The sequence below is a fragment of the Oncorhynchus nerka genome, linkage group LG8 (assembly GCF_034236695.1).
Source record: "Oncorhynchus nerka isolate Pitt River linkage group LG8, Oner_Uvic_2.0, whole genome shotgun sequence".
Taxonomy (NCBI): domain Eukaryota; kingdom Metazoa; phylum Chordata; class Actinopteri; order Salmoniformes; family Salmonidae; genus Oncorhynchus; species Oncorhynchus nerka.
Window position 1 is genome coordinate 54,820,691 of NC_088403.1, and position 117,519 is coordinate 54,938,209.

The 117,519-nt window shown below is 43.7% G+C and overlaps 3 protein-coding genes and 1 non-coding gene across 6 annotated transcripts; all 4 read left to right on the forward strand.

The window, feature by feature from the left end:
* The first annotated feature begins 4,483 nt into the window (after positions 1–4,483).
* On the forward strand, positions 4,484–4,555 carry trnaa-cgc (transfer RNA alanine (anticodon CGC)). Its single transcript has one exon. It is a non-coding gene; the product is annotated as a tRNA-Ala (tRNA).
* Positions 4,556–4,833: 278 nt separating this feature from the next.
* Positions 4,834–25,653, forward strand: LOC115133594 (E3 ubiquitin-protein ligase DTX4-like). The gene is given in 11 exon segments (XM_065021921.1): positions 4,834–5,217; positions 5,901–6,115; positions 8,920–9,709; positions 9,711–9,769; positions 9,772–9,828; positions 9,831–10,020; positions 21,300–21,361; positions 21,665–21,826; positions 22,041–22,423; positions 22,569–22,658; positions 22,811–25,653. Coding segments are annotated over 10 exon segments (2,232 nt in total). The 5' UTR covers positions 4,834–5,217; positions 5,901–5,907; the 3' UTR covers positions 23,042–25,653.
* Positions 25,654–31,707: 6,054 nt separating this feature from the next.
* LOC115133779 (myb/SANT-like DNA-binding domain-containing protein 1) lies at positions 31,708–34,349 on the forward strand. 3 transcript variants are annotated; one of them, XM_029667265.2, is made up of 4 exons: positions 31,708–31,898; positions 31,997–32,298; positions 32,566–32,853; positions 33,154–34,349. In XM_029667265.2, the coding sequence occupies exons 2-4, from the start codon at positions 32,039–32,041 to the stop codon at positions 33,452–33,454; spliced, it is 849 nt and encodes a 282-aa protein (XP_029523125.1). In that variant the 5' UTR covers positions 31,708–31,898; positions 31,997–32,038; the 3' UTR covers positions 33,455–34,349. The 3 variants fall into 3 exon arrangements, with proteins under 3 accessions (XP_029523125.1, XP_029523124.1, XP_029523126.1); XM_029667264.2 differs by having other exon boundaries at positions 31,708–32,298; XM_029667266.2 differs by having other exon boundaries at positions 31,709–32,292.
* Positions 34,350–40,114: 5,765 nt separating this feature from the next.
* Positions 40,115–112,686, forward strand: LOC115133596 (regulator of G-protein signaling 12-like). Its single transcript, XM_065021922.1, is given in 20 exon segments — positions 40,115–40,289; positions 41,020–42,461; positions 42,464–42,984; positions 50,090–50,191; positions 82,106–82,127; positions 83,872–84,044; positions 84,958–85,050; positions 85,342–85,485; positions 85,873–86,052; positions 86,408–86,561; positions 87,359–87,456; positions 88,236–88,433; positions 94,511–94,584; positions 96,000–96,126; positions 96,660–96,759; positions 100,808–100,878; positions 101,411–101,507; positions 101,748–102,227; positions 102,230–102,340; positions 111,560–112,686. Coding segments are annotated over 19 exon segments (4,431 nt in total). The 5' UTR covers positions 40,115–40,289; positions 41,020–41,113; the 3' UTR covers positions 111,898–112,686.
* Positions 112,687–117,519: the final 4,833 nt, after the last annotated feature.

Genomic DNA, 117,519 nt, shown 5'->3' on the forward strand with positions numbered 1-117,519 from the left:
TAGTACCCGCAAAACACCAGTCTCAACGTCAACAGTGAAGAGGCAAGTCCGGGATGCTGGCCTTCTAGGCAGAGTTCCTCTGTCCAGTGTATGTGTTCTTTTGCCCATCATAATCTTTTCTTTTTATTGGCCAGTGAGATATGGCTTTTTCTTTGCAACTCTGCCTTGAACAAGAACAAGAACAAGAATAGACTGACTAGTTTCAGAAGAAAGTTATTTGTGTCTGGCTATTTTTAGCTGTAATCGAACCCACAAATGCTGATGCTCCAGATACACAACTAGTCTAAAGAAGTCAGTTTTATTGCTTCTTTAATCAGCACAACAGTTTTCAGCTGTGCTAACATAAATACAAAAGGGTTTTGTAACGAATCTCTTCGTTGTCTGAGGAGGAGTAGGAAGGATCAGACCCATATGCAGCGTGGTAAGTGTCCATGTTAATTTATTAGACTGAACACAAACCACGAAACAGTTTTGTAAGGTGACATACACTAAACAGAAAACAACTACCCACAAATCATAGTGGGAACACAGGCTACCTAAGTATGGTTCTCAATCAGAGACAACGATTGACAGCTGCCTCTGATTGGGAACCATATCAGGCCAAAAGCAGAAATACAAAACCTAGAACAAAAAAATTGAATGCCCATCCCAACTCACGCCCTGACCAAACTAAAACAGAGACATAAAAAAGGAACTAAGGTCAGGACGTGACAGGTTTTCTAATACTCAATTAGACTTTTAAAATGATAAACTTGGATTAGCTAACACAACGTGCCATTGGAGCACAGGAGTGCTGGTAATGGGCCTCTGTACGCCTATGGAGAAATTCCATTAAAAATCAGCAGTTTCCAGTCATTTACAACATTAACAATGTCTACACTGTATTTCTGAAAAATTTGATGTTATTTTAATGGACAAAAAAAAAGCTTTTCTTTCAAAAACAAGGACATTTCTAAGTGACCCCAAACGTTTGAAAGGTTGTGTACATGAATCCCAATGCATTCCTGTCTGAACCAGAACTATAAATGAATCTTTACTCAATATGTCAGCTATCGACACAGATTTGGGGAAACCACAGGTGCACTTATTTTAAAATGAATTTGTCGACTCTGACAGGCATCCATATTTATCTATACAAGCATCCATATTCATCTATATAACCGTTTCCAATTGACTGTTATAATTATTCAAGACCGAGGGAGAGAAAGCATCTGCTGGCTTCCTGTTAGTGAGTCACACAGGCAGAATCAGGGGGAGAATCTCAATTGCATACTCCCCACGTCCTCTCTCCGCTCTCCTCGCCTCCTTCTCAAAACCCATTGGATGAGAAAAACAGAGGTCCCACCCCTCTGACCTTCTCCTCCAATGGGTTTTGAGAAGAAGGTGAGGAGACAGGAGTGAGGACGCAAAGAGTATGCAATTGAGATTCTCCCATTGCCGCCGCCTCATACTCACTTCCTGTGTTTGGCAGGTGTGACGTGCTGTATCTGCAGGGACAGTACAGCACAATGAAACAATAGCATGGCACATCAATCACCATGACACCACAACTGTCAGAACCATTCACAACCAGTCAATGTGACAGTTTCTGATTACAATAATCATATTATTATTCATGGGCAGGTTTTAGTCTACATTTAAAACCAGCCATACTTTATCCTGTAAAATATTTTTTCCGAGAGTCCACCTTTCCGCCACAAACATTTCTATTTCAGGTGTAAATAACTGTATATATATTTTTAAAATTCCGCATGGATATTGTAATTGGGAGGTGAAATGTTTTGCTTGTCAGGAGGTATAATGAACACTACTCAATTATACTGCAAACATTTTCGTCAGTAGGTAGCTAATGTTACTATATTTTCTTTACAGATCCAGTCATTAATAAATCAATGTATGGATCACCTCCAATTGAAAGGAAATAAACTGGATCTCCACCGCAGCAGTTTTACCTTGGATTGAGCAAAGATTTCTTCAACTTTTCTGAGAACTATTTGAAGAGGTACGTTGCGACATGTTCTAATAAGAGGCCAAACATTACTGGATTTGAACAGCTTTAGAATAAGATACTTGTATTTTGTGACTGTCACAGTTGGGGTCAATTCCATTTCAATTCAGTCTGACAATTGAAATGTAATTTTTATAGTGCAGATGAGGCCAACCAATCACTTCAGGATCTGAATCAGAGATACTGTACATGCCTTTAGATCCAACCCAATGTCCCTGTCAAATGTCAGTTTAAACAGTTTTTCCAATGTTACTCTCCCTTGTAGGCATGATTAATTACGATCCAGAAATGAAAGACCAAACCACATCCTCCTTTGTCGTCTTGACTGTCTTCTTCATCCTGGTCACCCTCGTTGCCCTCCTGGTCGTCCTGTACATGTGGCTAAACCGCCAGACTAATGGCCAGTACACAGTCCACCAACTGGTCCTTGGGGAGGGTGGGGCCAGGGACCGGGTGAGGGGCGGGGTCCAAGTCCTGGAGGTGTGGTTCAGGAGTCGCCTTTGGCCTCTCAGTGAGGATGAGGAGACTGCAGGAGAGGAGGAACAGAGAGACAAAGAGGAGGATGTAGAGAGAGTGAGTGAGGGAGGGGAAAGCAAGGGGGAGGGGAAGAAGGAGGAGGGGGATGAGAGGGAGGGCCGAGTGGACGACTCTTCGGATGACTGCTCCAGTGCGGAGGGCTGTGGCCTAACGGAGAGTGTGAAGGTCATGGACGAGAAGAAGGAGAGGAGAGAGTGTGAGGGAAGCGAGAGGAGAATATGGAAGAAAAGGGGGATAGCAAAGGTGATGAGGGAGCAGTGGGAGGAGAAGAAAGTGGACGGGGAGGTTTGCTGATACACCTGCATCAGTCCTCTGGTAGTGCTATCTGGTCTGAAGATTATGAGGGAGGCAAAGACAACAATCATGTGACTGCATTGTGAGGAAAGGATCAGAAAGGGGATAGAGTTCCATTAATACATTTTTGTACAGTAATAGCGCTTGACAGAACATTGGCTACTTGTCATCATCACCATCATCATCATTGTCATAATTGTAAACCTTACAAACCAGTGTTATAACAATCAAGGCAGAAAACAACAGAGTACTAAATCAATCCAATCATCAAAGTGGCTGACAAGAGCAACAATTGCAGCTTGAATTACATGAAGCTGTATTAATGTATTTTAGATATAAAATATAATTTTTAAACGGTTTCAAAGTTTCATGGGTTTCAAAGTTTTGGGGTTTGCACTGTTGCTATGAGATGATTTGTATTGTAAATATTTGTGTTCTGTATATTTTATGAATTTAATAGCTATTTAGATCCTTCTTCCTGGAGATCTACTGTCCTGTAGGTTTTCAGTCTAATCCTAATTTAGCATATCTGATTCAGCTAGTTAAGTTATTGTTGAGCAGCTAATTAGTAGAATCAGGTCTGTTAAATTAGGGTTGGACTGAAAACCCACAGGATGGTAGATCTCCAGGAAGAGGGTTGTGCAGCCCTGGCCTATGGCTTGACTTTGTGCTATACTGTTTCATGTCTTATGTGCATGATGTTTATTTCCAGAGTGACAATTTTATACTTTTTATTATCTGTTACAACTTAAAGGCCCAGTGCAGTCAAAATTATGTTTTGTATCATGTTGTACAGCAAATCATGGAACAAACACTGTAAAAGTGTGAAAAGATTTGATCAGTGTTATTCCTGATAGTTGCTGGTGGAAAATACAATCTACACAGGGCCTTTACATTTTTATTTTTGATGAGAGACTGTTACAGAGGAGTGTAAATGTTTTTTTAAGGCTGGAACATGTTGAATGATATTGTTGGATGTTATAATTCTGTAATGTATTGATTGTTGTTGCCTTTTTGACCAGGTCTCCATTGAAAAAGAGGGTCTTAATGTGCTTTTCCTGGTTAAATGAAGGTTAAGAACATTTTTTAAATCAGCAGGTTTGCATGGCATTCCCCTCCCACTCAGACCACTTCCTGACAGTCCTAGCAAAATTCTTGCCTGAGAATTTTTTGTTGTTGCAAAAAGGCTATTTTTGTCCATTTTAATGAAAAACTATTATAATAAGGTTCTTAATTGTTACCCAGAAGTAATTTGATATTGATATAAAAACGGTTGCATGAGGCTTTTAAGTGTTTGCGCTGATGTGGTTATATTGTCTGTTTCCTTTTCTTAAAACTGCATTGTTGGTTAAGGGCTTGTAAGCAAGCAATTCACTATTGTATTCGGCGCATGTGATAAATAATATTTGATTCGATTTAATTTGATTGATAGTTTTTGTTGAAATAAAAAAACATTTTCCAAATTACTATTATTTAAGTGTGTTTTTCCCCAATGTTTTAAAAAAGTATTCTAAAAAGTGTAGGCTATAATACTTACACTTTTTAAAGTCATAAATATAATTTTAGCGAAAAATATATACAAGCTATTATTTTATGAGATTTACTAACTTTATAACCCTTTTTGCGAGTCTGTTAATAGCCAATGGGGATGTAGCTCAGTGGTAGAGCGCATGCTTCGCATGTATGAGGCCCCGGGTTCAATCCCCGGCATCTCCATGTTTTTTTTACCTATTGTCTACCCAAGAAATTCATTACAACACAAGCTGATAATTTGGAATTAAACTCATACTAACTCATAATAACACATTTAATCATGTCCTTTATTTATTATGTTTTATTATATAGGGCTGTGACTATGGATGCTGCTTGCACATTACGCTTCATTGTCCGCTCAGCAATGGGCGGAGTATTGGGCATTGCTTCTGGAATTTGATTGGTTACTTTACCTATAAACTGTGCGGGGTGAAACACTGGTCCAAGCATTTACGCCAACATTTAGTCAAATATTATTTTTGCCGGGAGCACCCACGGAATAATTTTCAGTGGTCCTCTCATATAAATGCAACCCACTCATAAAACCAAGACACATCATGGACCAATTGCACGACCTGGCTATGCAGACCCAAATGCGATTTCATAGAGATTCAAACAAATAGTCTAAACAAAGCTATTGCATTGAACGTCAGGGTAATTATATAACGTGAATCCGTGATTTTTATCGCCACAAGCGTCTTGGATTTGCAATACTAGGCTATATTTTCTAACAGAACGAGATGGATAATCGCTAAACCGTAAAACCGAAAATACCATAGCCCACACTGGATTGGCTTTGATTGGAGGTAGCAGAAGGCGAACTAAAAGTAGGCTACCCGGCATTGGTAAATATGTCTATATTGATTTACTTTAGGCTATAGCCTACCTACAAATAAACCAATACGCCTAACATGTTAAGGGAATACAGTGGGATAAAGCTGTGGAACTCCTAACAGTTGTTGGTCTTTTCAGTGACCAGTGGGCGCTCGCTGCATATATGTTACATTGTATCTATTAAAATAATGCACAATGAAACTATAACTGGCACTTGTTACAGTAACCCACTTTATTCATGTTTGATGTATCCAAACTCAGTGCACCACCACCATAGCACATAGCATCTTCACACACCCAAATTGGATTGTGCCATATAAATGATTTCAGTAGCCTAACCTATACGTCATTTTTCTGCATACGGACCAAAATGCAAGGAACCTGCTTGTTTTTTTGCCCTGCTATATGAAAAACGATTCTAATGATTTATTGATTCGCTTGAACAAAGGAACGAAATATTGTTGTATGCTACCTGTACGGGATATCAACATGGAAGGTAGGCTGCACAGACGATAGGTAGCCTACCTATGACAGAGCTGCAATAGTATAGTTAATATAAACATATTTCGATAGCCTATCCTAGCTGGTAAATGTCTCAAGATGGATGCAGCTGCGCACAGAGATGTGTGTAAAATAGGACATTTCTAAAAAGAAAACCACCTAGACGCGTAATTTGTGCTATTTTCTTTTGCAGGAGTAGGATGTTACTAGCGTCGGCCGTGGTGGTATGGGAATGGCTGAACGAGCACGGGCGCTGGCGGCCTTACAGCCCAGCGGTCTCTCACCACATCGAGGCAGTCATCCGCAACGACCCACGGGGTGGTAGTGTTGTCTTAGGCCAGGTGGACACTCGCCTCTCGCCCTACATCGTCGACTTGCATTCCATGCACCAGTTCCGACAAGATACTGGTAAGACGAATGTGATTGACAACCGTGACATAGCCCTATTTGTATTGAGGGATTTTTGAATTGGCCCTAAGCTATTACAGTGTTATTACTGCAGTGAAACCGATGATGTAGCATACGACACAGCAATACAATAGCCTGCACTTCTTGTTTAACTCATATAACCTACATTTGGTTTCATGTTTTAAATGACAGCCTTATGTTATTGTTTGATGCGACATCTTATGCAGACTAGGCTATAGCCTATGTGTGCATGCACGGTTGCAGACTGTTGTTGTTCACTGAGATTTTTCAAGGCCTTGTTTGTTAACTGCAGTTGCCTCCATTATCCCAAACCGTTTTCTTTTTCTTTTTATCTAGATCATGTGTTTTGAATTTTTACAAAACATTATTTCACAAGATTCTCTCAGCATCATCACTGTTATCATATTTACATTTTTAGATCTGGATAACATGGTTAGGGGCTAAAGAGAAACCTAGCATAGAGATAGTTAAATATAACATCTAACATAAAATAGAGAGGTAGCCAAATTGTGCTAGTAATATCTTAAACCTCAACACCGAGTAGCCTGCATCACTTCCATGTTGCTACAAGCTGATCTTATGCTCCTTCTCTCCACATCTTGCAAGTGCAGTCCACTCTTGATAAATGCAACGGCTTGGAATACGCCTTTACATCATGCAGTAAACTGGAGCATGCTGGTATCTGGAAATAAATATATGGAAATATATGGAAAGCTACTGAATTGGGCCTGGAAAACTGCATGCTTAAAAAGTTTGTTCTCATTAGGGAGTCCACTTATCATTAGGTCCATGCAATCTCATTCATTGTAATCTAAAAGGAAAAACTGATCCTAAATCAGCGCTCATATTCTGAGACACTTGATGCATACAGGCCCCTGGAATCTGCTATGTACATTGAATACATACAGTACTACTGGAGGGGTTTTCAGCTTCTGTGTTCACTACTTCAAAGGCTGTGAGCGTACAGTGTGCCAATACTCAGCGGTTAGTCACTGGTTGTAGTGTGTTTGTGGACATCTACAGTGTATGTAGGCCAAAGTTATGGATGAGCTGTTCAGGCCTCTCATTATGAGTATGCAAAACATGATCATGATTAAAGATGAGAAGGCCGAGGGGAAATTGGGGTCGATTTTAGCTTGCCCGCTTGTTTGTGTGGAGTTATACCACATTGATCAGTAGTATGTTTTTGTTGGAAGCAGAGGGTACATACTATTTTATCACACAGTCATCATGACACATACCCATACCATCCAATCCTGGATTGGGTTCACAGTGCAACTGCAAGGCTCACATGCTTTCTCATGAGCAGCACATTTCCAAATTAAATCTCTATAAAACTCCTGTATATACTATACTTTCACCTATGACTGGCTATCTGAATGGAGAGGGTGAAGGTGAAATGCTATCTGAACCTTCCTTCATCCCCACACTTTCAATTATAGGCCTCTTATTAAGGATGTTAATGCTCTTCTGTAGAATGGTACTGATTGTCTCAAGCCCTCCAGACTTTAGGTGCTGGCAAAGAGAGAAGTCTTCACACATTGAAGTGAAGAAAGTATAGGATAACACAAAGGGAAGAATTGTCACTCTGGCCAAGACCACCGCCCTCCTCTCAACTTTGGCTGACAAAAGCTTTTGTGCAGTCTGCCTGCTTCCCAGGCCGGGATAGCTGCGGGGAGAGAGGGGGTAGGCTTCCCTTGTCCCAAAACTAGAGAGAGAGATGAATTGCAGAAGTCTGAGGTCATTGAGAGAAGGGAGTAGTTGGGTTGAGTTCAGATTCAATTAAATAATTACTCTGTTGCATTCCAGGCATTGTTGTGTGTCTAGTATAGTCTCTAAATTGTAATAGACTATACTAAGTATGTATGTTTTTCAAGTATACTTTACATTCAAACCCTAATGTTTTGAACAACATACTGTATTGATAAATTCATTATATTGGTTTGTGTCTTCTTAGTTGAAGCTTTAGTTTTCTATTGTCGCAGTTGTCTTGTTCTCAACTGGCCTATCTGGTTAAATAAAGGTGAAATAAAAATAAATAAAAGAGCCCTTTTGCACAATTTATTCTCCCAAAATGTAGTTTTCGTTAAAACAATCAACCGTCATTCATTGTCTGCTAGTCATTCTCAATTTAATATTTTTGCAGGATTAGAAGTGATTTAAATCCCAGGTAATAGGTGAACAGTATGGACAGGGCTTTATTGAACATTCTCTGAGTTCAGTCTCTGGATTCCCTGGGAAAGCAAACATGACCAGCTCAGAGAACCGACCAAGGCCAACGACCAATCACAATCCAGAACATGGCGTGCGGTTACCAAGGGAAAGCTGTTAGCCTGTTTGCCCATATTCTTAGCGAGCACACACCTATATGTCAAATTTGCTGGTTGTGTAATCTGCTTGACTACAACAAATATTACAGCAGGGCCTACAGAACATTTAGCTCATGTAGCTCTGTTGGTCTCAGTCAACAACAAAGCCTTAATTTTAAAAATGTATTCATGTTTTTCCTTTCCTTTTCTTTTTACTTGAACTGGTCATATCAAATCACATAAAAGTAGAAACACAATCATGTTCTAGAGATATGGCTAGAAACATACTAGTGATTTGTGTCAATGTTTGTCTATTAATGCAGTGTCTTAGTGTAATAATATATGTTGTCAGTGTTGTGAACAATGGGTGTGTGACAGTGTGTGGTTAGTTGACAGGTCTTCTGGAACAGGTCCTTCTTGTTCCCCTCTCTGTAGTTCTGTGGCGTGACCCTCGTCTTTCTACCGTTACCCCAGGTACCCTCAGACCGGTTCGCCGCAGCTTCTACGACCCCACGTCGGCGCCGGGTCAGGGCTGGCTGTGGGAGTGGGAGAACGACACAGGCTCGTGGACAGCCTACGACACAGAGGTGGGCATCGCCATCCAGGCGGCACGCGACCGCCAGCAGCCCTGGCTGGACCTGGCGCCACTGGGATTCTGCTACCTCATTCACTTCCAGAGTATGACCCAGATCAACGGGCAGACACAACGCTGCCGCCGCATCCAGCGCCGCTCTGACCTGGCTTACCCACTTGTTTCGGGTCCCCTTCCCAAGTCACATCACGCCTGGGGGCCCAGCCCCGGGGGACTGTTGGGGGTGTCCGGAGTAGGCATGGGGGTGGGGTTGAGCGGGATGGGGAACGGGAACGGTAGCGCCTACCCCAGCGGCGCCCTGCCAGCCTCCGCAATCACCTCCCTGGGCCAGCCCTGCGCCTGTCAGCAATGCATGCTGCTCCTAAGCGTCAAGGCGGGCGCCATGGCAACAGCCCACACCCTGGGCAGGAGGCCACCCCAGAACAAGCCTCCCAGCCCCAAACTGGGTGGGGGTTACTCGGCCATGGGGGGGTCCTACTCGCTCACCCTCCCACGTCCCCCCTCCTCCATGGGCAGGTCCCTTCCTCCCCACAGAACGTCTGTGGTCGGAGCTAGCGGTGGCTTGGGGGTCGGAGGGGGCGGTGGCTTTGCCCACTCACTCTCCCTCCTGGGTTCGGCCACCGCTGCCCTGTCCCTCTCCTCCACCCGGCCCCCTCCCCGCCTCTACCCCCCTTCCGCCTCCTCCGCCTCCTCCGCCCTCCTCCATCACTTCCAACAGTGCTACTCTTCCCCCTCCTCTTCCTTCTCCATGGCATCCATGGCTTCCTCTGCCCCTCTGTCGATGCCCGCGCCCCCCCTCCTCTCATCTCCACATCAGCTTCCTCCTGCACCCCCTCGCCCTCTGCCCGCGTCCTGGGGCCGGTGTCTTCAGCGGCGGCGGCCTGTGCCGCCCCCCTACCTCCCCGTGCCAGCCTGGCTGGGCTGAGCCGACCCGCCCTGCAGCGCATCGCCATGGCCCAGTCCAGAGCCCTTATCGCCTCCGGGTGAGTCACTGCTCCAGCTGTTGCTATGTCACTACAGTTCACTTAATATTACACCTTATCCTTTTATAGGATCAATTATCCAGGTACTATCCCAATACTACACCTGTTCGGGCAGGGACCTCACTATATAATATTATCACGATACTTACAGTAGGTAAACGATACAATTTGTGTCACGATTTATCACCATTCTATATGCACTTCGGTTTGATACTGCGATTTCATTGCAAATTCAATGTTCCAAACATATTGCTCACTGTATGCAGAGGGACAAGAGAGAGCCATAATAACATGAGTTTTGATCAGTCATGTAAATAAAAGTGCTGAAAACAAGTTGGCTCACCATTTAAAAAGAAGATATTGGTCAAGCTATAGGAGGAGAAATACTCATGTTTTGGTGCAAGCACAGCTGACTACCACGAGCAATTTTTTTGTTGTTGCTGTTGTTGAGAGTCTATACTCGGAAGTCATAGAATCAGTATATTATCATTAAAATCAATAGACATGGGAACACTGCTTGTGTTGTTGTTACATATTGAATGGCTCTTCAGAGAATCTCTATTGAACATGCATTTTACTACAGAACTAGGCTTAACCCATCTCTGGGAAGTCGTCCCAAAGAGTTTTGCCAAGTTTTCTTTCTGAAGACAAGGGCCTTTCAGTGTTGAGAATGAGATTCAGTAGTGTTATGTACCCTATGCAATGGGTAATCCCATCATGATACACGGTCGACTAACCCAACGTATGGACTTGTCTATCGCAGATAAACACCACACGAGGCAGGAAAAATGAAGATAGGCAAGGAATTTATACATTGTGATCCGAAGCGTTTCCACTAGCGTAGACATGCCTCCATAATCACTGCCCATATCTGACATAAACAGCTCATTAGAATTCATAAGCCTTTAATCCTTACGATAAATTCATTTCCATGTGAAAGCAACGCCCAAACAACGTATTCATATAAAGAATGCAGCATTTTCTCAAGTGTCACTCAGATTTGATTCACCCAGTTAGAATGTGAGGGACAGGAGGGGACAGGAGGGTGGAGGAGGGAGTGGGGAGATACTGACATCTAACACACACAGTTCCCAGGCCTATTCTCATTCTTACAGGCCCCTCTACCCCTGTTAGTGTGAGTTAGTGTGTGTGTATGTCAGGGTGCGGTCACCGCGGCAACCATTGTGGGCACAGCCGAGGCCTGGTTCCCATTTACAAAACAATGTTGGGACATGGGCAGAGGCAGGGGGTTCTCAGGGCAGGGGGTATGGGGAGATCCCAACGTTGTAGCGACTGGCCCAAGTGTTACCCTGAGAAACCGAAGCTGCGTGACTGTCCTGTGGTATTGGTTGGGGATGGTTGGGGAGTTGGCCCTGAGAGTGAATGTGACATTGATGGGGGGGTGGCAATGGGGGTAATATGGAGACATGAGACTTGTTGATAGGGGACATTTGGTTGAGGAGGGACTGGGAAGGGGGGGGGGTTGTCAGAGGCATACGTCTCCAGTCTTAGAGACACAAAGCAGCGTCTCAGTTTGAGATGTGTTCCCGGTTCCTGAGGGGCTTGGTTTAGACAACTACCATATTGCTTTCACCAATGGCATCTTTTCAGATTGACAAGGGGCCATTCGGAAGTGTCTAGGGTAGGGACTTGGGGCCATGTCACACTGGTAAATGCTATAATGAGCCACTACCCAGTACCCACGCATGTGTAAATGGGAAAGGATAGGAGAGACAGGTTTAAGCTCCACCTTCTTCCATATCACTTTTGCATGTGCCAGTGATTTGGGATTGAGTGCAAGATACTGTGTGGTATGGGATCCTGGCAAAGGACAACCCAGGTCGTTTTTTAAACTGAGCTAGCAGATACTTAGGGAATACATACATGCAAATAGATGAGTTGTCACCTGAGGATAGGCCCACAGGGCGAGTATCAATATTGACATAGTTACTGGCGCTGTTTGGAGGAATGTGTTATTGTGAGAAGAGTGAGAGTGTAGCAATGATCTCTTCTTAGCACTAGAGGGCACTTTTGCTGAGTGACCAACTCACTGGGAAGAGCTAAGACTTCTTTTTAAGAACAAATTCTTATTTACAATGACGGCCTACCCTAACCCGGACGACGCTGGGCCAATTGTGCGCCACCCTATGGGACTCCCAATCACGACCGGTTGTGATACAGCCTGGAATCGAAACCAGGGTCTATAGTGACGCCTCTAGCACTGAGATGCAGTGTCTTAGACCGCTACGCCCCTCGGGAGCCCCAAACTATACTTGAACTATACCAGACAGACAGTAGCTGAAGTCTGGTGTCAGTGGCTGAGAGATGGATTCGTGGGTTTGTGGAGGGTTGGCTATTTGTGGAAGTCTAGTTTGTTTGACAAGAATCACTGATAACTTGCTTATGAATTCATTTTCAATTATATTTTTTTGTGAAGTGACATATAGTTTTATGAGAGGGCAGTTTCAGACAGTTTCAGGCCTATTTTGTGGGGGGAAAATGTGATTTCCAAAATAATAAACCAACAATGACGAGACAGCCTACAGGGAGGAGGTGAGGGCCCTGGGAGTGTGGTGCCAGGAAAATAACCACTCAACGTCAATAAAACAAAGGAGCTGATTGTGGACTTCAGGAAACAGCAGAGGGAGCACTCCCCTATCCACATTGACGGGACCGCAGTGGAGAAGATGGAATGCTTCAAGTTCCTCGGCATATTCACATCACTGACAAACTGAAATGGTCCACCCACGCAGACACTGTGGTGAAGAAGGAGCAACAGAGGCTCTTCAACTTCAGGATGCTGAAGGAATTTGGCTTGGCACCTAAAACCCTCACAAACTTTTACAGATGCACAATTGAGAGCATCCTGTCGGGCTGTATCACCGCCTGGTACGGCAATTGCACCTGCCCTCCAGGACACCTACAGCACCCGATGTCACAGGAAGGCCAAACAGATAATCAAGGACAACAACCAACCGAACCACTGCCTGTTCACCCTGCTATCACCTAGAAGGCGAGGTCAGTACAGGTACATCAAAGCTGGGACCGAGAGACTGAAAAACAGCTTCTATCTCAAGGCATCAGACTGTTAAATAGCCATCACTAGCACATTAGAGGCTGCTGCCCTATATACATAGACTTGAAATCACTGACCACTTAATAATGGAACACTAGTCACTTTAATAATGTTTACATATTTATATTCTGTCTTCTATTCTATTCTACTGCATTTTAGTCTATGCCGCTCCGATATTGCTCTTCCAAATATTTATATATTCTTAATTCTGTTCCTTTACTTTAGATTTGTGTATATTGTGTATATTGTTGTGAAATTGTTAGATATTACTTGTTAGATATTACTGCACTGTTGGAGCTAGAAACACTCGCTACACCCGCAATAGCATCTGCTAAACACGTGTGTGTGACTAATAACGTTTGATTTGAGGGACAAATTCAAGGTGCTTCCAGGACTAGGCTTAATCCAGGACTAGGCTTAAGCCAGGACTAGGCCTAATACGTTTAATTGATTAATGCATTCAACACTTCATAGCATAGTTGTAAACTCACAGTTGTTTGGCAAGTGAAGTATGTGAGGACAGACGCTGGGAGACGACAAGCAAGTACAGGGGGTGAATATTTAATAAATAACCGACATGAAACAAAACAAGGACAGCGTTTGGACAGGGGGAACAACACAACATTAATGCTGACATGGGTATGAAACAGATATAGGGGAGGCAATCAATAAGTGATTGAGTCCAATGAAGCGCTGATGCGCTAATGATGGGCTGCCTGGCGCAGGTGGAGCGGGAGTAGGCGTGACAGTACCCCCCCCGGCGAGCCTGGCGGGCCGTCTGAGGCATGGGAGCTGGCTGAGGCGTGGAAGCCAGACGAGCCGCCTGAGGCGTGGGAGCGTGGGAGCCCGACAAGCCAGCTGAGACTTGGGAGCCCAAGGAGCCGGCTGAGGTATGACTTGGGATGGGAGCCTGCCGAGCCAATTGAGGCAAGAACACCTCTCAAGTCAGCTAAGGCACCCCCGGTTCTTTCGGCAGCGGAACCTGGACCCGAAGTCACCAACAAAAAAACAAGAAACAAAAAACTCCCTTATGCGTCCAGTATTGTGGTGTCAGCATTCTGTGATGACAAATGCTGGGATACGAGAAGCATGTATAGGGAGTGAATATTTAATAAATAAACGACATGAAACAAAACAAGGATAGCGTCTGGACAGACAAAACTACATTAATGCTGACACCGGGATGAAACTGAGGAATAGACAGATATAGGGGAAGCAATCAATAAGTGACGGATTTCAGGTGATTCCAATGAACCTTGATGCGCATAACGATGGTGATAGGTGTGCATAAGAATGGGTCGCTTGGCGCCTTCGAGCGCCAGAGAGGGGGAGCAGGGGGCAGGCGTGACAAAATGAGTGGTTGGGGCATGGTCAACCATGTCAAGAGATTAACCCATGATGTTACAGGGTCAACTCCTTTCTCCCCTGTCACGTGTGTGCATGTCAGTGGTCCAGGCACAGTGTTCCTGGCAATTGTGTGTGTATTTCCAGGTATCTGTGAACCAGACAGTTGTTTTAGGATCTGACCCACAACACATGATTTTAGATCTAGTGGGTGTATATGTTTCCTATGGCCAGGCTGTGTGTGACTATTCTTGTCATGTAAATTCTATCAAACAAACGTCTGGGGCCCCTCAGGGGTGTGTACTTAGTTCCCTCCTGTATTCCCTGTTCACCCATGACTGCATGGCCAAACACGACTCCAACACCATCATTAAGTTTGCTGACGACACAACAGTGGTATGCCTGATCACCGACAACGATGAGACAGCCTATAGGGAGGAGGTCAGAGAACTGTCAGTGTGGTGCCAGGACAACAACCTCTCCCTCAATGTGAGCAAGACAAAGGAGCTGATCTTGGACTACAGGAAAGGCGTGCCGAACAGGTCCACATTAACATTGACGGGGCTGTAGTGGAGCAGGTCGAGAGTTTCAAGTTCCTTGGTGTCCACATCACCAACAAACTAACATGGTCCAAACACACCAAGCCAGTCGTGAAGAGGGCACGACAAAGTCTATTCCCCCTCAGGAGACTGAAAAGATTTGGCATGGGTCCTCAGATCCTCAAAAGGTTCTACAGCTGCACCATTGAGAGCATCCTGAACAGTTGCATCACCGCCTGGTATGTCAACTACTCGGCATCTGACCGTAAGGCACTACAGAGGGTAGTGCGAACAGCCCAGTACGTCACCGGGGCCAAGCTTCCTGCCATCCAGGACCTATATAATAGGCGGTGTCAGAGGAAAGCCCATAAAATTATCAGAGACTCCCTTCACCCAAGTTATAGACTGCTTTCTCTGCTACCGCACTGCAAGCGGTACCGGCGAGCCAAGTCTAGGACCAAAATGCTCCTCAACAGCTTCTAACCCCAAGCTATTAGACTGCTGAACAATTCATAAAAATCGCCACCGGACTATTTACATTGACTGCTACTCGCTGTTTGTTACCTATGCATAGTCACTTCGCCCCCGCCTACATGTACAGATTACCTCAACTAGCCTGTACCACTGCACACTGGCTCGGTACCGGTGCCCCCTGTATATAGCCTCATTGTTGTTATTCTTATAGTGTTACTTTTTATTATTACTTTTTATTTTAGCCTACTTGGTAAATATTTTCTTCTTGACCTGCACTGTTGGTTATAAGGGCTTGTAAGTAAGCATTTCACTGTAAAGTCTACACTTGTTGTATTCGGCGCATGTGGCAAATAAAGTTTGATTTGACACTTCCGGGTTGGAGCGAGCGGTCGCATCTGCACTCGGTCCGCAGGTAGTATTACATTTCATTATAGTACAACGGTTTGATTTGTCTAATCTTAGCAATTTCTTCTTAGCTAGCTACATAGCCGTCTTTGTATCATAGATAATTGCGTAATTATCGTATTTCGTCGTCCTAACGCAGTCTACACTGCCCTGCAGCTAGCCAGCTAGCTAACGTCCACCGTTAGCTAGTCCACCGTCTACCGATTAGCAGCACAACTATTACACTCAACTGAACGACTTGATTAGTGTAGTGTTAGCTAGCTACATAGTTGTCTTTGCTGTCTTCGTATCCAAGATAATTGTGTAGTTTAGAGTGTGTAGTTTTATGTCGTCCTTAACGTAGGAGACTCTGCTAGCTAGCCAACAGCTAGCCAACGTCTACCGAACAGAACTTCTGCACTCAACAATCCGGTCGCATTTCGCTTCGCTCCACAGGTAGTATCACATTTTTAATTTAATTTCATTACAGTACAACGGCTTGATTTGTTTGATCGTAGCTAGCTACATAGCTAGCTACATAGCCGTCTTTGTATCAAAGATAATTGTGTAGTCTAGAGCGATTTCCTAGGTTAGCTAGCCAGCTATTGTCGTTCTTTTAACGCAACGTAACGTAATCAACACTGCTAGCTAGCCCCGAATAGCAGCACAGTAGAAACTATTACACTCAACGGAACGACTTGATTAGTGTAGTGTCAACAACGCAGCCAATGCCAGCTAGCCTACATAGTCAACAACGCAGCCTCTGCCAGCTAGCCTACTTCAGCAGTACTGTATCATTTTAATCATTTTAGTCAATAAGATTTTTGCTACGTAAGCTTAACTTTCTGAACACTCGAGACGTGTAGTCCACTTGTCATTCCAATCTCCTTTGCATTAGCGTAGCCTCTTGTGTAGCCTGTCAACTATGTGTCTGTCTATCCCTGTTCTCTCCTCTCTGCACAGACCATACAAACGCTCCACACCGCGTGGCCGCGGCCACCCTAATCTGGTGGTCCCAGCGCGCACGACCCACGTGGAGTTCCAGGTCTCCGGTAGCCTCTGGAACTGCCGATCTGCGGCCAACAAGGCAGAGTTCATCTCAGCCTATGCCTCCCTCCAGTCCCTCGACTTCTTGGCACTGACGGAAACATGGATCACCACAGACAACACTGCTACTCCTACTGCTCTCTCTTCGTCTGCCCACGTGTTCTCGCACACCCCGAGAGCTTCTGGTCAGCGGGGTGGTGGCACCGGGATCCTCATCTCTCCCAAGTGGTCATTCTCTCTTTCTCCCCTTACCCATCTGTCTATCGCCTCCTTTGAATTCCATGCTGTCACAGTTACCAGCCCTTTCAAGCTTAACATCCTTATCATTTATCGCCCTCCAGGTTCCCTCGGAGAGTTCATCAATGAGCTTGATGCCTTGATAAGCTCCTTTCCTGAGGACGGCTCACCTCTCACAGTTCTGGGCGACTTTAACCTCCCCACGTCTACCTTTGACTCATTCCTCTCTGCCTCCTTCTTTCCACTCCTCTCCTCTTTTGACCTCACCCTCTCACCTTCCCCCCTACTCACAAGGCAGGAAATACGCTCGACCTCATCTTTACTAGATGCTGTTCTTCCACTAACCTCATTGCAACTCCCCTCCAAGTCTCCGACCACTACCTTGTATCCTTTTCCCTCTCGCTCTCATCCAACACTTCCCACACTGCCCCTACTCGGATGGTATCGCGCCGTCCCAACCTTCGCTCTCTCTCCCCCACTTCTCTCCTCTTCCATCCTATCATCTCTTCCCTCTGCTCAAACCTTCTCCAACCTATCTCCCGATTCTGCCTCCTCAACCCTCCTCTCCTCCCTTTCTGCATCCTTTGACTCTCTATGTCCCCTATCCTCCAGGCCGGCTCGGTCCTCCCCTCCCGCTCCGTGGCTCGCCGAGCGGAAATGGAGGAAAACTCGCCTCCCTGCGGACCTGACATCCTTTCACTCCCTCCTCTCTACATTTTCCTCTTCTCTCTCTGCTGCTAAAGCCACTTTCTACCACTCTAAATTCCAAGCATCTGCCTCTAACCCTAGGAAGCTCTTTGCAACCTTCTCCTCCCTCCTGAATCCTCCTCCCCCCCCCCTCCTCCCTCTCTGCAGATGACTTCGTCAACCATTTTGAAAAGAAGGTCGACGACATCCGATCCTCGTTTGCTAAGTCAAACGACACCGCTGGTTCTGCTCACACTGCCCTACCCTGTGCTCTGACCTCTTTCTCCCCTCTCTCTCAGATGAAATCTCGCGTCTTGTGACGGCCGGCCGCCCAACAACCTGCCCGCTTGACCCTATCCCCTCCTCTCTTCTCCAGACCATTTCCGGAGACCTTCTCCCTTACCTCACCTCGCTCATCAACTCATCCCTGACCGCTGGCTACGTCCCTTCCGTCTTCAAGAGAGCGAGAGTTGCACCCCTTCTGAAAAAACCTACACTCGATCCCTCCGATGTCAACAACTACAGACCAGTATCCCTTCTTTCTTTTCTCTCCAAAACTCTTGAACGTGCCGTCCTTGGCCAGCTCTCCCGCTATCTCTCTCAGAATGACCTTCTTGATCCAAATCAGTCAGGTTTCAAGACTAGTCATTCAACTGAGACTGCTCTTCTCTGTATCACGGAGGCGCTCCGCACTGCTAAAGCTAACTCTCTCTCCTCTGCTCTCATCCTTCTAGACCTATCGGCTGCCTTCGATACTGTGAACCATCAGATCCTCCTCTCCACCCTCTCCGAGTTGGGCATCTCCGGCGCGGCCCACGCTTGGATTGCGTCCTACCTGACAGGTCGCTCCTACCAGGTGGCGTGGCGAGAATCCGTCTCCACACCACGTGCTCTCACCACTGGTGTCCCCCAGGGCTCTGTTCTAGGCCCTCTCCTATTCTCGCTATACACCTAGTCACTTGGCTCTGTCATAACCTCACATGGTCTCTCCTATCATTGCTATGCAGACGACACACAATTAATCTTCTCCTTTCCCCCTTCTGATGACCAGGTGGCGAATCGCATCTCTGCATGTCTGGCAGACATATCAGTGTGGATGACGGATCACCACCTCAAGCTGAACCTCGGCAAGACGGAGCTGCTCTTCCTCCCGGGGAAGGACTGCCCGTTCCATGATCTCGCCATCACGGTTGACAACTCCATTGTGTCCTCCTCCCAGAGCGCTAAGAACCTTGGCGTGATCCTGGACAACACCCTGTCGTTCTCAACTAACATCAAGGCGGTGGCCCGTTCCTGTAGGTTCATGCTCTACAACATCCGCAGAGTACGACCCTGCCTCACACAGGAAGCGGCGCAGGTCCTAATCCAGGCACTTGTCATCTCCCGTCTGGATTACTGCAACTCGCTGTTGGCTGGGCTCCCTGCCTGTGCCATTAAACCCCTACAACTCATCCAGAACGCCGCAGCCCGTCTGGTGTTCAACCTTCCCAAGTTCTCTCACGTCACCCCGCTCCTCCGCTCCCTCCACTGGCTTCCAGTTGAAGCTCGCATCCGCAACAAGACCATGGTGCTTGCCTACGGAGCTGTGAGGGGAACGGCACCTCAGTACCTCCAGGCTCTGATCAGGCCCTACACCCAAACAAGGGCACTGCGTTTATCCACCTCTGGCCTGCTCGCCTCCCTACCACTGAGGAAGTACAGTTCCCGCTCAGCCCAGTCAAAACTGTTCGCTGCTCTGGCCCCCCAATGGTGGACAAACTCCCTCACGACGCCAGGACAGCGGAGTCAATCACCACCTTCCGGAGACACCTGAAACCCCACCTCTTTAAGGAATACCTAGGATAGGATAAAGTAATCCCTCTCACCCCCCCCCCCCCCCTTAAAAGATTTAGATGCACTACTGTTCCACTGGATGTCATAAGGTGAATTCACCAATTTGTAAGTCGCTCTGGATAAGAGTGTCTGCTAAATTACTTAAATGTAAAATGTAAATGTATATGCAATAGTTAATTGGATCAGTCTAAAAGTTTGCACATACACTGCTGACATCTAGTGGCCAAGGTCTAAATTGCGCCTGGGCTAGAATAATTTGTTATGGCCTTTCTCTTGCATTTCAAAGATGATGGTACAAAAAAACACATGGTTTTTTTCTTTGGATTATCTTTTACCAGATCTAATGTGTTATATTCTCCTACATTTATTTCACATTACCACAAACTTCAAACTGTTTCCTTTCAAATGGTATCAAGAAAAGGCATATCCTTGCTTCAGGTCCTGAGCTACAGGCAGTTAGATTTGGGTATGTCATTTTTGGCAACAACAACAAAAAGGGGTGGATCCTTATTAATCACCGAGACCAATCCCAGCCCCTGCTTCACGTCATGTACTATCCCTCAGTGAAATCCCACAGCATTGCCTAGAGGGTTAGTGGGTGTGACCCAGATAATGTCACTACTACAGTATGTCTGCCGTATGGCGGCCTTGCACGAGTTATCTCGGTGTGGTGACATCAACAGATGGAAACAGGTGGATTATCCCTATAAGAGCCAAGGGAATAAGATGGGGCAATCATACACCTACTGACTGATCTAGAGAGGAGAGGGAGACTGGAGCAGGGAGATATGGCGTGTCTGAGGTTAACAAGGATTTCTTCTTTAGATTTGGAAAGGAGAAGGAAGATTGAGAAAGATTAAAGCTTGGAGAAGCGTTAAGCAGATAGCGTCTTTGGGATAAAACATTTATTCGTAGCTGAGGGGTTTTGCAGATTCAGCTGAGAAACAAACTCCACAATCAATGTCAAGATGACCATAATCAAATTCAACGCAAAGTGAGTACGGTTTCTGATTGGATTATACTGCGAATAATGTGGAGTCTCATCATGCGAATGATACAGCACAGCAGTCTTTCAGTTGTCCCACAGAGAAGACCGTAGGCAATGATGGGCAATTTAAATCCTGGCTATTGAATTCTGTTTCAATTCCTGTCAGTTATATTGGGCATGAAAGTTTTCTACAGGAGTGATATTCCATTTCTGAGGTGATTGGAATTAAGATGAAATTGACCAACAGGGCAACTCTGCTGACTCCAAAGGGTTCTATTTCACAACCTTCTATGTACTGAACAATAAAGCAGTGCTGGCTCAGGTGAGGGTTGTTGTTTTCAGCCAGGGTTTAGACAACTAGGGGAGTCCTGGTTGGCGCAGCGACATGTCAACATGGTGCTATTCTAGTCCATGAGCCACTTAGCCATTGTGTCTAAAACGTGACTTGGTAAAAGCTCTTTGACTTGCCAACAAGATGTGACACAGCAAACAGCAGACGCTATGGTCACCTGTGCGTTTCTCACCTGCAGTTTACCTATGACACAGCAATTAGTGTGCCTAATCCTAATCTGACTGTGTGTGATTGTGTGTGGTGTGTGTTTGTGTCTGCTATGGGTGTGTGTGTGTTACGAAGTGGTGTTTTAACCCTAGTGTGTGTTTTGTATTTCAGAGTCCCAACGGTTCCTGTGAAGAACCTCAATGGATCCAGCCCTGTTCACCCTGCATTGGCAGGTAGGAACAGCCATTAAGACACTATCAAAACAATATAAACAACAAGCCTAGTTTCTTAGTTGAGCTATTAAGGAAATGCCAGTGTCCAAATTAATTTTCGCTCTTAGTTTCTAGGCCTATCAACGGCCACTTTATCTAACAATGATAGACAGTGTTACAGAGAATCAGGCTTAATTTCTTAATTAATGTGACCCACATATGGTCAATGAGAGTAGCTTCTGATGGATGAGATTGTGTCTAAACAGTGTCAATAGATGGTGATGGAGAAGTGGTCTCACTGCTCCTTCTGCTGGTTGTCTTTAGGTATTACAGGGATCCTGATGAGCGCCGCAGGACTTCCTGTCTGTCTGACCCGACCCCCCAAGCTGGTGCTCCACCCCCCTCCTGTCAGCAAGAGTGACATCAAGCCCGTTCCCGGCCTCGGCCACTGCTGCCGCAAGACCACCAAGAAGCAGGCTCGCAAAGGTAGGTGTAGCATGCACAGACACACACACACACACACACACACACACACACACACACACACACACACACACACACACACAGACAGACAGACAGACAGACAGACAGACAGACAGACAGACAGACAGACAGACAGACAGACAGACCAGGCAGACAGACACCAGCATAGGAAATGTTTTAATAAATGTGAAAATATCTCTTCCTCCCTTTCACTCAGGCAAGACCCCCGAGGAAGTAGTGAAGAGGTACCTTCAGAAGGTACGCAGTCCCCCAGAGGAGGACTGCACTATCTGCATGGAGGCCCTGCCTGGGCCCTCGGGCTACAAAGGCCCCGGTGTTGGGGGCATCCAGCGGGCAGAGTCGGTGGGTCGCCTGGCCCAGTGTGGGCACCAGTACCACCTACAATGTCTGGTGGCCATGTACAACAATGGCAACAAGGATGGCAGCCTTCAGTGCCCCACCTGCAAGACCATCTACGGCGTGAAGACGGGCAACCAGCCACCTGGCAAGATGGAGTATCACGTTATCCCCCATTCGCTGCCTGGCCACCCCGACTGCAAGACCATCCGCATCATCTATAACATCCCGCCAGGCATCCAGGTAACAGCCTTATTGCTTATCCAAATCTGATCTTCTGTAAATCATGATGTTGGCCATCATTTTCAATTCCCTCTTTAGTACTTAGGAAGAACTACTGTACATGTCACTTGTTTACATTCTAATCGTGACCTTTCACCTTTCCCAGGGCCCTGAGCACCCGAACCCAGGCAAGCCCTTCACCGCCCGGGGATTCCCCCGACACTGCTACCTCCCTGACAGCGAGAAGGGACGCAAGGTAAACACCAGCCTACTTCCTGTTTAATGTTTAACTTCTTGATTACTAGTTTACCCAGTTGTACCGGTTTGCTGTGGATGAAATGACAGGACTATGTGGCTAACTAATTTCCTCTTTCTCTCTCTCTCACTCCGTCTCTTTCTCCCCCCCAGGTACTGAGGCTGCTGCTGGTGGCGTGGGACCGGCGGCTCATCTTCTCAGTGGGCACATCCAGCACCACGGGCGAGTCGGACACAGTCATCTGGAATGAGGTGCACCACAAGACGGAGTTCGGCTCCAACCTGACGGGACACGGCTACCCCGACCCAGGCCACCTGGACAACGTTTTGGAGGAGCTTAAGGCCCAGGGGATCACCGAGGAGGAGTGCCTACCCAGAGACTGAGCTAAAGATGGGCCAATGGGGAAACAGCTACAGAGAGACTTGTCAGACACTGGAGGGCAGAGCTAAAACAATGAACATACAGAGTCAGAGAGACAAAGGAATGGAGAGGGGGAGTCATAGACATATGAATATGTTTAAAAAAAGAGAAGTACAGAAATGAACACAGACGGTACAATTGTGACACCCACAGAAACAGACAGCCTGAAAGACAGCATACGAGAAGAAATGAATGAACCGATGAACAGATGAGCCAAAAAAAGAACCAATGGGGGGACATAAAACAAATAGAGAAACAGACAAATAGACTTTCTGGCTCTAGTTTCTAGGGACGTTAACTGAGGTACGACATTAGAAACCCTCTGAACAGGTGGGCTGTGGGTCGGCTCCGCTGCATGGGTCACTTGTATGATGGAATGTATATTTTCTTCTGCTACATTAATGGGGTTGTCACAAAATGTAATTCAGTGAGAGGTTTGAGGCCACAGTGCACATGCAATTCAGTGTTGGACAGAAGCTGTCGTTTAGACCCTGAGAGTTTGACAAGAATGTACTGAATCTTAATTGGTCCATTTGAATTCAATGGTGTACCAAGTTTACCAGAGCGGCTGTAAGTGGTAGGATGAGCGCTACAAATGGGTATTAAAGGGAATATGCTTAATAGGGTATTGAATGGAAGAGAATACTAGGCTTAAAGTATTAGACCTTTGGCAGCATAGTAACAAATCTCTCGTTACAGAAAACATAACCTAACATAGCAGGCTTAAAAGAATCGTCTGAGCGGCGTTTCTTTCTTTCTAGTCCTGACAAGAAAATAAAAAAACTGTTAGGGGATTATCTCCTCTGAATCTGCACTGTTTAACCAATCCGGTAAATGTGGAGGAGTTGAGATGGAGTGTCCCCAAAGACGGTTAGCTCTGTGATGTCGCCTCGTTAACGTCCAAAAGAAGAAGTCTGTCTCTATTTCCATTTGCTATGAAAACCGGGTGCGTCCGTTTAAACCTACCCCACTGAGGGCGCAGAAAACTTTACAGAGAACGTTCAAAATATCTCAAGTTTATGACTGGATATGTGTGAGCATGAGTGTTTACTGCCCTCTAGTGGTACTTATCGAAAATACATTCCCTTTTCCTCTCTAGGTTCTTATCGGTATTTTATTAATTGCTGTACCATTTGGAAAATGCATTGTTGTACATTTTAAATAGTTGATATATATTGGCTCAGTTGAGTTGAGTATCATTTTTACATTCCATTTTGTTCTTAATTTTTAACATTGTATGTTGTCTATTTGATTGCCAGAGCATTATTTTCTATATGTGGCATTGTAAGGAGACGTGTCAAGCTTGAGTCTTCTCGGGAGGGCTCCTGAGTATTACGAGCCACTATGAGTTGTTCAAAAAGTTTCACTGAACATCGATTTTAGAGTCATCCATTGCCAATCAATATGAATGATTTGGGAACCCTCTTGATGGGGTGGGTGAGTCTAAATGTACAAAATAAGAGTCCTCCTCAGACCATGGGTGCATCTCAATAGTCTGGTGTAGCTTCCTCTCCTATTCTTTCATGTCAATTCAGATGAAAGAACAGGAATGGAAAAAAGGCCCCTATAGACAGTTGAGAAGTCAGAAATAAAGTTATGATTGGACCTGCCACCAGAGGTCAGATTTGCACTGCACAGGGCATACTCTCTTTTTTCCTTTAGTCAAAAGGAAACATGGAAAGTTAGATATACCAGTTAAAACTACTTTGAGTTTCATTGTATTTTCTTTGTTTTGGACACCGTTGGCACCATTGGCAGCTCTAAAGAAAGCAAACCTATTGTTTTTGCCATAACGAGGTACAATTTGAAAGATTTGCTCTGTCGCCAAAACAACCTGTGGTCAAGCAGTCCAGTCGGTTTGTGTTAGGTTCATGACGGACCTGCTCATAAAGCGGTACCGTTGACAATATTTATCAGTATGTGTTAACATACAATGTTAGGCCAACCTTTATACTTTCTGTATGCAATGGATGTATGTGTTAATGTACACGACTTAAAACCATTAAACCATTTTTAAAGGTATAATGTAACTGTTCACTTAATACCTCCTTTATTTAATGTGCTCTCTATTTTTTTAATCGTTTGTATCAAATTGTTTTGTTCAAATAATTCAAAGCCACTATTTTTCCACTTTGAGGTATTGTTTGGCCGCATTTAAAGCTGTGTGACTACATGAAGACTTACATACCCATTCTACTTTGTGAGTAGGGGTACATGCATTTGGGAGAGAGGGAGGGAGAGAGAGGTGGTGGGAGAGAGGGAGAGGTGACCTTGTAATTCTTTCGACGATTCCTGCGGGTGGATTGGGAAATGTAGGACTTTATGTAGTCAGTCGTGTTTTATGTCAGTTCTTGCAATGCTCAGTTTGGTACATATCATTTTGTTTCCCAGGCACATGTCTGTGAATGGGAATGAAACAATGGTTGAAGGCTCATTCACACTTTGTATAAAACCTCTGTAAACGTTGTAATGGCGAGAACGAGTGACGTGGAGACATCTATGTTGGCAGAGAAAGTAGTAACATGTAAAAAAGATTTGAAGTAACCGTGGGACTATTAAATTAACATGACTATTATGATAACGGTGTTGGTGTTTTTTTAATGTGATGATGTGTGGCATTAAGGGTTTCCCTATTGGCAGGGGCAAGTAAACTAAGTAGTTGTTAAAGGTGTGCAATTCTTTTACTGAAACAACCAAACTGCAATAATTCCAGTAGCCTTAATTAACCTGATCTCTCTGGTTCCTCACCATTGTTAAAGTGAAAGATGGCCAATTATTGGCATTTCTGTGGGTAAACGTGTTTGGGCAAGTGACCATTTTCAAGCAACCAAAAAATATTCCTGATTTGTCTGATGGAAAGTGCCTTTCAGAATACAGTAATTCTCCCCTCCATTGTTTTCTCATTTATGCATGATTTATTTTGACAAAGAGTACAGTAATTCTATTAGGTTCTTCTCCAGATTAGTTACAGTCTATTGGTTCAGTCTAACCTTGCGAAACCACGAGGGACAGTTCATCTCTAGATTAGTCTATGCTCTGGATTAGTTGTCTGGATTGTGTCCACTTTAAAGAATGAGAAAAGCCATATACAGTAGTGTGAGTAGCCTATTAGATTAAACAATGACTGCTGAATTTCTGCTCTTCTTTTAGTTGCTAGGCAAATGTGTAGCACAGTAGCCAACACTCCGACTAGAATTTGGCAGTCTTTGTAGACTAGCAGTCAGTTGCTATATATCACTGTGCGGTTATGAGAGGACTTTTGTGCCACATAGTGCAATTTCTGGCCAATTAAGTCCAATTTCTCATTAGGTTTTGATTTATTTGACAGGCTCGAGCTGCTTGAATACATTTGCGGATATGCAGACGGTCAAGGGGTATAAGTAGATTAACATAGTCTGTAATTCATGAAATGGATATGGTTGGAATAGGCTCCAAATTCATAAGGATTCTATGAGGCTTGCCATTGTTGAAAGTCTTGGAGTTCCCTTTTTCAGATAACAACACATTATTTGATTTTTGTACAGGGTTAATTTGACGAATGAAGTGAGAACATGGCCCTGGCACCACCAAGCTACTACAGGCATAATCCTTACAATGTCAAAAAGGGTCTCTTGAAACATTATCCATGTTTGATATTATACAAATGATTTAATTATGTATAATGAACAAAAATAAAAATGCAACATGCAACAATTTAAACTATTTTACTGAGTCACAGCTCATTTAAGGAAGTCAGCCAATTGAAATAAATGCATTAGGCTCTAATCTATGGATTTCACATGACTGGGCAGGGGCGCAGCCATGGATGGGCACGGAAGGTCATAAGCCCACCCACTGGGGAGCCAGGCCCAGCTAATCAAAATGATTTTTTTCTCACAAAAGGGCTTTATTACAGACAGAAATACTCCTCAGTTTCATCAGCTGTCCGGGTGGCTGGTCTCAGACGATCCCGCAGTGTAGTTTCATGTGGTCTGTGGTTGTGAGGCTGATTGGATATACTGCCAAATTCTCTAAAACGACATTGGAGGAGGCTTAAGGTTGAGAAATTAACATGACATTTTCTGACAACAGTTCTGGTGGACATTCCTGCAGTCAGCATGCCAATTGCACCTCCTCAAAACTTGAGACATCTGTGGCATTGTGTTGTGTGACAAACTGCACATTTAGAGTGGCCTTTTATTGTCCACAGCACAAGGTGCACCTGTTCCTGTCAGCTTCTTGATATGCCACACCTGTCAGGTGGATGGATTATCTTGGCAAAGGAGAAATGCTCACTAACAAGGATGTAAACAAATTTGTGCACAACATTTTAGAGAAATAAGCTTTTTGTGCCTATAGAACATTTCTGGGATATTTTATTTGGGACCAACACTTTACATGTTGCGTTTAAATTCTTGTTAAGTATAGAACTAGAAATACATATGAAGCAAGGTTTGCTCTTCTGCCATCTTTTGCTACTTCGGGACAGATATGAAAACACATCCATATGTAGTGTTTTGTGGTCATGTGTGACTTAGCAGCGATCATGGGTTCAAACTCCCACAGGGAACACTTACAAAAAATGTATGTAATCAATTTATTGTAAGTTGCTTTGGATAACAGTGTCTGGTAAGTGCTCTAACATAAACCTCTAGTTCTCTGTCCATTTCAATAATGGATGTTTTCTATAGATAAGTGACAGCAGTGATGGATTGTGAGAAGCTGCCAGTGTTATGGCATGACTAAACGACTGTCAGTTTCTATGGAGCAGATGGACCAGGAGGTCAAATAAGGGTCAAATAGTGTAAAGACATAGTGACAAAAAGTGTCACTAATAAAGACAAAGTGATGGTAAGTCACAGATGGATCCGTCTATTAGTGGCAATATAATCTCTTTCGACTTCAATGAGGCCCCTTCTTGGAAATTTGAGGATTGGTTGGGGGTGTTTTCACATGTAGCCCTCTTTAAAAGCAAGCTCCAAGGTGAGAAAAGGATGTACTATGTACTCCTGTTGGAGATCTCAGCAGGCTACCCGAACAGACACTATTACGTCCATGTTGTCTCCAGAGTGTTTTGTGTAAACTAGTATTGAAACCTGTCATTGACTACAGTATAATGGAAACTAGTATTGAAACCTGCCATTGACTACAGTATAATGGAAACTAGTATTGAAACCTGTCATTGACTACAGTATAATGGAAACTAATATTGAAACCTGTCATTGACTACAGTATAATGGAAACTAGTATTGAAACCTGTCATTCACTACAGTATAATGGAAACTAGTATTGAAACCTGCCATTGACTACAGTATAATGGAAACTAGTATTGAAACCTGTCATTCACTACAGTATAATGGAAACTAGTATTGAAACCTGCCATTGACTACAGTATAATGGAAACTAGTATTGAAACCTGTCATTCACTACAGTATAATGGAAATTAGTATTGAAACCTGTCATTCACTACAGTATAATGGAAACTAGTATTGAAACCTGTCATTGACTACAGTATAATGGAAACTAGTATTGAAACCTGTCATTGACTACAGTATAATGGAAACTAGTATTGAAACCTGCCATTGACTACAGTATAATGGAAACTAGTATTGAAACCTGTCATTGACTACAGTATAATGGAAACTAGTATTGAAACCTGCCATTGACTACAGTATAATGGAAACTAGTATTGAAACCTGCCATTGACTACAGTATAATGGAAACTAGTATTGAAACCTGCCATTGACTACAGTATAATGGAAACTAGTATTGAAACCTGTCATTCACTACAGTATAATGGAAACTAGTATTGAAACCTGTCATTGACTACAGTATAATGGAAACTAGTATTGAAACTTGCCATTGACTACAGTATAATGGAAACTAGTATTGAAACCTGCCATTGGCTACAGTATACTGGCTCGTATCCATCAGTGCACACTGTTTTGTAGGCCCGGGGTGATACCGGTATCGCAATATTTTTTCCATGCCAAAAATTAAAACGCAAAGCAGACCAAACTCAGACCAAAAACCTCTTGTATGTAAAATATTGTGTGCTATAGCTTGGGAAATAAATACATGTGACTCTGGATGACAACATAATGAGACATTGTAAAAACCACCAATATTGATCTGTTTATTTACTGGATCTTCCCCCACTATTAGTACTACAACTATTTTCACATTGCTAAAACTAACATCAACAAACAAAAAACTATTAGAAATGAACAGTAAACATTGCACTAAAAAAGGTTAAAAAAAGATAAGCATTTCAAGTGTTATATTATCAGTGTTTTAGCAATGTGAAAATAGTTGTAGTACAAATAGAGGGGGAAGATACAGTAAATAAACAGATCAATATTGGTGGTATTTACAATGCCTCTCCCTCCCTCCCTTTCTCTCTCTCTTTCTTGTTTTTTTGATGATGTTAAATGTATTTCTTCTCACTTTAATGTATTGTTTATTTCACTTGGTTTGGCAAGGTAAACATATGTTTCCCATAAAGCCCCTTAGAAATGAATTGAGGGAGAGAAAAAGAGAGAAAGAAAGAGAGAGAGAGAGAGAGAGAGGGGGAGATAGAGAGGGGGAGAAAGAGAGAGAGAGAGAGAGAGAGAGAGAGAGAGGGAGAGAGAGAGAGAGAGAGAGAGAGAGAGAGAGAGAGAGAGAGAGAGAGAGAGAGAGAGAGAGAGAGAGAGAGAGAGAGAGAGAGAGAGAGAGAAAGAGAGAGAATTCAACATCCCAATTAGGATCTGGCTAAAAATACTTGAAACAGTTATAGAACCCTTTGATGTCTGGGTTCTGCTTACCAACCAATAATTCACAAAATGGGACAAACACCAAACTGCATGCAGAATTCTGCAAAAACATCCTCTGTATCTAACGTAAAACACCAAATAATGCATGCAGAGCAGAATTAGGATGATACCCAATGATCAAAATCCAGAAAAGAGACGTTAAATTCTACAACCACCTAAAATGAAGCAATTTCCAAACCTTCTATAACAAAGTCATCACTTACAGAGAGATTAACCTAGAGAAGAGTCCCCTCAGCAAGCTGGTCCTGGGGCTCTGTTCACAAACATACACCCCACAAAGCCCCAGGACAGAAACAAAATTAGACCCAAACAAATCATGAGAAAACAAAAAGATAATTACTTGACACATTGGAAAGAATTAACCAAAAAACCAAGTAAACTGGAATGCAGTTTGGCCCTAAACAGAGAGTACACAGTGGCAGAATACCTGACCACTGTGACTGACCCCAAATGAAGGAGAACTCTGACTATGCACAGACTCAGTGAGCATACTGAAAGGTTGCTGGATCGAATCCCCGTGCTGACAAGGTAAAAATCTGTCGTTCTGCCCCTGAGCAAGGCAGTTAACCCATTGTTCCCTGGGAGTCGAAGACGTGGATGTCGATTATGTCAGCCTCTTTGATTCAGAGGGGTTAGGTTAAATGCGGAAGACACATTTCAGTTGAATGCACTCAGTTGTACAACTGACTAGGTATCCCCCTTTCCCTTTCCCTTAGCCTTGTTATTGAGAGAGGCCTCAGTAGGCAGACCTGGCTCTCAAGAGAAGACAGGCTATGTGCACACTATGTGGAAACCGAGCTGCACTTCCTAACCTCCTGCCAAATATATGACCATATTAGAGACACATATTTTCCTCAGATTACACAGACCCACAAAGAATTTGAATACAAATCAGATTTGGATAAACTCCCAAATCTATTAGGTGAAATACCACAGTGTGCCATCACAGTAGCAAGATGTGTGACCTGTCATCACAAAAAAGGGTGAACCAGTGAAGCACAAACACCACTGTAAATACAAACTATATTTGTGTTGATTTATTTGCCCTTTTGCACATTGTTACAACACTGTACATAGCCATACTATAACATTTGAAATGTCTCTATTATTTTGAAACTTTTTTTAGTGTAATGCTTACTGTTAATTTCTAATTATTTATTTAACTTACGTTTATTATCTATTTCAATTGCTTTGGCAATGTAAACATGTTTCCCATGCCAATAAAGTCCATTGAATTGAATTGAGAGAGAAATAACATGCTGAGCTCACCCTTGCAGGCCAAGGCCCATATTGTGGTGTGGGTGGGGGAGGGTGTTCAATTGTCCACACATAAGCTGACCTACCGACAGGACTCCCATTGTCTTGGATAATTAGAATACACTGACTCCCCCCTGAATGTACTCTACAACTACCAATACATACCCATTTCAATACAATTGTTCCCCCTGCATTTTCATATAATTTGCATATCATTTAATTGTGCATTGAGAATAGTATCCACACACTGCCAAAGTATGCTGCTTTTGATAAAAAATGTAGGTGTCTTTTCCTCAGGTGAAGAGTAATATACTCCTGTTTGCACCACTTTGACTGCAAAAAGCCAGTCCCTGTCTGTTATTAAAAGCATTTAAATGCTTTAACATCTTGGCAGCCTGCCCAGTCCAAAGGCCTGTTGCCAAGGAAACAAATGACACCTGCTCTCTTGCTCTACTCCCTCCCCCAAGGCTCATATTTCAAATCTGTTTTTCCTGTAATCTCTGGTATACCTCATTGCCTTTCAGCTAAAAGCTTTTTGTTGTTGCATTGGAGCAAGAGAGCGAGAGAGAGGAAGTGAAAGAGAGGGAGTGGTTAAGAGAGGGGGGGAGGGAGAAAGAGGGGCCTCCTCCTAGTTGCTAGGGCAACTTGACATCACAGTGACGATTTCCTCCATTTAAAAGCTTTTAACCGGATCCCTCTCCTGCCCTAGGGCCCATTTTGAGTCCTCTTTCAGCTAAGCTCGGGGGAAGGGCACAGCACAGGCAGAGCGGTGTGTGACTGTTTGCAACCACATTCCACTGACATAATGCTAGACAGCAGAGAAGGGCTTCAAACTAAACCGTTTTTGGGGCCTATTTTTCTTTACAGAACCAAAACAGGAAGAGAGTGCTTTTTGAGAGGGCTTTCAAAATGGCTGCAGAGGAGAGTTTTAGTTACCTCATTCCGGGCCACAGCGAGAAGCACAGAAGGGCCCGAAACTGGACCGATGCAGAGATGAAGGGGCTTCTGTATGTATGGGAACAGAATGTCGCCGAGCTGAAGAAATGTAAGAGGAACGCCAAGATCTACGAGAAGATGGCCCAGAGGTTCTTTGAGCTCACCGGAGAACAACGCCACCGGGAGGAGATAAAGATGAAAATCACCAACATGTCTTTCCAGTACAGGCAAGTGTAAGAAATACCTTCTATTTATTTTGGGGGGTGGGGGTTGAAAAAGGTGGCAACATAAATCCATAAAAATCTTGTATTGTATGAATGCACTTTAATATCCAGAAAGAACTGAAGTAGGCTACGTTGGAATGTAACTCCACAGGTGTCAGAGCATCCTGCATAACTAGAACTCAATACAGGCTGCTATGATACTTAGAAACCCAGACTTCTTATGTCACCTACTTAACCCAAACCAATATATACCATCCTTAACTCCTTATTTGACAGGAAAATGAAGTGCACAACCAATGGGAGCGGTGGGACACCCGACTGGCCGTACTACAAAGCAATAGAGAAGCTCCTCACCAAGACTGACGACAATGGGACTATGAACTCGTTTGAGCTCCAGTCTCCTGGCCCCTCCACCTCCACAGAGGCCTCGATGTCCCATGCAGAGGGCCTCCCCACGGGCTTCCTTCCGGAGTACACAGGCTCCTCGGACGAGATGGAGATGAGGAAGGACCTGATTGGATGGGAGAGCTCTGGCAGCCTGCACTCTGGACTTCCCTGTCCCGAGTAAGGCCATGTTTACATATTGGGCTTCAAATGAGGAAACAGAGAGAGAGAAAGAAAAAGAGGACACCTCCTGAGAGAGAGAGAGAGAGAGAGAGAGAGAGAGAGAGAGAGAGAGAGAGGGGGTATCAAGCTGAGGTATTGAGCTAAACTGCCTAATTTCACATTATTTTGTAGTGAAACCGCTTTACCAAGTTTGATCGAAAATGGCCCTACATACAGAACTCTTGAATGCTTGTATTACTCTCTCTATAAATGATGTCATTACCATTGCTTTAACTAACAAAACCCCTTTCTGTCCAGTTCCCACCCGGCGCCGGCCAAGAGGAAGAAAGTGCACCAGCACCTGTCTCTGAAGCGGCGGAAGCTGAAGGTGATGGAGGCCATGCTGCAGGAGCAGCGGAAGGTGAGCCGGGCGGTGGAGGAGACATGCCGCGAGGTGCGCCGCGTCATGCACCAGCAGAACTTCCTCCAGGTGCAGAGCCTGCAGCTCCAGGAGCGCATGATGAACCTGCTGGAGAAGATGATCCAGCCACTGACGACCCCCACGCCAGCCTGGGGTGCTGCTGCCCAGCCTGGGGTCAAAGAGCCAGGCCAGGGATGAAGGGTCCAGAGTGAGGGGTCAAGGAGGGTAGTGGTGGTGGTAAGGACTCCCTAAAAACACACCACTTCGATGCAAGTGACTTTTCGTAGCAGGTTAGGTGAGCATTTCTGCTGACCCTAAAACCTAACCCTTTCCCTAACCTTAACCTAATTATCCTAACCTGCTACATTAATTATCCTAACCTGCTGCGTAAGTTCTCCTAACCTGCTACGAAAAGACATAGCTGTATCGAAATTGCGTCCCGGTGGTGCTCACTATATGGCTATGCTAGAAAATAAATGCCATATGCTACATGACTATGTGTTATATGCTACATGGCTATGTTTTATATGCTACATGGCTATGTGTTATATGCTACATGGCTATGTGTTATATGCTACATGGCTATGTGTTATATGCTATAATATGGCTATGCTTCACCTGGTGTATGGCACTTTTTAACAACTGATTGAGAGTAAATAATGTCAATCTCACCCTAACCTTACCCCTGACCTGAATGCTCAATGGCAGAGAGAGGAAAAAGCAACTTGCTCATCAGTGCTGAGGCCGGTTTTGTCCTTTCTAGCATGGCTATCTAGTGGTTGCTGTGAGAGAGTGAGAGGTCAGGCGTGAGGGTTCAGAGGTGTATGGCTGAGGCTGCTTTAAGACAAGTTCCACCATTCATTGATCGTTTTGAGCGATATCTACAAGCTAGGAAAATACTGTGCTTATTCACATTAACAAAAGACAACGTTTGTCCACAAATTCTATATTTTAATGACAAAAGGCATGGGCATTTGGTGTTGTATCACTTATTTTTTAATGTGTGTCCTGCTATGGTGTATGCATCTTCCAACTAGCATAGCCTACTTGTTTGAAATGTATGACTGAAATAAAAACATATGTTCTGTTGTCATTTTTTGTCTCTTTCAACTATTCCTGATACAATCTTGTCTCCCTTTCATCCTAAATATTGTCATAATGTAGCCGACATAAAGTCAGCATTCACACTGTGTGTACTGTAATGTAATATGATCTCCAAACAATAACACATCATATTAAATGATAACATACAGTACCAGTCAAAAGTCTGCACACACCTGCTCATTCAAGGGTTTTTCTTTATTTTTCCTATTTCCTACCAAAAAAATATATTTTAGATTTTAGATTCTTCCAAGTAGCCACCCTTTGCCTTGATAAAGTCAGAGCATCTGCTGTCTTAGCCACTGCCTGTCACCAAGGGTGTACCCCAAGGCTCGATCCTAGGCCCCACACTTTTCTCAATTTACATAAACAGCATAGCTCAGCTGGCCCCTCCCCGGATTTTATGTTAAACGCTCTACGAAAAAGCTTTCTTAGTGTCCAACAAGCTTTCTCTGCCCTTAACCTTGTTCTGAACACCTCCAAAACAATGCCCCTTTCCCCACAGGTGTGATTACTACCTCTGAGGGTTTAGAGCTTGAGGTAGTCACCTCATACAATTGCTTGGGAGTATGGCTAGTCGATACACTGTCCTTCTCTCAGCACAAAGCTGTAGGCTAAAGTTAAAATCTAGACTTGGTTTCCTCTATTGTAATCGCTGCTCTTTAACCCCAGCCGCCAAACTAACCCTGATTCAGATGATCATCCTACCCATGCTAGATTACGGAGACGTAATTTATAGATTGGCAGGTAAGGGTGCTCTTGAGTGGCTAGATATTCTTTACCATTCTGCCATTAGATTTGCAATCAATGCTCTTACAGGGCACATTACTGCACTCTATATATACTCTTCTGTAAACTGGTCAGCTCTGTATACCCGTCGCAAGACCCGCTGGTTGATGCTTATTTATAACACACTCTTAGGCCTCACTCCCCCCTATCTGAGATATCTACGGTAGCCCTCATCCTCCACATACAACACCCGGTCTGACAGTAACATTCTGGAGGTGTGTTGAGTCATTGTCCTGATGAAAAATAAATGACAGTCCCACTAAATGTAAACCAGATGGGATGGCGTATCGCTGCAGAATGCTGTGGTAGCCATGCTGGTTAAGTATGCCTTGAAATCTAAATAAATCACAAACAGTGTCACCAGTAAAGCACCCCCACACCATCACATCTCCTTCTCCATGCTTCCCGGTGGGAACCACACATGCAGAGATTTTAATTTTAATTTGATTTAATCTTTATTTAACTAGGCAAGTCAGCTAAGAACAAATTCTTATTTACAATGACGGCAAAGGCCTCCTGCGGGGACAAAACACATCACGACAAGAGAGACACCACAACACTACATAAAGAGAGACCTAAGGTCAACAACATAGCATGGCAGCAACACATGAAAACACAGCATGGTAGCAACCATGATCATCCGTTCACCTACTCTGCGTCTCACAAAGACATGGCTGTTGGAACCAAAAGTCGTAAATTTGGAGTAGATGTTGACATGTGTCTGTTACTTGAACTCTGTGAAGCATTTATTTGGGCTGCAATTTCTGAGGCTGGTAACTTTAATGAACTTATCCTCTGCAGTAGAGATAACTCAGGGTCTTCCTTTGCTGTGGCGGTGTCACAGCCTACTAGGAGTGGTGGGTTGGAATCAGGCGCAGAGAGCAGGGTTCAGTAAATCTTGATTTATTCTCCAGCCAAAAAAAAAAACGGTCACGCCAACATACAGGGCGCATAAAACAGACCAGCCCAAACACAGGACCAAACAGTCCGGAGAATACAAACATGAAAACCACAACCAACAGAGTAACAAAAAACAATCCCGCACAAAACAAAGGCGGGTCAAACTACTACATATAGGGAAGCTAATTAAACCAAAATACACACAGGTGAAACTAATAAGACAAAACCAACAGACAAACGAAAAAGGGATCGGTAGCGGTTAGTAGGACGGTGACGACGACCACCGAACAGGCAGGGGAGCCAACTTCGGCGGAAGTCGTGACAGGCGGTCCTCATGAGAGCCAGTTTCATCATAGCGCTTGATGGTTTTTGCGACTGAAAAATTGACTGACCGGGTTGACTGACATTCATGTTTTAAAGTAATGATGGACTGTCGTTTCTCTTTGCTTATTTGAGCGGTTCTTGCCATAATATGGACTTGGTCTTTTACCAAATAGGACTATCTTCTGTATACCACCACTACCTTGTCACAACTGATTGGCTCAAATGCATTAAGAAGTAAATACATTTCACAAATTAACTTTTAACAAGGCACACCTGTTAATTGAAATGCATTCCAAGTGACTACCCCGTGAAGTAGGCTTGAGAGAATGCAAAGAGTGTGCAAAGCTGTCATCAAGTCAAAGGGTAGCTACTTTGAAGAATCTCCGATATAAAATATATTTAGATTTTTTGACACTTTTTTGGTTACTACATGATTCAATGTGTTATTTCATAGTTTTGATGTCTTCACTATTAGTGTCTATCACTATTCTACAACGTAGAAAATAGTAAAAATAAAGAAAAACCTTGTAATAAGAAGGTGTGTCTAAACTTTTGACGGGTACTGTATAATGTGTAACAAAACATATTACAGATGTAGGATCTTAATTTGATCATCCTGAGAACTTATTTGCGATGCAGGACATTGTAACGATTTTCCTCGTCATCTGAGGAAGAGTAGTCAAGATCGGACCAATGCGCAGCGTGGTATGTGTCCATGTTAATATTTAATAAATCAACTGAACACTGAATAACAAAACAACAAAGAGAGTGAATGAAGCAGTCCTGTAAGGTGCAAATACACAAAACAGAAAACAACTACCCACAAAACAAGTGGGAAAAACAGGCTACCTAAGTATGGTTCTCAATCAGAGACAACGATTGACAGCTGCCTCTGATTGAGAACCATACCAGGCCAAACACATAGACAACCAAAACTAGAACAACACATAGAATGCCCACCCCAACTCACGCCCTGACCAATTTAAACAAGAAACATAACAAAGGAACTAAAGTCAGGACATGACAGACATGTTTAACTTGTAGTGTATTTGAGGTTTTAAAAGGCTTCTGAATTTCCACTTTCAAATGGCAGACTTGATTTTCCCTTATGAAAAATGTATCAACCCTTAAAATAAAAGTGCATGAAATATAATCCACACCATTCACATTTTCTGTTGCTGCTGGATTATTTTCCTGCTGTAGCAAACTGGCTCAAATTAAGATCCTACATCTACACTACTGTTCAAAAGTTCGGGGTCACGTAGAAATGTCTTTGTTTTCCATGAAAACATGCATGAAATTAGTTGCAAAATGAATAGGAAATATAGTCAAGACGTTGACAAGGTAATACATAATTATTTTTAATTGAAATAATAATTGTGTCCTTTAAACTTTGCTTTCGTCAAAGAATCCTCCATTTGCAGCAATTACAGCCTTGCAGACCTTTGGCATTCTATTTGTCAATTTGTTAAAGTAATCAGAAGAGATTTCACCCCATGCTTCCTGAAGCACCTCCTACAAGTTGGATTGGCTTGATTGGCACTTCTTACATAGCATACCGTCAAGTTGCTCCCACAACAGCTCAATAGGGTTGAGATCCAGTGACTGTGCTGGCCACTCCATTATAGACAGAATACCAGCTGACTGCTTCTTCCCTAAATAGTTCTTGCATAGTTTGGAGCTGTGTTTTGGGTCATTGTCCTGTTGTAGGAGGAAATTGGCTCCAATTAAGCGCTGTCCTCAGGGAATGGCACGGCGTTGCAAAATGGAATGATAGCCTTCCTTCTTCCAGATCCCTTTTACCCTGTTCAAATCTCCCACTTTACCACCACCAAAGCACCCCCAAACCATCACATTACCTTCACCATGCTTGACAGATGGCGTCAAGCACTCCTTCAGCATCTTTTCATTTTGTATGTGTCTCACGATTGTTCTTCTTTGTGATCCGAACACCTCAAACTTAGATTAGTCTGTCCATAACACTTTTGTCCCAATCTTCCTCTGTCCAGTGTCTGTGTTATTTTGCCAATCTTAATCTTTTCTTTTTATTGGCCAGTCTGAGATATGAATTTTTCTTTGCAACTCTGCCTAGAAGGCCAGAATCCCGGAGTCACCTCTTCACTGTTTTTTGCGGGTACTATTTAACCAAGCTGCCAGTTGAGGACTTGTCTGTTTCTCAAACTAGACAATCTAGTGTACATGTCCTCTCTATTCTGGTTATATCCAGTTTGCTCTGTTCTGTGAAGGGAGTAGTACACAGCATTGTACGAGATCTGCAGGTTTTTGGTAATTTCTCGCATGGAATAGCCTTCATTTCTCAGAACAAGAATAGACTGACGAGTTTCAAAAGAAAGACCTTTGTTTCTGGCCATTTTGAGCCTGTAATCGAACCCACAAATGCTGATGCTCCAGATACTAGTCTAAGAAGGCCAGTTTTATTGATTCTTTAATCAGCACCACAGTTTTCAACTGTGCTAACATAATTACAAAATGGTTTACTAATGATCAATTAGCCTTCTAAAATGATAAACTTGGATTAGCTAACACAACGTGCCATTGGAACACACGAGTGATGGTTGCTGATATTGGGCCTCTGTACGCCTATGTAGATATTCCATTAATTATCAGCCGTTTCCAGCTACAATAGTCATTTACAACACTAACAATGTCTACACTGTATTTCTGATCAATTTATGTTATTTTAATGGACAAAAAATTTGCTTTTCTCTCAAAAACAAGGACATTTCTAAGTGACCCCAAACTTTTCAACGGTAGTGTATCTGTATGTGATATATCTGAAATGGCAGCTAGTGCCTTGACTGAAAAAGTCCTCATTCAGAGGGAAGGGAAATACAATATATGTTGTTAAAACTATTTTTTGGATCACATTGAGCGATTGAAAGTGCAAGACATCCTAATTAGACAAATCTAGGAAATGGTTAGTGTTGTGGATAATTTGAGATGACAGTTCCATTAACTCACTTAAAACTGCATTGTTTTGAAGTGCTCTCTTATGTGAAACCATGGGATTAAATAGAAGGGAGTTGAATGTAGTTTCGCCACATATAGGCTTTGCATTTTACATTTGTGAAAACAGCTAAATAATATACAGAAAAATATGCAAAAAATATCAATAGCCTGCTTATTTGATTCTATCACTTCACTATCTTACAAGGCCCAAGGTTTTTGTCCAGGGTTTTAGTAGGCCTAAACATGCATAAAACTTCTCGGCTTTCACTGTTTCCATTGACTGACTCACTGTGTCTATATGACTGTGGTGTGCAAAAGGACCATGTGACTCACTCCTATTGCGACCTTGCAGCATTTTGACCATAATTCACAGTTTTTTTCTTGTTGTTTTTCTTTCCTGGCAGGATGCAACAAATGATCACCTCTTGAGAGGTGTAATTCATCCTGTCATGTTAATTAGCTTGTTATATATACATTATTAATTTTGTGGTGGTTGCATTTAATAGCCATTTAGGCTACATCTGCATAGTTATTTGTCATGCTTAGTAAAGTGTATATTAGCGCATGTTGGTAATAAATATGTGTTTGAAATGTGACCTAAACAACATCAACAATGTTTTTATTTAGGCTATCCATTTCAGATGATCAGAACCAATAGGATCACCGCAAATATTTGAATATTGAGCTCTCAGACAGGGGGATTGGCGTAAGAAATCACGTGCTCTGAAAACGATGTCATGGTTACTATGAAAGACGCTTTGTAATTCCCCAACAATGAATGGAGGCGGGTGGAGTTTGTCATCCGTGGTATATGGAATACCATAATACCGGAGGGAAACTTTGGAAAATATAAATTATGTTACGGAAACTACGCACGTGTGGATTTCTAACTAGTTTGGACTGTTGGGAGTATGCAACCTTTAAACTGACTTCATGAAGCTTTTAAACGGTAATTTCAGTCTCAGCACTGGCAACATTATATCTAGACGTCGAGAGTTTTCGAGACTACTTTACATTTAATACTAGGAAATATTTTAGCAAGGCTATATTTTGTTTTGTTGTATTTCGATGGACAATGCCGAACTAGTCTGCTGTTTTGTAAACATTTAACTAAGAGCGGTAGAGAAACGATGTCAAACGAAACCAAATCAAGGCGCTCGAGCATGTTTCTTTAACTAACGTCTCGCTTGAATGCTCGTGCATTGATTGAACGGTTCTCGAGAAGGGGGCCAGCTGGCGCTGTCTACTCTTTGGCAAGGAGATGGTTCATTTGCACGCTGACATGGAACGAGGCTAAATGGTCTCTTCAACCCACACTTGTCTGCTTAAACTATAACAACTCATGTATATATTTTCGTATTTTTTTTTGGAGATTGTTATAGTGTGCAGCATTATTGCTGCAGAATGAAATCTTACAGTATTTTCTTTACAGTGAATGTTTCTAAAATAAAGGGGAAATATATTTTATGGCTTTTGTGCATAATACATTGTATCACACCATTATTATTTAGTTTATACATTGTATAACAAACAATATGTTGTGTACCATAATGATATCACATGATAAGTGTTACAGTTTCAGTTTGTTAAAAATAATGTTACAGTAGGCCTATGCCTAATCATTATTTGATACACTGTATCTCACTCAGCTTAAATCTCTCTCTCTTGTCTACTTTTAGTGTTTACACTTCAGTGTTGGCACTAAAAAGATACCACTCCAGAGTGTCATTCGGTTCCAACGCTCTGCATCTGAAAAAAACGGCCACATTCAGGATGAGGATGCCGGGACAGGCTGAAGGGGTGCGGAGGCGTCTGGATTTGATCTCTCCTCGTGAAGTCAGACGGGTTGAGGTTGTTCGAGGACGTGTAGGATACGGGTTTACCTTATCGGGACAAGGCCCGTGCCTCTTGAGTGGAATATTGGAGGGCAGCCCTGCAGACCATGTGGGACTGAAGCAGGGGGATCGTATAGTGAGCGTCAACGGAACTGATGTGGCAAAGGCATCCCATGAGGCTGTGGTGCAGTTGATTGGCACCTGTAAAGGCCCTTTACGGTTGGTGGTGCTTGTCGGGAGTGGGCCCTTGGTGGACCTATCCTCCAGCGACGAGGAGTTAAGGATTTCTAGAACAGAGGGAAAGGAGCTTTTTCAGAAGGGGGGAGTTTTTCGCACTGTTCCAGCCCACTCTGGCAACTTGTCCTCTAACTCCGTAAATGCCACCCCAGCTAATCCACGACCTGTGTCAGAACCTGACATGTCCCCCTGGATCCAGCCTTCGAACTCCAAAACTCAGCCTGTCTTCCTGTCTGCGGAGGAAACCGCCCGAGTGGCAGACAGCGACTCTGTTTTCAACGAGCAGGAGGATGATGTGAATCGAGACTGGAGTATTCTGAACACAGCCATGGTGGTGGGCTACCTGGGCTCTACTGAACTGATCTTGGCCTTGTCCAGACACGGCTCAGAGGACGACTGCCTACAGGTGATCCGCGGGTGTATCAGACATATGGGCACAGAGCAGGAGACCCACACGCTGGTGATGATGAAGATCATGTTCGACTGCGTCCGCCTCTGTGATGACACAGGAGCCGTCCTGGCCGCCTTCCCTGCCGAGAACCTTGTCCTGGGCGTGGTGTGTTCCGAGGACAGGCGCTTCTTTTGTCTGGTCACCACTGCACACATCTCTGGCGGCCACGTTGGCCAGAACGGTCCCCTGAGTACCTCATGCCACGTCTTCTTCATCGACCCTGAGCTGTGCCACCACAGTGACCACCTGGGCATCACAGGGCGCTTCGGCTTCGACTGCACCCCCGACCCAGACACCCAGGGCTGCCTGGAGTTCCCCCTCACTCCCCCCTCCGTTCTCCAGTTTGTATCTGTCTTATACTGTGAAATGGGGGAGGCAGTGGAGAGGCTTAGAACCAGGCTGGACAGAGACTTAGCCCACCACCTCCACACGCAACAGAATCGCAGCAGCACCAGTAAGAATGGCAGCGCCAGCAGCAACGGAGACAGTGGGATCGGAAACACCTCCCCCCCTGAGGAAAGAGCGGACAGGGATTTCCCCATCGCCCGCGGAAACGACCCTGGGGGCCAGCTCCCCAGCTGTCCATGGGAGGATTACCCCAGGCTGAAGGAGACCTCACCCAAATAGTAGCTCATCAAAATGGCTGGCTAAAACTAAACGGCCATCCTAATCCAGGCAGCACAAATTCCCTTTCCGAATCTCTACCTGGCCCGGCGTCATTAACCGGCCTATGCGGTGGTCCTCCTCCCAGGTTGGAGTTTCAGTTCAAGCCCCCGCCACCACCGTACCCTCTGGCTAAGAACCAGAACCTAACAGGAGGAGGCTCCTTCAGAAGCAGTCAGCGCTGGTTCTCTATGAGTGTTAAGCAGAGGTGGCCTAAGGGCCGAGGTGGAGAGCCCGAGTCCCAGGCAACACCGGCCACTAACAGCTGGTCAGGACCAGCCACGGTGGGTAGCACCAACGCTCTGCCACCCCCCATGAGCCAGATCCCACCAGACAGGTACCTGGCAGCAGAGACCATGATGCTGCTGCCCCAGAGGGAGGAGTGGGCCAAACGACTCTGGAGAGTAGAATCTGGAGAGCTGCTGAATGGAAATCCCAGGAAAGATGCCAATACCAAGGTGAGATAAGAAGAGGGAATGCTGTTGTGTTGCATGATGTGTCAATGCTTGTATGTGTTTACTGAATGTATTTATCCTTTATCTAACTAGGCAAGTCAGTTAAGAACAAATTATTATGTACAACAACAGCCCACCCCAGCCAAACCCTAACAACACTGGGCCAATTATGCACCACACTACGGGACTCTCAATAACAGCCAGTTGTCATACAGCCTGGAATTAAACCAGGGTCTGTAGTGACTCTTCTAACACTGAGGTGGGGTGTCTTAGACCACTGCACCACCCAGGAGCCCAGAGTAAAATTTTCCAGGGTGTAACCCTAACCCAAAGTTAAGATAGCTCCTATATTTGCTTTGTGCAACGCAACAAAAATACATGTGCATGCTCCCTTCTGTTTAGCATCTGGTTTTGTGTTTCTGTTTGCTTTATGTTCAACTACATTCTACAGGAAGTGATAAAACAGTTGCAGGAGTTGAGTTGCCAGGCACTGAGAGGTTGGACAGACCATTCACTCTGACACAACAGCAATTTCACTGCTGTGAATTGAGCTTGAAAAAGCCACCTGTTAGTGTATACCTCAATGATGTCATTGTCATAAATCCACATCCAAAGAAAGTTCAGTTCCAAACAGCCTTTTCTGTTCTTCTCCTCATTGTCCACAAGATGTCCCTGTTTCACTATTTAACTGTGATGGGAGTGAGTTTCCCCATGGAAGAAGTACTTAAATGGCTACTTACAGGTAACTGCAAAAATAATGGAAACACTTGAGTAAATGTGGGATACAAAGTTTATTGAAAGCAGGTGCTACCACACAGGTGTGGTTCCTGAGTTAATTAAGAAATGAACATTACATCATGCTTAGAGTCATGTATAAATATGTTGGGCAGGCCATTATCACAGTAAATAAAATTATATTCGTCACATTCTTCGTTAACAACAGGTGTAGACTAACATTGAAATGCTTACTTACGGGCCCTTTCCAGCAATGCAGGTGAAAGAAAATAGCAAAGTAATAATAAATACACAATGAGTAACGATAACTTGGCTACACAGGAGGTTGGTGGCACCTTAATTGGGGAAGACGGGCTCGTGGTAATGGCTGGAGCGGAATTAGTGTAATGGTATCAAATACATCAAACACATGCTTTCCATGTGTTTAATGCCATTCCATGTGCTCCGTTCCAGCCATTATTATGAGCAGTCCTCCCCTCAGCAGCCTCCACTGCTTGGCTATATATATGGGGTACCAGTACCAAGTTGATGTGCAGGGGTATGAGGTAATTGAGGTAGATAGAGTGCCTTCATAAAGTATTCATACCTCTTGACTTATTCCACATTTAGTTGTGTTACAGACTTTGTTTCTCACCCATTTACACACAATACCCCATAATGACAAAGTGAAAACATGTTTTTAGATTATTTTTTTTAGCAAATTTATTGAAAATGAAATACAGAAATATCTTGTTTTCATAAGTATTCACACCTGAGTCAATACTTTGTAGAAGCATCTTTGGCAGTGATTACCGCTGTCTTTCTGGGTAAGTCTATAAGAGCTTTCCACACCTGGATTGTGCAACATTTGCCCATCATTCTTTTTGAAAGTCTCCAAGCTCTGTCAAGGTCTGTCTATGGCAAGATCATTTTCAGGTCTTGCCATAGATTTTCAAGCAGATTTAAGTCCAAACTTTAATTCGGCCATTCAGGAACAAGCATTTCGCTATACCCGCAATAACATCTGCTAAATATGTGTTTGTGACCAATACAATTTGATTTGATTGATGTTGTCTTCTTGGTAAGCAACTCTAGTGTAGATTTTGCCTTGTGTTTTAGGTTATTGTCCTGCTGAAAGGTGAATTCATCTCCCAGTGTGATGGAAAGCAGATTGAACCAGGTTTTCCTCTAGGATTTTGCCTGTGCTTAGCTCCATTCTGTTTCATTTTTTATCCTGGAAGAACTTCCCAGTCCTTAACGATTACAAACATACCCATAACATGATGCAGCCATCACTATGCTTGAGTGGAGAGAGTGGTAATCAGTAATGTGTTTTATTGGATTTGCCCCACTTTGTATTCAGGACAATAAGTGGCTTAATTGCTTTGCCACATTTTTTGCAGTATTACTTTAGTGCCTTGTTGCAAACAGGATGCATGTTTTGGAATATTTTTATTCTGTGCAGGCTTCCTTCTTCTCATTCTGTCAGTTAGGTTAGTATTGTGTAGTAACTACGATGTTGTTGATCCATACACAGTTTTCTTGTCCCTCTCCTTGTTCGAGCGGCGCTCGGCGGTTGACGTCACCGGCCTAGCCATCGCCGATCCACTTTTCATTATCCATTTGTTTTGTCTTTATTTTCTACACACCTGGTTTCAATTCCCCCATTACACGTTCATTATTTAACCCTCTGGTTTCCCCCGTGTTTGTGTGTGTGCTTGTTTTATTGTTCAGGCTGTTACTGACGACTGGTATTTTGTTGCTTTGTTATTACGCCCGTTTATTTCGTGGTGCCGGTATTTTCCCGCACCATAGTATTGTGTTTATACTGGTGTTATCTTGTATTAAACACCTTGTCCACACATCTCAGCTCTCTTGTGCCTGACACCTTTCACCAGTTACCCACAGCCTTGACATTTCTTCTATCACAGCTATTCAACTCTGTAACTGTTTTAAAGTCACCATTGGCCTCACAATGTAATTCCTAAACAGTTTCCTTCCTCTCTGGCAACTGAGTTAGGAAGCACACCTGTGGCTTTGTAGTGACTGGGTGTATGGATACACTGCCCAATATATAATTAATAACTTCACAATGCTCAAAGGGTTATTCAATGTCTGCTTTTTTCTTCTTCTTACCCATCTACCATTAGGTGCTTTTCTTTGTGAGGCATTGGCAAACCTCCCAGGTCTTTGTGGTTGAATCTGTGTTTGAAATTCACTGCTTGACTGATAATTGTATGTGTGGGGTACAGAGATGGACACTATTATTGCAAAATTTTGCACAATGTTGTTTAGGCTTGCCATAACAAAGGGATTGAATTCTTATTGACTCAAGACATTTCAGCTTTTCATTTTTAAAATTAATTTGTAAAACAAAAATTGAGAAACATAATTACACTTTGATATTATATGGGGTATTGTGTGACCCCAAAAAATCTCTGTTGAATTAATTTTAAATTCAGGCTATAACACAACAAAATGTGGAAAAAGTCAAATGGTATAAATACTTCCTTAAGGCACTGTATGTACATACAGTATAACTAGGAATGAAGTGACTAGGCAACAGGATGGATAATAAACAGTAGCAGCAGCGTATGTCAAAAAAAGTTTGCGCAAAAAGTGTCAATGCAGACAGTCCGGGTACCTATTTGGCTAACTATTTAACTAACTATTTTGCAGTCTTATTGCTGGGGGGTAGAAGCTGTTCAATGTCCTGTTGGTTCCAGATTTGGTGCATCGGTACTGCTTGCCATTCGTTAGCAGAGAGGACCGTCTATGACTAGGGTGGCTGGAGTCTTTGACAATTTTTAGGGCCTTCCTCTGACACCGCCTGGTATAGAGGTCCTGGATGGCAGAGAGCTCGGCCCCAGTGATGTACTGGGCCGTACGCACTACCCTCTGTAGCGCCTTGCGGTCGGATGCCAAGCAGTTGCCATAACAAGCGGTGATGCAGCCAATCAAGATCCTCCCAATGGTGCAACTGTAAAACTTTTTGGGGATCTGAGTGCCCATGCCAAATCTTTTCAAAGCCTCCTGGGGGGGAAAGGTGTTGCCATGCCCTCTTTATGACTGTGTTGGTGTGTGTGGACCATGATAGATCCTTAGTGATGTGGACACAGAGCAATTTGAAGCTCTCGACCTGCTCCACTACAGCCCCGTCAATGTGAATGACGGCATTCAGCCCTCCGTTTCCTGTAATCCACGATCAGCTCCTTTGTCTTGCTGATTTTTGCCTACCATGAGGTGACAATCCCCCATCAACATGGCATGAGTGGTCACTGAATGGTTTGATAAGTATGAAAACGATGTAAACCATATACAATGGTTTGATAAGCATGAAAATGATGTAAACCATATACAATGGCTATCTTAGTCACCATATCTCAACCCAATTGAACACTTATGGGAGATTCTGGGCCGGTGCCTGAGAGTGTTTTCCACCACCATCAACAGAACACCAAAAGTATGGAATTTCTTTTGGAAGCAACTAGTGATGCGGGGTTTGACTCATAACCCGCAGTCCCCGCGGTTATATGTGCAGGTTGGGCGGGTTAAGGGTCATGGAATATTGTGAATAAAGAGATGCATTAAAATCCATAAATGGGTAGAATAAAGAGAAAACAATACATTAAATTAATAAATTATTGTGCAATTTATGTTATTATTCTTTTTATCTGACGTTAGTGTGTAGCCTAAGCTTTAGGGCCTGACTAGCGTGCAAAATACATAATATTTGTCAAATATTTTTTTTACTTGTTAAGTTAATGTCGATCTACTGAGACAAAAAGAACAATGTCGCTGTTTAATTCAATAAGAGAAAAGCTTTGAAATAGAGAGTTGAAAATAAATAGAAGGGAGGGCCAGAACAGTAGTCTAATGCTTGGGAAAGATTTGGTGAAAGAGGATGATAGCAGTGTTATGTGTGATGATTGTGAGGCACTATAGAAATTCGACAGTCGCAAGATGGGGACTTCAAAATGTCACATCAAGGGAACTGTACTGTTCAGGTGGGTTAAATGGAATTCTAGCCTATCTGAACTCTGGACACTGACTGTCTATAACCTCTCACATAGCTTAAGATAGTGTTAACCCCTGCCGAATTAAGCATTGCTTGCAGTGACTCGGGAACAGAAGTGTAGAAATATTATTTATTTTCACATCATGACAGAATTACAGACGGTCCCTAACGGCACGTTCAAAGTGTTGTCTTTATCAGCATCATAAAAGCTGATTGTATTTCAACCACATAAAATATGCATTCAAGCCAAACTGAAATCTTATCAAAAACATGTTGGGTCATTTTAACAGCTTCTAATTTTCCTCAAAACCGGTCAAACTGATGTCATTTGGAAATTTTGCACAAAATGTTTCGTTAGTGCATGTTCTCTGCGGTCCCTAAAAGTCTTTGCTGCTTGAGAGATGCTGAGATGAAAGCGAAAACAAACTTTACCGATGTCGACTAGATTTAAGCATTCATTCTATTGTTTTATGACATTCTGGTGAGCAAGGGTTTGTTTAGTCTTCTAGGGCAACAAGTATTGACAGAAGAGAAGCTGCATGTATCTAATTACTAACAAACAGCCTACCAAAATGTCAGAAATTATAAACAGAAACCTGGGCCTGTCAAAAAAATCGTTCTGCTATCCATTTTCTATTTGCGGGCTAGGGTTAGGTGTCGTCCTCACAGTTTCACAAGGCCGGTTGCGGATGGGTTATTAGCAGTTGCGGGCTGGTGAACAAACAGCTGACCCACGCATCACAAGGCCCAACGCCCTATTAAGACACTTTATGATGGTGTTTCCTTTATTTTGGCAGTTACCTGTATACTGTATACTCTATGTTTCCTGTTGACACAGAAGTAAAGGTGCATTCTAAACTTTTGGAAAAATCCTCAAAACATATTAAAGTACTTTGAAAAGCCAATACAGAAAGTTAACCTTTTATAATATGTTTCTCCTGTGGCTACACTATTGCATGCATGAGTACAGTAGATAAAGATGGATTTGTTCCATGGAATATCAGGCATTTGGCAAAACAGAATCTTTGCACAAATTGAGAGAATCCTCCTCTACCATCTGATGCATTTTTATTTCCGCTCTTCTTTCTGGTACAGAGAGCAGATTACCCGAGTCAGATGATAGGGGAAAATATTACGCTGTTTATCGTTGTGTTTGTCTCTCGCTGTTTATCCAAGCAAAAGTTATTATCCTGTGTGCATACACCGGATGAATAATGTGTCTGTCTGAAATGTCCTCTGTTCTGAAAATAAGTTTTGCACAGGAAGCTAAGGCAAATTACAGGATAGAGCCCATGTGATACCATGGTAATTACCGGCAGTTTTTTATTCCAGCTCAGACATTAGGCTGGGCTTTCACCCATCATTATAATAGCAGGGCTGCTGGCGAAATGTGTGTCTCATGCTTCTTCCGTGTAGCAGTGAAACGGTGAGATTAAGGTGCAGATGAAAGGGGAGGAGTTGAGTTTGATGGAGCCTTTTGAGGTAAAGTAGGTGAAAATCTATTTTTTCACTACCTCAGCTCAACTGGTGTCTGTGAAATCGTCAACATTGTGCAGAACTGAGACTAATGGGCCGTGTGTGTGTGTGTAGCCAGTCCGTTATTTTTGTACAATCTGTTGGCCAATCACAGTTATGTTGTCGGGCAGGAAGGGAGTTGCGTGTCAGGACCCCTGTTTATTTAAGGACACACCATATGGCCTGAAGGTCATGGCAGGAAGAACATCTGTCATCATCTTGGTTGGTTTACATCATCTTGGTTTAATTGCCCAGTGAGATAGTCCCTTATCACTCGCAAATCTCTCCAAAACTACAAGCTTGTACAGTGTATAGGGATATGCCTATTTTGTATGGAAATGTATTCCAGACAAAGGGATGATCACCATTGACAAGTTTACTTTACTAATCCCTAATGCTTACATCATGTTAAAGGTGTTATGTCATGTTTATGATGGTGTTATGTAGGCTCATGACCCATAGCTAAGTATGACAGAAACCATGATAGGATCAGTGGTCCATGTAGTAGTGTGATGTGTTGGCACAGTCATTATCCATTTCCTGCAGTCAAATGACCTTGTGGCCTCATGGGTAGAATGTTATTAATAGTTTTCATAATTAATCAACATTTTTTTTTTTCGAACAGTTTTGTTATATTTCAGTCTTCTGTAATGTATGTGAAGTATCAAAATGGAATTCATTTCAACTCTATATCTGACATGGTACAAGTTCTTATTTTTTTTAAAGCCCATAACCATGTGTGTGAGGTGTGTACTTTTGTTTCAAATTAGATTTGTTTAAGACTACTAAGAAATACTCAGTGTGACCTTGATTTAGCCCACTGCAGTAAAAGGTTAATGTTCTCTCTTCTCCCCATGACAGGGTTCCAAGTTCTGGGGCATTGGCGCCGGACGCTCCTCTGGCCGTCACTCCATTGGACACTCCAAGAGGCTCAGCCTGGCACGATCACTGGACGACCTGGAGGTAGGCCCTATGTCCAGTGCAGTATTTATAACTGTTGTCATATCGTTTAAAACCTAGCACCATCCTACTCGGTTTGCCTGGTATTAACCCCATTTGTGTTTCTGGAATTTGAGTTTTTTGAATTAGAGTAAAATATCTGGTGTTCAATCAACTTAATTCAATAAAACTCTGTTCTGGCTTATTGTAACATTGTAAAATGGCCCTGTAACGTTGTGTACCCATCTTTATTGGGAACTGCATTTTGAGGGCATGCGGCTCGCTTATATGCGGAGGAGTTGGTCAGCTTGACTAATTTGGACATTCAGCCGAACCTCCCTCCCCCGTTCTGCTCCAGTTTCCATTCTTTTTGAACCTTTCATTTCTGTTTGCCTTCATCTCTCATATTTGGTGCCACACTTGCGGCGAGGGTGGCTCACAAAGTGGTCTTTGTGTGGGCTCGAGGCATGGGCCCTGTTGGTTTGGCCTTGTTAACGAGCAGCCTGAGGCATGGGCCCTGTTGGTATGGCCTTGCTAACGAGCAGTGCTGCTAAATGACGTTCCCACATTTCTCCCCTATTAGCATTGCTCAGGGATTCTACAGCCCCTCGCTATCACTCACACACACACACACACACACACACACACACACACACACACACACACACACACACACACACACACCCTAAACAGTAGTGTCAAAAACTTGAGGCATCTGGTTCTGTTTAAGTTCAATAGGGTTTTCAACAAGTCTCTTTGGAACATAAACCTGTATCTTATATAAAATGGCGCCGACAGAGATGGTCGCCTCGCTTCGCATTCTTAGCAAACTATGCAGTATTTTTTTTAATGTATTATTTCTTACATTGTTATCCCAGGAATCTTAAGTCATGCTTCCAGATAAACTAAACACCGTCTTTGTCCGCTTTGAGGATAATACAGTGCCACCGTCACGGCTCGCTAACAAAGACTGCTTCTCCCCTCTCTCATTCTCTGTGGCTGACGTAGTAAAACATTTAAACTTGTTAACCCTCGCAAGGCTGCTGGCCCAGATGGCATCCCTAGCTGTGTCCTCAGAGCATGCGCAGACCAGCTGGCTGGTGTGTTTACAGACATATTCAATCGCTCCCTATTCCAGTCTGTTGTCCCCACATGCTTCAAGATGGCCACCATTGTTCTTGTACCCAAGAAGGAAAAGATAAATGAACTAAATGACTACCGCCCCGTAGTACTCACTAATGTCATCATGAAGTGCTTTAAGAAGCTAGTCAAGGATCATATCACCGCCACCTTACCGGCCACCCTAGACCCACTTCAGTTTGCATACCGCCCCAACAGGTCCACAGATGACGCAATCGCCATCACACTGCACACTGCCTTATCCCATCTGGACAAAAAATAATACCTATGGAAGAATGCTGTTCATTTACTACAGCTCAGCATTCAACACCATAGTACCCTCCATGCTCACCATCAAGCTGGAGGCCCTGGCTCTCAACCCCGTCCTGTGCAACTGGGTCCTGGACTTTCTGACACGCCTCCCCCAGGTGTTGAAGGTAGGAAACAACATCTCTACTTCGCTGACCCTCAACACTGGGGCCCCACAAGGGTGTGTGCTCAGCCCTCTCCTGTACTCCCTGTTTTCCCATGACTGCGTGGCCATGCATGCCTCCAACTCAATCATCAAGTTTGCAGACGACACAACAGTAGTGGGCCTGATCACCAACAATGACAAGATAGCCTACAGGCAGGAGGTGAGGGCACTCGGAGTGTGGTGTCAGGAAAACAACCTTACAGCAACGTCAACAAAACAAAGGAGATTATCGTGGACTTCAGGAAACAGCAGGAGGGAGCACCCCCCTATCCACATCGAAGGGACAGCAGTGGAGAAGGTGGAAAGTTTGAAGTTCCTGGGCGTACACATCACAGACAAACTGAAAGGGTCCACCCACACAGACAGTGTGATGAAGAAGGCGCAACAGCCTTCTTCCGGCTGCTGACAAACTTTTACAGATGCACAATCGAGGGCATCCTGTCGTGCTGTATCACTGCCTGGCGCGGCAACTGCACCTCCCTCAACCACAAGGCTCTCCAGAGGGTGGTGCGGTCTGCACAAATCAAATCAAATGTATTTATATAGCCCTTCATACATCAGCTGATATCTCAAAGTGCTGTACAGAAACCCAGCCTAAAACCCCAAACAGCAAGCAATGCAGGTGTAGAAGCACGGTGGCTAGGAAAAACTCCCTAGAAAGGCCAAAACCTATGAATAAACCTGGAGGAACCAGGCTATGAGGGGTGGCCAGTCGTCTTCTGGCTGTGCCGGGTGGAGATTATAACAGAACATGGCCAAGATGTTCAAATGTTCATAAATGACCAGCATGGTCAAATAATAATAATCACAGGCAGAACAGTTGAAACTGGAGCAGCAGCACGGCCAGGTGGACTGGGGACGGCAAGGAGTCATCATGCCAGGTAGTCCTGAGGCATGGTCCTAGGGCTCAGGTCCTCCGAGAGAAAGAAAGAGAGAGAGAGAATTAGAGAGAGCATACTTAAATTCACACAGGACACCGGATAAGACAGGAGAAGTACTCCAGATATAACAAACTGACCCTAGCCCCCCGACACATAAACTACTGCAGCATAAATACTGGAGGTTGAGACAGGAGGGGTCTGGAGACACTGTGGCCCCATCCGATGATATCCCCGGACAGGGCCAAACACAAAGCATCACCGTGGGCAAACTACCTGCCCTCCATGACACCTCCATGACACCTACAGCACCCGATGTCACAGGGAGGCCAAAAAGATCATCATGGACAACAACCTCCCGAGACACTGCCTGTTCACACCACTATAATCCAGAAGGCGAGGTCAGTACAGGTGCATCAAAGCTGGGACTGAGAGATTGAAAAACAGCTTCTAGCTCAAGGCCGTTAGACTGCTAAACAGCAGTCACTAACTCAGAGATGCTGCTGCCTAGATTGAGACCCAATCACTGGACACTTTAATAAATGGATCACTAGTCACTTTAAACAATGCCACTTTAAAAATGATTACATATCTTACATTACTCATATCACATGTATATAATGTATTTTATACCATCTACTGCACCTTGTCTATGCTGCTCGGCCATCGCTCATCCATATACTTATATGTACATATTCTCATTCACCCATTTAGATTTGTGTGTATTAGGTAGTTGTTGGGGAATTGTTCGATTACTTGTTAGATATTACTGCACTGTCGGAACTAGAAGCACAAGCATTTCGCTACTCTCGCATTAACATCTGCTAACCATGTGTATGTGACCAATAACATTTGATTTGATTTGTACAGAACAGCTTCACACAATGTAAAGTACATTTCTTATGTCTGACCTAATTGGTTTTGACATTTGGTTTTGCTCACTTTTGCGTTTGTCATCGAAGGAGTGGGCGGAAGACTCAACTTCAGAGCCTTCTGTCAGCACAGCGGCTGAATCACTCTTACCTCAACATGGCTGTTCATTAGTACTACACAGCAATAGGATGTTATGACTTAACGGTTTCTGCTCTTTTTGTCTGAGGGATTTCTTAGTCACTGGTACTGCAGAGGAGTGAATATAAGATAATGGTATTGTCAGTCAGTGTGTGAACCCTGAACCGGGAACTCTACATATATAGATTTGCTCCACTTCACCATTTTCGAACGCTAGAGCGATGTCATTGGTTGAGGCCATCTCCAATTCTTTCAAGTACACTAGGGCCTTGCAGCCTCTTCAGGGTCAAGTACACTAGGGCCTTGCTGCCTCTTCAGGGTCAACAGTTACTGTGACGGTTATGGAGAGAGACGGGGCATTTGACGTGTTGCAAGTGTCTGTGAGGTCAATAAAACGAGCTACAGCTTTCATACTTTGTTAGCATTAGCTATGATCTCTGTCTACAGAGCCTGCTAACTGCACATGCTGGATGTAAACAACTGAATTATGCACCTATAATAGGATCCCCCAAAAAAGGTCTGCTATAGGCCTAAACAAACAAAGAAAACCTGCTACCTAGTAATGAACTACTTATAGCTCTAATCCAACAGAATAAATTGGATACAACATGTTATTGTCCACACGACGAGGAAAGCCTGGGCTTCACATAAATTAAATTTCTAGATACAAAACATATTGCAATATTAGGAAAACTTTGTCATCAAAAGCATTTCAGTTGACATGTAGGACTATTATAGAGAGAAAAATGAACATTGGACTAAGGTCAGCTCGTATTGAATTAAATAATAACTCATTTTGATGTCTCTTTTATAATTGGGCTCTCAGGGTAGTAGCTCATCCTACTGTTTGATCCTCTCTATGACGCAAACTGTAATTCTCTCAGAAATAGTTTTGGCTAGCAAAACAAACGGCTATATTTGGGTTGCCACAGACTGAATGGGAATCCCCGTTCAAATTGGGGACAGCAAGTAAGAGTATTAGGATTTCCTCAAGTGTTTCCTGGAACATTAAGACTTGGGTGTATTCCACCAGCTAAATAGTATTTTGGTCAGTGGGTGGCTGCAGAGGGAATTTGAACATAGTCCGGTAAGGGAATCCCGCCTTTAAAGTATAGCATTTTCCTCAAGCTGTACTTTTCCAAGTTATGAAATGGTGGAGTTCCTAATTAAAGGCCCAGTGACGTCAAAAACATGATTTGTCATGTGTTTTATATATATTTCCACACTATGAGGTTAAAATAATACTGTGAAATTGTGAAAATTATGATAATACCGTTTTAGTGTAAGAGCTGTTTGAAATAACTGGCTGAAATGTTTTGGTGGGATGAAGTTTTGGCCTGCCTTGTGACATTAGTTAACCAATAAGCAAGAGTTCCAAACCATTTTGCTAGTTTTCAGTTTTCCCCTCCCCACACAGACCATTCCCAGACAGTCCTAGCAAAATTCTTGCTTGAGAAATTGCTATTTTCTAAGAAGCTATTTTTGTTTATTTTTGACCATTTAAATTAAAAATAATCAAATAATCACACAAGGTAATAATTGTTTCCCAGAAATGATTTGATATTAAGATTAAAACAGCTGCATTGGACCTTTTAAGGGTTTCTTAGGAATTGCTGGTCCTCTGGGAGTTTTTTGTTGCTGCAAAACAGTTGTTGTGTAAGCACGTCTGTGGTCTGATAAGAACTTAACAGTGGCGTATTTGCACATTTTTCATTGTGCAGTCATCATTTCAGCCACACTGAAACCATGACAAAGTGAGTGCAATTTACCCATGCTGCTTTAAGTCATGGTATACATTCCAGGTAATTACTATGTTTGAGGTTTTCTTCTAATGGTGGCCAAAGGCAATTAGATCCTCATCTATGGCTGTCGCCCACCCCTGGTTTCCATTTCAAGGGCTCATCACCCCAAGGGCTCAGCGTTTACCATCCTTGCTAAACCAGACACCATTGTTTCACCGGAGAACGGTATTCAGTCAAGTTTAACTACGCTATAACAGCTTCACATGATCATCAGTCAAAGATCAATGAGCCACGCTGCAAGGCTCAGTACGGGAAGGAAACATGAATATGTATGCACTCACTACTGTAAGTCTACTAAATTTGTCAATGTAGAGCAACAGAAACACATCATCTGCTCTTTCTTGATAAGGAAAGTGAGAGCCTCCATTTGGCAGGCATCCTGTAAAGACAATATATGGAATGACAAACTGGTGCATGTTGTGCAAGCTACATCAAAGGAGTTTTACACCCACAATGTAAGATTCCCTATGTTCCTCACCATATAAATAACAAGTGTCATCGTATCTCAGCCTCTCCAGATTACTAGCGTGCATGACGTTGGAATATCCCATTATACAGGGATTGGAAGGTGTTTTGTTTTGAGAGCTTTTGGATAACCTCTCACCGTTTGACGCTACGGAAGCTGCGAGCACATGTGGCGGCTCTGTTGCTTTTTCCGTGGTTAGCCATGTGCGTCAGAGCCGCGGCAACAGGGGTCAGGAATCAGTAAACACTGTTATATTTGACCTCACAGAGCCTCTGACATGTAGCTACGCCAGACTGTCCTGTCGGCTAGCCGAATCTGCTGTTTTCTGTCTGTTTCGCTTGTCCTGGTTGCCATTTGGTCTCAGCAGAGGAGCTGTGATGATCAGCGGTTGATGTATTTTGTGTGTGTGTGGAGATTACGCGATAGGAGCATCTCGTTGCACGCTGGGGCTTTGTTGTCTGTGAACTTTGTATCGCTTCTATTCATTTTTCAGCACACTTGTCAAAGCCCCGCCGGCCCCCTTCCTCCTCGCACGCCAATTCCTTCCTCATCTCAGGCTTTAATTTCTGACTTAAATCAGATGCTTTGCACACTGAATGATAAGTGTGCGTCTGTGTGTTTCTGTGGTCTATGTGTACAAATGCATTACAAATAGTGTGAAGGAATGCTTGTGAGTGTATGCTATTTTGTGTACCTATGTGTGTGCCAAGAGTTGATGGCCCTCCCTTATCTGTGAGTCTAAGCTTCCCTCACACATCATAGGCTGGATAACAAAGCTTGGTTTGCCTGCCTGAGGCTAAGAGATCCACTTTGTGGGCGTAGCAGGAACTGTGAGGAGGGATGAAGACAGAGGGAGAGAAAAATAAATGGAAAGGGAAGGATGATAGAGTGGGTAGAGGAAAGTGAGAGAGGGAGGGAGGTAGGTAGGGAGTGAGAGAGGGAGGGAGGGAGAGAGGAAGCAAGGCACAGTAGCAGCAGGGGGAGTGTGTTTGAACTCTCAGTAGCTGTCAGGATCTTGGACTGCCGCTCTCCGCCTGAGTTTAGCGCTCCCTGGCTGCAAACACACACACACCGCGGAGTGAGCTGACGAATGGACTTGTTTCCACACACCAGGCGTGTGGAGCTGCAGCAGCACTGAAGACAAGCCAAACACAAGCTGCACACAGCGCCATACATGGAGCAAACTTTAACTCTCAACTCTGTAAGTATTCTCATCAAACTCATTGAGCATCTCTCTCTCTCTTCTTCTTGCTTTTATAGTTCATGCTTATCTCTGTGCTGTGGTGTCTTCCTGCATCTCCCTGACAGTTTTCTTGCCTTCTTTGGGCTCTTTGTAACTCATATTTGACTGTTTAAGTGCCTCACAGTGGTTAGCTTGTGTGTTCCTTCAGAGGAATGTTTTGGTCAGCTCCAGCCTCTAACAGAGCTTGCATGTGTGTGTGGCTATGTGACACACTGTGCAGTTCTATACAGAGATACTGTCCTGCTTCCTGAATACTGGGACCGGGGACACAAACTGAATTTAAATCAGGCATACTAAAAGGGTTTTGTGAAGTGATGAGTGATTTTTCTCATCGTCGACTCTCATCAAGTGTTCTTTATGAACAGTTGACTGAGCGGCGCTGTGTTTGGAGTCCCTTGGCTAGTGACCCATTTCAAATGAATTAGTGTTGTTTGGAGGAGTGCAGCACAGTTTTGGTGTAAAGGACCCAACCTTAAGGACCCAACCGACATGGAGAACAATGTTATTTTTAGGGTTGCCCATAGCAGCTTAAGTTGAGGTTGAACTTGATGTGGTTGCATGTGGTTTTGCTCTGCCCCTCTCTGTTTACTGTGCACTGATTCACCCCCTGCTGTTAGACAGTCAGTTATGTTTTTGTCTTAAAGGAACTAGTGGTGGCACATCTGTTTTTGGTATATGTTCTGTCTCTGGTCTATTTTTGTCTAATCTAAATGTATGGGATCAGCCAGAGCCGTATATAGAGATACACCGTATGTACCGGTATACCTCTGGATTCTGCTTGGGACATTATGATGCTGCTGCTGTGACTTGAAAGGCGTTGCAGAAATGGTGTGTTCTTGGAAGGATTAGCAGTCGAGGGAAGATCACGACACGCTTTTATCTCGCAGACGTCACAGGATGAGAGCGTCGACGTGTGGGTGGACAGTTGCTCTCACGAAATGTGTCCTCGGGCACAGCATTATGGGATGTAAAGAGCAAGTGGCCTGACATTTCCTAAATGCCTCTTCACAGCGGTGCGCTTTTTTTCCTCCTGCAGAGGTTTCATTGCGTTAAATAAGCTGCCTCTCTGCCCACAGACTGGAAAAATGGCTAGCTGCATTGGACTCCAGATTCAGTTAGCTGCAGAACTCAGAGGATGGAAACTCTGTGACCAAACAGACAGATGCGACAGCGGTTGCTGACCACCTCGAGACCACAGAAGAAAAGCAGTGTCTGACCAACTGAGGTCAGAAATACAGTACTGTGTACTCCCACACTGACCGTGTGGTTGGTTGGTTATTGTGCATAGTACACCCAGCTCAAAACTGAATGATGTCATCACAGTGACACCAAAACCATGACATCATTCTGTCAACATTTAGCCAACTGCCTGGTGGGAAAGGAGATGTATTAAATTAGTTGGCAACAGTCAGCTCTGTTTTGTCCCATTTACCTGGTTGTGTTGAATAGCCTCCTCCTATCTGAGATATAGGCAGGCTCTGGGAATAAAGCAGTATGATTCAAGGCCATCTACCCACCCACCCACACTATTTACATTCCAATTGATTTTTTATTTATTTCTACTTTTCATCCATTTCTTCATACTGCATCGTTTGCAGTACATCTCCTGCCAAGGGTGTGGAAGTAACTCAATGAAGGAAAACCATGGAACTAGGACACCGTTTCTCATGAAAGGAAACGGTTTGAACATGTCGGAGAGAGAAACTAGTACACACTTGTTTAAAAAAAAAGTTTTTATTTGTCTTTAACCTCAAACCTGTGTCTGCTTCGTACGGGCGTGTATCTTACTGGAGTAAGAGGTGGTGTCGTGTTAGAACTAGCGTGCTAAGAGAATGCGGTTCTTCAATAATGCAGGGAATGAACGCGTTTGTTGTTATCTTTGGCCATATGTTGGCAGAGAAAGTTGAGAAACAATGCCAAGGTCCTGTCTCCTTAGCACCATCGATAGAATAAGACAAGTCCTCCCCCCCTCGACGCTATTGTGAGAGCTTTGCTAGGGCTTTGCTGTGCTTTTCTCGCTCGTGAGATATTTCAATAACTTATCGACACATATCAATGGATTGAAATCTAGGATGTAGGTTAATATAATGATTCCTTTTAGCATGTTCTTTTTATCCAAGCGTCTTACAGTACTGCATACATACTTTTTCATATCTTGCCGCAGTGGGAATCAAATTTACAACCCTGCTGTTGCAAGCACTCTACCAACGGAGCCACACAGGACTAATGCAGAATTCTATTGTGTGACCTAGTTGCTTTCTGTTGAGCAAAACAGTAACTCCTGTGGTTTGTACTATAAAGTACAGCACATGGTATGTGGTCATGGTATTTCCAGAGGCGCTTGAGGTGTATGTTGCCCCTAAAATTACAAATCTAGGTTCAGTTTACCCTCCCCCGTTCCCTGTAGGAGGTTATTAAAGGAAAATTGATCTGAGACCTGCCTGATATCATCACTGATGCAACATTCTAATCCCCCCAAAGGCGCAGCACACATGGGTGGGTGGATAAGAAGTAGCATATAGATATAAATACTAGGATTACTTAACATAAGTATTTCAGATTTATTTCATTGCATTTATTTCATTGCGGGCAACAACTCTCTAGTAGGAAGATGTGGGTGCTTCAAAGGATGGATAGATTGATTGGCCTTTGGAAGCTAAATTGGATTAGATGACACCAGTGTGTTATAATATTTCAAGTTTATTTTTATACAGGGGAACATATAACTCTCCCTACTCTCAGCCACTCAGTCTCTGTAACAGTTTGTACATAAACACAGCAATCCACACTGTCTCTGTCTGTTTCCCTCCAGAAACGTCTATTTTTGCCCCTCTGAGAGCTGCCCCAAACTTGTCCCCATGCCAAATACCCATGAGGACTAACTAGACGACGACATCTGTTTGCCTTTCCCCTATGGGGACTGACTTAACCGAAACCCCCATCCCCGTTTTCTCTCCCAGACTCCCCCAGCCAGTTAAGGTTCCCAGTATGACAGTGGTGGTCGGTGCCGTTTTAAGATGAGGGAGGACGATTCTTTTTTTATGAGCATGGCCTTATTTTTATTACAGGATATTGGATAACTGTTCATATTCATATTCTTTTCACCCAGCTCAAAGTAACATCGATAGGTTTAGGCTACTTAACATTATACTCAAATTTTCCCTATACCCATCAAGAGGTTGGTACAACCTAGCCTATCAATTAAAGTTTACAACGTACACTCCAGTTCAAAAGTTTGGGGTCACTTAGAAATGTCCTTGTTTTTGAAAGAAAAGCTACATTTTTGTCCATTAAAATAACATGTGTTTGATCAGAAATACAGTGTAGACATTTTAATGTTGTAAATGACTATTGTAGCTGGAAAATGCAGATTTTTATGGAATATCTACAGTTGAAATCAGAAGTTTATATACACTTAGGTTGGAGTCATTAAAACTCGTTTTTCAACCACTCCCCACATTTCTTGTTAACAAACTATAGTTTTGGCAAGTCAGTTAGGACATTTACTTTGTGGATGACATAAGTAATTTTTCCAACAATTGTTTACAAACAGATTATTTCACTTATAATTCACTGTATCACAATTCCAGTGGGTTAGAAGTTTATATACATTAAGCTGGAAAATTCCAGAAAATGACGTCATGGCTTTAGAAGCTTCTGATAGGCTAATTGACATCATTTGAGTCAATTGGAGGTGTACCTGTGGATGTATTTCAAGGCCTACCTTCAAACTCAGTGCCTCTTTGCTTGACATCATGGGAAAATCAAAAGAAATCAGCCAAGACCTCAGAAATTGTAGACCTCCACAAGTCAGGTTCATCCTTGGGAGTAATTTCCAAACACCTGAAGGTACTACATTCATCTGTACAAACAATACTACGCAAGTATAAACACCATGGGACCATGCAGCCGTCATACTGCTCAGGAAGGAGACGCATTCTGTCTCCTAGAGATACATGTGCTTTGGTGCGAAAAGTGCAAATCAATCCCAGAACAACAGCAAAGGATCTTGTGAAGATGCTGGAGGAAACAGGTACAAAAGTATCTATATCGACAGTAAAACTAGTCCTATATCGACATAACCTGAAAGGTCGCTCACTAAGGAAGAAGTCACTGCCTTAAAACCGCCATAAAAAAGCCAGACTACGGTTTTTAACTGCACATGGGGACAAAGATCGTACTTTTTGGAGAAATGTCCTCTGGTCTGATGAAACAAAAATATAACTGTTTGGCCATAATGACCATCGTTATGTTTGGAGGGAAAAGGGGGATGCTTTCAAGCCGAAGAACACCATCCCAACCGTGAAGCACGGGGTGGCAGCATCGTGTTCTGGGGGTGCTTTGCTGCAGGAGGGACTCGTGCACTTCACAAAATAGATGGCATCATGAGGATGGAAAATTATATGGATATATTGAAGCAACATCTCAAGACATCAGTCAGGAAGTTAAAGCTTGGTCGCAAATTGGTCTTCCAAATGGACAATGACCCCAAGCATACTTCCAAAGTTGTGGCAAAATGGCTTAAGGACAACAAAGTCAAGGTATTGGAGTGGCCATCACAAGACTCTGACCTCAATCCTACAGAATATTTGTGGGCAGAACTGAAAAAGCATGTGCAAGCAAGGAGGCCTACAAACCAGCTCTGTTACACCAGCTCTGTCAGGAGGAATGGGCCAAAATTCACTCAACTTATTGTGGGAAGCTTGTGGAAGGCTACCCAAAACGTTTGACACAAGTTAAACAATTTAAAGGCAATGCTACCAAATACTAATTGAGTGTATGTAAACTTCTGACCCACTGGGAATGTGATAAAATAAATAAAAGCTGAAATAAGTCATTCCCTATACTATTATTCTGACATTTCACATTCTTAAAATAAAGTGGTGATCTTAACTGACCAAATACAGGGAATTTTTACTAGGATTAAATGTCAGGAATTGTGAAAAACTGAGTTTAAATGTATTTGGCTAAGGTGTATGTAAACTTCCGACTTCAACTGTACATATGCGTACAGAGGCGACATTATCAGCAACCATCACTCCTGTGTTCCAATGGCATGTTGTGTTAGCTAATCCAAGTGGATCATTTTAAAAGGCTAATTGATCATTAGAAAACTCTTTTGCAATCATGTTAGCACGTCCTCCGTAAGTTGTTATAATTACTGTGTAAGTCTGTGGAAGGGGGTGAGCCTCCTAGTTTTTGTATTGAAGTCAATGTACTCAGAGGAGGACGGAAACTAGCTGTCCCACGGCTACACTATGGTACTACCCTACAGAGTGCTGTTGAGGCTACTGTAGAACTTCATAGCAAAACTATAAATTATTTGGTAACGTGATTGTATTTCGTATAGTGTAGCCACTGCAGTATGACCAGAAGAACCAACAAGGCACTGGATCACAAGGTCACGGAATTGAATATTACACTCAGCAGAAAGTCAGGGAATGGGACTATTTCAATGTCAAGGCCCAGTCCATCTCCCTTAGTCTAGTTACACACTGAAAAACTCAAAGCTTACAAATCACAAGGCCCTCTCATCATCATAGGCTAAAACAAAACCACCGGTGGCGGCCTCTGATTGGCTAAGTACTAGGTGCAAAGCAGCATGACAGAAATATGATGCCAAGTTTTCATTAGTTTCTTTGAGAAGATACAGTATATAAAGTGATCTGTGCATTTGAACACAGCGTAAATACACCAATTTCAGTTTTGCACATCAAAACCGAATGCTGCACGTGCTGCCTCAGTTTTGACCAGATTAGATTTAAAATGAGCAGCCAGCTCACAAACGAACGAGTACACCAGGGAGAACGCAACAAGCATGCAGATGCAATAAGTGAAAACATATTATATAACTGGGGATAGCTAGCTTACATAATGTCACAAAGCATGATGTGCTAGCCAGTTAAAGTTCATTCTGAAATAACTTCACATTTACGAGTTAGTCAGAACTGAGTTTAGAAAGACTTGATAGCTGCTTATCAAAGGTAGATAACTGGTTAATTCGACCCCCCCCCCAAAAAAAATTACCAAACTATTTCTCAATGTGTTTGAAAATTACTGTTGCTGGCTAATTAATTAGATCATGCTTTGTGATACACCCGGTTTTATGCTGTTTTAGTCCACACATGTCGCCCTTTCACCTATAGTAGAACCTGATGAACAACATGGAGGGGGGGCAGTAAGCCACGTGCGGAAGTAAGGCGTCTGGCGCGAGAGATGTATTGGGAGGGAGTTCTGACTGAATGCACATTTGAGCGCCCCCAGGATGTCCATTTACTTTGTGATGTTATAATTTATGCTAGCAGTTCCCCATCATAGCCAATAGCTGGCAAAACAATCCAAGCAATGTTCGCAAAGCCTATGCACCCACGGAGGCGGAGATGCTGCTGCTGTTTGTTTTGAACAATATTTTTTGTTAAATATATTAATTCAAAAAATATATATATTTATTTTGTTGAGAAAACATAAATCTTGTTTTTTTTTAGACGAATGACAAATGGGGCGTGGCCCTTAATGCTATAATAAGATCACCCTTGATTTTTTAAACACTGCATGAAACCCTTCAAGCTTTCTCTCTCTGTAGTGGGGCTATTTTTGGGAGACTAAGGGGGAAGAATCTAGGGCTAATTACAAGTGCAAGGTTTCAGTTTGGAAAGCCCATTTCTTGTGTAGCTGTGGGGGAGAAAGCAGGGCGAGGGCGTGTTGGGGTCTAATGTGGCCAACTCTGCACGCCTTCAAGGCTCTCCTCCGTCATAGTCAACAAGGCTGTGATGTCTGAATATTTTTCTTGAGTGGACCAGTTCGATCTTCCTCAATGTTCCTCAACTGATTTACTGCAAAGATGTTTTCAGCTCAACGTTGAACGTCACACACTGTACAGTAAGCCTGTTATGATAGTTTGAGATGTCAGATGTTATCCAATCTATTCTCAATTAAGTTATCAATTTTTTACATTCCATCTGCATTCAGAGCGACACTAGCAATTGCTTAATGGAGCGAATGTCATGCCTCGGAAATACATTAGGTCACTGTACCTATACGAAGGGTCAGGCGGGGTTAAATTGATATTACCCGTCTCTGGAACAAGGAAGAAACACTCAGTTCTGACTGTTATATAGTCTGGGTTTGGTGTGTCTGACCCTGAGAGATGTAGAGCATCAGGAATGAGAAAGGTAAACATCTCCAGTGAGAGGAATGCTAACACAGTAACACTCCCAGCTAACGTGTCATGGCTGCCCTAGTATGACCTGTCTAACAGTGACACAGATATATACACTACATGACCAAAATTATCTCATTCCAAAATCATGGGCATTAATATGGAGTTGGTCACCCCCCTTTGCTGCTATAACAGCCTCCACTCTTCTGGGAAGGCATTCCACTAGATGTTGGAACATTGCTGCGGGGACTTGCTTCCATTCAGCCACAAGAGCATAAGTGAGGTCGGGCACTGATGATGGGCGATTAGGCCTGGCTCGCAGTCGGCATTCCAATTCATCCCAAAGTTGTTTGATGGGGTTGAGGTCAGTCAAGTTCTTCCACACCGATCTCGACAAACCATTTCTGTATGGACCTTGCTTTCTGCACAGGGGCTTGCTGAAACAGGAAAGGGCCTTCCCCAAACTGTTACCACAAAGTTGGAAGCACAGAATGGTCTAGAATGTCATTGTATGCTGTAGCGTAAATATTTCCCTTCACTAGAGCTAAGAGGCCTAGCCAGAACCATGAAAAACAACCGTAGACTATTATTCCTCCTCCACCAAACTTTACAGTTGGCACTATGCATTGGGGCAGGTAGCGTTCTCCTGGCATCTGCCAAACCCAGATTCGTCCGTCAGACTCCCAGATGGTAAAGCGTGATTCATCACTCCAGAGAACGCGTTTCCACTGCTCCAGAGACCAATGGCGGCAAACTTTACTGGTATGGCTCATGGTGATCTTTGGTTGCTCGGCCATGTGTGGCTGCTCGGCCATGGAAACCCATTTCATGAAGCTCCTGATGAACAGTTCTTGTGCTGACGTTGCTTTCAGAGGCAGTTTGGAACTTGGTAGTGAATGTTGCAACTGACAGACTGTTTTTATGCATTTCAGCACTCGGCGGTCACGTTCTGTAAGCTTGTGTTGCCTACCACTTCGCGTCTGAGTTGTAGTTGCTCCCAGACATTTCCACTTCACAATAACAGCACATACAGTTGACTGGGGTAGCTCTAGCAGGACAGACATTTGTCAAACTGACATTTGTTGAACTGGAAAAGTGGAATCTTGAAAGTCACTGAGCTCTCCAGTAAGGTCATTCTACTGCTAATGTTTGTCTATGGAGATTGGATGGGTGCTCGTTTTTATACACCTGTCAGCAACGGGTGTGACTGAAATACCCGAATAATAATAATAATTTGAAGAGGTGTCCACATACTTTGGTATATGTAGTGTATAGACACAGACTTGCACATACACACACGTGTGGGCGTACACACGGGCGTGCTCGCATACATGTACACACACACACACACACACACACACACACACACACACACACACAGCTCACAGTCTACAATAACATACCAGTTTAACACATACCAGTTTAAGTCCAGACTGGAGCCGACCCCATCTGCTGCGGCTGTAACGGCTAATTGGAGAGCCAATTCTTCTTAAAGAAGAATGACTGTGATTAGCACAGATCAGGGAGATTAGGAGATGAAACGCAGCAGGACAATGGTTGTTGTTCACATGCAAATCAGACTGACCTTAAATGACAGTTAAAGGTCTTTGTTTCTGGAATTGATTACACCAAAGGCTGAATGGTTGTGTACAGCTAATTGGTTCCAGTGGACTCCAGTTCCTTGTTTGACCTGATCATGGTCCTTCCTTGCTGCTCTTCAAAGCAAAGATATTTAGGCTGCGACATTGTGTATGCTTGTGAGAAGATCTTTGTAGTAGAATTATTCAAAACAAGTAGACATTTTATTGAATTTGCAAACAAATAGCCCCAGATAAGTGCTTTAGGCTACATCCAAACACCAGCAATGAATGATCACCCATTGAAGTCATGAAAAATGTATGAACACTGACTGTATGCAAGCCATGGTCAGATTTTTTAGGAATAATCCTCTTAGTTTTAGCCTTGGTCTTACATGCCCACTTTGCCTTTAGGAAGTAGATGGCACATTTAGGGAGAGACTACTCTAATTGCGTTCAATTTGTTTACTATCCCTCACTGTCACCCAATCATCATTCATGAGCTCATCATCAGATTTGAGCTGATGTTACACAGTGTCTAGCAGACCTACAGGGACGTTGTGGCTAAACAGATTTCCCAGTGAAAACATTTTGAAGCACACAACACAATGCTGTCGCTCTGTCTGGGGGCGTATCTTCACTTGCTCACATATTGCCAGAGGAGTCTCTATTCTCTCTCTTCTTCTCCTCTCTTTGTTGGGGAAGAAATGCATTTTCCATCTTATCAGTCAAAGGAAGCGGCTTCCAAACCCCTCTCTTGATGTTATTTTCAGAGGAATAGTTTTTAGTCTGCCATAAGAGAGCAGGAAGAGATTAGTTGTCTGCTTCAATTGGAGATTGCTTTGTTTTGAACTTCTGACGAGTGCTGCCGAGGTCTTGTTGACATTGGAGTGTTCGCATAGGAATAGAGTATAGGGAGGAAAGGAAATATCTGACTAATTGATTTGGTTGTTGGGAGTGTTGGCTCAGGGATTATTAAAGCTGGAATCATTAATGGTAAAGCTGTCACATCCGTTTGCGATATTACAACAACAAAAAGGTTTCTGCAAACAACAAAAACAGTTGTTTCCTCTTCGGACATCATTACACATGCGATGGACCAGCAGAATATGTACTGCACATTTTTTTACCACTTTGGGCGACGCTCCTCTCCTCCGCTTCGTCAACAAAACAATAAGAAGGGCCGTGGGGTGGTTAGTGATGCTGTCTCCCCTGCTGCGGATTCCATCTTATGGAGTCTCATCATGGGAGGCCTTCATTTTGAGTATTACAACCACTGGGACTCAATAGACAATGGTTGGAACAGGCTTAGGCATTTTGGAAAATGTCATTAAGCATAAAGTGTGGGAATATTCTGCTAGGCTTTCTTCTTTCAGCTCTCAGTCAGTAAGCAAGAGTCGTAAGCATGACAATTGGATGAGGAACTGATCTAAAAAGATGCTGCACATTAAATAAAAACAAATGGATTGGTTATTTAGTCAATTTGTACACATGCTATATTAATAGTATATATGCCATTTAGCAGACGCTTTTATCCAAAGCTACTTACAGTCATGCGTGCATATATTTTATGTATGGGTTATCCTGGGAATTGAACCCACTATCCTGGCGTTCTCGCCCTTTGGCTATGCTAGTTACCCAGCGGATTTCTTCCCTGATAGCTAGTAATACTGTAGCTAGTGATCGCTAGTGATAGCAGAGAGGTAGAGGCGAAGCCAGAGGGCTGACTTTGCTCCAAAAATAAGCATTAACCCGTCAAAAAGGAGATTTTTTTTGTATGGAGGTCAATGAGAGAGTGTCGAATACATAAAGCTTATTTGATCGAATAGAAGTTTCGTAATGTTTAGGTTTTTACAAATGTACTGATATAAGCGGATGCACGTGGCATCCCGGCAACTTTGAGAAAACAATGTTTTATCGGAGTTGTGCCTGTTATTCACTTCTGCCTTATCATTGGCTAAAATGTTACCCCCTTTTAAAGAAATGTATTCTCATAGTTACAACATTGAGTCCAGTCTCTTGTGGTGATAGTGATTCATAAGCAAGGTCTATTTGAAACATCGCCATCTCCTGGTAGCAGATTCAGAGGCTTAAAGCCCACAAAAGCTTGAAAACCCCATAACATTTTTGCTGACAATTTGGAAAAAAAACTCAAACTGAACATAATTCATTATGTTTTTTATTTGTTATTTTAGTTAGTTGTGCAGTCAAAGATAATAGATTCAGAATAGTTTTAGTTTTTCAAGCGGTTTAGTTAATTATTTTTTATTCATGACTGTTTTGTCTTTGTTTTCATTTTCGTTTACCACACACACACACACACACACACACACTTTTTGTCTCTTTGTCTGTCTGTCAGTCTCTCGCTCTCTTTTTTCTCTCTCGTTTGACACAGACCATGACTGAGAGGACGTTCACATGATAAATATTAATAGACCATAATATACCATGTTCAAATGCACTAGGACATAAAACAATCCTCTGTGAAATCTTAACATGTTAAGAAGTACTGCATGTGAAACCAGGCTTACACGGCACTTCCAGGCCATGATGAAATGATGGGAACTCTGTGTTAAGAGAGGAATGAAATGGAATAAGGCTTGTCCATCAGCTATGAAAAAACATTGGAATGGGCCACCCATGTTTGGGAAAATAGAGTGGGTTCCAAAGCAATTTGCACACAGATCCCAGAGATTGCCAAAGAACATCAGAACTGCGACTCAGTCCGACTCCAATGCCAAAGGTTTCTAAACGTATTTTCCTTCTCTTTTGTGGAAAGGAAAAACTGCTAGTAGAACCAGTCAAATAGTTGACAGGATTATTTTCATTAAATCATACATTGTTTTCTTGGTTATAGAAATGGTCGATTGCTTTTGTAGTTGGAGTTGATAGTTATGGTGGATCAAATTATAGCTGAACGGTGCAACCTGATGAGGATAAATGATAAATCTTATTTGAAAATTCATCTGGTTTCAATGTATCGGTGACTCAAGCCCTCTCAAGGCAATGCATATAGAAAACTGTGTCTGGAAACAAAAGAATAGGAAAGCGGCCAATGTGGTTTGACATTTTTCGAGGAGGAGGGAGCAGGGGTTTGTGTTTTATTTCATCCGAATCCCTCACGCACTGTGGTTGCGGAGGCTGAATGTACTGTATTGCTCATGTGGGTTGCCACGGCAACAGTGAGCGCAGGAGTATAGGGGAACTGAGGTCCTCCGGTCCGGTACCTCTTCAAATTCCTCCGGCTCTCTCTGACTTGTACAGACATGGTGGCAGCATTTGGGTGGGGACCAGCGGCGAAGCTTTCACTCCCGTGGGGACTCCCTCGTTGTTATTCCTACAATGAGGTCCTCACCGGTGACACTGTCATTCCTCCCCTGCTCAACATCCTCCTCCTGACCTGGCCTCGGTGCTAGCTGTCGGACTCAGAGCACTCTTTCCTCGCTTGATGCTGCCATGCAGCTGCTTCTCCTGTCATTGACACGGTCACCACATTCACTGTCAGTGTCAGGGACATTGTTGTTAGTCTCAATCTTGTCATGCTGCTCAACTTGACTAAATAAATGTGTTAAAGGCCCATGTGACCAGGTTTTCCCTTCCTTTTCTCTTCGCATTTCAGACCCAGGTTTATACCTACGTTCCATTCTAGCCAGAGCTCCGATTTTTAGCTAGCTAGCCGGCTAGATCTGACGCAGATGAGCAGACTGTCACAGATTGGTCGGATCCTAAAATGCATTATGCGAATCCATGACAATGGACGAATGCGCCAATGATATGCGAGGTAATATCTTATATAAATGCAGATATAAAAGGTAACATTTTACAGGACACCCAGCATCATAACATGTTATGACACGGTCATATCATAATATGTCATAACAGTTGACATATTTAGATCTGTTGTGACATAAATTGTGTTATTTTATGGCTGGTTATGACACCTGCATAAGAGTGTCAAAACCCACAAAACCTACCACACAAGGCAGAACGTTCCATACACCAAAGCCTACGTGTCAACTGTATGTTTATGTTATCTATTTAAAAAAATGTTTTGACCATGTTAAATTATCATTGTAATTGCGCACATATTGATGTCAGACGTGCACCTACCCCAATGCTGTAATCTGGGATTAATGCAGGAGCAGATTTCAAGTGCAGGACAAGACACCCTCTTTTTGACTGATGACTGACCCACCATGCTGGTGTTACAAGCACCATACTCTACCAACTGAGCTACAGTTGGGTGGCTGTGGTCTGGGGTCTCTAAGTAAGCATTTCACTGTAAGGTCTACACCTGTTGTATTCGGCACATGTGACAAATAAAATGTGATTTGATTTGATATAAGGAGATTTACGTGATAGGCCTATCTGGCTTATATGATTATGATGGTCGTAATACTTCTTGACAGTCTCATAAAGTGTATTTTCTTAGTCCAAGTAAAGTGAAACAGGATGGTCATAATGCTTCATGACAGTGTCAGTGTTTCTACAAGTTTAAAATATGATGAAAAAACATGACTGTAAAGAATACATTACAACAACAACAAAGGATTTTAGAAACAAGCTTTCAAATGAAAGGAAACTTCTTTGCAGAGAAAAAAACGAATTTGAATAAATGTGGCACGCTTATTATGTAGGTGTCATAACCAGCCATAAAATAACACAATATATGTCACAACAAGTGTAAATATATGGGTCATGACAGTGTTATGACCATATTATGACAGGTTATAACAAGTTATGTCGGTTTTTATGACATTATGACATGGTTATGACCTTGTCATGAAGTGTTATGACATCGGGTGTCAAGTAAAGTGTTACCATATCATTTTATTTTCTTTGTCACCATTTTTTTAATGATATGACAGACATTCTTGGGGGCTCCCCTTATTGGCTGCATTGAAGCTCCTCCCCTGGTGGGGAGTGTTCAGGTATGCGCTCAGACACATATCTGTCTGCCTGTTAACATACACCAGACTCCGAGAACAATGAGTCTCAAAAAGAGACTCTCCTTCAAGAAAGCCTGGTACTTCAACACCGTAAGTAAACTTCTGAGAACTTCGTAGGAGAGTTTCATTCTTTTGTCTTGTGGTGGTAAAGGACTCCTGTTTTTGTTAAAGCATCTGCTTTAGTAATTACTCTCTCTCTCGTTCTTTTTCTATCTTTTCCTCTCTCTCTTTCTCTATCCTCTCCTCCCACTCAAAACAGCTGTGTCGGGCGTTCTCTCTCACTAACATCAGTCTGGAGTGGGGAATCATATTCATTGTGGTAACGTTTGTTTTCACAGTTGTGCTGTGAGACAGAGGAACTGCTTCAACTTGCGTGAAGGTTGAAAAGGCATTTCTCTCTGTGTGATCAAGAAAGAGAATATCTCTTAACCCAAACCCTTCTAAACAAGTGAAGAAGTGGGATGTGATCTGCCATAGTTTTAACTTCTTCTACAACTCTGGTCTTTAAAATAATATTTTTTAAATGTAGTTTTATTTATTTCACCGTTATTTAACCAGGTAGGCTAGTTGAGAAAAAGTTATCATTTACAACTGCGACCTGGCCAAGATAAAGAATAGCAATTGGACACATACAACAACACAGAGTTACACATGGAATAAACAAAACATAGTCAATAATATGGCGGAACAAAAGAAAAGAAAAAGTCTATATACAGTGAGTGCAAATGAGGTAAGATAAGGGAGTTAAGGCAATAAATAGGCCATGGTGGCGAAGTAATTACAATATAGCAATTTATAGACTGGAATGGTAGGTGTGCAGAAGATGAATGTGCAAGTAGAGATACTGGGGTGCAAAGGGGCAAGATAAATGAATAAATACTGTATGGGGATGAGGTAGGTAGATAGATGGGCTGTTTACAGATGGGCTATGTACAGGTGCAGTGATCTGTGAGCTGCTCTGACAGCTGGTGAGGGAGATATGAGTCTCCAGCTTCAGAGATTTTTCCAGTTCGTTCCAGTCATTGGCAGCAGAGAACTGGAAGGAAAGACGACCAAAGGAGGAATTGGCTTTAGGGGTGACCAGTGAGATATACCTGCTGGAGCGCATGCTATGAGTGAGTGCAGCTATGGTGACCAGTGAGCTGAGATAAGGCTGGGCTTTACCTAGCAGAGACTTGTAGATAACCTGTAGCCAGTTATCAGGCTAGTAATAGGGGTTGCAACAATTTCGGCAGATCATTTTAGAAAGAGAGGGTCCAGATTGTCTAGCCAGGCTGATTTGTAGGGGTCCAGATTTTTCAGCTCTTTCAGAACATCAGCTATCTGGATTTGGGTAAAGGAAAAATGGTGTGGGATTTGGCGGGTTGCTGTGGAGGGTGCCGGGCAGTTGACCGGTGTAGGGGTAGCCAGGTGGAAATCATGGCCAGCCGTAGAGAAATGCTTATTTAAATTCTCAATTATAGTGGATTTATGGGTGGTGACAGTGTTTCCTAGCCTCAGAGCAGTGGGCAGCTGGGTGGAGGTACTCTTATTCTCCATGGACTTTACAGTGTCCCAGAACTTTTTTGAGTTAGTACTACAGGATGCAAATTTCTGTTTGAAAAAGCTAGCCTTAGCTTTCCTAACTGCCTGTGTATATTTGTTCCTAACTTCCCAGAAAAGTTGCATATCACGGGGGCTATTCGATGCTAATACAGAACGCCACAGGATGTTTTTGTGCTGGTCAAGGGCAGACAGGTCTGGAGTGAACCAAGGACTATATCTATTCCTAGTTTTACATTTTTTGAATGGGGCATGCTTATTTAAGATGGTGAGGAAGGCACTTTTAAAGAATAGCCAGGCATCATCTAATATACACCATTTAGCAGACGCTTTTATCTGAAGTGATTTACAGTCATGTGTGCATACATTTTTACATTCAGGTGGTCCTGGGACTCGAACCCACCACGCTGGCGTTATAAGCACCATGCTCTACCAACCTAGTTACAGCTGGGTGGCAGTGGCCTGTGATCTGAGCTACATCTCAGCTGAGCAACAGTTTGGTACCTGGGTCAGTGTTGAATGTGTGGTGTTTCGGACAAACCTGCAGGGTTTAGGACAAACCTGCATTTGTGTTGGAAATGTATGCATAGCCTGTGGCTGCCATATGTTAATGCTTACATTGGAAAAGTTGAGTGTTAACATCATTGTGGTTGTACATTGTCTCACTGGATACAGTTGAAGTCGGAAGTTTACATACACCGTAGCCAAATACATTTAAACTCATTTTTTCACATTTCCTGACATTTAATCCTAGTAAAAATTCCCTGTCTTAGGTCAGTTAGGATCACCATTTTATTTTAAGAATGTGAAATGTCAGAATAATAGTATAGAGAATGATTTATTTCAGCTTTTATTGATTTTATCACATTCCCAGTGGGTCAGAAGTTTACATACACTCAATTAGTATTTGGTAGCATTGCCTTTAAATGGTTTAACTTATGTCAGACGTTTCGGGTAGCCTTCCACATGCTTCTGGGTGAATTTTGGCCCATTCCTCCTGACAGAGCTGGTGTAACTGAGTCAGGTTTATAGGCATTCCTTGCTCGCACACGCTTGTTCAGTTCTGCCCCCAAATGTTCTATAGGATTGAGGTCAGGGCTTTGTGATGGCCACTCCAATACCTTGACTTTGTTGTCCTTAAGCCATTTTGCCACAACTGTGGAAATACGCTTGGGGTCATTGTCCATTTGGAAGACCCATTTGCGACCAAGCTTTAACTTCCTGACTGATGTGTTGAGATGCTGCTTCAATATATCCACATAATTTTCCATCCTCATGATGCCATCTATTTTGTGAAGTGCACCAGTCCCTCCTGCAGCAAAGCACCCCCAAAACATGATGCTGCCACCCCCATGCTTTCAACAGACCAGACCAAAAAGTACAATCTTTGTCCCCATGTGCAGTTGCAAACCGTAGTCTGGCTTTTTTATGGTGGTTTTGGAGCAGTGGCTCCTTCCTTGCTGAGCAGCCTTTCAGGTTATGTTGATATAGGACTTGTTTTACTGTGGATATAGATACTTTTGTACCTGTTTCCTCCAGCATCTTCAGAAGGTCCTTTGCTGTTGTTCTGGGATTGATTTGCACAAGTACGTTCATCTCTAGGAGACAGAACATGTTTCCTTCCTGATGACGGCTGCGTGGTCCCATGGTGTTTATACTTGCCTACTATTGTTTGTACAGATGAACGCGGTACCTTCAGGCGTTTGGAAATTGCTCCCAAGGATGAATCAGACTTGTGGAGGTCTCCAATTTTTCTTCTGAGGTCTTGGCTGATTTCTCTTTATTTTCCCATGATGTCAAGCAAAGTGGCACTGAGTATGAAGGTAAGCCTAGAAATAGATCCACAGGTACACCTCCAATTGACTCAAATTATGTCAATTAACTTATCAGAAGCTTCTAAAGCCATGACATAATTTTCTGGAATTTTCCAAGCTGTTTAAAGCCAAAATCAACTTAGTGTATGTACACTTCTGACCCACTGGAATTGTGATACATTGAATTATAAGTGAAACAGTCTGCAAACGATTGTTGAATAAATTACTTGTGTCATGCACAAAGTAGATGTCCTAACCGACTTGCCAAAACTATAGTTTGTTAACAAGAAATTTGTGGAGTGGTTGAAAAACGAGTTTTAATGACTCCAACCTAAGTGTATGTAAACTTCCGACTTCAACTGTATGTTCATTACACATGGCTGTCATACGCTTGTCTTGATTTGGATGCCAAGCCATTATCATATTGGATGCTTTTGCTTCATTCATCTCAATCAATTTACATATTAGCTATACAATTAGCCACAACAACTTGGGATTAAAAACTATAATTTTATACGTACAGAGGGATCTGTTAGCAGAAAAAGCATTTGATTAAATAAAAGTTAACAAATAAATGTGCTTTACAGAGCTTTTTCTGTTGTTGCAGTTTTATAGCTACATTCCTGCAGTTCTACACATTTTGCCATGGGGTGGGGAGAAATTTCTGCAGTTTTAAAATATAATTTCCTGTAATTTGACACATTTTGCCATGATGTATGCCATGTTAATATGATATCTGAGTGAGATGACTAACAAAATCAATGTGGGCCCCCCTGGAGGTAAGGGCCATGATTAGATGTCTAGACTAACTAGAAAAATTTACCAGCTGATGAACAACAGAGTTTCAAAATTGCACCTTTTATTTTAACCCTCAACAGTAAGTTGAGACTCCGACTGAGTTCCTAATTATTTTTTTTATTTTATTTTTTTACAAATTACAGAGGTCCTGACCTCAGAGTCCTCATATATAGCTACGGCCCTGCTGCCTAGTGCCACCCATGGATAGAGCCAGTCACTGGAGGTGTGAACAGAGGATGAGAGCAGAGCAGTTGAGACAACAGAGGTGGGCAGCCATCACTGGATCTCTTCACAGGGGTGTACTGCTGTGGAAGAAATAATGAGCTGGAAAACACACAGAGGTGTGTGTGTGTGTGTAGTTCCAGCAACCACTGTGGGCAGTCACCACACACACACACACGCACAGAGACACAGGCACGCACACACTCTGTTTCGTGAATCAACAGTGTGACAACTTTCGTAGGTGTGGCGAGATAAATCAAAGGAGTGTTGAAACTGCTATTTTTTTATGGATTATTTGTCGTAAAGTGTAGCCTACATATGTGAAAGGCAACCTGACATGATCTGACATGTATAATTATCGTTCATCAGAAACGCTTCTCATATGACACATAGTGATTTAGGAGGGAAGGTACTTGGTTGGCTATGATCCGCGATGTGTCATGATGAGATGTGCTGTATTATGCTCTCCTATGAGGCAACATGAATGAAAGATTGGTTGGTAAGTCCATCATCCTAGAGAACAGGATATGGCTGACATCTCAACTGTTTTTCCCATCAATGTAACACAACACAAGGCCTTGAAATGTCATTCTACTCTAGTGACTGATTTTGTGTTGATATTTGAGTCATTGAGCAGACACTCTTATCCAGAGTGACTTACAGGAACAATGAGGGTTAAGTGCCTTGCTCAAGGGCACAATGGCATATTTTTTACCTAGTCGGCTTGGGGTTTCGAACCAGCAACTTTTCAGTTACTGGCCCATTGAACTTAACCGCCATGCTTCCCACCACTCACCTGTATAACTGGGACGTTCTACGAAAATTGTGGCATTTTGACCAGCTATTTTATTTTTATGTTTAAAAAAGTAATAATACTAAGTCAGATAATAGTCAACCCCTTAAAAATGTTAATTAACAACATGCCTGCTTAATGTATTTTGCTATTTTACAACATATACAAAAAAAAACTGTAGCGTTTTTATCACTGGTATTACCCATATTTGGATGAAAATTCAGGCTTTCCAGAATATAATTTGACTATTTAATTTGAATATATAATCAAAGACAGAAAAGTTTCATGATAATGAAAAGATGGCGGCCATAGTAGCTCAAACCACAATTATTTTTTATCAAATTCCCTTTTCCCTTTACTGTAAACTGTGGAACACCGGTGACACATCTTAAGGCTTCACATGAAATTACCAAATTAATCATCAAACTGTTAATAGAAGAGAGATTGCAGACTCACCATGTGCTTTTCAAAACAGCCACACCTCCGAAGAACCTTTGACCCAGTAAAAGGCTGGCAAGCATGTTGCATGTTTTTATTATGGTGGTTTTTATAATGGGGTATCACGAAGGACATGAAATTGAGAGGTATTCCCTGTAAATTATTTATAATATTTAGTTAATATTTTAGTTTAGTAATCCACTAAATAACTATAATTCTTTCCTTTGTATTATGACATTTAAAGTGTGTAAAAAAATTATGTATTTTCAACTCTAAATGTCACTTAACCACGACTCCTGACCCGAGGGACAAGCTATGATATATAAAGCATTTTTTTTGCAATAGAACTGACTTACATATGTTTTATTAACACAAAAACACTTCAATTAAAACAAAAACATATATTTTGTGTTATTATCTGACGTTTTTAATGTGTTTTTCCTCGTGGTTAATGCGGCGGACTGGAAAGCAACCACTTTCGTAGAATGACCCAATTGCATGGTTTCAGTAGGGACTTTTTATGAGTTATAAACTAACCAAGACGTGTGTCATATCATAGATGATGGCTGTCTGTAGTTTAGAATAAAATGTGGTTACTGGCGACTACTCTGTATTTAAAGGTGGTGCTTTTAGTACTTTTAACTGACAGATCTACTGAAGCAACAGTTGAGTGGGTGCTCTCTCCACCCCCCACCCTCCTCTCTGTTTTCTATTGAACCCTTCATCTTCTCTCCCTTTGACTCCTGGCTGTATGTGTTCTAGCCACCACACAAGAGGTGGCTTTTAGGACCCATCTGTATACGGTTGGTTCAGCAGTCTTGTGGTTGTTGAGTGAAGACTAGATGTTGTGGTTCTTGGGACTGCCCTTTGTTTCGCCTCTGTGAGAGAGGGAAAACCCTGCAAGGATTAAAAATGGTCACCGTCACTCCCAAAATGGAATGGACCACAGTGGGTGCACATGACTGTGATCCCTAACCCTCAGATGGTTCAACATTATTTACCACTGACTGACTCTGAGACTGAGTCAGTCAGTGGGCGGGTTCAAAATGTGTCTGGTCATATTCCTCAAGTCATTGATCAATGAAGGATGTTATTTTAGATGCATAAATTGCTTCTCCCAGCTGTGACCAATAGTAGGTCCACAAAGATATTTAAATGATCTCTTGTTATGCAATCTTTTGTCATTAAGCTTTGCTAATTTTGCATAGCAATACTTTTCTCTCCCCAAAATGATCAAATCAAATCAAATTTTATTTGTCACGTGTGCCGAATACAACAGGTGTAGTAGACCTTACAGTGAAATGCTTTACTTACAGGCCCTAACCAACAGTGCATTTTTTAAGTAAAAAATACGTATTAGGTAAACAATAGATAAGTAAACTTTTTTTTTTTTTTACTGTAAAATGACAGTGAAAATAACAGTAGCGAGGCTATATACAGGTGGTACCGGTACAGAGTCAATGTGCGGGGGTACTGGTCAGTTGGGCTAATTGAGGTAATATGTACATGTAGGTATAGTTAAAGTGATTATGCATAGATGATAAACAGAGAGTAGCAGCAGCGTAAAAGAGGGTGTTGGCAGGTGGGGGGTGGCGGGAGACAATGCAAATAGTCCGGGTAGCCAATGTCCGGGTCACCGGTTAGTCGGGCTAATTCAGGTAATATATACATGAATGTATAGTTAATGTATAGTGACTATGCATAGATGATAAACAGAGACTAGGCTCCAGTGTTGAGGATCAGCGTGGCAGATGTGTTGCTACCTACCCTCACCACCTGGGGGTGGCCCGTTAGGAAGTTCAGGATCCAGTTGCTGAGGGAGTTGTTTAGTCCCAAGATCCTTAGCTTAGTGATGAGCTTTGAGGGCACTATGGTGTTGAACGCTAAGCTATCGTCGATGAATAGCATTTTCACGTGGTGTTCCTTTTGTCCAAGTGGGAGATGGCAGTGTGGAGTGCAATAGAGATTGCATCATCTGTGGATCTGTTTGAGCGGTATGCAAATTAGAGTGGGTCTAGGGATTCCCGGATAATGATGTTAATGTGAGCCATAACCAGCCTGTCAATGCACCTTATGGCTACAGACGTGAGTGCTACGGGCCCGTAGTCATTTAGGCAGGTTACATTAGTGTTCTTGGGCACAGGGACTATGGTGGTCTGCTTGAAGCATGTTGGTATTACAGACTCAATCAGGGACAGGTCAGTGAAGACACCTGCCAGTTGGTCAGCACATGCTTTGATCACACATCCTAGCGACCTTGTGAATGTTGACCTGTTTAAAGGTCTTACTCACGTTGGCTACGGAGAGCATGATCACACAGTAGTTCGGAACAGCTGATGCTCTCATGCAAGCCTCAGTGTTGCTTGCTTCAAAACGAGCATAGAAGTGATTTAGCTCGTCTGGTAGGCTTGTGTCACTGGGCAGCTCGCGGCTGTGCTTCCCTTTGTAGTCTGTAATAGTTTGCAAGCCCTGCCACATCCAATGTGCGTCTGAGCCGGTGTAGTACGATTCAATCTTAGTCCTGTATTGGCAGGTTGCCTGTTTGATGGTTCGTCGGAGGGCATAGCAGGATTTCTTATAAGCTTCCAAGTTAGAGTCCCGCACCTTGAAAGTGGCAGCTCTACCCTTTAGCTCAGTGCAAATGTTGCCTGTAATCCATGGCTTCTGGTTTTGGTATGTACGTACAGTTACTGTGGGGATAACATCCTCAATGCACTTATTGTTAAAGCCAGTGACTGATGAGGTATACTCCTCAATGCCATCGGAAGAATCCTGGAACATTTTCCAGTCTGTGCTAGCAAAACAGTCCTGTAGTTTAGCATCTGCTTCATCTGACCACTTTTTTTATAGACCGAGTCATTGGTGCTTCCTGCTTTAATTTTTTGCTTGTATGCAGGTATCAGGAGGATAGAATTATGATCAGATTTTCCAAATTGAGGGCGAGGGAGAGCTTTGTCTTTGTGTGTGGAGTAAAGGTGATCTAGATTTTTTTCCCTCTGGTTGCGCATTTAACATGATAATATAAATTAGGTAAAACTGATTTAAGTTTCCCTGCATTAAAGTCCCCGGCCACTAGGAGCGCTGCATCTGGGTGTGTGGTTTCCTGTTTGCTTATTTCCTTATACAGCTGACTGAGTGCGGTCTTAGTGCCAGCATCCATCTGTGGTGGTAAATCAACATCCACAAAAAAAATTATGAAAACTCTCTTGGCAAATAGTGTGGTCTACAGCTTATCATAAGATACGCAAGCAAAATCTAGAGACTTCCATAGATTTCGTGCACAAGCTGTTGTTTCCAAATATACACAGATATATACACCCCTCGTCTTACTGGAGTGTGCTGTTCTATCTAGACGGTGCTGCGTATGTCCCGCCAGCTGAATGTTTTCCATGTTGTCATTCCGCCACAATTCGGTGAAACACAAGATATTACAGTTTTTGATGACCCGTTGGTAGGGTATTCGTGATCATACCTCGTCTAATTTATTGGCCAAATATTGTACGTTGGCAAGTAATATTGACGGTAAGGACAGATTTCCCACTCGCCGTCAGCGGATCCTTACGAGGCACCCGCCCTGTGTCCTCTATACCTGCGTCTCTTTCGCTTGCCAATGACGGGGATTTCGGCCTTGTCAGGTGTCTGAAGTACAGCCTGTGCGTCCTGCTTGTTGAAGAAAAAATCTTTGTCTAATCCGAGGTGAGTGATCACTGTCCTGATGTCCAGAAGCTCTTTTTTGCCGTAAGATACGGTTGCAGAAACATTATGTACAAAATAAGTTACAAATAACGTGACAAAAAACACATAATAGCACAATTGGTTAGTCGCCCATAAGACGACTGCCATTTCTTCCGGCGCCATCTATATGATTTATCTCAAGCATTAGCCTGGTTGGAAGTGCCTTGTCTAGACATATCCAGTGGACAGAAAAGTACCTTGTACCTATGGCAAAATATGGTGGTGGATCTTTGATGTTATGGGGCTATTTGCTTCCACTGGTCCTGGGGCCCTTGTTAAAGGTCAACGGCATCATGAACTTTACCAAGTAACAGGACAATTTAGCCAAAAACTTGGTTGCCTCTGGCAGGAGGCTGAAACTTGGCCAGCAAGACAATAACCCCAAGTACAACATTTTGCAATGGCCTGGGGGCCTTGTTAAGTCTCCGGACTTAAACCGGAGTGATTTGAATTGAAGAGGGCAGTCCATAAGAGCAAACAAAGGATATCAAGGACCTGGAAAGATTCTGTATGGAGGAATGGTCAAAGATCCCTCCCAATGTGTTCTCCAATCAAATGTTTACATTTTAGAAAAAGGCTGCATCGTTATCCCTTTTAGAGATATTTTGAAATGACTTGTTAAACAAAATCTCTTTCACTGAATTATGAAATATTGAATTTCTCAATTGTTTTGAGCGTACAATACAGCTCAGTATTTGTATAATTTATTATATAGAGTATTTTTTGCTCATCTTTACCAAGGGTGCCAATCATTTTGGAGGTGACTGTATCTACCAGCATGTTCACACTGAAGTGGCTTCTCATAACCTCGTAGGAAATCAGTCTCTCTTTCTAAATGAATCCTCCAACACACTGATTAATAGTGTGTTCTTGGACCAAGCTGAACGATGCTCTACTAATTTCTTCTGCTGCATTTGAAAATATTTGCCTTTCAGCTGTAAACCTTTATTTTAGCCTTACTAAACCAATCTTAACAGATATCCCTGGTTTTCTGCCATTCTCTCACCAGCAATGTCTTCAAATTGTTTGCTAAGTAAACATTTGTAGCTGCTGTATAAAATCAACCTATTCTTGTGAAGAGAAGAGACCATTTCGCTAATAAATATGCCAGTAATGAAATTCTACGAGGGTGTATTCATTACGGAAACCGTTTACTGTTTAAGAACCAGATGGAAACAAACAGGGAGGGACATACTTGAATTTGTCCAATAGAAACTCTTGCTTGCATTTTCCGTTTGGAGTAAACAGACAAAACGTTTTGCAACAGAATCAGCATAATGGTTACACCTGGGCTTTGTGATTATTTTTTTCTCTTTCCAAAGATGCTTGTCAGAATTGCTGATCACTCTATGGCCTATAGTCTTGTATAGACTTTCATTGCCCACTCAGCCCCTGAATTAGCATGTGAAAAGTGGCCTATTATAGTGCAAGCACTAATGGCTCCTCATTATGACTTCTAGTCTGACCAGACACCAGTGAGAGGGAACATGCCACTTGGCTCTTGTCTGTGTGTGTGTGTGTGTGTGTGTGTGTGTGTGTGTGTGTGTGTGTGTGTGTGTGTGTGTGTGTGTGTGTGTGTGTGTGTGTGTGTGTGTGTGTGAGAGAGAGTGTGCATCTCCGAACATGTTCATGTGCCCCGAGTGTGTTTTTGTGTGTCCAAAGCATGTGAGTCATAGGTAGTGAGTGTGTGTGTGGTGAGAAGTGGGACCCATTCTTGAGGTGTGAACAGCTGTGGGTGTGTGTGGCAGAGGCCCTGGGCTGGATCCACCCACATCCCACATTAATAGCCACACACACACACACACACACACACTGAGAGAGACATTCTGTGCTCAGGCTCCAGTGGTTCCTTGCCTCGGAGCAGGAGGAGGTCATGACGGCATCTTCTCACTCATGTCTCTTTTTGTTGTCTTTCAGTCGGCTGCTTCCTCAGAAGGTGGTGAGTACATTTCTCTTTTCATTACACTTGTTCTTACATTCACTTTATCTGTGATGACAGAACACAGTACATATTTTTGCTTCCTGCACCTGTATGTACTAGGCTAAGTAATAAGCTTTAAGTTGAGTTCAACAAAAGTGTTCCAAAACAAGCATGGGCCAAATGGGGCGTTTTGTCCCTCCATGGACCTTTTTGTTGAACAATAAAAGTCACTTTTTGTGTGCCTTTTTCTTGAAAGCGTCTTTCTCCGTTTCCTGTATGTTTGCTTTTTATTGTATGTTTATTAAGCTCTCCACAACACGCAACTCTGAGGTTATTGAATTAAACAGGCTCACAGAATATGATGTCAACCTATTTATTTACGACCTCAACAAAAGGCTCTTGTGCAGGGGTTTTACGACAGGGTTTCCCAACTCCTCGAGTATTCCAACCAGCACACGTTTTTGTTGTGGCCCCAGACAAACTCACCTGATTCCACTTATTGAGGGCTCGATGATTAGTTGAATCAGGTGGGCTTGTCTGGGGCTGCAACAAAAAATGTGTGAAGTTCGGGACACTGGAGGACTGGTGTTGGGAAACACTGTTTTAGGATAGGGTTTGGGATTGTGTGTTTGCTGTTGGTTTACCCTTTCACAGACGTTTAATAATGTTTGCTGAACGCCATGTTCGATGGCGCTGTGGTTTTGGAGGAGCTGCTTAGCTCTTTCAATGAGCATGTGGCGAAGAAACTCTATGCTATTTATCCAGAAAACCATCCCATTATAAAGCAACACAGGCCCCATATTTGCTCTCTGCTGGCAAACTCAAGATTCCAAACCAAATACCAAATATCGTGTCAACTTCAAACCAAATATCACGTCACTGAGGTCAATTGGCAGAGTTTTGAAATTAAATTATAAACAAATGTCTGGGACAAATTGATTTGTGTATTAGAAAATGGAATACATATCTTGCGTCTTTTAATGGGAGATGTGAGGGCTTGTAAAAACCAGCTTGTTTTATGCCTTTACAACTCTGCTGACACCTACTGATTCAGCTGGGCGAGTTGGCTAACAAAAGCATGAGCTTCTATAGTTAGACTGTATCCCGAGGCATTACTCACAACATTGTAAGGTAGTCAGTCACGAACAGTCATGATTCAGTGTCCAAGTTGTCATGTAATATTTGCAATAGCATTTAGAGGCTACTTGTAATTATTATTTGTCCTGTGCTTGTGCATGCTTATCAGTGATCAGATACCCTGGTGCTGGAGGCTATGGATTCATCTGTGTAGTGTTTTCAGAAAGCTCCCAAAAGAGGCTTAAAATTCCTCAATTCCTCAATTCCGTAAGCAGATCGTGAACACTTCTCTTGCCTGACATTGACCATTCAAGAGCATTTTGGTAACAGACCTTACTGTCTTCCTTTTTGTGTTTTTGATATTTTGCTTTCTGGTTGGTGGGACTTTGAAATGGGCATCTGCCGCCATGATAGCAGGCACTAACTGAGTCATTGGAAGTACTTGTTAAAATAGGCTTCTTTCTCTAGATTTCACAGTTCCCAAGCTATTCCCTTCTTTTGAGTGGTTTTGGACTAATAGCATTTTCTTCCCTCTCTTTGAACTAGCTTAGAATTGAGTCCCTGAATGAACTTTTCTCTGCTGTAGACTATGGTGCAGCTTTAAGGCTGTTGTTGTCAGAACAGTTCTGGTCCCTACCCCCGTTGTCCCCTAACCACTTTCCCTACCATTTTCCTCTCTCTCCAGACCATGGTGGTGGTGTGCAGCTCCAGGGCTGCTGCAGCCAGAGCAGTCTGAACAGCAATGGCAGTCTGCCCGGCGCCGGCAGCCACAGGAGGCTGTCAGAGCGCCGGGTGGCCAGCTGGGCCGCCTGCTTCGAGCGCCTGCTCCAGGACCCCATTGGCGTCCGCTACTTCTCAGTATGTACTGTAAAGAACTCTGGGAAATTGAATTTTATTTTAGTTCACTGTTAGTTTAGTTATGTGATCTGAAACCCAACAAACTCAACAGTCCATTATCTTCCTCATTCTCTATTCTGTTAGATGAAATCTATACTCGTCTTCCTCAGACGTCCAAAATTATGTTTTAGTTTGCATGTTACGTGATGTTACAGTTCTATCTCATTCTCCATTCTGTATGATGAAATCAATGTGAAGCTACCTCAGACATACATGGGTATTCAACAAGGAAAAAGCGCAGTGGAACTGACTTCGAGGTCCAGAGTTGAGTTTGAAGGCGTTACACCATTCTCTTCTTGTGGAATAGAAGCAATAGTCAACTATATAGTGTTAGGTTCTAATTATCAGAGTAAGAACTCGACGGACACTATGAAAGCTTAAACTAAGTTTATTCTTCCCAAAGGATCGAACAGCTGAACTGACAAACATGTTTACAATAGTGGTGGTATATGTACCCCACTTTGGATGGAGTCTCTTCCTTCTCGCTAAACATTGTATCTTTATTGCTAGGCAGGATACTAGGTGATACAGGCAATAAACTTTTCCTTCTCCCTTAACGTGACCTGACCTAAACCCCCTTCATCACTAATCCATGACTCTCACCTGATCAATGCCTGCCACATATGATCGTTTTCCCTACACTCAGTACATTCCAAGCTTAATTGCACCCACCTTCCTCCTACAGATAACCATCCACTTCTGGTGTAGACCATCTAAACCATAGCACTCAATATTTCAATTGGATACCTGATAATTAACCCTATTTCAAGTTTAGGCGTTAGAACCCAGAATCCATCAATAGCCAATCAACACTGGACCCGGACACTCCAGGCTTACTGCAGGTATGATAAAGCTGTTGTTTGTGTCTCCACAGGAATTCCTCAAGAAGGAATTCAGTGAGGAGAATATCTTGTTCTGGCAGGGCTGCGAATACTTCAGTCATATACCTGCAACGGACAAAAAGCAGGTAAGGTTCTTCCTTGTACACATCACCAAGACCAAACCATACTTTCCTATCTAGTCCATAGGCTTTGGATGTCATGGATTGATTAAAAAAGAGCCCTCAATATACTGGACATGTCTGTGTGTCTCGACAGACAATTCCTTAGTGCCTTTAGAAGTGCTGGTTGTGCAGCACCTTGTGTGGCTGAGTGAGGATCTGTGTGTAAAACACCAGAATCAGTCCCCTTCATAACAATGGACTAAGTAATGTCATAGTTGTGTGTGTGTTTTTAAAACATATTCCTCTCCTCTCCAGCTATCCCAGAGGGCAGGGGAGATCTACAACAGCTTCCTGTCCAGTAAAGCCACCACGCCGGTCAACATCGACAGTCAGGCCCAACTGGCCGACGACGTCCTCACCTCCCCATGTCCAAACATGTTCAAGGCTCAGCAATTACAAGTGAGAGGACCAACTGCCTACTACTCTATGTTATGTTGTTGAATAAATAATAATATACTTTATTGTCAACCCTCCCTTATACACACACACATAAGGCTGGGAGCAGCACAGTGTCAACTGCCGGGGCAGCACTGCTGGAACCATTTTTATTAATTCAGTGTCATCTGCCTGTTTCCAAAATGGCTATTGTGCTTTACCAAGGTCAAACACAAACTGGCACACACCCCCACAAACTCACAGGCCTGTACAACGTCAGTGTAGATCTGTCCAATGTTGATACAAACATGACTTAATCATAGCTATTACCACATATGTCATAACACATGGCATAACTGATTGTGACCCTTTGTAACACCTGTCCCTTTTCTATCCCCATTTTGTCTGTAGATCTTCAACCTGATGAAGTTTGACAGCTACTCCAGGTTCCTCAAGTCTGGCCTGTATCAGGAGTGCATGCTGGCCGAGGTGGAGGGACGACCTTTACCTGACCCCTACCAGATCCCTTGTAGCCCTGCCCCCTCCAAGCACAGCGCCAGCTCCTCCCTCTCCCTCTCCACGCCCATTAAGGTACTCGCCTTGTACTAAAGTAACCTTAACAGCCAAAATAGTATCTGCTATTGTCTTAGTAACCATCGCAGATGTTTGTGTCATTCGCCTGTGGGATGCACATTTTGTGTTGTAGCCAGTATAGGTGTTTGTTAACCTTCAAAACATCAGGGTCATATTCACTAGATACCAAATGGAAGAAAACAGATCAAAGGGGACTACCTGAACTTGTCCAATAAGAAACAAATTTTCCATTGCAATTTCCTTTTTTCTCTAAATGTTTTCAATAGCAAAATGGTTTGCTACGTTGTGCACTAATGTATACAACACAGGTGTTAGACATGTTGTTTGACCTAGTTGTTTTGTTGACCAATAGGAGGCAAGGAAGCAGAGGTCAGGAAGGTCACTTAATGAGGACCCCGGAGACGAGCATGATGAGCATAAGAAACGGGGCACCTTCTTTTCTTGGTCCCGGAACCGGAGCTTTGGAAAGGGACCCAAGAAAAAGGACATTGGAGAAATCAACCTCGGTCAGCAATTCTCAGTCATAGAATGTCACAAGGAGTTAATCTTATGTATTCAATTCAAATAACGTTTTTTTCCTGTGAGGGAACTTCTTGTGTATGGTTTCAATATTGACATGAAGCTTTCTGGCATGCATTATGTTCTTTGGTCAGGCAATACACAGCACAGCACTGCATGCTATAAATTCGTTATGATGAAAGGTGAACTCCTGAAGCAGCATTGTGTTTTGAGCTTCATCTGATTTATGTCATTGGCGATGTTACACAAATGTTTTCCCTTGATAGTAGCTTGTCTTTTATATGTAGTTGTATTGATGCTTGTCTTTTATGTGTAGCTGTGTTGTGATGATGCATGGATAGTAGCTTGTCTTATGTGTAGCTGTGTTGTGATGATGCATGGATAGTAGCTTGTCTTATGTGTAGCTGTGTTGTGATGATGCATGGATAGTAGCTTGTCTTTTATGTGTTGCTGTGTTGTGATGATGCATGGATAGTAAGTAGGGATGGGATGATACCAGTACTGCGCTACTAGTTTTTATCGTGGCAGCGAAAAAACCCACAAAGGTAAACAAACCTAATGTTGGAAACAAACATCATTATGTTGTCATCCAGAGTCGCATGTATTTATTTCCCGAGCTATAGCACACAATATTGTACATACAGTTGGTTTTTAAAGGAACTGCTTCTTGTTCTCATTTTTTGCATGGAAAAAATAATCGCAATATTGGTACGTTTTCTGTGTATATGTGGAATGAATTCCTAACTGTGACCTCTGACCTCCCTGGCCTTCCTGTGTTGGGTAGATTCCTGGAGCAGCAACGGTCGGAGGGAATCACAGGGCTCCTTGTCCTCAGGTGCCAGTCTGGAGTTGGCCACTTCCTGTTCAGCGGGCAAGATCGAGGTAACATCCGCATGGACGGCCAGGCCAGGTCGCCATGGCAACACTGAACCAAGATAGCTCTGTAGTAGAAGCAGACATTATACAGATCACGACTCTGTTTAGTTTTGTGGCATGTTGCCTGAAAGTCCTCTTGGCTTGGGTATGCCGCTGTCAAAATGGTTATGACAGGTGTTATATGAAACATATGACTTCGTCACGTTCGTCATAACGATGAGACCAAGGCGCAGCGTGATAAGCATACATTCTTCTTTTAATGAAGGAAAAACACTAAACAAACTAACGTGACGCTATATAACACTAGTGCTGACAGGCAACTACACATAGACAATAACCCACAAAACCAAAATGGAAAATGGCAACCTAAATAGGATCCCCAATCAGAGACAACGATAAACAGCTATCTCTGATTGGGAACCAATTCAGGCCACCATAGACCTATAATAAACCTAGACTAACAAACACCCCTAGATATACAAAAAAACTTAGACAGGACAAACAAGCATACCCACCCTCGTCACACCCTGACCTGACCAAAATAATACATAAAACATAGAAAACTAAGGTCAGGGCGTGACAGACTTAATGGGGGTTCATTTAAAGGTTCAGACGTTCAATGTAGTTTTTTTTTTACCCCATAAGGAAATTTGGTTTGCAGACAGGACGAACATTAAACACTACATACAATACAAGACATAGAGACATTGTTGCTGTTTTTAACTCTTGGTCCTCTCTCTTGCTTCTATGGAGTTCTATCTCTGATTATGGTTTGTCCTGTGTAGGGGGACAATCGTCACTCAGTGCCGGTGTGGGACAGGTTGTCCTCCGCCAAGCACTGCAATGTGACCTTGCCGGATGGCTCGTGCTCCTCTGTGACCCTGCGGTCGGGAGCCACCATCAGGGAGGTGCTCCGGGTCCTCTGTCAGAAACTCTGCATCAATATGGTCGCTGTCGACCTCTTCCTGGTGGGAGGAGAGAAGGTGAGGGAAGCACACTGATTCTTAGCACAGTTACTGTGCATCTCAATGTGGATTTAGAGTGACATTATCCAGATTCATTGATGTATTAAGTAGGGCTGTCAAACGATTAAAATAATGAATCAAGTTAATGGCATTATTAATCGTGATTAATCGCAATTTTAGAATTTGCTCAAATTTGGCCCTAAAGAAAGATTTTTCCATTTAAAAAGCAGTGCTTGGCGTTACTGGTAGGGTCATGGCAGTGACCATATTACTGCCACACTGGCAGTTATGAGTCATGACATCAGTAAAATTCCACGTGGCCTGGAACTCAGGGCTCTATTGTCCCTCTAACCACTCTGACATCAATGCAAACACAATTGAAATTCACATCAAATACTTATCATCAAAACAGTATTGTGCTTTAAAAACTCACCTCACTGTGATTGATCAAGTTGAAGAAAGAGGTTCAACAACAGGTTGAAATTGAGTGTAAAATATGGTCCTTGTGGATGTTGTTTCAAAGCCTAATACAACGAAATGGACAGCGCTTTCTAAAGTGATGATTCATTCAAAACACCCATACGCATATTAGAGCTGATGCATAGCATAGACCTATATACACTACCGTTCAAAAGTTTGGGGTCACTTAGAAATGTCCTTGTTTTTGAAAGAAAAGCACTTTTTTTTTGTCCATTAAAATAACATTGATCAAAAATACAGTGTAGATGTTGTTAATGTTGTAAATGACTATTGTAGCTGGAATATCTACATAGGGGTACAGAGGTCCATTATCAGCAACCATCACTCCTGTGTTCCAATGGCACGTTGTGTTAGCTAATCCAAGTTTATCATTTTAAAAGGCTAATTGATCATTAGAAAACTATTTTGCAATTATGTTAGCACAGCTGAAAACTGTTGTCCTGATTAAAGAAGCAATACAACTGGCCTTCTTTACAGGCTCAAAAGGGCCAGAAACAAATACCTTTTTTCCGAAACTCGTCAGTCTATTCTTGTTCTGAGAAATAAAGGCTATTCCATGTGAGAAATTGCCAAGAAACTGAAGATCTCGTACAACGCCGTGTACCACTCCCTTCACAGAACAGAGCAAACGGTCTCTAATCAGAATAGAAAGATGAGTGTTAGGCCCCGGTGCACAACTGAGGAAGAGGACAAGTACATTAGAGTGTCTAGTTTGAGAAACAGACACCTTACAATTCCTCAACGGTCAGCTTCATTAAATAGTACTTGCAAAACACCAGTCTCAACGTCAACAGTATCACATATGAAGGTAAGACCCAGATGCAGACCACATCGAATAAACAATAGTTTAATATTCCAAACGGGGGCAGGCAACCCAAAGGGGGGCAAATGTACAGGCCGGCAGGCTCAGGGTCAGGGGCAGGCATAGTGATCAGGCAGGCGGGCTCGGAGTCAGGACAGGCAAGGGTCATAACCAGGAGGGCGAGAGAAAAGAGACTGGAAAACGCAGGAGCTGAGACACAAAACACCGGTTGACTTGAACAAGACGAACTGGCAACGGACAAACAGAGAACACAGGTATATATACATAGGGCATAATGGGGAAGATGGGCAACACCTGGAGAGGGGTGGAGACAATCACAAGGACAGGTGAAACAGATCAGGGTGTGACAAACAGTGAAGAGGCGACTCTGGGTGTCACGCCCTGACCTGAGAGCTGTTTTATTTCTCTATTTGGTTAGGTCAGGGTGTGATTTGGGTGGGCATTCTATGTTTTCTATTTCTTTGTTTTTGGCTGAGTGGTTCCCAATCAGAGGCAGCTGTCTATCGTTGTCTCTGATTTGGAATCATACTTAGGCAGCCTTTTCCCCACCTAATGTTGTGGGTGATTATTTATTTTCTGTGTGTGTTTGTGTTGCTTCACGTTCGGTTTCTGTTTATCTAAGTTTCAATTTATTAATAGATGTGGAATTATCTATGACAGGGAGTTTGAAGACAGTGAACATGACAGAATTACCCACCAAAAACGGACCAAGCAGCGTGGCCAGGAGTAGTGGACACGGGAAGAAATCCTGGATGGAGAAGGACCCTGGACAAGGGCCGGAGAGTATCGCCGTCCAAGGGAGCAGATGGAGGCAGCGAGAGCGGAACGGCGATGATATGAGGAGTTTAATCAACAACAGAAGCCCGAGAGGCAGCTCCAAAAAAATGTTTGGGGTCGGCACATGGGGAGATTGGCAGAGTCAGGGTTTAGACCTGAGCCAACTCCCCGTGCTTACCGTGGGGAGCGTGTGACTGGTCAGGCACTGTGTTATGCAGTGATGCGCACTGTGTCTCCAGTGCACTTCACAGCCCAATTCGTCCTGTGCCTGCGCCCCGCATTTGCCGGGCGAAAGTAAGCATCCAGCCAGGACGGGTTGTGCCAGCTCTACGCTCGAGACCTCCAGTGCGCCTCCACGGCCCAGTGTATCCGGTGCCTGCTCCACGCACCAGGCTTCCAGTGCATCTCCCCAATCCCCAAGACCTGTTCCGGTTCCACGTACAAGGCCTCCAGTATGTCTCAGCCTGGCAAGCCCTGTGGCATCTCCATGCTCCAGGCTTACAGTACATCTCCTCAGTCCGGTGAGACCTGTTCTGGCTCCATGTACGAAGCCTCTAGTGATGATCCATGGCACGAAGCTTCCAGTGATGATCCATGGCCCGGAGCCAGTAGTCATGATCTATGGCACGAAGCCTCTGGTAATAATCCATGGCCTGGAGCCTCCAGTGATAATCCATGGCACGAAGCCTCCAGTGCTGATCCATGGCCCGGAGCCGGCAGCGAAAATCCAGGGCCCGGAGCCTCCAGCGACGGTCCCCAGTCCGGAGCCTCCAGCAATGGTCTCCAGTCCGGAGCTTCCAGCGACGGTCTCCAGTCCGGAGCCTCCAACGACAGTCCCTAGTCCGAAGTCTCCAGCAACGGTCCGCAGTCCGGAGTCTCGGTAACCCAGCGGGGGTCTGCAGTCCGGAGCCTCCAGTGGGGGTTCCCAATCCAGAGACTCCGGCGATGATCCACGGTCCGGTTCCTCCGGCAACAATCCACGGTCCGCAGTCTCTGGCGACGATCCATGGTCCGGTTCCACGGAAGTGGAGGGATCAGCATGCGGAGTGGGGGCTACGTCCCGAACTGGAGCCGCCACCGAGGATAGATGCCCACCCGGAACCTCCCCCGGAACCTCCCCTTATGTCAGGGTGTGATTTGGGTGGGCATTCTATGTTTTCTATTTCTTTGTTTTTGCCGAGTGTGGTTCTCAATCCGGGGCAGCTGTCTATCGTTGTCTCTGATTGGGAATCATACTTAGGCAGGCTTTTTCCCACCTAATGTTGTGGGTAATTATTTATTTTCTGTGTGTGTTTGTGTGCGCCACGGTTGCGTCACGTTCGGTTTCTGTTTACCTGTTTTTTTGTGAAAGTTTCACTTTATTGAAAGATGTGGAATTACATGCACACTGCGCCATGGCTCATCTATGACAGGGAGTTTGAAGACAGTGAACGTGACAGTGAGATGCTGGCCTTCTAGGCAGAGTTGCTAAGAAAAAGCCATATCTCAGAATGGCCAATAAAAAGAAAAGGTTAAGATGGGTGAAAAAACACAGACACTGGTCAGAGGAACTCCTGGAGTCGCCTCTTCACTGTTGACGTTGAGACTGCTGTTTTGCGGGTACTATTTAACCAAGCTGCCAGTTGAGGACTTGTGAGGCGTCTGTTTCTCAAACTAGACACTCTAATGTACTTGTCCTCTTGCTCAGTTGTGCACCCACTCCTCTTTCTATTCTGGTTAGAGTCAGTTTGCTCTGTTCTGTGAAGGGAGTAGTACACAGCGTTGTACGAGGTCTTCAGTTTCTTGGCATTTTCTCGCATGGAATAGCCTTCATTTCTCAGAACAAGAATTGACTGACGAGTTTCAGAAGAAAGTTATTTGTTCCTAGTCATTTTGAGCCTGTAATCGATCCCACAAATGCTGATGCTCCAGATACTAAACTAGTCTAAAGAAGGCCAGTTTTATTGCTTTTTTAATAAGGACAACAGTTTTCAGCTGTGCTAACATAATTGCAAAAGGGTTTTCTAATGATCAATTAGCCTTTTAAAATGATAAACTTGGATTAGCTAACACAACGTGCCATTGGAACACAGGAGTGATGGTTGCTGATAATGGGCCTCTGTACACCGATGTAGATATTCCATAAAAAACCTGCCGTTTCCAGCTACAATAGTCATTTACAACATTAACAATGTCTACACTGTGTTTCTGACCAATTTTATGTTATTTTAATGGACAAAAAGGTGCTTTTCTTTCAAAAGCTAAAGCAAAAACTAAAATAATGATTGTGCCATTATACAATAGATAGTCTAATAGCCTGCCACATATTACTCACGGCAGAAAAACATACAAAAAAACTGATTTAAGATGTCTTTGGTGTAAGATATAATTGGTCTAGCCCAGTTCCCAAACCTTTTTACAGTCCCGTACCCCTTTAAACATTCAACCTCCAGCTGCATACCCCCTTTTGCACCAGGGTAAGCGCACTCTCAAATGTTGTTTTTTTGCCACAATTGTAAGCCTGCCACACACACACTATACGATACATTTATTAAACATAAGAATGAGTGTGAGTTTTGGTCACAACCAGGCTTGTAGGAAGTGACAAAGAGCTCTTATAGGACCAGGGCACAAATAATAATATAATAATCAATCATTTTGCTCTTTATTTAGCCACCTTAACATATAAAACTTTATTTGTTCATTGGAAATTGTGAATAACTTACCACAGGTTAATGAGAAGGGTGTGCTTGAAGGGATGGGTTGTATTATAGCGAGTCTCAGTCTTAAATCATTTTCCACCCACAGTTTGTGCCTGTATTTAGTTTTCATGCTAGTGAGGGCATCAGTGTCTTAACAGTGCGATTTGCCTAGGCAGGATACTCCAAAAATCGGGCAGTGACTTCTGATTAAATTCGATTTTCACAGAACCGCTTGTTGCAATTTCGATTGATTAAATATCGGTAAGTGGACTGGAGGCAGGGCATGAAAGGGACAAGAATCCAGTTGTTTGTGTCATCAGTTTCGGGAAGGTACCTGCGTAAATGCGCACCCAACTCGCTCAGATGCTTCGCTATATCACATTTGACATTGTCTGTAAGCTTCATTTGCACACAAAAAAATCATACAATGATGGAAAGAGCTGTGTGTTGTCCTTGTTTATGCAGAGAGAGAAGAGCTCCAACTTCTTAATCATAGCCTCAATTTTGTCACGCACATTGAATATAGTTGCAGAATTTCCCTGTAATCCTAGATTCAGGTCATTCAGGCGATAAAAAACATCACCCAGATAGGCCAGTCGTGTGAGAAACTCATCATCATGCAAGCGGTCAGACAAGTGAAAATTATGGTCAGTAAAGAAAACTCTCAATTTAAAAAAAACGTGTCAATACTTTGCCCGTTGATAACCAGCGCACTTCTGTATGTTGTAAAAGTGTTACATGGTTGCTGCCCATATCATTGCATAGTGCAGAAAATACACAACAGTTCAGGGGCCTTGCTTTAACAAAGTTAACAATTTTCACTGTAGTGTCCAAAACATCTTTCAAGCTGTCAGGCATTCCCTTGGCAGCAAGATCCTCTTGGTGGTCTACCCAAGTGGCGTCGGCAGCAACTGCTTGCACCCACGTTACCACTCTGCCCCTGAACAAGGCAGTTAACCCACTGTTTCCCGGTAGGCCGTCATTGAAAATAAGAATTTGTCCTTAACTGACTTGCCTAGAAAAATAAAGGTAAAAACATTTTATTTTTAAATGTAATACATGATTTGGGCTAGAGGCACACAGTCTTCAGCGAGTTAGCTAAAAACGCCCAAAAAACTGTAGCTGTGTTCCATGTTGGGTTCTGCGCTGAAAAGGTTCCATGCGGAAACACGTGCACTTAAAAGGTTCCGTGCAGTGAAGAAATGGAGCCGTGATTAATGGCGTTTTGGATAAAAGCGTCTGCTAAATGGCATATATATTATTATCATTATATTGGTTAGGCATTGCTTCATGGCTTTATGAGTAGTTTTTCATGTTGTTTTCATTTTGTTTAGCCTTTAGTGCTGGACCAAGATTGCATGACCCTCAGCTCACGGGAACTCAGGATGGAAAAGCGCACCCTTTTCAGGTAATAGCAGATGCATCTACTGTATACACTACATGGCAAAAAAGTATGTGGACAACCATTCAAATGACTATTTCAGCCACACCTGTTGCTGACATGTGTATAAAATCGAGCACACAGCTATGCAATCTCCATAGACAAACATTGGCAGTAGAATTGCCCATACGGAAGAGCTCAGTGACTTTCAACGTGGTAGTTCGTCCAATTTCTGCCCTGATAGAGCTGCCTCGGTCAACTGTAAGTGCTGTTATTGTGAAGTGGAAATGTCTAGGAGCAACAGCAGCTCAGCCGTGAAATGGTAGGCCACACAAGCTCACAGAACGGGACCGCCGAGTGCTGAAGTGCGTAGCTCGTAAAAATCGCCAGTCCTCGCTTGCAACACTCACTGCCGAGTTCCAAACTGCCTCTGGAGGCAACATCAGCACAAAAACTGTTCCTCTGGAGCTTCATGAAATGGGTTTCCATGGCCGAGCAGCCACACACAAGCCTAAGATCACACTGCGCAATACCAAGCATCGGCTGGAGTGGTGTAAAGCTCGCTGCCATTGGACTGGAAGTGCGAGGAAATGCGTTCTCTGGAGTGATCAAATCAAATCAAATTTATTTATATAGCCCTTCGTACATCAGCTGATATCTCAAAGTGCTGTACAGAAACCCAGCCTAAAACCCCAAACAGCAAGCAATGCAGGTGTAGAATCATGCTTCACCACCTGGCTGTCCGACGGATTAATCTGGGTTTGGCAGATGCCAGGAGAACGCTACCTGCCCAAATGCATAGTGCCAACTGTAATGTTTGGTAGAGGAATAATAGTCTGGGGCTGTTTTTCATGGTTCAGGCAAGGCCCTTAGTTCCAGTGAAGGGAAATCTTAACGATTCAGCATTCAATGACATTATAGACAATTCTGTGCATCCAACTTGGTGGCAACTTGGAAGGCCCTTTCCTGTTCCAGCATGACAATGCCCATGTGCACAATGCGAGGTCATACAGAAATGGTTTGTCGAGATTGGTGTGGAAGAACTTGACTGGCCTGCACAGAGACCTGACCTCAACCCCATTGAAAACCAATGTTCACCAATTAACACCAACAACAATGCACCAATGTTCCAACATCTAGTGAAAGCCTTCCCAGAAGAGTGGAGGCTGTTATAGCAGCAAAGGGGGACCAACTCCATATAAGTGCCCATGATTTTGGAATGAGATGTTCGATGAGCAGGTGTCCCCACATATAGTGTATCTCTATATTATTATGTCTCTATATATCTCTCTCTTGCTCTCTCTCACATTCCACCCTTTTTATTTACCAATGTAAAATTTGAAATAACTCTTCGCACCTCCATTCTCCCAAGAGAATCTTAAAGAAATTGTGTGATTGGGTAAGAGAAAGTATCTGTATATTTATTTTCCCTCTATTTTTAGGCTGGACCTGGTACCCATTAACCGGTCCGTAGGCTTGAAGGCCAAACCCACCAAACCCGTCACCGAGGTCCTGCGCCCTGTCGTGGCGAAGTATGGCCTCCACCTCAACGATCTGGTGGCCAAAATAGTAAGTCTGGCTGGGTCGCCTCGAGGTTTTCTGTTTTGCAGCTGTGTATCTAACCCACCCCATCCCTTCTGTAGAGCATGACAGTGACACTGGGTGGAGTGTCATTGGTTTGGAAGGGGGAAGGAACCTCATGCTCTTCAAATGTTACTGGGTGGTTAGCTCATTCTGACTCAACCAGCCTCAGATTTTGCAGAGAGAGGGCTATAATTATGAATGACTACACTCCTGAAACATGGGGGTAGAAAGACTCCTCCCTTTCCCCCAAATCCTTGCCAGTTAGTTGGTTTATTTTTGTCCTGTGGTGTGTTTCCAAGCATTTACCCCAGTATTATACAGGAAGCTAAAGCCACATTCTAAATAGAGCGAGGGCTTCCATGTCTTACATGGTTAATGATAGTACACAGAAGTTGAGATGATACGCTACATGTTTGAATGACATGCTAATATGGCATCATCGTAATCTGTTGAAATGGATGGGAACATGCTAATAATGCTAGCAAGCTAACTTGCTAAAATGCTGTGTATTTTGACAGAGTGGAGAAACGGAGCCTTTAGACCTAGGGGCGCCAATATCCAGCCTCGACGGCCTGCGCATAGTGCTGGAAAGAGCGGATCCCTCTGCTTCAGGGAAAGGTAAAACCGCCACCACACCAACCTCCAAAACACACGCTAAGACAACAGACAAGGTCAACCAACCCTGAAGATGGTCACTGTTTCCACTCACTCCTACAGTGACCTTGCATGGTCCCAGATCTGTTTGTCTTGCTAGTGTAACCAAGCTAAGAACGTACCACAAGCTCACTCCACAGCTAGCTTGAAATGTCACTGTTGGAGCTTTCCAATTGGTACCTGTTGTATAGCTCAGACGGTTTGCACGGGTAGTCTGGTTCAAGCCCAGTCAGAGGTAGGTTCAGGGAGGCAGCGCTACATGCTAAGCTTGCACACTGACACCGATTATACCAACACCTATGGTTACTATCCATAGGAGTTATCAAGACATTTACATTACATTTAAGTCATTTAGCAGACGCTCTTATCCAGAGCGACTTACAAATTGGTGCGTTCACCTTAAGACATCCAGTGGAACAGCCACTTTACAATAGTGCATCTAAATCTTTTAAGGGGGGTGAGAAGGATTACTTTATCCTATCCTAGGTATTCCTGAAAGAGGTGGGGTTTCAGGTGTCTCCGGAAGGTGGTGATTGACTCCGCTGTCCTGGCGTCGTGAGGGAGTTTGTTCCACCGTTGGGGGGCCAGAGCAGCGAACAGTTTTGACTGGGCTGCGCGGGAACTGTACTTCCTCAGTGGTAGGGAGGCGAGCAGGCCAGAGGTGGATGAACGCAGTGCCCTTGTTTGGGTGTAGGGCCTGATCAGAGCCTGGAGGTACTGAGGTGCCGTTCCCCTCACAGCTCCGTAGGCAAGCACCATGGTCTTGTAGCGGATGCGAGCTTCAACTGGAAGCCAGTGGAGAGAGCGGAGGAGCGGGGTGACGTGAGAGAACTTGGGAAGGTTGAACACCAGACGGGCTGCGGCGTTCTGGATGAGTTGTAGGGGTTTAATGGCACAGGCAGGGAGCCCAGCCAACAGCGAGTTGCAGTAATCCAGACGGGAGATGACAAGTGCCTGGATTAGGACCTGCGCTGCTTCCTGTGTGAGGCAGGGTCGTACTCTGCGGATGTTGTAGAGCATGAACCTACAAGAACGGGCCACCGCCTTGATGTTAGTTGAGAACGACAGGGTGTAGTCCAGGATCACGCCAAGGTTCTTAGCACTCTGGGAGGAGGACACAATGGAGTTGTCAACCGTGATGGCGAGATCATGGAACGGGCAGTCCTTCCCCGGGAGGAAGAGCAGCTCCGTCTTGCCGAGGTTCAGCTTGAGGTGGTGATCCGTCATCCACACTGATATGTCTGCCAGACATGCAGAGATGCGATTCGCCACCTGGTCATCAGAAGGGGGAAAGGAGAAGATTAATTGTGTGTCGCCTGCATAGCAATGATAGGAGAGACCATGTGAGGTTATGACAGAGCCAAGTGACTTGGTGTATAGCGAGAATAGGAGAGGGCCTAGAACAGAGCCCTGGGGGACGCCAGTGGTGAGAGCGCGTGGTGAGGAGACAGATTCTCGCCACGCCACCTGGTAGGAGCGACCTGTCAGGTAGGACGCAATCCAAGCGTGGGCCGCGCCGGAGATGCCCAACTCGGAGAGGGTGGAGAGGAGGATCTGATGGTTCACAGTATCGAAGGCAGCCGATAGGTCTAGAAGGATGAGAGCAGAGGAGAGAGAGTTAGCTTTAGCAGTGCGGAGGGCCTCCATGATACAGAGAAGAGCAGTCTCAGTTGAATGACTAGTCTTGAAACCTGACTGATTTGGATCATGAAGGTCATTCTGAGAGAGATAGCGGGAGAGCTGGCCAAGGACGGCACGTTCAAGAGTTTTGGAGAGAAAAGAAAGAAGGGATACTGGTCTGTAGTTGTTGACATCGGAGGGATCGAGTGTAGGTTTTTTCAGAAGGGGTGCAACTCTCGCTCTCTTGAAGACAGAAGGGACGTAGCCAGCGGTCAGGGATGAGTTGATGAGCGAGGTGAGGTAAGGGAGAAGGTCTCCGGAAATGGTCTGGAGAAGAGAGGAGGGAATAGGGTCAAGCGGGCAGGTTGTTGGGCGGCCGGCCGTCACAAGACGCGAGATTTCATCTGGAGAGAGAGGGGAGAAAGAGGTCAGAGCACAGGGTAGGGCAGTGTGAGCAGAACCAGCGGTGTCGTTTGACTTAGCAAACGAGGATCGGATGTCGTCGACCTTCTTTTCAAAATGGTTGACGAAGTCATCTGCAGAGAGGGAGGAGGGGGGGGAGGAGGATTCAGGAGGGAGGAGAAGGTGGCAAAGAGCTTCCTAGGGTTAGAGGCAGATGCTTGGACTTTAGAGTGGTAGAAAGTGGCTTTAGCAGCAGAGACAGAAGAGGAAAATGTAGAGAGGAGGGAGTGAAAGGATGCCAGGTCCGCAGGGAGGCGAGTTTTCCTCCATTTCCGCTCGGCTGCCCGGAGCCCTGTTCTGTGAGCTCGCAATGAGTCGTCGAGCCACGGAGCAGGAGGGGAGGACCGAGCCGGCCTGGAGGATAGGGGACATAGAGAATCAAGGGATGCAGAAAGGGAGGAGAGGAGGGTTGAGGAGGCAGAATCAGGAGATAGGTTGGAGAAGGTTTGAGCAGAGGGAAGAGATGATAGGATGGAAGAGGAGAGAGTAGCGGGGGAGAGAGAGCGAAGATTGGGACGGCGCGATACCATCCGAGTAGGGACAGTGTGGGAAGTGTTGGATGAGAGCAAGAGGGAAAAGGATACAAGGTAGTGGTCGGAGACTTGGAGGGGAGTTGCAGTGAGGTTAGTGGAAGAACAGCATCTAGTAAAGATGAGGTCGAGCGTATTGCCTGCCTTGTGAGTAGAGGGGGAAGGTGAGAGGGTGAGGTCAAAGAGGAGAGGAGTGGAAAGAAGGAGGCAGAGAGGAATGAGTCAAAGGTAGACGTGGGGAGGTTAAAGTCGCCCAGAACTGTGAGAGGTGAGCCATCCTCAGGAAAGGAGCTTATCAAGGCATCAAGCTCATTGATGAACTCTCCGAGGGAACCTGGAGGGCGATAAATGATAAGGATGTTAAGCTTGAAAGGGCTGGTAACTGTGACAGCATGGAATTCAAAGGAGGCGATAGACAGATGGGTAAGGGGAGAAAGAGAGAATGACCACTTGGGAGAGATGAGGATCCCGGTGCCACCACCCCCGCTGACCAGAAGCTCTCGGGTGTGCGAGAACACGTGGGCGGACGAAGAGAGAGCAGTAGGAGTAGCAGTGTTATCTGTGGTGATCCATGTTTCCGTCAGTGCCAAGAAGTCGAGGGACTGGAGGGAGGCATAGGCTGAGATGAACTCTGCCTTGTTGGCCGCAGATCGGCAGTTCCAGAGGCTACCGGAGACCTGGAACTCCACGTGGGTCGTGCGCTGGGACCACCAGATTAGAGTGGCGCGGCCACGCGGTGTGGAGCGTTTGTATGGTCTGTGCAGAGAGGAGAGAACAGGGATAGACAGACACATAGTTGACAGGCTACAGAAGAGGCTACGCTAATGCAAAGGAGATTGGAATGACAAATGGACTACACGTCTCGAATGTTCAGAAAGTTAAGCTTACGTAGCAGGAATCTTATTGACTAAAATAATTCAAATGATACAGTACTGCTGAAGTAGGCTAGCTGGCAGTGGCTGCGTTGTTGTTGTTCTATCTCTCTATAGTGCTGTTTCTTGTATTATGGTCTCTTGTTTCTTTAGAGGTTTCACTTTGTTGTCCTTTTTCTTTTCCTTTTTCTTCTGTCCTTATTTTGTCTTCCTTTCTTCTGTTAACTAGATATTTTTTGTACGGCACAAACAGATCTGGGACCAGGCTAATAGAGACTCACTGGAATACTCAAACCCCCAATCACCCTAAGATAGTGACTGGAGAAATCCAGCGGCGACATTTTTCCAATATTGACCTTGCACTTCAGCCCATCTGTTTCCAGGAATTCAAACCGCTCTTGTAATCTATGTCCTGTTTTGTTGTCCCACTTACTTCTAGTGATAAGCAAATATATCAGAGTTATGGAGGATGCATGGGATGGCTCATTGGCTCAGATTCACCTCCATATTGTTTTTCTCTATCTATAGATTCCAAGTCCAAGTCAGCCTCCTTGAAAGGCCATCTGCCATCTTTGACCAGCAGGAGTCTTTCAGCAACAGTAAGGAGACTTCCTTATTTTATCCCTGTCTTCACTTTTCTCAAGTATCCTTAAACTTCTAAATGTTCTGTCTCCGGCTCCCCTGCTATGCTGCTTCTTAACAATTTAACGTCACATAATAATTGCTCAAGTGCTCTACTCTACTTTGTTCCAAGTGGTTTCCTTGCTTGAATGCTGGCTGCAGCTGACTTGAACACTGACTGACCCCCTGCTTTGTAGTTCAGCCTCCAGATCTCCTTTATAGTTGAAATCTGACCTTGTCCCCTAGGGATATTACATTAACCTGATTTACTAAGCTCCAACGAAACAACGCGCATCAAATAAACAACACACATAAAAGGAACAACGGGCCTGTGTTTTATGTTTATTTTTTTCTTTACTTCTGAAAATAACAGGGCAACACGTGCAAACACTTAAACACTCACAGTGTAAGTAAATCTGTCCGGGATATGTCGTAGTGGTGTTAGTAAAGGGCATGCACAGCCTCCTCCCTCCCCCTTAATGGAGTGCGTTGTTGTTGTTGCATCTGCAGGGAGATGACAGGTCATCAGGAAAGGCAAGCGGACAAGACCCGTCGCTCCCTACGGAAAAGAGAAAACCGAAAAAGATTAATATAGATGAAGCTGAAGGTAAATCATCCCCCTCTCTTTCTACCCTGTGGTGGCTTCTCTGAGCTTTGCTTCGCTGCGTCACCAACACCATCTCTTTGGCAGCATTAAAAGGAGCCTTCAACCTTCACAGTTATATCTCAGTGCAGCGTGGGGCTGTGTACCGTACACGTTAAACGAACTAATCCTCTTTTTATCTGACCTGTTTCCTTGTTCTTGGGGAGGGTTTTAGGAATAGGAAGTAACTTTCTCTCTCTTTAGAATTCTTCGAGCTCCTGAGCCGGGCACAGAGCAGCCGGAGAAATGCCCAGAGAGGCCTCCTGAACAAAGAGGACCTGGAGTTACCTGACTTCCTGCGGTTAACCACCTGCTCCCCCTCCACTGCCTCCCTAGACGCGACTTGCTCCACCCCCACCTCCATCAAACAGGGCCAGGGGGCAGGCAGGGTGAACGGGGTGGGCGGCACCCCCGCCCGCGGTCCCCTCAACGCCAGCCTGCGCTCCGAGAGCCTGGACTCCTCCCTCAGCAGCGCCAATGGACACTCCCACTCCGCTGCGGGGCGCAGGGCACTGCCCCCAGCTCGCCACCCCATACCCACCTTCGGCGCCACCCTCTCCCCCATCCCCCGCCTCTTGGAGGCTAGAGGCCCGGGCCTCAGAACGCTGGAGGAAGACACCCATGCTGACCTGACCCTGGTGGGAGAGGGGGACATCAACAGCCCCAACAGCACCCTTCTGCCCCCTCGCCGGTGCCGCTGTCCTACGAGGGCAGCCTGCCCGAGGCTAACTTCACCCCTCCTACGCCCTGCGCCCAAACCTCCCAGGATGGATGTGGGAATGGCCAGTCCAGCTCAGGTATTTCCACATTGTGACTATGCATTAGCGTGTTGATGTGTGTGTGTGTGTATGTGTTTGTGTATGTGTGAGAAACGGAGAGTGTGTGATCGTGTGTGTCTGAAGGTGACCTGATTTCCAATGACAACTCATTTTATACTGACTTCAATGCACTTTATGTACAACTGCTCTCTCAGTTGTACCCCAATCATTTTGACTCATTTGAATACTTTCTAATGAACATAGATAGCATTGTTTGTGGTCACTTTCAATAGTAAGTTGAGTTCAATTGTAAATAGTGATGTATATATTTAGAAATGAATGACATTTACATTCGCATACCACTGAACTGATGGGGTTTACAACCTAACTGAGATTTGAGGTGATAGTCAACCATAGAAAGTTTCGTATTGTTGTACCACAGAGTATATGAGTATATGATATATATATATATATGAGGATACAGATTTGACCAAGGTGAATAAACTCTCATTATACATTCATAATGCTTTAATGGTCAAAATGACAATTTTCATTACAATCCATGAAAAATAGTCCTACTATAATTTGACAGCAACCAATTGTAGCAAGCTACAATTACCATGCAGGTGTGAATTGTTTGGTTTGATTGATTGTAATAGAAAACCTGAAAGATTGCCATGAGTCACAGCCAGCATTCATGTCAATCCATAAAAGCTCTATGCTTGCATTGTGAGTTTATAATTGGTGTGTAGTTCTCTGCCCAGTACACAGCTACTGACAAGATAAAACGTAACCAAAGAGTTATGAAATTGTTATTTGAGCAGATGATCATATACCTGTACATTGTATTATTTGTATTGAATTATTTGAATTGAAAAGCTGTATTTTTTTCCATCCCATCCTCTAATGCAATGCAATTCAACAATGCCAATAAGTATTTCACTCTGGTTTTAAAATTCAATGAAATATATAGAGAAAGAAAACTAAAATTGTTTTTTTTCTTCACAAAATTGTGATAATTATAGACAGTGATGATAGAGCTAGTTTAACATGAACGGTAATCATTGTTGAATTGCATGTCACACTCTGTCTGGAATCATCCTCTCCCTCTGTGGATGCCTGTTGTAGATAATCATGAAAATTAATTCTGTATCTGTGTTTGATTAGATCTAATAAATGTTAGACCTGGAATCACATCGTCTGTCTTTTTACAAGTTTGTAATCTCAAATTCAGTTACCACTCCATGTCTCCCCTTCACCAACTTTCCCCAACACGACCTATATCTCTTTCATTTAGTTTGTCTTCCACCTCCTTCTCCCTGTCCTGTTCTTGCATGCTAGCTACTTTGTCTGTGCTCTTCTGAGAAGGTTGTGTCGTCTGTGTCTGGGTAATTCAGATTTTTTGGTTGTGTTTGTGTTTAATTCTGATTGTTTTGTCTGTGTGAGGGGGTCATTCGGTGTTGTGTTTGTGTGTAATTCTGATTGTTTTGTCTGTGTGAGAGGGTCATTCGGTGTTGTGTTTGTGTGTAATTCTGATTGTTTTGTCTGTGTGAGAGGGTCATTCGGTGTTGTGTTTGTGTGTAATTCTGATTGTTATGTCTGTGTGAGGGGGTCATTCGGTGTTGTGTTTGTGTGTAATTCTGATTGTTTTGTCTTTCTAAGGGATTGCAACATTTCTGTAACTTTCCCAAAATCCCCAGGTTTTCCAGAACTCCTGGTTGGAAGATTATTTCCTCTTGATTCCAGGAATCTTCCAACCAGGATTTCTGAGGGAAAAAATGCATTTACTGTAATGTACCTCATCTAATGTATAATGCTTTTAGTATGAGCCGTGTATATCTGTATCACTCCTGGATTTTCATTTCCCATACCCCCTACCCACTGGTCAGTTTCTCGTTCTCCACTATATACAGTAGGACCTTTAAGTGAGGTTGATAGTTGTGGTGAGCCAGAGAAGTTGGTGAATGCAGTCAACTAACTCCTGATAATTGCAGTTTTAGAGTTTCCAATGATTTTGCATGCTCTGATTGAATGCACGCTACCACAACAGTCCCAAATGAATCTAGTTTTGCCTGTTATCATTCACTATCTAATGTCTATCTCTATTGGGATGGGTTAGTCTGTCAAAACAGAATGAGCAGTGATGGGAGTCGATCACAATCACCAGCATTATTATCTGCAACTGGTAGTTTGCCATGACGCAGAGTCAGTGTTAGCCAGTTTATCTGTGTGCTTTTACCGTAGTCTAGGTGTCTCACTGGTGTTCAAACACCTATTAGAATAATAACAACACACTTTGAAATCCCAATTTAAACGTGAGCCTTATCCAGCTGTGCTGGTTGAAGAACTGTACAGCTAAAAAAATCTGTCAAGAAGCAAGACAGCTAGAATTACATAAGGTGTTTACATGTCTCAGCTCATCTATTTAGTATGTATTAGGATCCCATTAGCTGTTTCCAGGGCAGCAGCAACTCTTCCTGGGTTCAAACAGGATTTAAACAATTATATTAAAACAAAACAACAGCCTACGTCATAAATAAAACAATACATCATACAGGACATTATTACTTTCTAATTACAAATGTACAATACTACAATACAGCAATATTACAATGTGTTTGTGGTAGAGTGTCTGTGTGTGTGTGTGTGTGTGTATCTCTTTACTGTCCGTGTTTTGAGGTGAGGTTTTATCCCCAAAAAATTGAACTGCTCACTTGAATTACTACGTAGAGGCATGTAGTCACGCCTCTACGTAGTACTGTGCACTTTCCCAGAGTATGTTCTGGACATGGGGACTGTGAAGAGAACCCTGGTGGTATGCCTTGTGCTGTATGTATGGGTGTCTGAGTTGTGTGTTAGCGGTTTGAATAGACAGTTCGGTGATTTCAACGTGTCAATACCTCTCACAAAGACAAGTAGTGATGCAGTCAATCCCTCCTCTACTTTGATTCAGGAGAGATTGACATGCATGTTATTGATATTAGCCCTCAGTGTACATTTAAGGGCCAGCCATGCTGCTCTGTTCTGGGCCAACTGTAATTTGCCTATGCACTTCTTTGTGTCACTTGACCACATAACTGGGCAGTAGTCCAGGTGTGTTTTGTGGATTATGATGTCAAGAAAGCAGAGCAACAACCTATATGTTTTGACTTATATGTTTTTTTTTTACCATGTCAGTTTACAATCAAGCGTTATACCCAGCAGTCTCCTAAACTTGCTCAATTGCCACTTTATCATTACAAGATTTAGATGAGGTTAGGGATTAGCTAATTTTTTGTCCCAAATAAAATTATTTTCGTTTTTTATATATATCTAGCTTATTACTAGCCACCCATTCTAAAACTGACTGCAGCTCTTTGTTAAGTGTTGCAGTGATTTCACTTGCTGTGGTAGCTGACGTATATAATGTTGAGTCATCAGCGTACATAAACACACAGGCTTTACTTAATGCTAGTGGTAGGTCATTAGTAAAAATTGAAAAAAGTAAGGGGCCAAGATGGCTACCTTGAGGTATGCCAAACTATACCTGGTTTATGTTAGAGAGGCTTCCATTAAAGAACACCCTCTGTGTTCTGTTAGACAGGAAACTCTTGAAACATGATATGGCAGAGGATATAAAGCAAAAAAGTGTTTTCAGCATCTGACCTGGGTTCAAATAGAATTAATTTAGTTTCAAATACTTAAGCATGTGCTTGATGAAACTTGTCTGACGCAATGGAACCATTGGAATAGTCCCCAAAGTGCAAAACAATGGAATAGTCTTCTGAAGTGCATCCATCTAGCACTCCAGGCAGGCTCAATCAAAACATTGAAATATTTGAATGAAAATAAATTAGGTTTAACCGATGCCTGCAGCTCAAAGGGTGGCACACTTCAAAGTCCGTCACTCCGGAGGACACGACGTGTCTAGCCCTGACCTTTTCTAAATGGCTCTGTCAATAGATATCTGTAAGGTGATATGTGTACACAGGATGATACGAGTGGGTAGAATAAGACTCACAGAGTCTCTCTCTGCTCGTCTTTTCTGGTTACTAAGCGCATCAGTCAGATTCTGCCACATTGGGAACCATGGTAACAGGTCCGCCTTGCATCAGTTGACTGTGCTGCTACAGAGAGAAACTGTTGCTATTTTTGTGTGTGGGGGGGGGTTGTTCTGTCTCTGTCATTTTCTCTCGCTCTCACTCTCACTCACTGCCCGCTCCAAGCTAAACAGAAAGTCCCTGCATGTAAATGTGTATCATTTTTATTCTTTATTATGCATGCAGTATTTATGTTCTGTTCTTTACCTGTGCCTTGCAGAATGCTCTTGCTTGCACGACAGCCAGTATGCATCTGTATGCACGACAGCCAGTATGCATCTGTATGCACGACAGCCAGTATGCATCTGTATGCATGACAGCCAGTATGCATCTGTATGCACGACAGCCAGTATGCATCTGTATGCACGACAGCCAGTATGCATCTGTATGCACGACAGCCAGTATGCATCTGTATGCATGACAGCCAGTACGCATCTGTCTGCATGGAGGAACGCGGCATGCACACAATTAGTGACAGTACATCTGAAAGGTAACATCTTTCTGTCACATTATGATGGCCTGGAATGAATGACCTTTGAAGACAAATTGACACATCATCAGAGGGAAATAATTGTATGTAGTGCATCAGGCACATTTCTGAGTAAACTCAAATAATTAGATGTTGTATCATTACTTTACATATAAATGCAATCATCTCACACTCAATCGAACTACTGATTGACTACAGTCAATCAAACTACTGTCTTCTTAATAATCAGTGGGATGAGTAGAAATGAAATCATTCCTCTGTTAGTTTATGTTATGGCTACTGTCAAGACTACCATTCTCTGCTGGAGAAAGTGTTTTCCGCAGGTTAACAGACACCATATTTTACAAACCAAAGGATTCATCTAACTAGGAGCCAAGGGTTTATGTTCACTGGGGTTTACGTATAAGAGTGGAATGGAGTTCACCTCCACTTTGGCTTAGATGTTAATGAACTAATATCTGTTCAAATGTTGGGCTCCCGAGTGGCACAGTGGTCTAAGACACTGCATCTCAGTGCAAGAACCAGGTACACAAATATTAATATCTGTTAGTACCTGGTTCGTATCCAGGCTGCATCACATCTGGCCGTGATTGGGGGTCCCATAGGGCGGTGCACAATTAGCCCAGCTTTGCCTGGGTTTGGCCTGGGTAGTCCGTCATTGTAAATAACAATTTGTTCTTAACTGACTTGCCTAGTTAAATAAAGGTTAAAGAAAATAGGATGAAAAAGCTAGTGATGTTCTCGTACAAACACAGAAACCCCAGCTGTAACTCAAACATATGTCCCAGTTAAAGCAACCTCTTCCAGCTGTTACCGACTACAGGTAGGCCCTAATATTTGTGTTTGTAAACTGAAGGGTTTTGACAAATGTAACTAATGACAATAAGGGTGGTTTTGGGTAGACTGGTCCCAGATCTGTCATCTCCTCCTATAACCTGGTCCCAGATATGTGGTCTCCTCCTATAACCTGATCCCAGATCTGTTGTCTCCCCCTATAACCTGATCCCAGACCAGTTTGTGCTCTTGCCAAGTCCATTCCTGTCATTGTCCAGCCAAACACGCTTGCATGACAATGAGTGTGACAGGGAGTTGGCATGATAGCATCAACAGACTGGCACTCAGACAGAGAGATTATGGGGTCAGCTCCTATAGGATATCCCAATTCAATCCCCGACTACAGCATTAATGTAAACTTATGTTGAAAAACCAAACACAGGTCTGCTAGGGTCACTCCCACCTAACATTTGAAATATCAATCAATTTGACCTCATGAGTGTGTTCTGTTGAGATACATTTACCGTTATAATAACTGAAATATACTGTATAATCTGATAGATATCTTAATTATGTGTTTCCTTTCCATGTCAAATCAAATGATGGTTGTGCAGCTGGTCCGATAAACATGTATTGGTCATTATTTGTTTAATTAATTTTTTGGCCACTAGAGGGCAACAGTATATAGTATAACTGTTCCTCCACCACCATTTAAGGCAATAACCTCATCTACCATACTTGGGTGTTCGAGGATGAGCTCAAACCTGTTCAGTTTTCTAGTCATAGTAAAGAACCAATGCATAACATTTGACACCGTGGTTTGGTTATCATATTTTTACTGTATTTATCATAGCAAGTGCATTTTTTTAAAGGACCCGTAAGTAAGCATTTCACTGTTAGTCTACACCTGTTGTTTATGAAGCATATGACAAAAACATTTTGATTTGATTTGTATAGTGATTGGTCCTGATTCTATGACTTTGTGACATCATTGGCCTCTCACATAAACTTTGCATAAATGGGACTTATTTGTCATTGCCCATATCCAGAATTTAGAACAGCTTTTATACTTTCAAATGCAATCAACCACTTAGGCACAGGGCTTAGCGTTCATCCCACTGCACCATAACAACAAAATGAAAAGGTGACAATCGTAATACTGCCAAAACCCTGTGAGGATTGTGTGCCTGAGGGACGTGGTGGCTTTCATCTTGCTTTAGATTTCACTGGCTGCATCCTGAATGGCAACCTATTCTCCATATAGTGCCCTGGTCAAAAGTATTCCACTATGTAGGGAACATTGGGAAGCAGTCTGGCTGACACACCTGAAAGCTGGATACGGCTGACCCTCAGTCTGTCTTATCATCAATCTGGCAGTAACCAGGGGGCCTTGGGGCTGATCTCAGCCAGTCTGAGCTGTGCGGCTGGTTCTGTTCCAAACTGGCCCTGGGGAGAGCTGGTCTGTCTGGGCTAGTGTGGTGCCCTAGGACATTGACAGAAGACACCTGACAGACAGCCAGCAGGCTCATGTTAAGAGCAGTGCTAAGACAAGAATTACACCTCTTAGCTCAATTCCTTAATTAGAGCTAGACGTTTATTCCAAACCACTTCAATCGCTCAATATACTTACTTATAATTCTCATTGTAATAATTTGATGTCGACTATTATTTGAAGTAGCTTCATGAGACAATTTTGAGCACATCAACTTTTTAAGTAGGCCCAAGCTTGGCAAAGAGGTTGCTGTGTGTGTTCAGCTGTGAGAATGGGAACGACGCGGAGGTTGTGTTTATAATACTGCATCTATTCTGTGAATCAGAGGCGTAGGAGCTCAGAGGGTGTATGTGTTGGAGTCACCTAGACCTCTTGTTTAAGGGCCACAGGAGGAATGAGGAGAAGTATTACTCATTGGAACTGTAATATCACAGTTACAGATGTAGCATCATCATTTGTTTCACTACTGGATTGGTTTCATCTTTCATCTTCTCGCTCTTGAACCCTCACTTCCTACTTTGTAGGAACATTCTCAGCAACAAAAGAGTGATCAAATTCAGATCCTACATCTGTAGCTTTGGACTCGACTCGCACTCTCTCAGGATCATAGAGAAGTGTTACAGCGGAACTGAATGAGTCAGCGCGCTCTAGAACCAATTGTTCTAATGTGATGTCTCATTACGTACACTGGCTTCAGTGCATATATTCTTTCTCCATCTGTGATAGTCACTCTTGTCAACACTTGTCAAGATAAAAATACAGCAAAACAAACTCACTGAAATGTACCATGGCCATAGTGACACAGCTCCATTCTGACTACAGACTTCAATCTGGATCTAAAAATGCACCTTTGATAAAGTTATGTATTATGTACCTCTGTTTGACAGTGTATCAATATCAATGCAACACTCATATCAATGCAACACTCATCAATGCAACACTACTCAGTTTTTGCACAAGTGCCACGTTTGGTTGACATCCAACACGTCTAGACCATAGTAGTTTAGCACGGTACACAGTGGACCTAATGAATAACCAGTAAGTTAAACAGTGTCAGTTTGTTCTTTTGAAGCTAAGCAGACAAGCTGAAAGGCATGCATAGCCCTTGTTATGGTTGAGATGGTTTCATGTTGTTAAATCATAGGGCACAAGTATCTGAACTGGTCCTGGACCAGAAGCCATCAAGCCAAAATACTCTGAGCCTGATGCTTTGTCACCTACGGGTCACTGCTCTGAGATCAGCTAAATGGACATACTGCATTTCAAGGGTCAGAGCTCCATCATAATGGAGACGGAAAAAGCTCTTCCGGAGGGTTTCTTAAAAGGTTGTGTCTGGATTTTCTCCCCTCCCCCTTGGTTCCGCTGTTCAATCTTTTTGTTCTCTACCATCAAAAAAGGGCGTATGTCAAGACAACCCACTGGGGACAGATGACAATTCAGCATCTATTCCACGTTGGTTCAATGTTATTTAATTTAAATGAAGTTGACTCAACCAGTGTTTGCTCAGTGGAAAAGCACTGGTGGCCCTATGACTCTGTTTTACACTGATTATAACATGGATGATCAGATCCTCTGAAAGACTTTGTATATTAGACAAGGGAGGTGTTAGACAAGTCATACCACATGCACTGCAGTAAACCGTCAGTGAATCAATAGCAACAGTTTTGGGGAAGCTACCCTAAATGAAAACATAGTTTACTTCAATGAAGTTACTTTGAAAAAGTAGTCCACTACATCCAAACTACTTTGTGAAAAATTGTCATCTGAATTGTCATCGACAATTGTCATCTTACAAACTGCAAGTACAGTTTACTTTGGGCTCATATGTTAACAGAATGTAATTTAGCCTATTAAACTAAAAAACTATTTGTTTCAAGTGACAATGTATTATTGTGTCGTCTATGTATCACTTATGTATTATTTTCTTGGTAGTGTTTAGTTCAGTAGTTAGTTAAACCGCTACATGCCTAGAAAGTTGTTATCTACTGAAAACACTACTAAGATTGGAATTTAGTTCAACTACCACCAAGGAACTGTAAATTGTAGTTCAATTACTAGTTGAACTACATGTAGTTTACTGCTCCCCAACACTGATTAGCAATTATATTCACCAATTTATGGTAGATTGGAGGCCTCAAGGCTGTGGAGTATTGGTACTTATCCTCTTTGTTGACCATTGTGGCAAATACTACAGCTGGAACATAGTTGGAGAATCTCAATTGCATACTCCTCGCGTCCTCTCTCCTCGCCGTCTTCTCAAAACCCATTGGATGGGAAAGCCAGAGGTCCCGCCCCTCTGACCTTCTCCCCCAATGGGTTTTTGAGGAGGTGAGGAGAGAGCACTCTAGGAGAATGCAATTGAGATTCTTCCAATGGCACATCCTTCTATTACTAATTTTCCAATCTCTCCCTTCCTTACCCAGAGAGAAGAAAAAGAGCATGTGCTCTTGACCGCTCCCACAAGAGGGCGCCGTATCTTGGAGCACTCCGCTCTCAGCCTGCCCTACAGGAGGTGATGGATGTGGAGGGAGTGTGTCTAGAGGAGGGGGAGGAGGAGAGGGAGGAGAGAGATAAGGTGAGGGAGGTCACCATCATCCGGGGAGAAGACTCCGAGCTCAGCCTCAGTTTCCAAGGGTATGCCACTGAGCTCCGGCAGTGCCAAAGCCGGATGAAGACCTCCCAGGTGCCCCTCAACGCCCCCGACCAATCAGAAGGGATCCAAGACTCCAACACTGACATGTACAAGGCCACAATCGTGTGAGTTCTGAGGCTGAGCAACCTTCACCAGCACTTTCCAAGCTTGAGTCACTGTTTGTTCAAACAGGAACTTACTTGACAAACAAGGGACTTTAACCGCAAAAAGCTATTGATATTCACTCCAGAACTGATAGAATGTATAATAATTGTTTTGGTGATATATATTGTATTATTTAACATTACTCTGGTGTGTGTTTAGTGGGTATACATGAAAAGAAAATGAATTGCCAGTTCAGATTGATGAACAATTTTGTAATAACCTACTGTTTGGGAATTTATCTAGGGATTGGCGACCTTGTTTGCTGATACTGCAGGTACTGCAAGGCAGGGGATATGGAACTTAACCTCTTTCAGCTGGATGAGAAGATAGGATTCACAAATTGTAGGAACACGAGAAACTCCTCGCAACTCTAGTACATTTTACTGTATTATTCTAGTCGGCAGGTAGCCTAGTGGTTAGAGCGTTGGGCCAGTAACCGAAAGGTTGCTCGATTGAATCCCCGCGCTGACAAGGTAAACATCTGTTGTTCTGCCCCTGAACAAGGCAGTTAACCCAGTGTTCCTAGGCTGTCATTGTAAATAAGAATTTGTTCTTAACTGACTTGCCTAGTTAAATAAAGGTACAAATATATATATATATATATATATATATATATTCCACGCTTTTATTGGGAACAATATATGATCCATCTTCATATCTGTAAATGTACCATTCCAGTATTATGATTGCCTTCATGTTTGGTTGTTGTTCAAATTCCACCCAATAAACATGCCTACCTTTATAATTCCAGAATGGAAGCCTCTTGTCGTTAGTCATTTTGATTTCTGTATGGTAACGAGTCATATATTGAAGGATTAAATTAAAGGGGCAACCTGGGATTTCAAACAGCCCCACCTGATGGGGGTATGTTAGACGAACTAAACTCACGAGGCATTTCTAAGTTATATTATTCAAGAATATTATTCAAGAATCAATGGCTACAGTCGTGGCCAAACGTTTTGAGAATGACACAAATATTAATTTTCACAAAGTCTGCTGCCTCAGTGTCTTTAGATATTTTTGTCAGATGTTACTATGGAATACTTGTCACGTTCTTTCAAAATCAAACCCAGAAGCAGACCAGGACAAGGAGAGTAAGAAGGTGAGTATTTATTTACAAGTGAATGGGTAGATATATCCAGGTGGCGTAGCGGGCAGCGGTGGTGAGTTGATGGGAGTAAATAGGTGGATCCAATGGGGTAGCGGAATCCTCCGACGACCAGGCGGGAATGGGGTAAATGATCCGGGTGAGTAACTGAAGACAGAACAAACGGAGGTAAGTTTAAGGCAAGCAATATGTAAAAACTAACAAAACAAATTCTATCCGACTTGAGGCTGATACTAAGGCACAACATACTGTTCATGGCTAACGATCCGGCAGGGAATGGATGTCAGGTCCGGGCTTATGAAGAGGAGAGATGATGATCAGGACCAGGTGTGCAGATAGCTGATGGGATACAGGTGCGGGTCATCAGAACTCCCAACTGGCTACATTGCCCGGCAACCAGACAGGGTGCGTTCCAGGACGCCGGAAAAAACACTCCAGGACAGAACACAGGCAAAAAACAGACTCAGGAAACGGGATTCGTGACAGTACCCCCTCTCCGACGAACGCCACCGGGCGGACTACCCGGAGCGCCAGGGTGGAGGCGGTAAAAAGTCACGAAGCAGGTCATCGTCAAGGATCTGACGCCGAGGAATCCAACTCCTCTCCTCAGGACCATATCCTTCCCAATCCACTAAATACTGGAACCCTCAACCCCGCCGTCTGGAGTCCATGATGCGGCGCACCGTGTAGACAGGACCACCTCCGATCATCCGAGGAGGAGGAGGACGAGGAGGAGGGGGCAACAGAGGACTGAGGAGAACCGGCTTGAGGCAGGAGACATGAAAGGTGGGATGTACTCTTAGTGTAGCAGGCAACTTGAGTCGGACCACAACAGAATTAATGATCTTCTCCACTACAAACGGACCAATGAACTTCGGTGACAGTTTCCTCGACTCAGTCCGTAGAGGAAGATCCCGTGTAGCCAACCAAACCATATCTCCGACGGTATAAGCGGGGGCAGGAATACGGCGACGATTCGCCTGGATCTGATACCGGTCAGAAACCTTAAGGAGGGCCTTCCTGGCCCGATGCCAGGTGCGGTGGCAACGACGAATGTGGGTCTGGACAGAAGGAACCGAGAGATCCCGCTCCTGAGAAGGAAACAAGGGAGGTTGGTAACCGTACAGGCACTGGAAGGGAGACATCCCAGTGGCAGATGAAGGGAGAGTATTATGGGCATACTCGACCCAGGGCAATTGAGAGGACCAAGAGGTGGGATCAGAGGAAACAAGACAGCGCAGCGTGGACTCCATCTTCTGGTTGGCTCTCTCCGCCTGACCATTAGATTGGGGATGAAATCCAGATGTGAGACTGACTGTAGCTCCAATGGCCAAACAGAAGGATTTCCAGACAGCAGAGGTAAACTGAGGACCACGGTCAGAAACAATGTCACAGGGCAACCCGTGGACCCTGAACACCTCCCTAACCAGGATCTCGGACGTCTCAGTGGCAGAAGGCAGTTTGGAGAGGGGAACAAAGTGGGCAAACTTGCTGAATCTATCCACAATGGTCAGAATAACCGTGTTACCAACAGAAGAGGGCAACCCCGTGACAAAATCCAGGGCCAGATGCGACCAAGGTCGCCGGGGAATAGGTAGGGGGTGAAGAAGCCCAGAGCTGGCCCGATTGGTACTCTTATTCTGCTCACAAACAGGACAAGCGGCAACAAACCTCCGGGTATCTTCTCCCATGGCAGGCCACCAAAATCGTCTGCGCAGTAGCGCCATAGTCCGAGCAACACCAGGGTGACAAGCTATCTTGCTGGCGTGGGACCACTGAAGGACAGCAGAACGAAGCGACTCAGGCACGAACAACCGACCGGGTGGACCGTTACCGGGCCCGGGCTGTGTCCGAAGAGCCGCCATCACCTCCTCCTCAATCCTCCATGTAACGGCTCCCACGACAACGTTCTGGGGAAGAATCGTCTCAGTCTTGGCCCCACTCTCCTCCGTCTTGGAGAACATCCGGGACAGGGCGTCCGCCTTCCCGTTCTTCGACCCAGGTCGGAACGTCAGGGAAAAATTGAAGCGTCCAAAAACAAAGCCCACCGGGCCTGACGGGAGTTGAGACGTTTAGCCGATTGCACGTAAGCCAGATTCTTGTGGTCAGTCCAGACCACAAACGGTTGCTCCGCTCCCTCCAACCAGTGACGCCACTCCTCCAAGGCAAGCTTCACAGCGAGAAGCTCCCGGTTACCCACATCGTAGTTTCTTTCAGCTGGAGAAAGACGACAAGAGTAGAAGGCGCAGGGATGGAGTTTACCGTCAGTGGAGCTACGCTGGGACAGGATGGCGCCCACCCCCACATCAGACGCATCCACCTCCACAACGAACTGACGGGAAGTGTCAGGTTGAGAGAGAATCGGGGCGTTGGTGAATCGGCTCTTCAAATCTAGAAATGCTCGGTCTGCCTCAGGAGACCAACAGAACTTTCTGGTGCAAGATGTCAGTACAGTTAAAGGGGCGGCCACCCGGCTGTAATCACGGATAAACCTCCGATAAAAATTCGCAAACCCCAGGAATCTCTGGAGCTGCAATCTCGTACCGGGCTGGACCCAATCCCGAACCGCCCAAACCTTCTCTTGTTCCATCTTGATCTCTCCCCCGGAGATGATGTACCCGAGGAAGGACGTTGTGTGGGCGTGAAAATCACACTTCTCAGCCTTCACGAACAGACGGTTCTCCAATAACCGCTGCAGGACCTGCTTGACATGCTGAACGTGGCTAGAAAGCTCCTTCGAGAAGATGAGGATATCATCCAGGTAAACGAACACAAAAATACCAATCATATCTCTCAGAACGTCATTCACCATGCTTTGGAACACAGCAGGAGCGTTGGTCAGTCCAAACGGCATCACCTGGTACTCGAAATGTCCCATCGGAGTATTGAACCCAGTCAACCACTCGTCCCCCTCTTTGATCCGAACCAAATGATAAGCATTACGTAAATCAAGCTTCGTAAAAACCGTAGCACCCTGTAAAGAATCGAAAGCCGAGCTCATCAAGGGCAGGGGATACTTGTTCTTGACCGTAATATCATTCAAACCCCGATAATCAATACACGGTCGAAGAGAGCCATCCTTCTTGCTCACAAAAAAAAATCCTGCTCCCAGAGGTGATGACGAGGGCCGAACGAGACCTGCAGCTAGAGACTCCTTGATGTAGGTCTCCAAGCCCTCACGTTCAGGTCGAGAGATACTGTATAACCGTCCCTTGGGAAAGGCAGCTCCAGGAAACAGATTAATCGCACAGTCATAAGGTCGGTGGGGAGGAAGGGACTGAGCCTTCTGTTTACTGAATACTTCACCCAACTCGTGATATGTTTCTGGAACCAGGGACAAATCAGGAGGAGCAGAGTCACTGACCTGACTGGAAACGGCAGGAGAACAGGCAGTCCTAAGGCAGTTAGCATGACAATCAATGCTCCAACTAGTTACCTTACCCGTCACCCAATCAAACGAGGGATTGTGTTCCTTCAGCCAGGGGTAACCAAGAACCAGAGGAACATGGGGCGAGGACAGAATGAAGAAGGAGATAAACTCTGAATGATTCCCCGACAACAATATCTTAACCGGTTCAGTCCTCATAGTGATCCGTGCCAGACTACTGCCGTTCAGAGTGGTTGCTTCAATGGCTTCCGGCAATTGCTCCTTGGAAAGCCCCAGCTGTTCCACCAAGTCGGCATCAATAAAGCTGCCATCGGCACCTGAATCGATAAAAGCGTTCATCTCTAAGCTCTGATCCTTATTCATAAGGGTCGCAGGAAAACGGGGTCTGACAGGATCTTTGAGAGGTTGAAACTGGCTCGCTAAAATTCCTCCCAAAACTAGCGAGCCGGGCAGTTTAACGGGCGCTGTGGACAAGCGGAGATGTAATGTCCCGAGCTACCACAGTAGAGACAGCTGTTGGTCTCACGTCTACGTTGGCGCTCCTCCTTAGTTAGCCCGTGTCGCCCCACTTGCATTGGTTCAGGATCTGGTGGCAAGACCCTCCACTAATCCCGTGTGGGGAATAACGATCAATACGTTCTGGTTCACTTCCTGAACCGAATGGTAACCAAGTTGCTGATTGATTGGATGGGCCCCACTGCTTCTCCCTCCTTCTCTCTCGGACTCTATTATCTACCCGAATAGATAAAGTGACCAAGCTGTCTAGGTCACTAGGCTCTGGATAGGATATCAGCTCGTCCTTGAGTTGCTCCGACAACCCCTGGTAAAAAGCCGCTTGTAGTGACTCCTCATTCCAACCACTCTCCACAGACAATATCCTGAACTCGATCATAAAGTCTGCCACACTGCGAGCTCCTTGGCGAAGAGTGAACAAACGTTTAGCTGCGTCCTTACCTCGGACTGGATGGTCAAAAAGCTTTCTCATCTCTCCCGTGAACTCCGGGTATGAAGCCATGCAGATCTCCTGTCGTTCCCAAACGGCTGAAGCCCATTCCAGAGCTCTTCCACGCAGCAGTTCAATAACAAAGGC

What these genes read in the sequence shown, in the direction of transcription:
- LOC115133779 (XM_029667264.2), top strand. Translation starts at nt 32,039, where the DNA reads ATGGCTGCAGAGGAGAGTTTTAGTTACCTCATTCCGGGCCACAGCGAG. An exon ending in TCTTTCCAGTACAGGCAAGT is followed by an intron (nt 32,299 to 32,565) that starts GTAAGAAATACC and finishes CTTATTTGACAG; the next exon opens with GAAAATGAAGTGCACAACCA. An exon ending in TCTGGACTTCCCTGTCCCGA is followed by an intron (nt 32,854 to 33,153) that starts GTAAGGCCATGT and finishes CTTTCTGTCCAG; the next exon opens with TTCCCACCCGGCGCCGGCCA.